Genomic DNA, 113,469 nt, shown 5'->3' with positions numbered 1-113,469 from the left:
ATTGGAAAATGGCTATCATGACACCCAAGCTTTCTCTTTAATAAAGTTAACATACCTAGTTCCATTAGCCCTGTACCATATGATTTAGCTTCCAGACTCCTTATCCTCTTTCTTGCTCTTTGCACTCTTTCTAGGATCTCAGCATCTTTTTCATTTGGAGACCAGAACTGGATGTAATATTACTAGTACAGTATAGAGCAGTTGTGATTTTTTTAAAATATGTTTTATTGGTACATTTTCTCTTTAAAAACATAAAAAATTCCATGTCTATCTGAACAGTGTGTTGTCTGGCATAATTAATTTTGAGTAAAGGTACAACAATAACCATAAACAATAACACAATACCATAACCAGAGTAATCTTAATAAACATATCAATATTAATCACAAAATAATATAGTTAGTTTGTCCATCTTGCAATATTTTCAATACAAATGTTTATTATTTCTTTAAATTCTTACCTCTTTTTCTGTTTGTTAACCATTGGTAAAATATATCCCATGTTAAAAAGTATTCTGTTTGTTCCTCTTCTTTTATCTTAAGTGTCAATCTATCCATCTCAGCACATTCTAATATTTTTTTAATTACACTTTCATCTGTTGGAACGTCATCATTTTTCCATTGTTGTGCAAACATTATTCTTGCTGCTGTTACTACATGCAGAATTAAATACGTATTCCCTATATTATACTGTTCTGGTAATATCCCCAGCAGAAATATTTCTGGTTTCAAATCTATATGTTGTTTTATCATTTTTTCTAAACAAGTATGTATTTTAGTCCAGTATTTTTTTGCTTTGGGTGTGTCCACCACATGATAATATGAACCTGGTGTCTGATTACACATCCAACATTTAGCTGATAAATGTTTTCAAACATCTTTGCTAACCTAATATTAATTTAATATTAAAATAAAACTATAAAAATCACCATAAGATGGCTCCATAGAATCACAATAGATGTTATAATTCAATATCTAAGGAAAATATCCAGTTATGGTATTCAGCCGGTTCAGTATGTCATTAATCCTAATATATTACATATTTTGCAACTAAATATAGAAGGCTTAAATAGAAATAAGTTGGGGTATCTGTGGTGGGAGAATGGAAAAGAAAGTCTTCCCATGCAGGATGCTTGGAGCACACTATTTTTAGACTTGAGGTACTACCACTGTGAAACACAGCAGCTAGAAATAATTAAGAGTAGAACATGATTTATGAAGAATTTATCAATCCAGGTAGTCCTCTCTTAATGATTATTCACTTAGTGGCAGTTCAAAATTATGATACTGAACAAAGGGGTTACAACCTATGCCCAAAGTTACAGCTGCTTCAGCCTCCATTGCAGTAACTTACAATTGGCTGCAGACATTTGCAACTCCTCTCACTTAACTTTCCCTCTACCCATCTATGCCCTTAAATGCTGGAGAAGTTGCAATGAGACACCATGAAGTTGCCACTTCTCTTTGAGGGCCAAATTCCCAGGAAGCCTTTCACAACAGTTGCCCACAGGAAGTTCTAAACTCCTGGGAGACTCCAAGGCTGTGAAGGAGCCATCACGTCTCCTTTGAAGGCCTGGGAAACTGAAGCCGAGGGCAGGACTGGCGCATTGAGGAAGATTCTGTGGTGAAAAAAAATAAGAGTTGTCCTCTCCCTTTTCCAAGGCTCTGAAGTTCTGTCAAGGCTGCACAGAACAACCACAATTCTAAAAGGAAAAGTTTCAGTTGCCTTTCATTCTCCTTCCCCTTTCTCTTCCCCCTTCCACCTCCCCACTTCTCTTCCTCGTACTTCCTCCTCTTCACTTTTGTGGGTTAAAACCATCAAGCACATATTCTTAAGGAGATTGGTTTCACAGGACCATTTCTACTTCCATAGGAGCCATACCTTAGCAGCTTCTAGTTAACATAAATAATCTCAATTATTATATGGGTTGATGTGTAAGAACTCAGATTTAAATTCTGCAAAGTAATGATAAATTCTATTTTAAAAAATTGACATACCCAATAATGCCATTCATTTTCCACATTTGTACCTTACGTTGAAGTGCCCATATTTTATCTTTGGGCTTAAATTAATATTAGAAATGTGGGTGCCTAAGTCCAATAAAATACTCACACTTTCTCCTGCCCCTACAGGTAGTCCTCAAGTTAGGACTATTTATTCAGTGCCTGTTCGAAGTTATGATGGCATTGAACAAAATAACATCATTGGTCCCTGAAATTCCAGCCATTGCAGTGCTCCCCATGAACAAAATTCAGATTCTTGGCATCAGTTTTCACTTAGGACCAGTTGCAGCAACCTAAGTCATGTAATTGCTGTTGGTGACCTCTGCTGGCTTCCCCCAAGCAATGTCAGTGGGGAAGCCACAAAAAGTGACAAGTCATTTCGATAAACCTCCTCTTGGCCTTTGTTTGTATGTACTCCCTGAAAATAAGACCGCCTTGGATAATAAGCCCTCCCCGAAAATATTGCAACACAGTGGCAACCGTGAAGTGACCATGCTCGTTCCCTCCTGCGCCTCAAAAATAGTAAGACCTCCCCGAATATAAGGCCAAGCACTTATTTCCGGAGTCAAAAGAAAATAAGACCCTGTCTTGATTTTGGGGAAACACAGTACCACTCTCTCCTTCTCCCTTCACTTGCTTATATCCATCAGCATTCTTCTTTGTCTCCCTGTGCTTCTACCTAGCATGGACCCTCTAGTGCAGGGGTGGGGAACTGTGGCTCTTTTGCGACTTGTGGACTTCAACTCCCAGAATTCCAGAACCAACATAGCTGCCTCAGGAATTCTGGGAGTTGAAGTCCACAAGTCGCAAAAGAGCCACAGTTCCCCACCCCTGCTCTAGTGTTTTCATTCCCTGGCCTCCCTTGTGCTCTATTGTAACATTTCCTTCCCTAAGACATTATAGCTTGTGTGGGGCTTCCCAGGCCTTTCTTACCCGGGTCTTTTGTATTCCCTCAGCTCCTTAACAACCTGGGTGGCATGGAGTTACAATGACAATTGGGATTGCCTAGACTGCCATTGCTCAATGATGTTGTCACATGACTTCACATTTTATGACCCCATCATTGAGTGATAGCAATCCTGATCCCAACTTGAGGACTACTTTTATAGGTTTTTACAACGCATCTAAGTCATTTCTATCAAATTAGTCATTGTTAGGGTTAGGGCTAGTTATATCCCCTAGGGCATTAGTATTAGTTTCCTATGTCCTGTTATGGAACTTGTGTTCTGGCTTTAAATCAGCAAATTTTAAGTAAGTGAAGTATTTAAGCTTCAGTTGATTTCTTACATGAATCAAACAGAGGTCTACACAAGGTGGCAGGCTTGTTTCTTGTTTCTTTTCTTTTTTCTTCCAGGAACAGTGAACTTGGTCTGCATGCTGTCCAATACATTATTTTGAAAACTTTTATCCTTTAATGAAATCATAACTCAGAAAAAATTTCAAACAACAAAACGCTCACCTCCCCCCTTACTGGAATACAGTAATTAAAGAAACATACTATTGAAAGATAAAAATTAAGATAATTTCATATCGGATCAATCTATTTAGAGTTCATTTTACAAAATTAAATGCATTAAATATATTTAATTTCTTAAATATATAAGAAAAGAAGTGTTTGAATTACACAATAAATATTTACCACCTAAAGAATAACATCAAAGAAACGTTGCAATCTGTTAACAAAAAGCCAGGCCATAGCTAGAGAGTGACGACAAATCATCAATCCACAAAGGTCAGATTTTAGTTCTGGTACAGCAGATTTTTTTCTATTGAAGTAAAATTCTTTGGTGTTTGTTTTTATAAAAATGATAAAAACATTCAAAGTTTGAGGCATAGAGCTCAATGTTATATGAACATATTTCAATCTTATTTTTCTTTACAATATCATATAAGGATTAAAGTAAAAACAGAATCATGATGAAACAGTACAAAGTATGTATATTATGATCCACCTAAAATATTATACTTCTGACCTATAAAAATTTAAAACCAATTCCATTACTCATCTGTTTTCAATGGATTGTACAGGAAGTTTATCAAACTGATTCAAAATGATTTAATAATTAGATATCAGTTTTGATAAAGAAAACTGTTAATTATGAGTGGCATTAAATGTCTTCCATATACAATACTATTTGGTGCTTAGCTCCAGCTACCTTAATGTCCCAAATATTCTTTGGTTGTTCAGCAAAGCAAGCCAAAGATCAATGTTTGAAATTGATCCACAAAAATTGGAAATATCAACTTTTTTTCTGTTAAAATCCACATCTCCTAATAGTAATCCGTTGTGGGTGTTTCGTAGCTTGCTAAAGGCAATGAAATCAGAATTCAACAGATATTGTAGCTAGATATTTTCTCTGATATTTGATACTTTCTCCTGACTTATTTTTTTCTTTATGTATTCCTTCTAGAAAAGAATGCTGTAGATTTGTTCTTGCCAAAGATCTGAATTGAGGCTTACAGGAAATTTTTGAAATCAAAGCAACATATTCCCATTTCTTCTACAAACAGGACTATCTATTAAACAATTTGTAAGAAAAGTTGAAATTTGAGTGTGTCCCATAGCCGAAAATTTTTTTGGTTAACTGCTTCTAATGGCAATAAATATATTTGACTGAGGATTACCTTTTACAAAACAATTGCAATTGGTTATCTCAGAACTGATGAATATAAAACAAAAAACTTAACAAAAGATCTGTGCATATATTGCCCTGGTGTTTACAGTCAATTCTCCCAAATATTGAAAAATCTGCCATATCCAATAAATACATACTGAGAGAGGAAGCAATAAGTTCCCTGTCTTATTTCAATAAATCAATTATTAAAACATGTCCTATATAAAAAAATCAAAAACACAATTAAATGTATGTATTAAATATTCTTTCCCAAAAAGAAATATTTTTTGAAGATCCAACACTTATTAATAAAGAAATGATTTAGGCCTCTTCCCTTCTTTTCTAGGTAGTTCCAAAATCTATGCCACACAATCAACCTGCTTTGGGCTTAGCTCAGTTAGATATTTCTCAGGGATAGTTGAATAAAGCAGAAAATTGGCAAGAAGTATCTTGATAAGCATACAAACTGATATCAAATGAAAAAGTTTGCCCAGATCCTCAATATGCAGAGTGATAACAAAAATTCTTTATAGTAAAATTTGTAGTATATTTCTCTTTCTTAACCTAGAATTGCTGGACTACATTTGTTACTAAAGTTCTTATTCTATACAAGCACCTTAGTGACACAGTGGAGCAAATATGCTTCAAGTTCTGAAAAAAATGTCCAAATCGGGCTCCATGGATTCCAGATGGGTTAGTGTAATTTTTCAGCTCTTGCAGCCTTCCAAGTTTGAAGCGCTGATATGTGGTGCCAAAATGACACATTTCATAACGTATTCTGTTTTAATAAAACAAATTGTACTATTGAATAAATAATAAAAATAAATGTATTGTGGAAAAACCTCTAAGCTTTCCCACAGGAAATGAGCTGTATGAATGAACTTCTCCTCCTTCAACAATATTACCAATTATCATGATATACCATCTCAGGAAACAGACATTTCAAGGAATACTAGAACTTTATTGATACAGGCTATAATGGGTGTCCAACTCAATTTCATTGAGGGGTGCATCAGGGTTGTGTTTGACCTTGGGGAGGGGAGGGGATGGGCATGGCCAGCTCAGTCACTCGTGTTGGGGGCACCTGTGGTGGCCTGACTACTCTGCCAGCGAAAATGGGCTCTCGAGCTCAATTTTTGGCTGCGACAGCATCCTGTAACCCTCTGGCAATGAAACTGGAGTTTGGGAGGACATGTGGCCCTTGCGAGCTTTGTTTTCACTGGCAGAGGGACCAAGGGCTAGTTCTTTGCTGTTTCTAGGACAGCACCATGGGGGCCAGATCTAAGCATCCTGTGGCCTGGATCTGGCCCCCGGGCCTTGAGTTTGACATCCCTGGGCTATAATAACTGAATTGTAGCAGCCTAACAGTATTTTCTCTTCCCTTACATTATACCAGAGAGGGACAGGACAAATCTTTCCCATGTTTTCCTGTTTTCCTGGGCTAAGATCTTATTTAGCAATGGTTGCCATGTATTTTCTTCAAGACATCTGTATGCAACTCTAAATCATATGAGAAAGATCTCTGGTTATCTTTCCAATTTGCAACTAACCATGCTACAAACATTGCCTAGCAGTATCTTTTTTATAGAGAAGTTTGGAACCAGTTTGTACCAGCATCCAAGGCCAGGCACCCTGAGAAAGAATGTGGATTATCCAAACATCTTGGCATTTTCAAAACATTTCAACGAGTTCAAATTGGACTGGTCATGGGGGCAAGACTGGGATAAGGAGAAACTTTTCTATAACTTTTGCACATGGGAACCCTAGATCTAGCCTCACTTTACTGCAGCCAACAACTTTTAGTAAAAGAACCTTTCACTTCAAGTAAATGGAGACAAGGGTCTTTCTTTCCTAAAATACCAGATTGTGGCAGGTTTAACAGCCTTCTCCTTGGTCATCCTTATCTGTAACAATTCGTTGTTCTTAAATGACAGAATTTGAAACATTAAAAAACCCTACTTGTTATAGCTTGAAATAGGACTGGATAACCTAATATCTATTTGTCTCATGAGCAGATCATATAGAAACATGGAACCTGTGATTTGTTATCTTTGTAAGGAAAGGAAAAGTGAAATAAATCCTAAGTAAAATTCTAATTGTGGTTCAGCTCACCTTGTGATTCAAAACTGTTTTTAAAAACTATATATTATGACAGAGTCGAACTCAGAAGAGAGCCTACTATCTCGTTCCATTTATGCTGTGTCTGCTGCAGTGCTGTGATTGACAGATGCTTTCCTGCTTGCTGGTAATATGCTGGAGAAGGAGAATAGCAAAATTGAAGGAATAACCAGTCTCTGCTTATCACATGCTGCACATGTCAGAGATTTGAATTCAGTAGGAGGCCTTGCCAGAGAATGCTCCTGAATATAAGCAGTGTACTGAAAAAAATTGAGTAAAGTAGTAGGACACTCTATTAGAAAACACTAACAATCAAAAAAATTATTGTAGTCCTGGATGCAGAGTATATATTTACCTCAGCATCAGCAAATACTAATATTAATTGTATTTGAAATAAAAGCATTTTTAAAAAAGAAAAACATAAAGACACATAAAGAAAGAGAAAACTGATATAGTCATAGAGGAAGAATGAAAAAAAAAACAGAAAATTTCCTCATAATTTACAGAATACAGAATAGCAGAATCGGAAGGGACTTTGAGGTCTTCTAATTCAACCCTCTGCTCAAGTAGGAGAACCTATACTATTTTGGACAAAAAGCTGTCCAAGCTCTTCTTTAAATACAGGGACCCATTTAGCTAACAATAAACCAGTGAAAAATTGATGTGTTTCCAAATTTTGACCACATGTCCATTGGAGCACTGTAATAGTTGTAACTTCAATGATTGGTTGTAAGCCATAAATCTTCAATGATCATGTCCCTTTGTTTAGCATCACCATAGCTTTGAATGGGTGCTCATGCTGGTCATAACCTTATACACTTTCCTACCAGTACTTTTAACTTTGGACCCAACTAAATTAAAGGGAATTTGTATTGAACAAAATAAAAGTACTAGAAATATTTTTTTAAAGATTGCATTGTGCTCTGAGTTTGAGGAGCAAATTTCAGTGTTAAAGAGAAGATTGAATCAATGGAACCCACTTACAATTACAAATTAGACAAAAGAAGATGAACGTTATTTATAATAACTAGAGATCTTCTCACTTTTTCTTTAATGAAGAGAATTTTATGAAGAATGCTGAATAAAAAAAGTTTGAAGATCCTAATATCTATAGGTAATGCTTGCTTAACAATCTTTCACTCAGTGACCATTCGAAATTACGACAGCACTGAACAAAGGCCAAAAGCCTCTCTGTCAAGCGGCACATTTGTGTCAAGGAGGCTGTGTGAAAAATATTCCCTCACAAAAAAATGTTTTTACTTAGCCTCTTTCAGAGCAAAAGTGCCACCAAATGGATTAATATCATCCCCCTCTCCCCAGAAGGTAGAGTTTGTTGGTCAAGAGGTATTTTCACTCTCAAGGAAGCTAACTGAAAATGTCCATCCCAAAATCTAAGCAAGAATTTGGTACAGCTGGCCATAAAAAATGAGAGAACTTCCTCTAATTTCTGGAGGCTGGCTCTAAATGCCCAATGTTGCAAATGCTCTATGGAATTCCTTTCTGTCCATAGAGGGAAGGGGAACACCAGCTCAGCACTGCAGTTTCCTTTCGCGCATGAAAGGGAAGCTGACTGACCTTTTTGGAATGCAACTCTTTATTTCCATCCATTTAATGCTCTGCTTAGTTGCTTGATGACTGAGCTGGGAATGTGATTGTTGAATGTAGCTCACATGGCCAACTAACTTAATGACCATAATGATTTACAACCTAAATTCCCTGGTCCCTTATGGTCATAAATTGAAGACTACCTCTAATGGAAAATCAAACCTGTGGTTCCTTGAAAAAAAGAAACTTCTATTTATGCAAGTGGAAAAAATCAAGCTTAGGTATTGTAGAACAAAACAGAAAGGATTAGAAAACTGGCTACTTATTATTCAAAAACTGAATATGGAATGGATAAGATAGATAGATAGATAGATGATAGATAGATAGATAGATAGATAGATAGACAGACAGACAGATAGATGATAGATAGATAGATAGATAGATAGATGATAGATGATAGATAGTTAGTAGCTATAATATGATATATAGATTAGATAGATTATAATATAGATCAGTGATGGCGAACCTATGGCACGCGTGCCACAGGTTGCACGTGGAGCCATTTGTCAGGGCACGTGAGGCTGCTCTGTCAGCTGGCCAGCGCGCATGCGCGCGCTGGCCAGCTGAGCTCATCCTTTTTTAAAGCCATTTTCCCCCTCCCCAGGCTCCAGAGGCTTTATGGGAGGCTGGGGAGGGCGAAAAGAGCCTCCCCCGCCCCTCCGGAGGCTTCATGAGCTTCCCTGAAGCCTCCGGAGCGCAAAAAACCAGCCCTACGGGCAAACTGGAAGTTCAGGGATGGACTTCCTGTTTGCTCGGAGGGTTGTTTTGACTGCTCCGGAGGCTTCAGGGAAGCCTCCTGAAGGTCCCTGAAGCCTTTGGAGCGCTCGGAGGGTCATTTTGACTGCTTCGGAGGGCTTCCTGGGGGGGGGGTGAGGCTGTTTTCGCCCTCCCCATGCTCCTATAAAGGCTCTGGAATCTGGGGAGGGCGAAAAAAGCATGCAAAAATCGGGGGGGGGGGTCGCACCTGTAGTGCACGCATGCGCACTGGGGGGGTCGCGCATTGCATTATGGGTGCGGCACGCCTGCACATGACCCCCCTGCACTCCCCCCACTTATGGCACGCGAGCCAAAAAAGGTTCGCCATTGCTGATATAGATCATGTAACATAGTCAAGTCTGTATCCAAATTATTTATAAATAAGTTTAGCATCCAAATATTAAAAGAGAGAGAGAAAAATGAACATTGAATGCTTAGAAATGTATAGAAGGAGAAACTAAAGGGCTTAACACTGCCAGCTTGACCATGCCAGTTGTTATAGGATTAAGATCCCATAATGTAGATTTCCTGAAATGTAAACGGCAATTTTCCATTCATTCCATTTAACATTTCAGGAAATCTACAATATATATCTTGTCATGAAAAGACAATGGTTTTAATGCTTTGATTAGTGCCCATCTAGATTATACAGCTCAGTAAATAAATAAATAAAAAGTCATGGGATACTCAAAAGGAAATAAAATATCAAAGAAAATATGAGGAAAGCTATTTCACTACAGGAAGCTTTGGTATCTGCTTGTTTAAAACCTTAAAATACAATGGGAGATTGTTTTTTTTTACTTATCTCAAAATGGATTTCACAAAGAAATTTTACCTTCACATTTGTATATAGCCCTATCATATAACTGATTAAATGAACCATATGTAGATTACTTGAGCACCATTAAATGCCTGCTCTTTTCATTTGAGTAAGTGTTGCCTTTTAAGCTTTTTTTTTTAAAAAATCTGCCTCTCTTCACTTCATGTGTTATTCATACATTTTTTCCTTCTGTTCAATCATCTCTAATTCTCAGAGAATGCCTGATGAAGTTTTTCAGAATTGGTTTGTCATTGCCTCCTTCCTAGAGATGAGAGAGCACAACTGTTCCAGATTACCCATGTGGTTTTGTCCTCAAGTTGAGACTTGGAACTCATGCTTTCCCAGTTTCTCTCTAGCCTGATGTCTTAACAAATTGGGTCTCTTTAAAGTAGTATGCTTAAATGTATCAATATTTTAAGAGTATATATTATTGTCATTTATTTGTTTGCATCCCTAGTATTTGAGAATCTAAATAAATAAGATATATCATTCATTCATTCATTTTTCATATTTCTTAGCTGCCCATTTCCCTTGGAGAGGAGCTATAGATGGTGTACAATATCAATAGAACGAAATATTAAAATCAGGATAATTTAGGATTAAAAGTTTTAAAATTATAAAAGCAACATTATAAAAATTTCAAAGTGTGAAGAATTCCAAGATGCGGGATTATCAGTTGATAATACAGGTGGTGGTACATAGGTGGGAGTCTCATGAGGCCAGCCAGCCTCATGGTTGTATGAGCTTCTATGTCCTCCATTCAAAGGCTACACAGCCAAGATTTGACCCATTTGCAGAAGGCCAAAAGAGTGGTGGATTTTCTCAACTTTGAGGGCAAGATATTTCACAAAGCTGGGGTAGCGGCAGAAAAAGCCCACTTTCTAGACCCCATACCTTCCCTACTTGATTGAATGAGATGGAATGATGTGATGGGATAAAGCCAGTTACAAAGGTAGCTTGGCTTTATGTCATGTAGGGCTTTATAGCTACTAACCAACACCTTGATTTGGACCTAGAAGCAATTTCGTTGTGTGCATGATGTATAATGACAATAAAGGCTATAAAAAAAGCAAACTTGTACCAAGTAAAGATAATAAACCAACCCTATCCTTGGGAGAAGCTTATTCAGATAAACAATTTCAGATAGAGAGAAGACAGATTGCAGCTGAACCGGTGGAGATAGAATTAACAGGCATCTTTGGAAACTTGTCAAACTATGAAAAGGAAAATTTACTGAAAAGGTTAAGAGGATCTTATGCAACTTTAATCACCATACACAAGACAGCTGCCCCATAAATTGGCCTGGTTTTTGTGCCCTGTACAGATGGCTACAAAAGTAGTATTAATATGGATTCCTCTTCAAAGCCACTCAAAAATAGGCAACTAGAAAGACAGCTAGTTTGTGTCACTGGAGATTTGAATACACCACCAGGGAATGCAAATTAAATCACACAAATTTCAGAGATTGCAGATAAAAATTTACTGGATTCCATCTTCACTTAAAGGGCATTTGGATGGGCTGTTCTACTGCAGCAATGGGCAATGCAGGAGCTGTCAGATATAAACCCCAATATTTCTCAAAAGTGCCTACATCAATTATTTTGTCTGCCCAAACTGAACGACATTCAACTAATACTACTTCACTGTCCTTCATTTCTCAGAACATAGTATGGTGCAAATCAAGAAATGGATAGCCTTCATTTTTGGTGCATATCTCCAGCCTAGGTTTTTTTTCTCCAGAAAACATAATTGTTTTTATCTTTTTGTTACATTGCCACAATGTTTGATTTAGTTTTGCTCCATTCATGCTAAGTGGAAATCTCAGCAACTAGCAATAATCACTGTTACAGAGGGACCGGCCAAGTCTCTTTATTCAGTAATAACGAATGCAAGAGAAGAATAAGGGCATTTGTATAATACATTCCTAGGCTAAAAGCAGTTATCTGAAAGCTCAAACTGAAATTGTACTGTTTTTTTTGTATTACGGTATATCAGTGAGATTACCCTGATATTTTTGTTTGTGGTTTAAAAGAATGAATTTCCCTCCTTTCTTCTAAAATATACTACATTCTTTTGTTATTATCCATTTTGAGTCACCCTGAAAGACATTATTTTAAAAATTGTGTCTACACTTTGTTTTAATTCTCTGTTTTAGACAAGGGCATCAGTTGCCTCTTTTTAATTTTGGGACCTTAGTTCATTTTTGGTTTTTAGTTGAAAGACTGATTTAGGAATTGCTTAGTCTCCTAGTCATACATTTTAATCTAGTATTAGGTCAGAATCTCTGGTTACTATGATACTTTTCCCAAGATTAAAGTTACCCATTTTCTTTTCTTAAATTGTCTTGTTACTTGATGATAAATGAATTATCATTCATTTAAAATGGAAAGTTAGCACTTTGAAAAGTATTCATTATATAATAATCTAGGACCTATACATGGTATGAAGTAACATTCTGATATTTCTCATCAAATTTAATCCTAAATATTATTCTTACCAAGCTGAATTTTATGACTAACAGCTGTGATGGTTTTATTCCTATGTAAAAAAAAAATTAACACCTAAATTGCATGTGGTTTTGCAGTAATTTAAACTGATACTCAATTTAATTTCTTCTATGAAAATCTGCTCTGGTAGAACCTCATATATATAAAAGCCTCAAGCTGGTCAAGAATATACGAACACAGTTGTTTAAAATAGCTATGGATATAGCTATTTTCTATAACTGTGTTTTTATGTTCTTGACCAGCATGAGGCTTTCTCAAGCTGAAAAAGTTGAAATTAGCAATTCTCCAATTTTCATCTTTCAATTTGTCTCAGCTATAATTATTAGAAATAATATGTTTCTAATTCTAGACAAATGGCTATCCATTTCTTCTTAAAAGGCTCCACTGATGGAACACACACAAATTCTGAAACAAGCCATTCCATTGGTTAATAATTATCACTATTAAGAAATTTCTGCTTAGTTGTAGGTTGCTTCTCTCTTTGATTAGTTTCCATCCATTGTTTCTTGTCTTGCCTTCTGGTGCTTTGGAAAATAGGTTGACACCTCTTCTTTGTGACAGCCCCCTAATATCAGAACACTGCTACCATGCTACCCCTAGTTCTTCTTTTCACTATAATAGAGAAACCCAATTCCTACAACTGTTTTTCATATATTTTAGCCTCCAGACCCCTAATCAGCTTTGTTGGTCTTTTCTGCAGTCTTTCCAGAGTCTTTTTTTAAAAATAATATGGTGACCAAGTGTGGTCTTACTAAGGTTTTATAAAGTGGTACTAATACTTCAGGTGATCTTGATTCTATCCCTTGGTAAATGCAACCTAGGAATGTGTTGGCTTTTTTTTGGGTGCTGCCACACACTGCTGACTTACATTTAGGTGATTGCCCACTAGGACTTCAAGATCCCTCTCACAGTTACTGCTTTTTAGTCAGGTTTCAACTAATCTGTATCTGTACATTTGGTTTTCCTTGCCTAAATAAAATCTTACTTTTCTCAACATTGAATTTCATTTTGTTACATAGGGCCCAGTGTTCAAGAAGAGAATCACAGCCTGGACAATGATCTAAGAAAGAGAAGAGGTAAGGGTAGAGAAAGCATCTCAGAAAGGACATAGTACATCAGAAAAAAAGGTAGAGGGTTGGGGGAAGTGCTTTCAGACTTGCAAGGTTCCTATAGTAAACTTATAGTAAAAATGGTATGAATATTCTTGATTTGGTTTTCTGTCTTGGACTCCTAGAAAGACAGACATAATTCAAACTCTTCTTACAGTAATTCAGATGGTTTAAAAACATAATTGGCAATAAGTTGATCCAAAAGTATAAATACACAAATAACTCATGACTTCCAAGAAAGAGATTTATCTGTACTTTTCAAACTGGGATTGTCCCAGTTTGTAAATATGTAATTTTAGCTAAGTGTCAACATTATGTTTTTATTCCAATATGTTGGTTATATTATACAACCATTAATAACAGAATAGAATTATTGTTAAACCTGGAAACAAGCCATTGCTATGATATAAGAGAGCTCACAACAAATCAATCATGCCCCCCATTTTAACGTTATTTGGATTCTATCTATCATCTATCTATCTATCTATCTATCTATCTATCTATCTATCTATCTATCTATCTATCTATCTATCTATCTATCTATCTATCATCTGTCTGTCTATCTATCTATCTATCATCTAACTATCTATCTATCTATCTATCTATCTATCTATCTATCTATCTATCTATCTATCATCTACCTACCTACCTACCTACCCACCCACCCACCCATCCATCCCCCTCCCCCCCATCCACACACACACGGAATAAAAGTTAAAATCAGAAAATTAAAACTCTCATAATTGCAATTTAGTTGAAAAACATTTATGGGTTGATTCTCTCCATAAAAAAATGTTACTATCTTATCAATCTGCTTAAAATATCATAAAGTGATTACAGTTGTAAGTTGTAATTATGTACAGGTTGTCCTTTGTTAACAACCATTTGTTCAGTGACTATTCAGTTACGACTGCTGAACAAGGACATTTACAACTAATCCATGGCTTTATTGCATTGTCCCTAAAATCATGTGAACTGAATGTGGATGCTGGGTAAACAATTCACATGATAGTTGCAGTGTCCCATGGTCACATGATCAATATCTGTGACCTTCACTGCCAGGTTCCAAGAAGTAAAATCAATGACAAAACTGGCATGAGGGTTCTCATATGACATTGCTCTAACAACTGTGCAGGCTTCATAAAAGAATTAGAGTTAGAACTGCTGGAACTACTGTTGTCACATGGCATCACACTTTACGACTATGTTGCTTAACAACAGAGTTCCTGGTCCTATTACTATTATTAACTTAGAACTAACTGTATAGCAATTTTTATTTACAGACAACATAAAGTACGATGAGGCAGGCAGCAAAGATTGCAGACCTGGCATGTAAACACTGAATAGATGCTCCAATTTTTAAGGCAAAGGAATGAGGTCCTTTGTGTATGGTAGGAAATAGGCTGAGGGCTATTATCCAAATATTTATTATTTAAGCCATTATTAAATTTTCTCCTTTAAATCTAGTTATTGAAATGTTAAATAGCAAGGGACTTTGTATTTGCTTTACTAATCCTAAGTATGTAGAACTTAGTAAAGTGTTAGGCACAAAAAAACAGGAATCAGGGTTATTCAAACAAGTACATGTTTATTCCATGCTGATGACGTGGTTGACCTCTCCCTCAGGCTCAGCCTGGTTATCTCCTACATAACATATAATTAAATAGCTTCAATATTCATGAATAGCTTAACACCCATGCAATTGTAACTAAAGTAGTTCTGTGTCCTATTTTACAAAGCATAAGACCTTCATTTGAAGAGTTCCTCAGTCTAAGTGTAATTTAAAAATAAAGGAACAATTAAAGAAAAGGGGGGCACGGCTGTCATTGGCTATCAAAGCTCTGTGACAGTAAATTTGTGTAGATACAAAGTACTTGATTACTCATTTCTGCTCTGCTGAGGTATTTTGTCTTGAAATAATTATAGTGATTAATTTAAAAATTATATCAACATATTAGCACATATTGATATAATTAACATATACACATTGAAATGAAATTATATTTGTTTTTTTTGAGATAGGGTGCCGTGATGCATTTCTCCTTTTCTCAGAAAAAAGTAAATAGAAAAAAACCACTTTAAGACTTGGCACAACAAAAATGATGTATTAATTTATGAATCCCACAAGGAATGTTACAAGATATTTTTGGGAAAGTGTCTCAAGGGGAGGATTGAAAGAAATAGCAAAATGAAGATTACAAATCAATTTATTCCTCAGCTAACATTTGGGTTTGAATTTTAGAGCACGTGCAGAATTCCTTTTTAAAAAGACACAAAACAATATGACATACTATCTGTGTTAGAGGTATGAGGAGGCAGACTCAGGTTTAACGCAACAACAGCTCTTTATTCAACAGTCAAGTATGTACAATCCAGCAACCATTAGGTCTGACAGCTCTCCTTTTATAGGGAGCTGTCCAGTGGTGGGTTTCAAAATTTTTTGGAACCTACTCTGTGGGTGTGGCCTCCTTTGTGGGAGTGGCTTGCCAGCCATGTGACCTGGTGGGAGTGGCTTGCCGGCCATGTGACCGGGTGGGAGTGGCTTGCCGGCCATGTGACCTGGTGGGAGTGGCTTGGCAGTCATGTGACCGGATGGGAGTGGCCAAGACAATGTCACTGAATTTTTTGCCCCAATGAATGATCTACAAAAAGAAGATATAAAAAAGGAAATTTATTATTTTGTGCACTTACTACTTAAATAAGATTAAAATAAGTACACAAAACAATAAAAGAGCTACTTACAGAAGGTAAGTAGCTTACTACTTACTACTTGTATTTCAAAGGGAATAAATACATATTTAATTTTACACATGTTAACAGCTGTTGGAATTGTGTTTGCACAACAGTGGAAAAAACAAAGATATGAAAATGAATAAATATTAGAATGTGCAAGAATGAATAAATTGACAATTAAAACCAAGAAGGCTTTGAATACTTTTTCACGTGGAATTTGTTTTATCAATTGCTAACTAACAAAAACAGCAATTAGAAATCTAAAAGTATGAAAGAAAACACCAATTATGAAAGGAAAGGTCACTAAAATGTATAAGGAAATATTATTAGCACTTGATCATTATTAATGTGTAGATAACTGCGGGACATTACATACCCACAAACACAAACTATGACAGTGCCAGGAAAACAAACACACACACACACACAAACAATTTCCCCCCAAAAGACTGCAGATGAAACCAGTTTTTTTCCCTAACCCTAAGAACAGGAAAGACAAAGCCACTGGAATCAAAACCATCAAGGCATTGTGGGAAATTATAAAGGACAGTGCCAGGAAGCTCACAGAACCAGCAACCACATCACAATTACATAAACAACCAGGTATCACACAGAAACACACAAAATCTGGCAAAGCTGCCTTGCACCAACCTGGCCTGCCCACAGAAAAGAAGCCACCTTGAGACACATACCATACACCAACCTGTACACTTAAAAGCAACATATTGCATCACAAATAAAACATTTGCAAGAAGGAATAACATTTCTTGTAATAAACTTTCTATAAACAATAAATAAATAAAAATTCCCTAAAAATAATTAAAAACCACCAAGTTCAGAGAACACCAAAGGACCCCACAGTCCTCTCCCTCCTTATCTTTTTCCTTTTTGTCCTTCGACTTCTCCTCCTCCTCCTTTCCCCACAACCCCATCTAGCACTGATGATGTTACCTAGTTTGGTAGTGAAATGTCTGTAAAAAAACCACCAAGCTCAGAAAGCAGCAAGGATCCCACTTTCCCCCACCTCCTCCCTCTTTCTCCTTTTTGTCCCCCCCCCCCCCCTCAAAGACTGCAAATGAAACCATTGTGGGAAATTATAAAGGACAGTGCCAGGAAGCTCACAGAACCAGCAACCACATCACAATTACATAAACAACCAGGTATCACACAGAAACACACAAAATCTGGCAAAGCTGCCTTGCACCAACCTGGCCTGCCCACAGAAAAGAAGCCACCTTGAGACACATACCATACACCAACCTGTACACTTAAAAGCAACATATTGCATCACAAATAAAACATTTGCAAAAAGGAATAACATTTCTTGTAGTAAATATATTTTATAAACAATTAAAACATAAAAATTCCCAAACAATAATTTAAAAAAGATATTCTATAAATAAATAAAAAATCCTTAAAAACCATTGTTAAGTATTCCACCAGCAATAATTTATACTATAACTATTTTAAGGTATTGTACCAACTGTAACCATTATTCCACCAGCAATAATTTATACTGTAACCATTTCAAACTATTCCACACACAATAATTTAAAATGAAACCATTAAAAATATTCCATACTACAATTAAACAATTTAAAACAATTATATGCACAATACATTTTAAAGTATTGAGTATAGAATATTTTAAAATGGTTTATTTTAATTTATTTTGGATAGAATCTTTTTTTAAGTAGTCTAAGACAATTTTAAAAAAAGAATCCACACACAATAAATTGAAGTAAACCATTTTAAAATATTCTACACTCAATACTTTTAAGTAAAATTATTTAAAAAAATTCTATGCACAATAAATAAAATATTATTTTAAAATACATTTAAAAAATAAAAGAAAAAAAGCCAGGTTACTTACCAGCAGGCAGAATCAGCAGCTCTCCGATGCAACAGGCAGCAGACAGGCAGAGAGGCAGGAGGACAGGTAAGAATGTTTAAGACTGCTTAGGGCTGGAGAGGGGTGGGGGGGGGGGCTTTTGGCCTAGCCTCGCGGAGGCTTGCCACCCACGCCAGCCCGGTGCTTCGTATCGGAAAGGCCCAAAGGCCTTTCCGAGACGATGCAAAGCTCCAGGCGGCTGCGCCGCCTACGAGAGCACGGCGCTTCGTATCGGAAAGGCCCGAAGGCCTTTCCGAGATGATGCAAAGCTCCGGGCGGCTGCGCCGCCTACGAGAGCACGGCGCTTCGTATCGGAAAGGCCCGAAGGCCTTTCCGAGGCGATGCAAAGCTCCGGGCGGCTGTGCCGCCCACGCGAGCACGGCGCTTCGTCTCGGAAAGGCCCAGAGGCATTTCCTTGGCGAAGCAAGCCTCCCGCCGGCCGCGTCGCCCACGCGAGCACGGCGCTTCGTCTCGGAAAGGCCCAGAGGCGTTTCCTCGGCGAAGCAAGCCTCCCGCCGGCCGCGTCGCCCACGCGAGCATGGCGCTTCGTCTCGGAAAGGCCCAGAGGCGTTTCCTCGGCGAAGCAAGCCTCCCGCCGCCCCCCCTCGTGCTTAGTTGCTTACCTGAGGGAAGCAGCAAGCTCTCAGCGAAGAGAAGGGAGTTTTGAAATGGAGGACGACCCGTTTTTAAACGGGTCGCCTCCAGCCCGCTCACTGATTGGCTGAACTCCAGCCAATCAATGAGCGGCTAGCTGGGCTAGCTAGCTTAGTGCGGACGGGCGGGGGAGCGAGCGAGCTCCGTTGGGATGGCAAGGGGGATAAAGTGACAGGACCGGTGCCGGTTCCCGGTTACTTCCGGGTCCGGTTACTTCCGGGTTCGTTCTTCAACCGGTTCGCGCGATCCGGTGCGAACCGGTAGGAACCCACCACTGGAGCTGTCAGACCTCTCAACCAATCAGATTGAACCTCTGTTCCCACCTAAACAGAGGACTGGTGTGGAAACCACAGCAGCTTGTGTGGATATCTAACACCCCTCCTCCCTTAGTTGGAGTGTTCCAATTAGTGACATAGTCTTTTAGGTAGGCGGGTTTTTGCTTTACCCTGGCAGACCTGCGCAGTTCATTTGGAACTGGCTCTTCGGGCAGGTTGGATGGATCCGTGTGCTCTTCAGCCCCGCTTTGTGGAAGCTGCTGGAACTTCCCCCAGGCCGCGGCTGGAGTCCTTTTGAGTTTGTTCACTCGGGGCTCGCTGTGGGCTTGCAACAAACTCAGGTAAGTTTGCTGGATAACTCGGGGTTGAGAATTCTGTGGAAGGAGTGAATGTTTGCTCCTTTTGGGTAGGGCCTTGGCTGTCTGGTGTTAGAGTTTCGTCTGGTACTCTAAGATTGGAGTGGGAGAGGCGACCACGGAGTTGGTCAATATGCCTCCTCCAATTTCTACCATCCTCCAGCTCTAGTAAGTAAGAGCGAGGCCCGGTGATGCTGATCACCGTAGCAGGAATCCACAGAGTCCCCCCTGCATAGTTGTGGGCGTATACTGAACCCCTTATGCTAAAGTTCCGAATCTTGCTAGTGGAGTCTGGGGGCGATGTGGCAGAGTAGTTTGGGTGCAGCTGGTCTAGGTGGGACCTTAGACGGCGACCCATGAGAAGCTCGGAGGGGCTTCTCCCAGTGGTGGCGCTTGAAGTAATATGTTGGATTAGTAAATAGTGATCAACCCGTGTTGGCCAATCACCTGGGCCCATCCTGGCGAGGGCCTCTTTTGCAGATCGCACCATTCTCTCCGCCTGACCATTGGAAACCGGGTGGAATGGCGTGACCAGGGCATGCTGAATTCCCTGGCTAGCTAGATAGGTCTCGAATTGCATGGCCGTAAATTGGGGCCCATTGTCAGAGACCAAGACGTCAGGCAGGTCGTGCGTGGAGAAAAGTCTCCATAGCACCTTGATGACCGCCTCTGCCGTGGTAGAGGTCACCAGGGCTACCTCTAGCCATTTCGAGTATGCGTCCACAACTATTAAAAACGTTTGGCCATGAACGGGGCCTGCAAAATCTATGTGCACCCTAGACTAGGGTGCCTGAGGGCCCTCCCACTCCTTAGCGGGCACTTCTGGGGGAGCTGGTCTGGATTCCTGACACGGAGCGCAAGTGGCCATCCACTCTTCTATCTCCCTGTCCATGTTAGGCCACCAGACGTAGCTCCTAGCCAATGCCTTCATCCTGACGATGCCAGGATGCCCCACATGTAATGCATCTAATACTGCTTGTCGCAGTTTGTTTGGAACCCGGTCCCCCCACAGTAAACAGTCCTTAAGAACCGACAGCTCGTCACGTTTTGCATAAAACATTTTGAATTCGGCCCCAACAGGCCCCTTGGGCCACCCCTCCACACCCAGTTAAGCACCTGCTTAATCACATTGTCCTTCACGGAAAAGCAGGCAACATCAGTAGAAGAGACAGGTCCAGAGTCCAAACAGTTAATTAATAGGACCGGTGTCTCAGGAGTGGGGTCGGCCAACAGTTCAGGTAGGGGACAGCGGCTCAAGGCGTTGGCGTGTCCCAACGTGGAGCCTGGGTGGTGGACGGGTTTGTATGTGTAGGCAGCCAGGAAAACAGTCCACCTGGTCATACGCGGAGACAGGGACACAGGGGTGGGTCGGTCCCCAGCCAGCAGCTCCAGCAACGGTTTGTGGTCCATCACAAGTTCGAAATCGCGGCCGTAGAGGTACTCGTGGAAGCGCTTGACTCTTGCTACAGCAGCCAAAGCTTCTCTGTCCAGTTGGCTATAGTTCCGTTCAGCGGGAGACAAGGTTCTCGAGTAGAAGGCGATGGGGACTTCAGCGCCGTTGGGCATGCGGTGGCTGAGGACAGCACCGACGCCAAAAGGGGAAGCGTCGCACGTCAAAACCAGCGGCAGAGTTTGGCTGTACTGGACCAGCAGGGAGCTGCTGTGAGCAGGTGCTTCACTCCGGCGAATGCGGCGGCCTCGGCTTGGCCCCACGTCCATTTGGCGTTTTTGACCAGTAAGCGATGCAATGGCTCAGCGACGGTTGCTTTCTGTCTGAGAAAGACGCTGTAGAAGTTAAGGAGCCCGAGGAAAGCTTGCAAGTCGGTCTGATTGCGAGGTGTAGGGGCGTCCTGGATTGCATTAACTTTTTGGGATGTTGGGTGGATCCCAGAACCATCAATCATGTACCCTAGGAATTCTACCCTGGGCACATTAATTTGGCATTTTTCTTTTTTGAGGCGGAGGCCTTTTCCGCGAATTCTGGTCAAAACAGCCCTTACACGTTTTAAAAGTTGCGCCTCATTTGCAGCCGATACCAAGATGTCGTCGAAATAGGGGACGACTCCTGGTATCTCCTGCAAAAGCCATTCCATGACGCTTTGGAACAGTCCAGGGGCGATACTAACTCCAAATTGCAGGCGGTGGCATTTGAATGCACCCTTGTGCGTCACAATGGTTTGGGCCTCCGCTGTGGCACCATCTACAGGCAACTGCTGGTATGCCTGCACCATATCTAATTTCGCATAATTTTTCCTGGCCCTAGCAAATGTAGTAGGTGCTGTACAATGGGCACAGGGTAGGCGCTTTGTTGCAGCGCGTTATTAATTGTACATTTATAGTCTGCACAGATGTGATACCTTAAATATCATCTCGGCGCCTCTGTTCGCAATGGCGTTGATGCCGGTGACTTCCAAGCCCAGGGCTTCGAACCAGTCTAGCCCCAGGAGGCTTTGCAGCGGTGCACTGGCCACGGTCACGGGGAGGTTGGTGGTGATGCCCTTGAACCGGACTCGGAAGGTGCCCTGGCCCACGATGGGGACTCAGTTCCCCTGGTAGTCGCGCAGCATGATGTCTGGCGTGTGAAGCTGCCGCTTTTTGAGGCCTGGGATAGCCTGTTTTAGGGTTGACCAGGATATGATCATGAGTGACGATCCAGTGTCGACTTCAAGCTCACAGGGAGCGTCCTCAATGAGGACCGTGACTTTCAGCTTTTTTGGCCGCCTTGTGCGGACTTGCCCTATCGTGGTTTGATAGGTTAGCAACGGTTCTCTCTGTGTGTACTCTCTCTTGGTGTACTCTCTCTGGGCTCTCTCCCTGGGTTCTCTCTCTGGGCGCCCTTGGTTTTTTCGCCAGGCCCCTGGGACGGGCCTCTGTTGGCGGTATGCGTTTGGCTGCCAAGTGATGGCAGGGACTTCGCTCCGGCACACTTTTGCGATGTGCCCTTTTTTATCACAATGCTGGCAGGTTGCGTCCCGGAATCTGCAGGTAGACCAGGCATGGTTCCCTCCGCAGCTTGCGCAGGGCGGCAAATGGGAGTCAAATCTTCGCACCGGCTTCGTGCGGCTAATGTGCATGCGGTAGCTGTCATCACATTCGCTGTCATTGGTTTCCTGGTCTGCGGCCTCGTGGTGTATGCGCGCCTGCTTAAGGATGGATTGAGGCGTGATGTGCTGGCGCTGCAGGGCTTCTGTGGACCTGTCGGCTGACTCTGATGCTCTGGCCTCGTCGAGTGCGATCTGCAGAGACATGTTGGATTTTGCCAGTAGGCGTTTCTGCAACTGAATGTCCCGCACTCCGCAGATCAGATGGTCCAAGATTTGGTCGTCCAGGTCATGGAAGTTGCAGTACGATGCTGCCTTTCGCAAGGCTGCAACATATTGACTAATGGATTCACCTTCCTTTTGATTTTGCACGTTAAACTCGTGGTGGCGGACATGTCTTAAAGGCTTGGGCGCGTAGTGCGTTCGTAGGGTCTGCTGTAGGGCCATCCATGTTACTGCTTGGATCGGAGTTGGCTCCGATAGGTCTTTGGCCATCTCGAAGACCTCTCAGCCGCAGTAGCCCAGGAAAAGGTTTTTCTTTCAGGAGTCTGGAACCCCCATGAGGTCATTTGCCTCGAGGAAGCATTCGAACCTCAGCATGTAGGATTCCCAGTGTTCGGCCACTGGGTCGTACGGAGTTGTTGGGGCGTGCATTGCCATTTTGCCTTAGCGCGATTTGAATTTTCAGCTTTAAAATGGCTGCTCGATGCCGCACCGATGCTCCGGGCTGGATTACTTGCTGGATTGACTCATTGCTCGTTCTTCGCCTTATCTGCCTCTCAATCCCATCCTCGTCGCCAGTGTTAGATAGGGCAATGAGGAGGCAGACTCAGGTTTAATGCAACAACAGCTCTTTATTCAACAGTCAAGTATGTACAATCCAGCAACCATTAGGTCTGACAGCTCTCCTTTTATAGGGAGCTGTCAGACCTCTCAATCAATCAGATTGAACCTCTATTCCCACCTAAACAGAGGACTGGAGTGGAAACCACAGCAGCTTGTGTGGATATCTAACAATCTGGGCTCTTGATTTGAGTAATTCTCAAGAGATTGAACATAAAGAAAATACTTCATCTTTTAATGAGATTCTGAAGTAAAATCTTATCTCTTTATACAAATATTTTCACCTGATGGTAAGAAAAGCTGATGTAAATAAGCTGTATAGCTAAATCAGAATTATTTAAAGGTTACTTCAATCTCTGTAATAATTCTGAGCCATTGACAACAAAATGTTCCAATCCCAAAGAGATATGCTTTGTGTTTTTTAAAAAAAACTGTCTCAAAATGAAGTTCTCTAAAATTTGTGAAAATGCAAACTCTAGTAAGTTACTCATAACATAAAACAGTAACAATGACAAAAGTCATATAAGTTCACATGATAACCAATTCATTTAAAAAGCAAGCAAAGTGTAGTTATAAAGACACTGAACTCAATGTAGAAAGATGTTCAGGTCTGTTCTCAGTTATGGAGACTCACTGTCAACCCAATCAATGGGTCTCATAGTCACTAGCTCCTATACTTCTGCCTCTGTTAGCTACCAATCAGCTGATTGTTGTGCTAGGTATTTCTTTATAGCCTATTATTTTAAATAAATTCTTAATTTATTATCAATCTTTACTCTCTACAAGTTGTGCAGGCTTGCTCTATCCTTAAACTTATTTACTATACGTACATGGACATCATGCATGGATGGTTGTCAATTCAGTAGCCTGTTATATGTGAAAAGCTAGTAAGACTTGCCCTTTTCTCTTTTTCCAGACATAATCATTAACTACATAATTTATTTGACTGAGAAGTCCCAAGAGGATATATTTTCTGTCTTCTAGCAAATAGCCTACTTCCTCTATTGAATACATCCTAGGAGGCCCAAATCAAACTCATCCAGAATAAAGGGTACATCCATCATGCAATAAATGATTATGAAAAAGGACCATCCTGTTGCTAAATGCTTCTTTTCAGAGAAGCAAGATCTGCAGCAGTCTTGCCTCATCCCAGGATTCAAAAGAAATTTCTGAAGTAGGTAATCATTTTAGACAAACCTTCCTTTGTGCATTAAATAATAAAAAACCCTTCAATTTTATTAGAATTAAATTTCTTAAGATTCACCCTGTTCCATACCTTTCCTTTTCCTTTGGTTTTGAGGTTAACACAGAGAAGGAACGATGAATACCAGTGACCAGCACATAGTGGGGAGGCTTGCCTAATTTTTAAATGTATTTTAGAAGTGTAAAACTGCAAAATAATATTGATTTGTGTAACTGGCTCTGACATATTCTGGGCTGTTCTTGCTTACTCTGAGTTACTGCTGCTTCGGAATAAGGATATAGCCCTGCAAGCATATATTTCTTGGTTCTTTATTTAAGACATAATTTCTCCTCAAAATCAGAAATCAATATATTATCCCCACTATGTCACAGTGGCTTTTCTTAGGAAAAAAGTAAAGTTTGGAAATCAAGTATTGAATATGCTTTCACATGTGAAAAATCAAGATTGGTCTCTCTCTCTCTCTCTCTCTTTCTTTCTCTCTCACAAACACACACAGAGACATACAAGCAGACATTAAGGTTGAATCAAGAATAGTTGGGCTTGTTTTCAGGCCTGATTATTCATGATGTAAAATGATAAAAAGTTAACAAGAATAATAAAATCCACCTCCTACTTCCTTTTATAGGCTACAGCATTTTGTTATGATTAATTGGTGCTGTCAACTTGTACTCACCCAGCTGTTATAAAATTGCCTGTGGGTGCTCTGTGCCAGCTCATTTACCCTGTGCACTGAAAGGCACCCATTATGATAAATTGTGATGCTATCAGGAGTGTCTTGCCACCTGCTTCATCTAAGCTACCCTGGCAAAAGTTTATCTTACCTGAGCTCCTGGAATTACCTAATAGCTAGGTACACAGCAGTTTGTTCAAGATAATGTTAAAGTGAATAAAATAAAACAGAGTTCCATTGATCAAGATATGTTCTAAAAACATAGTGAAATGAAAGAACAGACAGAATGGTAAAAGGAAGAGAAGAGTGGCGGATTTGGCCAGAGGGCGGGAAAAGAAAGTCAAGAAAGGGACATTCCTTCAGTTTTGCATTCTCCGATCGGCATGGGGCGAGACGCAGGCGCGTCCTCCAAAACTGCTCCCCGGTGCCTGGAGCAAAGCGGAAAAGCCCCCACCAGCCGCCGCCGGTGCCAGAGCCTTCCGCGAGCCGCTCCTTCGGCAGGGCGCCTCTTTGGGGCGTCCTGTGCCCCCCCGAAGATGGGGGAAGCCCACCGAGGAGCGGGAGCGGGCAAAGTCCTTGCCCGTTGCCGTAGCCGCCGGAACCGGAAGTGAAGGAAGCAGCGGCGGTGCGGTGAGATGCTTCCTCTCTTCATCCCCTTACTTTTGAATTGATAGACTTTTCAGTAATTTTAAAAGTTAACCTTTCGGATTTACTTTTTGAGGAGCGGCTAGAGGGGAGGGGGATTCCCCCCCCCTTGGACAAGCGGCTTGTTAAAATTCTGCTCTCGCCCCCTGGGGAAGGAGGAGGGGGGAGAGCCAACTAATGATGCCTCACCCCAGTAAAAGTGCTTTTCATGGGACTTAGATCCAGAACTTATTGATGACCTGAGAACTTTTTGAACTTTTAAAATTTTTTCTATGCCTCTGAGCCCAAAGCTGGCAGGGCAAGATGGCACACTTCCGTTGTCTTCATGAACTGTGAAACCTGACTCCACCTTTAAAATTCAGGCTTCCGGTCTTTGTCTCCGAGTCACCCAGAGGAATCTCTTGTGGATTGTTATTTCCTGAACTCTTTGGAGAAAAAACTTTCATCTATTGCTAGAGTGACTAAAGAAACTCCCACCTGTTTGGATCCTCTGCCTTCTGGTCTCGCCTGCCTGCTCTACTTCTCCAGCTGCCCAGTTCCTACACTGACTGATCTCTTTGTTTTATAAACCATGTCTCCAAAAAGACCACCTCCTGGAAAACCTGGCTTTGCCACTTCTGCTCCAACATCTGCAACATCCAGTCCAGCCACACAGTCAAAGATAACAGAACTGATGCAATCTAAGACTATAGAGATAGACCTTCAACAAATGCTTCAACAAATTTTACAGGGCCAGGAGGAAATCAAGAAACAGCTAAGGGAAATGAAAGATGAAATTAAAGAGAATCAAGTTCAAATTTATAAGAACTCACAGAGACTGGACCTTGTGGAGGGTGGGGTGGCGGAGGCGAGAGGGGGGGTAGAGGCTTTACAGAAGGGGAACAAAGAACTTGATATCCAACAAATGAAAACAGAGTTTGAGAGAATGTCCTTTTATCTTAGATTTCAAAATGTAATAGAAGCAGATGGGGAAAATATAAGGGACATTATGACTAATATTCTAGCTGAATACATACACAAAGATAAACAGCAGATGGAATGGGAGATAGATCTGGTCTATAGAGTGAATTCAGCATATGCCAGAACACACAATGTACCCAGGGAGGTTCATATTAAATTCCTTAGGAAAAGCACAAGAGATGAAATTCTGGGTGTACAAAGGGGGCAAACACTGACATATCATGACAGGGAGATAACCATTCTGAAGCAGATTCCCAAAAAAATTAGGGAGAAAAGGAAAAACTATTCGCAATTGGCGAATAAACTATACCAGAAGGGGGTGTGGTTTAGATGGTTGATGCCTGAAGGTATGCCGATATTCTGGGAGGAGACAAGAATCAGAATCAACACACCCATAGAGGCACAGGCCTTTATGGAAAAAAATAAAGCGAAGATACCACAATGGTCACACAGGACACGGGAGGGGCCGGAGCTCTGCCAGCGGGGGGTGAAGGGGCAACACCAAGAAAGCTCAGATCACAAAAATGAATAAGAAAACCACAATGTTATAAACAGACCGAAAGCAATAATGAAATTATATCTAGACTATATATCATAACTATATAAACTGATTGAAAATTATTTTTTCTAGAATTAATACGCTGATTTTTTATGATTATGTATTAATGTTTGATATTTAGATGTAACCTATGAGTTTGGAGGGAGGGGGCGTCTGCCACACTTGCAACTGCCAAAATTTGTAACCATTCCACTTACCCTTTTCCTTATAAATGTTTTAAAAAACCAATAAAACTTTTTGAAAAAAAGAAAAAGAAAGGGACATTCCACTGACTGCCCCCCTCGAAGGCCCGAGCTGTGGGAGGCCACCCTCGCCCCATCCTGGCAGTGCTTGCAGGTAGCATCAGGCTGCACTATCTTTTCCCTGGAGCGCCCGTGGATATCTCCTCCTCTTCGAACCAGGCTGGGGAGGAGGGACGCAGGAAGCAATGGCACTCCGAGCTGAGTTGGTGGCCGCTGCTGCTGCTATCGCCGCCGCCGCCGCCGCCACTGCTTATATGCCGAGGGAGGAAGGGGGAGGAGCAGGAGGGTTGGATTTTGTGCGAGCGAGATGCTTGGCAGCCCAAGTTCCCGCTCAGGACTTCATACGGTAGAGTGAAGGTCGGTTCTCCACTAGCGAGAGTGCCGAATAAAAGATCTGACCGAGGCTGCTCGAAAAGGGCCTCATGCGCGCTGCCTTTGGCTCAGTCTGCCCTCTGTGTTGCCTCGTGCTGCCGAAATATTCGGGATGGAGCATCGTGCCTTGCGGTTGGCCCAACTTTTTCTCTTTGTGCTATGGGGTAAGTACCTAACGCTACGGTTCCCGGGTTATATCTATCGCATTGTCAAGGAGACGCTTGAAAGGGACATTTGCCTACGCTCGTGAATGTTATGCTCAAGGCATGCTTGAACGGCATCGCTTGCTTTGCAGCAAGTCCTTTAGGAGGAAAAAAGAAAACAGAAAATCAAGCCAGAGTTTGTCAAAGAACTCATTTTGCTTCTCCACAGACTGATTATATCTGAAATAGCAAATCAATAATATAGCTAAAAGTTTGATATTATTCAGGAGCAGGGGGGAATTTTTTTTTGAGGGAGAGACAACCACTCTCCAAACATCTTGCTTGAAAGCCCCTATTGGCAATGTTTATACAGGGCCACAAGCCCAATTCTCAAAATGCTAGATTTGTAGGTTGATAAACTCAGTGCAGTTTTGCTCAGCCTGAAGAGGACCATCTACTTTTTGAATGCCTTTCATACTGTGATTGATCTTGGGTTCCGGTGAAGAACAATCAGTAGATCTCATGAGTTTTCCCGAACCAAGAGGTGTAAATTACATTTGATGAGGAAGGACCCCAATTGCATTCTTTCAGGATCTGAGAGCTGCAAAATGAATTTGGCCTCATTATACATGTTTTTGTTCTCAGATTATTTTGGTTTTCTTGGCTCCTTTTAAACATAATTTGTTTATTTTATGGTTTCAGTCTACTGAGTGTGTTTCTTGCTTAAAATGGCACTAAATGCTGCATTCAGTGTTTAACGTGTGGTTGCAGCTGCTCCAAACTGTAGAAGAGAAATTTGGGGACATATGTACCTCTAGGACCACGGATTTCCCACCCTTGCCCAAAGGGATCTAGCAGGATCACTTCAAGTGTTGTGGAAAGAAGGGATAAACTTCGTTTTGCCTCACTGTGTGCACACTCTGCAGCAATTTTCTTAGCACATAAGATTTCAATCCACTTTATCACATGAAGGTTATAAGTAGCATATTACTTTTAAGTGCAACTGATTTACATACATGTTACAGTGAAGCTGTATCCGTTATACACTGTTACATACTGTAATGACTGGCTGAATGAGATGGATGTAAATACAGTTGTTACCTGACCCCCAGTAGTATATCTGCATTGGAACACTGTGTGCTTGTGTGTGTGTGTAAGAGAGAGAGAGAGATGATTTAACATTTCATTTCATAATAGCTGATGGAAACTAACAAAATATTTTGTTCAACAAGAAATATTTTAAGTTTGAAAGAAGGAATTTTTAAAAACCATTCACTCCCACTTTCTTTGTGAGAGCAAACATCTGTTGCAAAAGCAATAATAATTTCCTGGCAAAGGAGACTTTGCTTAGTCTAGGTTTTCCCCTCTCCTTATTTTCTCCCTTCCTCATTATTAGTTAGTTCCAGTGGGAGATTTTTGTTTTCACCTAAAAACGTGGTAATGATGTAACTATTATGGAATGGGCTTCTTTGCCATATAGCAGATATTGAAGAAGCAAACCTGAAACATAACAAAATGAAAGATGAATTTAAATATATTTGCAGATACTAGAATACATCTATAATAGGTTTAGGAATGCACTGAAGAACATAACTATCCATGTTTTTTTTTAAAAAATAGTGATATGGAAATGACAGTTAAAATATCTAAAACCACAGGAAACTGCCTACAATATGGTAATTAAGACTAAAAGGTCACAAAGCAGTAGACTTTGGGTAATTGTTGACTAGAATGTGAGCCATTTGAGTGAATGAAATGAATGAATGAATGAAATTTTGAGTGGGATAAGCATCGTGATGCTTATAGCCACAGGTATATGAACTTTTCTGGAATCGGTTGCTAATAATCTTTATTTTTAAATTTCATTTTATTTATTTAGAACAGGTAGCTTTAGTGGAAACATTCAAAATGAAGAGCTGGTCTTCAGCCACTTGACATCTTTGCATTGTAGAAAAATTCTTAGAAGATAAAAATAGTAGGTGGGTAAAAGACAATGTTTTGCTCTGAAACACACTCAGCTACCAAAAAAGAACACTCAAACAAGGAATAGATGCCGTTGCCAGTCAGTGTGACATAGGAAGGTTTTCATATAGTAGTCAGGCAAGCAGGGAGGATCCTGGATGACATGAAGCAGTAAATATGAAATGGTACCAAGGAAACATGAATTTTGATGGGGAAGGCTGGGAGGTGATCTAGGATAAAAGAGGAGGATGAAGGTTTTAGAAAAACAATAATAATTATAATAATAATTCAGTGGAAGTATTAGAGAACATGGAGAAATGTGCATGGATGAGACAGAGTTTTACTACTGGTTCCTAAATGTAATAATAGATAAAATGAACTGAGTGAGAGAGACTGAATTTGGGGAATGGGAAAAAGAGAGTGAAGGTCATAACTATAGATTAATATTTTTTAAAATGTTCATATCCTACCTTTCCTATATATTGAGTCATTTGGAGATTAGGTGACCTTACAAAGCCAATAAACAAATACGTATTCAGGAATTTAGGCAAATTTGTTTCCCCCTCTCCAACCTTTCATTTAGGTTCCATTAAAGGTTTTGAAGGAGCTGAAGAAGAGTTGATGATTCTTCAGAAAATTATTTGACTTCAACCGCATCGTTCTGTCTTTCTTGTGCTTTCTGACTGGATTTTACAGCCCTCTAACAAATGTTTTTTGGAGATGTTATGTTACTTTCAAAAAGATAGATATTCCCAAACATTCTAGAAAATGTATCAATTAAGAAAATGAATTTAGAAGCATGTAGAATGTTCTGATCAGCTAATGGAGATCTAGAATTAACAATACTCCATTTGTATATTTTGCCCTGGTTTTCAGTTCTTAATTCTGACCTGTTAATAGTCTATGCACAAGGTACAATAACTTCCAGAGATATTTTGAACAAATAGGACTATAGGGTGGCTTCTGCCCTTTTGTGTTGACATGCAGACAACAAGAAATATATATACCTTCTTTTGTGTCCTGATCAGTGCACAATTGAGGACATCATAGTAACATGACATAATGGAATTAATGTTGCTAGTTGGATGAGATCTCTCTTAACTACACACATTTTAAATTTTATGTCATATGACATAATGTCATATTCATATGCCTTATTTTTATTGTGATGCTTCTGACACGAATAAACAAAAAAAAAACCCTTTTTAAGTACAGACAGATCATGTATCATTATAAAATAGTGAGACTTAACTAAAAAAAAGTTATCTTCTCAGAAAAATTATCGGCTAAGTTGGAAGGGGTTTAGGACATTTAGGTGCTGACAAGTAACTGTCCCTACTTTGCTTCCAGCCACCCATCTCAGCCGATGCACAGGAGCTTTCCTCCTCCACTGGCCCTCCAGCCCCAGCCCTTCATCCCAAAGGGGAGTCAGGACTATGGGCAAAAGGGGGACCAGGAGGTTAATGGGGACATCGCTGAGATGGAGCCAAGATTGCTCCATAAGATCACAGCAGATCCTGACTGCAATCTAAAGAATGCTTCCATGCTGTCCCTTCGCTTCCTTTTGCTGCTGTGGCTGCTATACCAGAGATGGGCCGGTGCCTTTCACCTATGGCGTAGTGACAGGAAATGGCAAAGGAAGGAGGTAACTGGTTGTTACCACCAACTTTTGATCCAGGAAGACCCAGAAGACCATTCCTCTCTAGAATGGTATGCAAGTGGCTAACTGCACCATTGACTATCCCCAGCAGGGGCGAGCCTGGCATGGAGCTTGAGAAGGGGAAGGGGAGCCCCAAGTCGATTGCAGACAAAGACACTTTGACAGATCCTACGAAGCAGTAACGAGATAATTTTTTAAGTGCAAGTACTTCCTTTTTCTTCCCCATATTGGTTTTATAACTTGATCTAGTTCTCAATGGCCTCCAAAGTCCTTCCTGACAGTTTGCTGTGAAGAATAACTAAACAAAACAGGGAGCAATCTAGTATTCTGGATGTATCCGAGATTGGAAGGACTAGATCAGGGATTCAAAACCCTGGAGCACTTCTAGAGCACACACAGCAGAGACTTCCTTCCATAATGCTTCACTGAGATTTAGCTGACAGTCAAACAAAATATGAGAATATTTTCAATGCCTGGGGTATTACATATCCAAGTTCTCTCAAAATATGGCAGATGATGGAAGCTCCCATCTTTGGCCATAGAGTCCAATAATTCAAAACTTGCTCTAGAAGAGATCTTTCTTAAAGATTATGTCAGATTCAATGATAGTTATTTTCAAGGTTAAAAAATAGTTTTATTTCAGCCAACCAATTTAGGGATATATTTTTCGCCAATGTCTGTTTGAGCACTAATGTCTAGAATTTTCTGTTTAAAAATTTCCTTTGAGATTGAGAGTAGATGTGAAGAAAAAACCCTATGTTGTGAAATAACTTTGAGCAGGAATTGATCCTGGAAATGGGCTGTACCATATGTATGTGTTCTATGAAGCTTATTTTGTAAGGCTAAGCTTATTTTGTAAAGTTAGCGAAGCATATATACTACAAAGGGGAAATGAATATGAACGTTTAAACACAAGGCTTCATCATTCTGGTATATGCTTTCCTGCAGTTTTACCCAATTTAATGGCTCTCAAATGTATTGAGCTGAAATTTTTATAAACAGCTCTCAACCTGGCATCAGGTTGGGTAACACTATTTTATAAGATCTTTCTTTATTGAAAAATGTTCTAAAGCAGGGATGTCAAACTCAATTTCATTGAGGGTCACATCAGGGCTGTGGTTGACCTGGGGAGGGTGGGGCAATTGGGTGAGGTGGCCAACTGGGTGGATGAGCATGGCCAGCTTGACGCCACCTCCAAACTGCTGGCATGTTTGCTCTTTGCACTGGGTAGACCAGGCCAAAGTGACGTGGGCTTGATGTTTCCTCTTCACATTGGGTAAACTGGACCAAAGTGATGCAGGCCCAATGTTTTCTCTTTGCATTGGGTAGACTGGGCCAAAGCCACATGGCTCCTGGGCCTGGTGAACGCCTCATTGGGTGAGGGATACTTACCTACCGCCTTGAAAGAGGCGGTGGTGAGACCCTTGCTCAAGAGACCTTCGCTTGACCCAATGGAGCTAGCTAATTATCGTCCAGTCTCCAACCTCCCCTTTTTGGCAAAGGTTGTTGAGAATGTGGTGGCGCAACAATTTCCATGACACCTAGATGAATCCGACTATCTAGACCCACGCCAGTCCGGCTTCCGACCCGGGCACAGCACTGAGACAGCCTTGGTCGCGTTGGTTGATGATCTCTGGAGGGCCAGAGATAGGGGTTGTTCCTCTATCCTGGTCCTATTAGACCTCTCGGCGGCTTTTGATACCATCGACCATGGTATCCTATTGCGCCGGTTGGAGGGGATGGGAGTCGGAGGCACCGTTTTGCGGTGGTTCGGCTCCTACCTCTCCGACCGGAAGCATGTGTGTTGACAGGGGGGCAGAGGTCGTCCCTGAGGCCACTCACTTGTGGGGTGCCACAGGGGTCGGTCCTCTCGCCTCTCCTGTTCAACGCATATGTGAAGCCGCTGGGCGAGATCATCCGTGGTTTTGGGGTTGAGTACCATCTTTACGCTGATGATACTCAGCTGTATATTTCAACCCCAAACCACCCCAACGAGGCTGTCGAAGTGATGTCCCGGTGTTTGGAAGCCGTCGGGGTCTGGATGGGGGACAACAGACTCAAACTCAACCCCTCCAAGACTGAGTGGTTGTGGGTACCGGCGCCTCGGTTCAGCCAGCTGACCCCATCGCTGGCCATAGGGGGCGAACAGCTGTCCCCTGTGGAGCGGGCGCGCAATTTGGGCGTCCTCCTCGATGCCCGGCTGTCCATGGAGGACCATGTGGCAGCCGTGGCAAGGGGGGCGTTCTACCAGGTTCGCCTGGTGCGCCAATTGCGCCCCCTACTGGACCGGAGTGCCCTGCGCACGGTCACTCATGCGCTGGTGACGTCTCGCCTGGACTACTGCAATGCTCTCTACATGGGGCTTCCCTTGGGACGCATCCGGAGACTGCAGCTAGTTCAGAACGCAGCCGCGCGGGTTATTATGGGAAGTACTCGTTACTCCCACGTAACACCTCTCCTGCGCGAGCTGCACTGGCTACCTGTGGCCTTCCGGGTGCGTTTCAAGGTACTGATTACCATCTTTAAAGCGCTCCATGGCATAGGACCTAGGTATCTGCAGGATCGCATCCTACCACACACGTCCCTGCGACCTATCCGCTCACACAGAGAGGGGCTCCTCCTGGTGCCGTCTGCTAGGCAATGCCAGCGGGCGACACCTAGGAGTAGATCCTTCTCTGTGATGGGCCCAACCCTCTGGAATGACCTCCCCCCAGACATTCGAACTACCACCGACCTCCGTTCCTTCCGGCAAAAGTTAAAGACTCACCTATTTCAATCAGCTGGCCTGGCACTTTCTTAGTTTTACCTCCCGGGGATTTATTCATTTTAATTGGGTTTGGGGTTTTAATAAGCTTTTAATGTACTATATTTATTATTCTATATACAGTCTTACAACCTCCTTCACCTACGTATTTAATTATTTAACTGTTTTATGTATGTATTTTATAACGCATTTTAATGACTGTACACCGCCCCGAGTCCCTTTCGGGAGAGGGGGCGGTCTATAAATATGAATAATAAATAATAATAAATAAATAAATCCGATGTTTTCTCTTCCCATTGGGTAGACCGGGCCAAAGCCGCATTGGGTAGACTGGGGTGAAGCCACATTGGGTAGACCGGGCTGAAGTGACGTGCGCCAGCCCCTTACATTTTCTAGGACAGTCCTGCGGGTTGGATCCGACCACATTGCGGGCCAGGTCCGACCACATTATGGGCCAGATTCAGCCCGTGGGCCTTGAGTTTGACACCCCTGTTCTAATGTATCTAGAAAAATGAAGTTTGGACCATGTAATGGATTTGTGGGTGTGGGGGAAGATCTTGAATTTCAACTAAGTGGGGAAAACTGAAAGCTTTCAGATTCGGATTTTCCCAGATGTGCTAACATGGCTCTCTTAATAAATTGGAACTTTGAGCAACACTTACTTTGGACTCTGATTTACTTTTGGGTGCTATTTGAACCCTGACACTATCCATAATTCCTGATGTACTAAGTTCATTAGTGAAAAAATAGTTTTCTAATATAATTGCCAAAAGAATGGAATTTCTTCCAATCCTGTTGTTAAATCTGTAGATTGTCTTCCATGGAAAGAAATGATAGATATCTTCATTGGTTGTTTTTTTACTTCCTTTTTCTGAAGCCCACTTGCAAGCTGAACACAAAATTAATACTTCCCTTGATTTTTAATCATATGAATTGTTAAGAATAATGTTAGTGATTATTTTTGAAAACATTGGTTTTTTAGAAAGAAATTTGCATATTCTAGGATTTTTTAAATTTGATTCTTTGAGTAAGACTGCTATTTTTAATGCATTTCTTGTTATTTCTACTATTAAGAATATTTTATTTTTCCACACAGAAAATACCAAAGAAATATCATGATAATAGTACATAAATCTATATAAATAAAAATGTAATGTTTTTAATGTAATTCAAAAAAGGTATTTTCTTATTCTTAAAGAGTTTCTAAACCTTTTTGTAAGTTTCTAAGAAAAAGTTATAAAAGTTGGAGGTGCCCATTTTGTATGCTTGCCAAATGTACTTCAGAAAACAGCTCTCTTTAGGATTCAAAAGGAGTTTGTTGACATGGAGTTGACATGGAGTTTGGAGAAGAGTCTTTAAGTTGATCTCTAGTGGTTCAGATTTTATATCTCATATGGTATCTTAATCAGCAGTTTGAATTGTGTCCTAAAATAGGTTGGATACCAGTGAGGTTGTTACATTAAAGTTGGATGGTGTTTGAAAGGCAGCCATTTTCAAATGCTCTTTTAGAAGTACTATGTGGAATACATAATCTAAAAATTAGTATCTAGGTTCATATACTGCACCAAACTACAATATGATTTGTTTGGTCTTAGTTTAGAAAATTTCATGATTCCAGCCACTTGGGTTTGTAATTCATGGTTTAACAAATGTGAACTGACACTATTATAATTTATTAAGATGGTGTTACAGACACCAAAGTTTAATGCACTATGTAAATCCGTCCAGATGACCTATTCAAGTTAATTTGTTTAGGATGAGGTTATAAGTAGCACAGCTTCCCTAGATAATTTATGTTTGATTTGTTATTTCCATAATTTGAATGCTACATTAGCCGTGGTTTTGATTCAAATCAGACTATTTTCAAAGTTAATTGTTTAATTAAAAATTGAGGATCAAGCAATATGTAAAACTGAATTTCATGTAGCTTTTCCTAAAGCTTTTATATTTGGAACATGATCAAGAAGCCACCACCTATGAATCAGATTTTTCAAGTTTTTTTTAACCTCTCCTTCATCTGTTTTTCACCTAATAGAAAGCATGGGTAGTTTTTAATATATACACACATAAGCAGAAGAACAAAAGAATGATGAAGTTTCACTCTCTAAGCGTAATGGTTAATAAGGTGACCAACTTTTTTACAATGAAAAGGAGGACAAAACATGTTCTATTGTCCAAAATGCTAAGGTGATCAACTTTTTTACAATGAAAAGGAGGACAAATAAATTGGAAAAAATATATCGTAAATAAAAGAAATATTTTATTTATTGCAACAATAATACACTAAAATATGATATATGCATAATAAAAACATTTGCAACATTTTATATTGTAATTATGCTTACATGCCTGTTAATTATTATTTAAATGAGTACTTTTCCATTGAATTAATATTTTTTGTCAATGTATCATCTTCTAACAATATATTGGAAATATCTGAACAAGAAATATCCTTCATATTGAATTTTACGGCAAGTACTGCAGCTAGAGTATCAACATTCAATCTCGATTTCTCACTTGTCTAAAAATCATTGGCAATTGAAAAAAACTCTTTCAACTGCTGCATTAGTTCCAGGGCAGCACAACGTAAATTGAACAAGTATAAATAAATGTTCACATGGAATATGTTCATTTTTGAAATGGCTGAAAATATCCACCCATCTTTTATCAATTTCAACATGTTGATTTTCCCATTGTATTAATTTTTCAGAATTTAAATATACATTCAGTCTTCCAATTTCTTCAAAGAGACAATTGTCATCTATTTTAATGTCTAGCATTTCTTTAGATAAAAATTCAACACAAGATTCAATATCTGTTCAATATACTTGCGATGAAGTAAAAAAAAAACACCATTAAAAACTGTTTAATAAAACGTGAATTGTACTTACCTCTGTATAATTGAATATTCACTGAGAAAGAAATAATTACCGTGAGTCATTCAATTGCCGACGTGCCGTGAGTCTACTGCGTGCGTATGTGCCGTGTTGTATTTCAGTAAGAAGTAAACAAAGCCACTTGCACGCGGTGCTCTCTCTCAAGGTCTCCCGGGCGGGGCGCATGCGTCTCATAATTGCGTTTTATACCGCATTATACCGAGTCTTGACGAATTGTCATGTCAAATACAAATACGTCACATAACGCGCAACAGATTAGTCTTCAAATATCGAAAAAGAGGACATGTAGGAGGACACTTTTCAAGGGAGGACAGAACTTACAAAAGAAGGACTGTCCTCCCTAAAAGAGGACGGTTGGTCACCTTATGGTTAACCTTCTCAGATGGCATTTTCTACAAATGGAGAGATTCTATTAAGATAACAGTGGCTAATTACTATCAATACTACTGATTTTTCATAAATGTCTATCTATAACACAGCTCTTGGTTTTTACAGAACTTGATTGCATTTCTGTTTCTGGCATTTCCAGCTGGGTTTTGTCTGAAACTTTTAGAATCACTAGCAAATAGTGAGAAGAATCCTGGGTTAACCAATGAAATAAGCCATCTTTATATATACTGAGTGCTCCTATGTCTTGTCCTAATAGCACAAACTTGGAGTTTTTATGATTGTTATCCTTACTGCTAGCTATTATTGGGAGACATCTTTGCTCAATCTAAACATTTCAGTGGGATTGTTTGGAAAAGAAGAATTATATTCTTCTTTTTTCATATCCTATAATTTTTATCAAATAGTTTAATGTTTGCCTTTCTCTTCTACAGTTCTTCATGTGATCAGGACTCTCTGCAATGATTTTTTTTGTTAGTGCTAGCAGTTCAGAGATTCTTTATATACCCCCTCTGCTGCCTTAATAAAAATTAAAGGACATAAAAAGTTGAGATGAAAATAAAACTGATTATGGCAGAGAAAGCCACAATCAAAAGATGAAAGGCAGAGTGCCTCTATCAAAATAGCTGTTCAGTATTAAAATATTTTCTATGAAGTACCTAAGTAAATTATGCTGTTTTTATTTTCCTTTTCCAATACCTGTAAAAGAGGTCTGAAGTGAATTTTTAGATCCTGGAGATAAAAGATAATGCAAAGTAGAAAACTAACACTACCTTCCATAATTTTATTCTTATCTGTCCCACACCTATTTCACTGTGTCATTGAATCAGATAATAGTCAGAGAATATTTGGCCCTACAAAGATGGAAAAATAGAAAAGCAGTGGAGATAATAACATAAGAACAATTTTTCAACAACTCCCAGCAGAGTTTCTTAAGATTAAAAGAAAATAGTATATGGAAAACTGAATCATGTTGACATACAGTATATGTGCTGCATGTATTCACCCCATCATGAGTACCCTATATAAATAATCCTCCCTTATTGCCCTGTTTAGTGACCATGACAGTGGTAAAAGGATAGTTTTATGGCGATCCTCACATTTATAACTATTGCAGTCCCCTTCAGTCAAGAATTGAACATCTTGTAACCGATGGGCATTCATTACAATTTCAGCATTCCACGGTTGCATGATTGCTATTTGCATGCTTCCTATGTGGTTTCTGACAAGCAGAGTCAACAGAGAAGCAGGCAGTAAAATCACAAGTTTTAATCATATGATGTCTTGCTTAATGCCATATCACTTAGTGATGGAATTGATGGTTTTAACCGAAGACTACCTGTATATGCATCCCCAGATTCAAGGGCTAGATATATCCCATGATTTATATTTATGCATTTAATATCAAGCCAAGTAAGTATGAGGCTTTGAATCAACTAGTGATTTTTTTTTGTGTTAGCTAATAAGTTATAATTTCATTACTGGAGATACTAAAAGTCTTTCTTAGATCTATCACTTACAGTAAATGAAAAGAGCTGGCACATTTAACTACAAATCTTCACTAACTTGAATTCATGTCTCACTCTCATCTAAGGTATTTTAGCAATTTTTTAAATCTCACTCATCTATTCATTTTACTTATCAATATGTTTTCATAGCAGTTCAGTCCTATTCCTATCAGTCACTCTTAAGTGTAAAAAGAACGTTGGTCTTACCTGAACGTCTTTTTCGGGAGAGTGGAGGGAGGGGTCACTGAAGGGTTATTACAGCCTGATTGGTCCATTTGACTGAGAGAAAACTTCTTAGCCTTCGGCTTCTCCCGTTGGCTCCCAGTTTCCGCGATGTCAGGTCAGCGTCTGCATGATGTAAGAAGACAAGGGAAAGCCGCCCCGGGCCACCCGATCCTACCCCTCCCAGACCCTGTCTATCTAACTAGGGTGGGAGAGTGACCCCTCCCTCCACTCTCCCGAAAAAGACGTTCAGGTAAGACCAACGTTCTTTTTCCAGTAGAGTGGAGGGAGGGGTCACTGAAGGGACATACCCACGCTACGTCCCAGGGAGGGGAGACTGGGTCTCAGGGGGAGGATCGGCCACCACCCGCTGGAGAACCCTCCGCCCAAAGGATGCCTCAGCCGAGGCATAAGAGTCTAGGCGATAGTGTTTTATGAAAGGAGTAGGGGAGGCCCAGGTGGCCGCGCGACAGATGTCCTCGAAGGGCGCCCTTGTGGCCCAGGCCGCTGAGGAGGCCGCACTGCGAGTAGAGTGGGCCGTAATCCCCGACGGGGGAGATTTACCTGAGGCTCCATAGGCCTCAACGATGGCCAACCTGATCCACCTCCCAATAGTGGAAGACGAGACCTTCTTGCCTAGGGAACCTGGGTGAAACGAGACAAACAACGCCTCGGATTTACGAATGCCCTCCGTCCGTTTCAGATAAATACGGAGGGCCCTGCGTACATCCAATCGATGCCACGCCTGTTCTCTCTCCCTTGTTGGATTGGGGCAAAAATTAGGTAGGACAATTTCCTGGGCCCTATGAAACAGGGTATTGACCTTCGGAATGAACGAAGGGTCTAAACGCAATACCACCCTGTCCTGGTGGATCATGCAAAGGTCGCTTCTAACAGAAAGGGCCCCCAACTCAGAGATACGCCTGGCCGATGTAATGGCCACTAAAAACACTACCTTCAGTGATAGGAGGCGCATGTGGACCGACCTGAGCGGTTCAAAGGGAGACCCCGTCAGTGCCTTCAGGACGATGGTAAGGTCCCATGTAGGGAATCTATGGACCGGAGGCGGACGGATGTTGGCCGCCCCTTTAAGGAACCTCTTCACCAACGGAGAGCGAGAGAGGGTAGAGGGACCCTCCCCTCCTAATATAGTGGATAAGGCCGCTACCTGTCGCTTGAGAGTATTATGGGACAACCCATCCTCTAATCCTTTTTGAAGAAATTCTAGAACGTCTGGAACCGTGGCCCTGGCTGGATCCACCCCCCTGGGGCTACACCACTTCGCGAAGGCCGACCAGGTGGCGTTATAGATTCTCACTGTGGACGGTTTCCTAGCTGCCTCTAAGGTGGCTATGACCCCCGATGACAGCTTCCTCCGTTTCAGCAATCCCCTCTCAAGAGCCACGCGGTCAGATGCAGCCACTGCGGCTCTGGGTGAACTAAGACCCCTTGATACAAGACTACCTCTTCCGGTGGGATTCTCCAGGGATCTACGACCGAGAGCTGGACCAGGTCCGCAAACCATGGTCTCCTCGGCCAATATGGGGCTAACAGAATGACGGATGCCCTCTCTGTGACTACCTTCTGAATGGTTCTGGGAATGAGGGGAAGGGGAGGGAAGGCGTAGAGGAGACCCGGAGGCCACCGGGTCCTGAGAGCATCCGCTCCTTCTGCAGCTGGGGTCCTGAATCTGGTGAAAAATCTCGGCAGCTGCGTGTTGCTGGGGGAGGCAAACAGGTCCACAAGGGGGTTGCCGAACCTGAGGCAGATCTTTCGAAACAACTCTGGATCTAGCTGCCACTCGCCGTTGTCCAGAGTCGCCCGGCTCAACCAGTCTGCCTGGTGATTGGACGTCCCCGCAATATGTTCTGCCGCAATGGAGGCCAAGTGTCTCTCCGCCCATAGGCCTAATGTCTGTGCCTCCCGCCAGAGGGCTCGGGAATGAGTCCCGCCTTGCCGGTTTACATGAGCTTTCGTCGCTACATTGTCCGTAAGTAGTAGGACATGTCGCCCCTGTAGCTGTCGGTTGAAAGTCCGGAGGGCCAGTCTCGCGGCCTTGAGTTCGAGCCAATTTATATTGTGTCTGAGGTCCGAGGCAGTCCAACGTCCCTGGGCCATGTCGGACCCCATCACGGCCCCCCAGCCGTAAAGGCTCGCATCCGTCGTGACTTGTACTCTCTCCGGCTCCCAAATAGAGGCCCCCTGTCGCAATGCTGGGGACATCCACCACTTGAGCGAGCGTCTCACTTCCGACGTTAAGCGAAGCGGTCGTAGAGAGTTGCTCAACATTCTCCTTTGGGCCGGTATTAAGGCCCACTGAAGGGGGCGCAGATGCAGGCGGGCCCAGGGAACTATCCCTATGCAGGATACCATCTTCCCCAGGAGTTGTGATAGAGTCAGGGTGGAAACGGACCTTTTTGCCCTGATTGACCTGATCAACTGCGTCAGACTGTTTAAGCGGTCTGGGGACAGGCGGACCCGACCCGACTGGGAATCTATCACTGTCCCTAAATGCAGAATCTGTCTGGATGGGGATAGATGGCTCTTGGGAAAGTTCACTGAGAAACCTAGCGTCTGGAGCCACTGGATGGTCAGCTGGAGGTCTGCCCTGGCTCTGGGAAGAGACCCTGCTTGCACTAAGACGTCGTCCAGGTAACACTGGAGCCTGACTGGAATGGATCTCAGGTAAGCGGCCAGAGCCGCCAGGACCTTGGTGAACGTCCGAGGGGCCGAGGCCAGGCCGAATGGCAGGGCCCGGTACTGATAGTGTCTGCCCTTGTGGGAAAATCTCAGAAATTGACGGTGAGACCGAAGGATGGGGATGTGAAGGTAGGCCTCCGTCAGGTCTACCGAGGCCATATAATCCCCCTTTCGAATGCCCTGCAAGATTGATTTGAGGGAGGCCATCTTGAAGCGCCTGTAAACTAGAAACTGATTCAGACGCTTCAGGTCGAGAATCGCCCTCCAACCCCCCGAGGTCTTCGGGACTACAAAAAGATTTGAATAGTAGCCCCGCCCCCTCTCCGGTTCCGGAACGACCTCCACCGCTCTGATTTCCAGAAGGTGTGAAACGGCGAGGTCCATGAGATGACGGCGTTCCGGATCCCGGGATGGGGAGAAAACTTTGAAGCGCCTCGGGGGATAGGAGAGGAATTCCAACCTTAGGCCGTGGCGAATGGTCGCCCGGACCCAACCGTCTGTTGTGATCTGGTCCCACTTGTCCGCGTATAACGCGAGGCGGCCGCCTATGGGATGACTCGGATTTGAGTCATTTCCCTCTGCGGAAGGGACGGCCGCCCCCCCCGCGAAAGGGCCGCTTGGACTGGGACTGGTATCTGGAGCGGTCCTGAAAACTTTGTCTGTTGTATGGCCTATCCTGCCTGTACTGCTGAAAACGGGGCTCCTGCTCCCTGTCATAAGCCCTGAAGGAAGGCCTGCGATACGGGTGACTACGAGTTTCGGCCTTCTTGGTGGAGGTGGGCATCACCTTCTTCTTATCCTTATTCTCCACCAAGATTGGGTCTAGGGCAGACCCAAACAGATTGGGGCCCGCGAAAGGGGCAGCTATTAAATCCCATTTGGCTTTATTATCGATCTGCCAATTTCTAAGCCAAAGGAGTCGGCGAGCGGCCACGGAGGTGGCCAAGGCGCTGGAGCCGAATCGCATCGCATCCAGGGTTGCGTCGGCCGAGTACTGGCAGGCCGCCATGATTTTAGTTAAATCCTGATGGATGCGGTCATCCTGGATCGGGATACGATCCTGGAGTTGGCGGAGCCACATAACGGTCGTGCGATTGAAATACGAGGCGGCAGCCGCCGCCCGCATTGCCCATGCGGAGGCCTTGTAATTTTTCCGCAGGGTGAGCTCCGCCCTTTTATCCTCCGGCTTAAGCTTATCAGCGGCATCCCCCGAGACCACTGGGGAAGACGAGACCAGGGCAGCTATTGGTTGATCTATGGCCGGAAGCTGGATGGCCTGAAGGAAGGCCTTTTCCATGTTATAAGCCCGCCTGTCATTGCTGCCAGGGGGGGAAAAATTTGAAGGCCTAGCCCACTGACTGGTGGCAACTTCCAGGAACAACGGAGGGGCAGGGATCTCCTCTTTATTGGTGGCCGTGTTAGAGAACATCACCATATCCGGATCCCTGGGCGGGGGCACTGTGGGGTCCCCTGTGCCTACCTTAGTGGTCCTCCTGGCCTTCTTCAGTAGGGGCTTAAACATGGCCTGGATGAATAAATTGGAGGAGGTGGGCTGGTCAGTGGCTGCATCCTCCTCCTCAGAGAAACCCCAGTCGTCCTGACGCTGGGCCTCTTCTCTGGAGGAGACCTCGCTCATGAGGGAAGGAGAAGAAGTTCTGGACCTGTTCCTACTGAAAGGAGTAATCTTGCCATGCCGGGAAGGCCTGTCCCTTTGAGCTATTCCCTTGGCAATGGCTGCAGAGACTAATCTTTTAAGATTCTCAGGGAGGTGTTCTAAATCCTCCTCGTCCCAGTCAGAATCATAATCCTGGGAACCATGGCCCCTGTGGGGCCTCCTACCCCGCGAGGAACCTGCAGAGGGGCCCTCCAAAGGGTCATCTCCATCCAAGCCCCCTGTCCCAGGGGGAGTTGGGGAATGGGGGGAAGCCCCTCGGGCTTCACTCCTAACTGATCTGGCTGAGGAGGAAGATGGAGAAGAAGGGCTGAATCCCCTGTTGACAGAGGGGGAATGGCAAGGGGCTTCCGACCTGGGGGATCTAGATCTAGGTCTGGGATCCCTAGCCTGCCTCTTTTCTGCCCTCTCAATGGCCCTTTCAAGGGCTCTGGAACGCCTAAGCTCGTCCCTTTGTCTAGCCCTGGAAGGTCTATCCTCAGTGGTAGGCCGAGAAGCTCGAGGCCTAGCTGAGACTGTGAGGCCTGACTCCCCTTCTGGGGCCTGGGCGGTTGCGGATTGAGTGACTTCAGAACGCGCTGCCATCGCCCCACTCACGTGCACGGATGAAATGACTGATAAGCAGGCAAGGTCCTTGTAGTCTCTGAGCCCGGTGCTGGGTTGAAACAGCTCAGCTTGGGCCTGCGATGCCCCTTCGTTAAAGCTATTGTGTCAGGGCCTGCCACGTGTTCAAAATGGCCGCCGGCTTGAGTTGCGGCCGTTTTTTCTCTTCAGGCGGCCGCTAAAATGGCGCGCGCGCCGCCGCTTGCCTCCCCGGCCGTTCAGATGGCCAAGCGACCCCACAATCGTTGTGTAGCTCTAAATCTCTTGTCGCCGGTCTTCACGCCCGGCAAAGGCCGCTGGCGCTCCGGTCTGTGCTCGCGCCGCCGCCGAGAGCACCGCCGACTCGGGAGAGGCGACGCGGCCGAATTTGGGGCTTGCCGGTCTTCACGCGCGGCAAAAAGGGCCGCCGGCGCTGCGGCTGATTAACGGGTCGTCGGGGGAGGAGTTGGGAGCTGTAAATCCCCCGGCACGCCCGAGACTCCAGGAATCAGCCGGGGGGAAGAAAAAGCCCAGACTGCAAATTAAGAATGCGAGGAGAAAGTCTTACTCGGCTCTCCCTGCTTAATTGGGACAGAGGAAGATGTCCCACTGGGCACAGCTCCTTCTACTCTACGTTTTCTTTAAATTTGAAATATCCAATGTCTGAAAAACTGTCTAAGATAGTACTCACAATCACTGGGAACCAAACTATAGTCTGATGGACCTTCTGACTGAGAGGAAACTGGGAGCCAACGGGAGAAGCCGAAGGCTAAGAAGTTTTCTCTCAGTCAAATGGACCAATCAGGCTGTAATAACCCTTCAGTGACCCCTCCCTCCACTCTACTGGAAAATAAACGGTTTAGTGATCTAATGCAAAGAAATTTATTTTTGATGGAAAATTAGTACAGGTAGTCCTCAACTTACAATAGTTCATTTAGTGACCATTTGAGGTTATAACACTGAAAAAAGTGACTTTTGACCATTTTTCACACTTACGACTGTTGCAGCATCCCATGATCACATGATTTCCATTTGGATGCTTGGCAACTGATTTATAATGTGTACAGTGTCTCGGAGTCATGTGATTCCCTTTTGCAACTTTCTGACAAGCACAATCAATGCAGAAGCAAAAAAAATTCTTTTTAAAGGGGAAAGAAAATGCTTGCACAATTGCATCCATGGAGACATGTATATATATATGAGAGAGAGGGGGGGGGAGAGAGAGAGAGCTTTGTCTCTCCTGTCTCTTCGCTTCTCCATTCGGTTGTTGGGCGGCAGATCGAAAGCGGGAGCCAAGCCGGGTCATTCCTTCCAAGACACAAGTTTCTCATCGAATGACTTGCTGCCCTAGATTCGGGGAGACCCTCTGCAGTCCCTCTCATCTGGCCGAGATGCCAGCGAGAGTGTTGGGCTGAAGGAAGGAGGGATTATCTCTCTCTCTCTCTCTCTCCCTGTGAAAGGGGGAGCCAAGATGGCCCACTTCCGTCATCTTCTTTGCTCTTATAAATGAAACTTGCCTTTTGAAACTACCTTTGAAGAAATTTCTGGCTTTATACTATTACTACCCCCCGAAGGTCTCCTGGAGCCCCTCCTGTTATGTGGTCTTTCTGGATTTGGATTATTTGATTTTCTTCTTTTGACTTGGAACTGTGATTGAGGATTAACTTTCACTTCTGGCCTTGTCTGCCTCCACGGTCTCACCCAGCTGTACATTCCACAGACGCCATTTCTTTTGTATAAGACTTACACTTATCTCTGAACTTAACAAATGGGGCTCAGAAAACCACCTCCTGGCAAGGCAGCCTCGGCGCCCACTTCCTCTACATCCAGCCCAATGATTCAACAGACAGAAATTTCACCATTATTACAACAAGAAGGGACTGGAGAGAGTTCAAAGGACTTATCTGTTACCCAAATGTTCCAGGCTCTTATGAAGGGACAAAATGAATTGAAAAAAGAGTTGGCAGATTTTAAAGAACAGCTCAGAGATGTACAGCAGCAAACAACAGAAAATAAACAGAGAATTGGTGTGCTGGAGGAGGGTGCGGTTGGGCTGAGGGAGGAGGTGAAGGTAATGCAGAAGGGGAATAGAGAATTGGAAAATTTCATGGTAAAGATGGAACTTGAAAGAATGTCCCTTTTTCTCAGATTCCAGAACCTACTGGAGACAGAAGTTGAAGATCTTAAGGATACTATGTGTACAATCTTAGCAGAATATATTAAAAGAGATAAAGAAAAGTTGCGGTGGGATATGGACCTGGTTTACAGGATCAATTCAGAATATGCCAGAACACATAATGTTCCAAGGGAAGTACACATTAAATTTCTTAGGAAGACCACGAGGGATGAGGTTTTAGGGGCCCCAAGGGGGAGGTCCACTAAAATATAAAGATAAAGAAATTGCCATTCTTAAACAAATTCCAAAAAAAAATAAGAGATAAGAGGAGGAAGTATTCCTCCTTATCAAAGAAATTATATAACAAAGGAGTTTGGTTTAGATGGTTATTGCCAGAAGGAATGTTGATCTTCTGGGAGGGAAACAGAATTAGCATCAATACAGTTGTGGAGGCAGAGGCCTTCATGAAAAAATATAGTACCCTCCTAGAGGACGAAATCATAAGAGGTAGTGAAAAAGGTGACAATATACAAGATATGAGGGAGGGAGGGGCTGTGGCTCCGCCAGGGGACGGGGAGGGAGCAATATTGAAAAGACACAGGTTACAAAAATAAATGTATTTGAAATATTGTAATTGTTGATATATTAGAAAGTGGCAAAAGAGATGATTGAACATATGGTTGATACAATGTATAACAAGATGCTGTTTCTGCTTATCTTTTATCTTTTGTTTTTTTTTTCTTTGTAAAAGTTGTGAGATTTGGGGAGATTTCTACCTTTAGCACGATGTAGCTGCCAAAAATTTTTGTATATCCACCTACCCTTTCCTATAAATGTTTAAAAACCAATAAATTTTTTTAAAAAGAATTTGATTTCTCCCCACCAAACCTTTAAGACTGAAAGAGTTAGAGTTGAAATATAAAGAGATTGTCAATCGCCATACTGTTAGATTGATAGGCAATTATGGACTATCTTGATTATATCCTCCTTAGAAAGAATATGCTACTGTATGGTTGAGAAAAAGATCAAACTTCATTCCATGAAAACCCAACAAAGTTCATAGGGAGGGTTTCTTTCTATAATGGGCTTCTTGGGTCAACAGTGAATATCAGTTATCAAAAATGTAGGTAGAAAATTAAGCAGACAATAGGCAATTACAAAAAGGGAAGCCAACTTTCTGAATTCTGTTTCTTTGCACTTAGTGACTTATAGACTAATGTTCTGAAAACCTGACCTAAATTACTATATATTTTAAGCAGCTGTAAAGCTATGCTGAAAAACTTGTTCTCAAGGTATTGTGATAAATTCAATAAAAAGAAGGGAATTCTTGATGAACTTAAGGAGAAATGAGAATATTGGATAGTAAATGGACAAATAAAATTACCATCCAAAAAGAATATTTGCACCTCAGGGTTGAAATGAGATGTTCTCTCTTCCTCTTTCCTCTTCCTCTCTTCTCTCTCTGTCTCTCTCATCCTCTTTCTCTTTGTCTCTCTTCTCTTTCTCTCTCCTTCTTTTCCATTCTTCTGTCATTTTCTCTCTCCTTCTCCCTTCTCTCTCCTCTTTGTCTCTTTCTGTCGCTCTCACCCTCTTTCTCTTTGTCTCTCTTTCTCTCTCCTTCTTTCCCACTCTTCTGTCACTTTCTCTCTCCTTCTCTGTCTCTTTCTGTCTCTCTACCCTCTTTTCTCTCTCTTCCTCTCTCCCACTCTTTTATCACTTTCTCTCTACCGCCCAACCTGTCCCCATACTTATCTTTGACTGATCATGTTTGCAATAATTTACCTTTTCTAAATAGGTGCAGTTCCCTTACTGGACCCCTCGCTCACTCAAACACACACACACACACACACACACACACACACACGCATGCACAAAACAATTTTTCTCTATTCCAATTTGGATCCTATTAACATTAACTAAAAAGATTTTTAATTGGATTTTGAATAAATGTGCAATTGTTACAGTTTTGAATTTTACTGTTACTATCTTCCTTCCGTCGTGCAAGCCGCCCAGTCACATGACACCCCCCTGCCACGCCCACCAAGCCACACTCACAGAATCAGTAGTAAAAAATTTGAATTGCACCACTGGGTGGGGGGCACTGAGGATCAGTTTGTAGCACCAAGGGGGCGGTGGACTGAAAAAGTTGGGAACCACTGTTATAGAGGGTGGTTTTGGAAAAGGCTTTTAATTGCATACTGATTATGCAATTCCTTCCTAAAGGAGATCTGGTTAGTGTTTGTTATCTTTTAGAACAGAGTTAGTTTAAAGGATTACACCTGAAGGGTCAGATTACCCTGTTCTTCTTTGACTCATAGCCTGAGGAACAATATGAGCAGTATAAAAATCAGCACTTCTTCCCAATCTCTTTGCCAAAGTCTTATCTAGTACAGGTAGTCTGCAACTTATGACGACAGTTGAGCCTAAAATTTATGTTGCTAAGTGAGAAATGTGTCAACTGAGTTTTTGTCCAATTTTATGACTTTTTTGCCATATTTGTTAAGTGAATTGATGTGGTTGCTAAATTAGTAACACTGTTGTTAAGTGAATCTGATTTCCCCATTGACTTTGCTTGTCAGAAAGCTGCAAAAGGGGATCATATGACACTGCCATCTTCATAAATATGAATCAGTAGCCAAGCATCTGAATTTTGATCACATATCCATGGGGATGCTGCAGTGATCATAAAGTGTGAAAAACGGTTATGTCATTTTTTTCAGTATTGTTGTAACTTTAAATGGTCACTAAGTGAACTGTTGTAAGTCAAGGACTACCTGTAATGTAATGTGGCTTCTCAGCAACCATCACTTTCCCAACTATTTCTCTTGGGTTGGCATTGCCAATTGTTGACCTCATCTTACTCTTAAAAAAAAAAATATTGCTCTTGCCTTTTGCACTGTGTTTTTTCTCTTCAACAATCTATCCCTTAAGTCTTCCTCGCAAGGTGGATTTGATTTAAATCAACTGTAAAAAGGCTTGATTTAAATCAACTCAATTTAAATCATAATATTTAAAGAGCAACTATCATCTCTGTCCCGCAACAGCAGCTTCTTGGACCCACTGTTGACTCAGCGGCAGTCCCACTCACTTTAATGGGACAGCTGATGATGCGACAGTGACACAAAGTGAGGGATGTGGCAGGCACCAGGTGAGTGGATGTCGGCTAACAGGCACTGCCATGATGGATCTGAAATGACAGGTGCTCTTTAAATTTAAGGACTCATTCTTGCTGGTAGTTAGAATCTTTAATATTATTATTTGCAAACAAAATGAATGTTTCCTATTTAGCTTGCAGAGCTTGGATTCATTGAATGAGTTGGAAATTTTGCAGAATATACAGCCTCATAACTAAGCTTCAGTTCATGCTGAATAAACTGAATTATTAATGTATCTTAAATAGAAAACTATCTTTAGATAGATTTTTACTCTAAAAGCATTTGATAAAAATAAAAAAATCTGATTTAAATCAAAAATCCATTTTTTATTTTTTTTAAAGAATTGTTGATTTTTATCTATCCTGCTGCCTTGCATACCACTCATCAAAGTGGTATAACCAGCACACTTGATGCCTCTGAAATAGCAATTTTAATTTAATTTCTAAATTTTGTAGCGCATTTCTTATGCTACATTCTGTTTAAAAATTAAACATAGTTACAGTGTACAATTATCAGTAATTTACTTTTTCTGTATTCTGTTCCAACAATTGCAGCCTTGTCATACAAGTTCTTCAATAGACAGATGATGTGCTATGCTTATTCCTTCGAGGTTATGTTCATCAATTTGTAATGATCTGCTCAGTCAAAACCCTTTGTATAATTCACAAATAATTTTTGGACTTCCCTTGTCCTTTCTGCTGAAAGGCATGAAAAATGATCTTGGCTGTCCCTGCCTCTTCTGAATCCAACTTGTATATCTGGCATTTTATTATTAACAATCTTATATATTATTTTATTTCCATGTAAATGTTATTCAATAGTTTGAGTATTTTTTAGTACCACTTCTTTTGATATCAGGGTATAAATTGATCTTTCATTTGGCTGTTGTTGCATTCCCCTTGTTTCCTTATAGCCTGAAACTGCATTGGTGGGTCAAGCAAAAACTTCAGAAGGGCTCTTTAAATTCTCAGGTCATAAAGTTTAACAGTGGGAGAATGGTGCTTTCAGATTTTCAGATTCTGTTAATGTAGCTTTAAAATAAAGTTAAATTAAGTTAACTGGTTGTTTTTCCTGTCTGGTTGACATCAATCTTGCCACAGTATTCTTCTTCTCCCAGATATATTGATATACACACCAGACTATAAAATGCATCTAGCTTTTGGGAGGAAAAGAAGAAGAAAAAATCTGCTACTGCCTCCCAGCAATTTGCCTCTTTGCAGCAAACAACAAAACAGCCCAATCAGCTTCAGCACAGCTTGATTTAGTACGAGCAACTGATTGGTGGTTAGATCTGCCTCCCGGAATACTGCCTATCAGCTGTTCCAGGCTGTGGGGATCGCCACCGCCCATTGCCACTGTTGCCACTCATCACTGCTGCCGCCTATCACCGTAGACCAAAAATGGGGAGTGTGGAAGTGGCGATAGGTGGCAGCGGCAATGGGCAGCAACAGTGGCAATGAGAGGTGGTGATCCCCGCAGCCTGGAAAAGCTGATAGGCAGTATTCTGGGAAGAAGATCCAAGTGCCAATCAGCTGCTCATGTTAAATCAGGCTGTACTGAAGCTGATCAGGCTATTTGCTGTTTGCTGCAAGAGGCAAAGTGCTGGGAGGCAGAGGCCGAAGGGTAGTTGCTGGTGGGTGGATGGGGCTTCAGTAACAATTGCTGTATAAGACACACAGACATTTCCATCCACTTTTGGAGGGGGGGGGAAGTGCGTTTTATATAGGCAGTTTTATTCCTTGACTTCTAATATAAGTTTGATGTTATATAATTTTTAATTCCTTTTAAGTAAACAGTAATAAGGGTATACCTGATACTCTTTAATCCAGATTGATTTAATCCACTTTGAATTATACTTTATTTATTCATTTATTAGATTTTAATCTGCCTTTATGGCTTCATTAACATGTTCATGCAGGTTTTTTTGCGTCTTCGTCTTACCACAGCTCACATTCAAAGCGCAATCCTCCTTAGCTTCCAAGACTAAATATCGTCAGTTAAGTGCTGTTATTTGCTAGGAGCCGATAGACTCATAAAATGAGACAAGCTAACCCAGGATGAAAAAAAATGTTGTGAGAAGTAGTGATATTTGTGTCCCTCCCATTTCTAGCAAAACAATTATTTGGATTGCTTGATGATCCAGCAGTTTCTGGCATCAAAACCTATTTGAATAGTTAATTTAAGCTTTCAAAATAGTATAGCCCATGTGACAAATTTCTAATTATTTTCACATTTGTGAAAATTAGAATAGAGCAGTCTGTACATTTATTCCTTGTGCTAATTAAATGAAAAATAAGCAGTTTTCTTGAATATAACAAACCTGATTTAATTTATTTTAGACAATGTAAAATAATTTGTACATATATTTTCCTACCAACATCCGCCACACATGTGAATTTATTGAAGCCTAGTATTCTACTAATGGAGCAATTAACAAGCATATTGATTTAGATCCAACATATGAATACATAAGAATCCAGCCAATTTCAACAACAAATCAACCGAAGAACCAATCAGCTGCTCAGAATTTAAATATAGCTCCAAACAAGCAACCAGTCACACAACCAACTGACCTCACTGGCACAAGACATGTATAAGCTAAAGAGGAATAGAACAAGAAAACCATACTGATGATGTTAGTCTGGTAATGAAATATTCAGAAACTAATTGAGACAAGCTCAGAGAGCAAACTACTGCCAAAATCTAAAGCCCAAGTTACAAGATGGGGTGTTGTGCAAAGTGGTAAAAAATTGCATTGACCAATTAACAGGGATCCTGACAAGGATTTTTAACATCTCCCTGCAACTGGCTAGAGTCCCATCCTGCTTGAAAGCAGCCACAATTACCCCAGTTCCGAAGAAAGCAGTCATGAACAGCCTGAATGACTATAGAGCCATTGCACTAACGTCCATAGTGATGAAGTGCTTTGAAAGACTGGTCCTACAACACCTCAGGTCCTGTCTTCCACCAAATTTTGATCAACATCTGTTTGCTTATAGAAGTAACAGGTTGACAGGGGACTCCATTGCCACTGATCTACATATTGCACTGAGCCACCTTGAGAAATCTGGGAATTATGTCAGAATGCTTTTTATAGACTGCAGCTAGGCCTTCAATACCATCTTACCAGGCATTCTCACTAAAAAGTTGATTGATCTGAATTTCCTTCCCCTCATTTGTGACTGGATCAAAGACTTTCTGATGGATCGTCCATAAACAGTAAGATTGGGTCCTTTACATCTTCCACCCTGAAGCTCAGCACAGGTTCCTCCCAGGGCTGTATGCTCAGCCCCAACCTGTACTTGCTGTATACATGTGACTGCATATTATCTGATCCATCCAACATCATAATAAAGTTTGCGGATGACACAACAATGCTGGGGCTTATAACTGGAGGGGATGAATCAGCATACAGGGAAGAAGTCCAGAAGGCATCCACATGGTGTTCAAAAAACAACTTACATCTAAATACTAGTAAGACAAAGGAGATGGTGCTAGATTTCTGGAAGCAAAGAGGAACGTGCCCCACTGTATATCAAGAGGGGCCATGTGGAGAGGGTTTTCTCTTTTAAATTCTTGGGAGTGCTCATTAGTCAAGACCTCACCTGGAAAAGCAACACGTCCCTGGTGGTTTGTAAGGCCCAACAGAGACTTCATTTTCTTAGAGTTCTGCGGAAAAATCAGGTGGAACAACTGCTGATGACTTCTTTCTATCTGTCTACAATAGAAAGTGTCTTCACGTACTGTATAACAGTATGGTAAGCTGGTTTAACAGTCGCGGACAGGAAGGCATGACAGAGAACGAGAAACTGTTGGTTGCCCCCTAACACCACTGGATGTCATTGCCAGATCTCCCTGTTTTGGCAGAGTAAGGAAGATTCACACCCTGACCTGTGTCTCTTTTCACTTTTATCATTGGGCAAAAGATGCAGAAGTATAGCCAGCTGGACAAAACAGCTTAAAAACAGCTTCTACCCATGGACTGTCAGACTCTTAAACACAATATAGCACCACAAATAGATTAATATGATGAATTTCACTAGTGCCAGTGTAGTGTGTAATATGTATATACCAGGATATAAGATCATACACCAAAGTAATGTACATTTTGCACAGAATATAACATACAAATGGAAACATATGACTAGTTCCCCCCCAACTACTTGTATAAGGATTATTCTTTATATTATTCATGTTGTCTTGTATTCTTGTATGGACTGCACTAGTAGAGGCTAAACCAATTTCATTGTATACATGATGTACAATAAAGACTTTGAACTTTGAAAAGTTATTCATTTTTAAATACTGTATAATATTCAGTGTACTGTTTTTATTATTACTCACTTATCACTTATATTTATTTTAGAAACTCTTTAGTACTAGGAAATAATTGTGAAAACTAGTGCTCTGAAATCATGATGGATGATCATGCTTGAGGTGAAAAGAATGAGTTTGAAGATCCTAGGGTATAATAAACAGAATTCAAATTTCTGGTTCATTTAGTTAATGGCAAAATCATATATAACATTTATTTTCCCCTACAAAAATAAAACATAAATCCCTCTTCAACATCTGCCTCTCCTCCTTCAAATTTGAAAATCTTGCTAAAGTGCCAAATCCTCTTGCCTCTGCAATCAATGTTCTGTGCTTGAAGCCAAAGAAAATGACAGTCTATTATAGCAAAACATTTAAATATCCATCTGCAGTATTTCTAGAAAAACATTTACTGTCTGTGGTGCTTCTGTCAAACAGATAATATGTTACATTCTATCTACAATAGAAATAGTAGCTGTTTTGTATTGTTCCAGATATAGTAACCTGTGAATATTTAATGCTTTGTTTATTCTCATTCTAAATGTTTAGTGGAAATTCCATATTAAACAACTTTAGCATAAACCAGATTACTAAATTTGAAACAACTACTATTCAATTAAATGCTACCAATTGTTTTCAGTAGAAATATTCCTTTATTGTTAGTTTCAGTCAAAAAAGTTAAAAATATGCATTGTATGTTTTTATTTGTATAATAATATGCCCTGTCCAAATAATTGGACTTAAAAATAATTCATAACCAAATTCTTCTATTGTACAATATTCACAAACACTAGGTGGAAATATTCTCTTCTTGTATCCTCTGGTAAATGGTTTTTGGAGATATGCTATAACCAACCAGAGCTGAATCTCTAATAATTCCTGCTATATCTTTTGTTAGAAAAAAATATCCAGTCCTTTAAAACTGTTCAAGTTAGTAGCTATTGCCCCTTGGTCCCAGAGTTTTGAGAAAATAGGGAAAACCCCAGTAAATGTAAGACTCCCAGCAATACATATTGCTTTTACCACCACACAAAGATTAAAAATAAAATGCTAAGATTCCTAGAAGCATGTGCTTTCCAGCTACTTCATTTTTTATCCTGTAATGAAACTGAGGTACATACAGTTGCCCTGTACGTGGATCCATTGGTTTATATAATCCAATCCATTGGTTTATATCATCCAATTTATTTTCTTTACTGTTCCATTTCATTTTTCCTCATTGTTTCTTGGATGACTTACTTGCTATTACTCATATATATGTGTAAATTACATTGTTCATTGCAATATATTAAAAATGGCTTTTGTTTACACCAGCATGTTTTATCACGTTATTATTCTGTGAATTCCATTTGTTTTGTTTCTGTTGCCTTATCATAACCACATTAGGATTGTTCTCACAACTGTTCTCACAACAAGCTGATTTGCTTTCAAAAGTCAAATAATATCAGACTATAATGAACAAAACAAGCCTTTTAAACAGAACACAATTATTTTTATTTTTAAATAAATGAATGCATTGTTTTGCTATATTGAAATAATTGCTTTTATATACATTTAAAAATCAATGGAAGTTGTTTGTTTTCTTTTTATTATTGGAACATGAGTGAACAAGTTACAATTAAGATGCACAGTTTATGAAGTATGAAGTAGCAGTTTCTTCCCAGGTAATTTTTCAAAAGAACAGGAATGTATGGATACATAAATCAGTATTGGCATTTTCTTCTGCCTTATGTCTAAAAATTATTTGGCAAATCCAGCTTTTCTTCATGTATCTCTGACAACTGTTTAATTTGGTTGCTGAATTATTTTTCTAGGATTGCAGAATGCAGCAGTTGCAAAAATATAAATAAATATCAATGCATAAAGTGGCCTTGGATGACACAATATATTAAGTTACAGAAAATGAATAAAATTTAACTTTAAAGAAGGTACGTTCTTACAATCCTTTGTAACTGCCTCCTCCGAATTACATAAGTCTTTAAGAAAGATGCTTCCAAACTTCAAGAGCGGGCTCCGTTCTTATAGTCCTTTAGATTCAAATTGCAAATTGAGTTCAAATTGAATTCAAATTGAGTTGGAAAAAGAGCCTTTCAAAGGATTGCAAGAATTGAGCCTTCTCTAGAGGTGCTTCGGAAGCCTCCTTCTCCAAGCTGTGCATGATATGGAAAAGGAGACTTCCAAAGCATTGCAAGAATTGAACTCTTTTGGAGAATGGTACAAGGCAGCTTCAGTAAGAAGGCCACTCCCCTCCTCTTTGTAGCAGCCTCTCAAATACTGGAATACTGCTAGCATGTTCCCCCAGTCCTTCTTTTTGCTTGACGAGCAAACCAAAATCCTGCAATCATTTCTTCATATGTTTTTGTCTCCAGGCCTTTAATAATCTTAGTTGCTATTTTTTGCACTTTTTCCAAAGTCTCAATATCTTTTATGTAATGTGGTGACCAAAACTAAATGCCGCATTCTAGGTATGGCTTTACTAAGGCATTATAAAGTGATATTAATACGTCATATGATTTTGATTTTATGCCTCTGTTTAAACAATCAAGGATTGTATTAGCTATTTCGACTGCTGCTGCATACTGCTGGCTCATACCTAAATGATCCTCCACTAGGACTCCAAGGTCCCTCTGACAGTTACTGTTTTTGAGCCAGATTTCACCTAATCCAGTGCTGGCTAACCTTTTTGTGGTTGTGTGCCGAAAGCGCCCGCACCCATAATGCAATGTGTGCATGAAACCCCCCTGTGCGCCCCGCCCCTGCATATGTGCACACAATGCCCTCCGCGCTCCCCTTTCCCCCCATTTATGTGCACTGTGCGTCCCCCCAGCGCGCCCTATTTTGGGCCTAGTAGACCTCCCTGCAGCCTCCTGGGTCTAAAAATGGGTCACAGGGGGCACCACGTACCCCATGCTCTCCCCCCCCCTGCGCATGCGTGGCAGAGATCCAAAAATCAGCTGGCTTGCAGGAGGCACAGGCACATGCTCAATGGAGCTGAGCTGGGGTGACAGTTCACGTGCCTGCAGAGAGGGATCTGCATAGGTTCTCCATCATAGACCTAATCCATATATTAGTGTTGCTGACTATCCCACATTTTTCTAGTTTACCAAGAAGTAGGTTATGGTTAATTTATTTGCATGCCTTGCTGGAGCCGTAGTATACTAAGTACATAGCATTTCAGTGGTCTATTAATTTAGACACGTTGTTCAAAGAATGAAATAAGATTGGTTTGGCATGATCTGTTTTTAATAAATCTGTGCTGGCTTCTAGTTAAAACTTTATTTCTAGATGTTCGCAGTTCTGTTTTTTGATTATCTTTTCCAGTGTCTTCTCAGGTATTGATGTCAGACTGATTGGTCTGTAGTTTTCTAGATCTGTTTTTTTTCCTTTTTTGAAGATGGGAACCACATCAGCTTTTTTCCAATCTTTGGGTAGTTCCCCAGTGCTCCAAGATTTTTTAAAGATGTGATACAGTCGTTCTGAGATAACATCTGCAAGCTCCTTCAGAACTCTGGGAGGTAATCCATCAGATCCCAGTGATTTATATCCATCAAGGTTAGACAGGTGTTATCATTTTCTTGTTTAATTTAATTTTTATTTCTAATCTGTCTTTTACAATTACATTTTATTTGATAGGTTGGGCTATATTTTCTTTTTGTGTGAAGACTAATGTAAAGAATGAGTTAAGCAACTCTGCTTTCTCTCTACTGTCTGTTACCCCCTTGTCATCTTCTCTTTTTAGTGGCCTGACTGTTTTCTTGATTTTTTTTTCTTGTTATTTATATGTTGCATGAAGAAAAACTAAAATGATTTCCGTATTATAAGAATGTTTCCTAGACAGAAAGTCTTTCCCAGAGGTCTGAATTCATACCAGTTCTAAGATTTTTCATTAGAAAACTATAACAGATATTGGCAGATGTAAGAACATGTATGCATAAATTCTATTTTCTCAAGGAAAAAATTCTGCCTTATTTTTTAGATATGATAGCATTATCTGCCTTTGGACAATAATTTTGTTTGTACCTTTCATAATCACAAAATCCAAACAAGTACTGCAGAAAAGATAAACAAAATGGATTTTCTTTTTAAAATCCTGTAAGATGTAACTAACACACATCAGTCAATGAAATTTCAGAACAATAAATCCAGTTGATTATCCTCTTTATTTTCTATACATATTATAAAATTTCCCCCCATAATGAAATACCATAAAATTATGTACAGTAGAGGAAAATAACATCTACGATTACATTGTAATGTGAAAATGGAAATATGCACATATATGCCATCTGCCTGCCTGCCTACCTATCTTTAGGACTAGGAGAGGACTAGGCTGGGAAAGTCTGCTGTGAATGAAGTCTCCAGGGATAATATCGGATCTAATTTTCAGAGACTGAAGGTGTTACCATTGTTCCAGAGCAGAAGAAATTAGGACTAGGCTTTGGGGTACTGTAATCTTAAAGTAGAATTCAGAGTGCTTTCAGTGGAAGAATAGGAATTCATATCCATAAAAATAGAGGGGAATTTCAACATTATCTTGACTGTTTATAATAATACATATTAGAGAAATAGTAATATATCAATTAAATGATATTAAAAAGCAGCATCTAAGTTTGTATAAATTAATATTATTGTATATTAATATATAAATTGATTTCTTTCCATGCTTTTTCTTATTTGTTAAATATATGTCTAGTTATAAAGTTGCTTAATACAGCATTATTGGCCTTCTGTGCCAATATTGCTCTTTTGACTAGCAAAGGCTTTTATTTCCCCCCCTGAAAACTTGCTTTCCTTTTCCTTTTCAAGCATATCTAACTAAATCCTTAGCTAAAAAAATGTTACTGTATAATTCCAAAATCCTAATGAACAGTTACACTTTGACTGATTTTGTGGTTTTGCTGTCTTAGCTATTCTATCATGTCCTCCATTATGTTTTGAAGAACGTCATTTAATGCAGGAAGAAATATTGTTTAACATGAAGTGATATGTGATTCCTTTGTATTTAATAAATGTTAAGATTTTTCCTCTGAATTATAAATGTAGCCATCTGATAGAGTATAGGTTTGAAAGAACCTTGATAATTTCTGTTGGTTTCCAAAGATGTTAAGGGACTTTTGTCAGCTCTGAATCAAAAGGCTGACATGCGTCTGAATTGCAGTTCCACCCTCTGATGTATAATCAGTAGCATTCTTATACTCTCCTCTACACATGATGCATACTGATTAAGATCATGTTAATAGGAATCCTGCTAGCTTAAAGTTCTTATCTCTGTAGATGGTACTCTTCTTTATTTTTGGTTGATACTAATTTCATTTTTGTTAGGTTATTTGGCATTGGGCTAGATATATTCTTCCAACCCATTTCACCAGTTTGATACCTTAGATATTTTATGGGTTGGAACCAGCTGGTTACACATAATTTTCCTTAAAATCTGCATGATTTAGATTTAAAATAATGTCATCAGGTTATTATTAGTTTAATGTATTTTATAATAATAGCACTCTAATAGATACTTCCTTTATTTTTTCCAGCTAATAGCCTAATAACAATTGGATTAGCAGGTAAGAAGCTTGGTATTTTCTATCTGTATTCGTTTTCATTGTTTCTCTTTAAAAAAGGCAGACCTTATATGATTGATTTCTGATAACCTTTCTTCAAAGTATATATCTTACACACAACTAGAATGAAATATAGAAAACACAATGCTTCTGTGAGCTAAATTTCAATATTTATGAGGACTGCCTCGTATATAAGTATTTAGAGAATGCAAGACTGAGAAAAATCAACACAATTTTATAAGTTGGAGTCACCGTTTTATTTTTCTTTGAATATTTAGCTTAAGAAATTGGTACTGTATTTCTTTAAGGAAAACATATTCAGCAGCAATATTTTAAATGAATAGTGGTCCATTTTCTTCAAGCAGATCTTATATGTCCTTGACTGAGGTGTAAATAAATAAATAAAAGTCTGAAGTGACAGAAGTAGCCCTGTCGAAGATCTATCTCAAACTGGCCAAGAAAATGCTTTTGTTATAGACACAAAGCGAGTATGCCATGGTTGGAAATCCAGACTGGCTGCTAATACGCAGATTGCTATCATATGATTGCAGGGGCAATAAAATGATTGCAAGTGTGGGGACTGGTTGTAAGTCACTTTTCTATGTTGTCGTACCTTGAACAGTTGTTAAACAAATGATAAAAAAGCAAGGATTACCCGTGAAAGTTTTAGAGCTTCACAATATCTAGCTAATGTCATTTCTAAGATGTAAGATATTTAATAGTTAAATAGTCTATTTTAATTGGAACACTTTCTCTTTATGTACATTTTAAAAAATCTTCATGGTTTTCCAACGTGGGCCATTGTCATGTTTTTTTGCTGACTTTTCTGTTTTATAGGTGCACAACATCAGATCATCTGCAATGAATCCTTCATGCTACAGAACTTGCCAGTGTGTGGAAAATCCTTCGAAGAGATGATGCACAAAGTGAATTCTACAAAATGGTGCAATCTGACAGAATTTATACTGTAAGCTTCTGACTAAATTTATATAGTAAGCTTTATAATTTGATGTGGGAAAATTACTTGTTATTAAAAATGATTATTATACAACATTAATTGCACAAAGCTTAAGCTATTAGAATATGTGGAACTTCTGGATGCAGTAGCAATAGCAATAGCTCTTTAGACTTATATAAGTGCAGATTTCAGAGTCAGCATATTTCCACCAGCAATCTGGGTCCTCATTTTACTGACCTTGGAAGGATGGAAGACAACCTTGAGACGGTCAGGATCAAGGTCAAACTCCAGGCTATGGGCAGAGTTAGCCTGCAATACTGCATTCTAACTACTGTACTACCACAGTTCTGTCTACCACATGTCTGTTCAGAGATAAGCCTCTTTGATTATAGCTGTAGGAATTATTGTAGGAAGTATCGCACTAGCTCTGGCATATCTGCTCAACAGTTTGCTATTTGGCTATTTCCCTTTTTCTGATTTACAAACTTACAGCAAAACATCTCCATTATGTATAACCATTCTAGATTATATTTTGGGTTTTGGTTAAACTTAACTAGAAATGGTATCTGCTAATACTTTAAGGAACAACAGCAAATACCAGAATTTTCAGAATAAAGAATAGCCTGAATAAATAGTTGGAAACTGACTTAGCATTGCATATGGATCTGATTTACCAAAGTTTGTCTTGACTTCATATACAATCAGAGAGACTTATCTCTGAGTAGACATGTGGTAGATCAGAGTTCCCCAATCTTTCTGGTTTTGCAGACTGGCGGGTGGGGGAGAGCATGGTGTCTTACAGTTTCATATAAGCTAAAACATAGAAAGTTAAGAATAAATACTAAAACCAAAGACACATGTGGAGGGTGGAGGCGGAGGGTGGGGTAGGTGGGATTTGTTATTACTGAATCAACCACCTCCATTGCGCTGTTCCCCCACTTGAGCCCCAAGCCGACTGGCAAAACCATGTCTTATATTAGCCCTATCTGATCCTGTGAGCCTAATTCAGGAATAAGGTCTCACTACCAGAGATTTATGGAGCAAGGCCCTGAAAGACACTCTGATACTTTGATGTTGCAGTACTGCAGGCTACTTCTGCTGACTGCTGGCTTCCAGCAGTTCGGCAGTTCAGGTCTTAAGGTTGACTCAGCCTTCCATCTTTCCAAGGTTGGTAAAATAAGGACCCAGATTGTTGGGAGCATTATGCTGACACTATAAGAGGGGGATATAAAGCACAATGTAGTAGTGTGCAAGTCTAAGTGCTATTGCTATTGCTACTCCCACCCCACCTCCCCTGCCTTGAGGTCCTGCCTGGTGCCAAACCTGAAACCCAGCTGGACATATCTTTGAGTGGAGACCCTCCCCCCCCTTCCAGGGTTAGCCAGGTCTAAGTAATGCATGCCAGGTCAGCTTGCTCCTTTTGAACAAGAGGAGCTTTATTATTGATTGACCTGACATTCAGCAGCAGCAGTTGGACCCCAGGGCCGCCAAGGGTATGCTGTCCAGGGACTGGAGACATGCTCAGAGAGATGGAACACGTAACTGATTTTAAGCATCCAGACATCTTCCCCTGTAACAGCCTTTCCTCTGGCTCCAGTAGCATCCCCTGCCTGTGATATCTGATCCTGTCCTATGTCCCCCAAGATAAAAACAGCTTCTTCCTAACCCACTTCCTCAAAGAGCCAAGGGCTCTGCTATCCTCTCCCAGTATTCACATTCACACTCTCAAACATCCCGGGAGGGGTGTCAATGAGGGGGGGCATGGCACTATAGCAAAAACTCTTAGCACCAAGGACTCCCACCTCTCCCGCCCCTCACAGCAAACATACTGTCCTCTCTCCCAACTGGTTCCTCTCATGGGAAGACTACTCATCCAAAACCAGCTTCACCCAGCTCTCAAGGTGAGAGTATCCAAATACTACTCAAACACAAACTAACACAAGTCTCGCCACAATCAGGCCAGTCCCCCTTTCCCAGCAGAGGGTATTAAAAACTGAGAATCGGAGAGGACAATGTCAGTATTAGAAAGATAGCATAGATTGCATGAGAATTGAAGCCAGGCTTTTGGCTCTGGGAGATTGCCAAGTAGTAGATCAAGGGTTCATCACCTTTGCCAGTCCGAACTTCAACATTCGCATCTAGCTCCATAGGGATTTGCAGACATTTTCAGGGGATGCTGATGCAATTGGGGGGCCATGATATAAACAAACATTCAAGCCCATGTAATTCAAAGAAGACAGAGAGTAAACTTTTCTTTTGGAATCTTTATACTTGGGAGTCTCTAATTGTGGCAGCAGTTTGTTGGGCTGCAAGTTAGCAGAAATGGATTAAACTTAGAGATGCATCAGTAGTGAACAATGCTTGTTGATTGGCGTTCATATTTCTCAAGGGCACTGAAGGGAATACATCGCCAGAGCTAACTGAGTTTGAACTGCTACATTCAGGTTTTAAAGTGATAGTGTCCTCTTGGGAAAAGCAATCCAGAAGTGGGATAGATTTCTCTAAGCATAATACCTGTATAGAAAGAATTGAGAAGGGTCTCAAAGAAAGCTTCATTTTAAGAAGCTTGCTAAGGACTTGTAGACTGCTTAAAGGTCAGCAAAATTCACCAGCAGTCCTTTCTGACTGGCAGCCATTAATTGTATGAATATATGCATGGAAATAAAGTGTAGGATTTTTAGAAATAAAAAGCTAAAACGTACGTGTCACTCTTATCTAAATCATTATGTGTCACTGTCATCTAAATCATTGTGTTTATGAAAATATGAATGACTGCAATGAATAGTAATAATTAACAAAGTAATAAAAATTGGGGTCAGTTGTTTTAAATCATGTACTATTGGTATAGAAGAAAAATGAATTAAAATGCAAATTGGTCTGCTTGGTAAAAGGTTTCTTTAGCTTAAGTCTGCTGTGTTCATGTGACCAAAGTATACACATAAAATGTAGTTATTGTATGAGACAGTTAGTGAATTATCTCCTTATTAATTATCAAGAAACCACTATGTTTGGATCTTGAAAACAAATACACATGGAAGAAAAAGAAGTAAAAGTCAGAAGCCGAAAAAAAATGACTTTTGTGTGAAAAGGTATTACTCCTAAGCATAATAAATTGAGCTCTGGTTAGCAATAGTTGATTCTAATTACTATGCAAATTTAATTATGTCCTCTTATCCTATGTTTCTTTTAAAACTATGTCATTCAACTGAAAATAAGATTATATTCACTTCTTGAGTGATGGTTTCAGAAACTATTTTAGGGTGAATCAATTATAACAAAACAACTTGAATGTGCCAAATATTAGTTTTAAAGCTTGTTAGCACCTGTTTTTTCCTCTTCTACTTCATATACAAAAGCTATGAAATACTATTTAACTCATGCAAACTGTTAGCTACTTATCTCTTTTATTCTGCCTCTTGTGGCATAGATAGCATATAGGTATATATATTATAAATAATTTATTATTTATAGGTAAATTGTATTTGATTGAAATATATACTTTTTTTGAAAACTAGTCTGCAGAAAATTGTTAGAATTTATATAATGATGTAGTTTTATTTTGAAGAAAGTGTTTTCTTTAGAGTACCATATTTTTTGGAGTATAAGACGCACTGGAGTATAAAATGCACCAAGGTTTTGAAGAGGCATTTTTTTTAAAAAAAAAGTAGGTAGGTAGATAGAGGGATAGAGAGGGAGAGAACGAGAGAGAAATACAGTAGGGAGGGAGGGAGAGAGAGAGAGAGTAGTTAATTAGGTAGGTAGGTAAATAAAGGGAGAGAAAGAGAGAAATAGAGATAGATAGAGAAATACAGTAAGTGGGTAGGGAGAGAGAGAGTGTGTGTAGGTAGGTAGGGAGACAGAGGGATAGAGAGAGAGAAAAATAGAGAGAGAGAGAAAAATACAGCAGATAGGTAGGGAGAGAGAGAGAGTAGGTGGGTAGGTAGATAGAGGGAGAGAGAGAGGGGGAAAAATACAGTAGGTAGGTAGGGAGAGAGAGAGAGTAGGTAGGTAATGTTTCCAGGTATATCCATGTGCTGGAGAAGGAAATCGCTGACAATCCGCAGCACCTGAGACTTTGTTTCTGCTGGCACAGCACTTGATCAATGTAATTCTCATCAATCAGTTAAAGAGCTTTCCAAACGGAAAAAAAAAGTTTTTGCACTTTGCAAACCTCCCCAAAATGGCCCGCTTTTCATGAAAATGGGCCCGTTTTTTTTCAAATAAAAGGCATGAATAGCCTTTGGGGGGCTTGCAGAGTGCTCCTGTGGGGGAGGGAACGAGCAAAAAAGGCCCGTTTTTCACAAAAATGGGCCTGATTTTTGTCAAACAAATGCATGCATAGCCTTATGGAGGCTTATAGAGTGCTGCTGGAGGCTGGGGGGGGGGGGGAATGGGCCGTTTTTTGGTTATTTCTGCCATCCCTAGCCCCCAGGAGTTCTCTGAAAGCCTCCATAAGGCTATGCACAGCCATTTTGGTTAAGGGGCGGGGCTTCAGGAGGCAAAAATGCTGTATTCTATGTATAAGACACACCCAGATTTTCAGCCTCTTTTTTGAGGAAAAAAGGTGTGTCTTATATTCCGAAAAATACGGTATATAAGGTCGGATGGGTTCTGGCAGTCACTATTGCCAGTTTGCTCATGGGCACACCGCATGCACAATAAAAATTGTCTGTGCATGCACAGAAGCAAAAAACAAGATGGCACCGCCTACAGCAGAAAACTGGTTCAGGGGCGTGGCAGGCCTCTGAGTTGCTGCTGGTTCCAATGACCCAGGCCACCAAACCACTACCAGTTCAGCTAAACCGGTCCAAACCGGTAGGAACTCACCACTGTGTAAACTCATGTAAAACCTAGTATCTCTGAATATTTAGACTTAAAAAAGTAATTTCATATAACATGCTTAAAAATAGTTGATTGATTATTATGTGCCAACAAATTATTGTTAATTCTTAGTAACCAGACTGATAGATTGAATATTGGATTCTTTTTATTACCATTTTCTTCGGGTACTTGCTCTGATGAGATTTGTTACATTGGAAAAAATGCTCTCTATCTCAAAATTAGATACTAATTTCTATTTTGTCCTTAAATGCAATCCTGTCACAGTTGTCTGTATTTATGATGTCAACATGACAAATACTATCACAGCATTGTGCAGATTCCCACTATACTCTAGATTTCTGTGAACCATCCTTATTGGTTCATAAGGCACCTTATTAAAAACCAGTTACGTTTGCTGAAAAGCCTCAAGATTTATTCAGCAGCTTTTCATCTAGACACCATTTCTTCTCCAGCTTTTTCAGTTCACTAATCTTTAATAATTTCAGAGGATAACTTTTTTTAGTCTGCTATAATAAAACTGAGTCTTATGAGGCTTATAGTGGTTAATAGTGCATAAAAGCTAATGCCATAATAAATATATTGATCCTTAAACTACCATGAATTCATGCTTTTAATCCATGTATCATCAGCCAGCAAATTTTTCTCTTGCTGAGAAAGGGGAAAAAAGTTGCAACCTTCACATGTGACTTTTGTTCTCACTGCCAGCATTTAGGAACTGCTGCACAATTACTAGAAAATATGTCTTCCAGTAATAGGTGTCAAAATAGTGTGGGTCATCTGAAGGTTTCAGAAAAGTAGAAATCTAATCTACAGGCTACTATGGGTGATTTTCTGGATATTATCTAATTTTTTATGTAGTAGTGGGGTACCACAAGGATCCGATTTAGGCCCAGTACTCTTCAATAACTTCATAAATGACTTGGATGAGGAAATCAAAGGGGAACTCATCAAATTTGCAGATGCACTAACCTGGCAGAAATAGCCAACAACCTAGAAGACAAGCTCAGAATCCAAAAAGTTCTTGACAGACTTGAACAATGGACCCTATCCAACAAAACAAAATTTAAAGTGGAGAAAAGCAAGGTTTTACACTTAGGCAGGGAAAACCAAAGGTACAAGTATAGATTAGGTGAAGCCTGGCTTAAAAACAATAAGAGAGAGACCTTGGAGTCCTAGTGAAGGATCACTTAAATATGAGTCAGCAGTGTGCAGCCACTGCCAAAAAAGCTAATACAATCCTTGATTGTATAAACAGCCATATATCCAGTGACGTGCGGTGAGGTTTATGGCTGGTGAGGCACTGATGCCATCACAATCAGATTTACAAACATTAAAATCCTACAAATTATTTTAGCCAATATTTGATTGGCAGCAGTTAAAGGGTTATGTTTAAGGTCTCATATCAGCATTCTTTACACATACTGTAGCACACAAAAAAGCCCATTTGCCATCAGAGCAGATGTTGGGGAGGGGGGCAAGGAGGAAAAGGGTCCACTCCCTCTCCCTCAGACCCCCAGGAAGGAAGGCAGGGAGGGAAAGGAAAGGAAATGGGAAAGAAGAAAAAGCAAAGGAAAAAGGAAAGGAAATAGAAAAGAAGGAAAGGAGAAAGGAGAGGAAATGGCAAAGAAGAAAGGAAAGGATGAAGAAGGGGGGAAAGGAAAGGGAAGGGAAAAGAAAAAAGAAGGGAAAGGAAATAAGGAAAGGAAAAGAAAGGAAAGGAGAAAGGAAATGGCAAAGAAGAAAGGAAAGGATGAAGAAAGGAGGGAAAGGGAAGGGAAAGGAAAAGAAAAAAGAAGGGAAAGGAAATAAGGAAAGGAAAAGAAAGGAAAGGAGAAAAAGGAGGAAGGAAAGGAGGAAGGAAAGGAAAAGAGAAAGAAAAGGAAAAGGGAAGGAAGATAGAGGAAGGACAGAAAGGGAAAGGAAAGAGTGGAATGGTTTGTTTTGTACTGCTCAAAAATCAAGTCTCAAGATCCCATTGACCACTTTGGCTCAGGCAGTCCAATTCCACGCTGCTTCCCTCTCTCCACAAAGCAAAGGGAGAAGTCGAAGCAATGCCTGAGAAACGCCAGATGTGCAGAGAAATGCAGACTACAATCAGCAAATCACATTTTCCCAGGAACCAATGAAGCCCCAGAGGACCATTTGGAATTCTCTCTTCTGCAGCGTCATCAGTTGCCCCAGCTCAACTCCACCATGCATGCGCACGTGCGTGGGTTCCACCAGCAACTGATTTTCAGATCTCTGCTGAGCAAGTGGGGAAGGCGGGGCGTATGTGGGAGCCATGAGCTCAGGCGTGGAGGGTGAGGGGAGCAAAGGGGTGCAGAGTAGCTCCCCTCGGCCTGTTATTGTTCCCAGGAGACCGCAAGGAGGCCTGCTAGGCCCAAAATGGGGCATGAGAGGGTCGTGCACACATGTGTGGGGCGGGGGGGCACATGCACATAGGGGTTGTTGCGGGGGGTGTCACACATTGCATTATGGGTGCAAGCACGGGTGTGTGCACTATTGCACATGCCCCCTTTCTGCATGCGATAACAAAACGGTTAGCCCTCATTGATATAGGGTGTCCTGATTGAGCAGGGGGTTGGACTAAAAGACCTTGAGGGTCCCTTCCAGCTCTGTTGTGATTGATTGATTGACTGAAAACTCAAATTTTATAATTTTACCTGATAAGTCATAGTATTTTTTATTTAGCCACAGATATCATTTGTTTCAGCTGAATTTAGTGTACTGTTTTCAACCAAACTAGAGGCCACAGCTAGATAATTACTTAAACTATTGTCCAACTGCTGAGCCCTACTTTGCCACATAAACAAAGTCTTCCTTTTATCCTTAGAATCATTTGTTTGTATCCCATTTTTATTATTTTTAAAAAATAACTCGATGCAGCAAACAAATCCAATACACCTGCCTCCTATTTTTCTGATAGGTGAGTTCAACTGGGAGTGACTGGCCTAAGGTCACCCCGCTGGCTTTCATGGCTAAGGCTGAACTAGAACTCACAATCTCCAACTTTTTATCATGGTGTTTTAATTGGCTCTTTAATTAAATTTGGAAAAGGTTAAGAAAAGTGATTGGTGGATTTCCCCCAGTTTTGTTATCCTCCCAGCAAGAGTTTCTTACTGGTGGAAAAACAATCACCAATTTTGCTCATGTGTGCTAGGTTTGGAGGAGAGTGTCTGGAAAACTGCATGTCTTAGAAGACTGCTGCAAGTTATCCAACTACCAGGATGCCCAGAGTCATTCCTTGCACTGCCCAGAGTCCCTCCTTTTTTTTAAAAAAAAACAAAGTTTTATTGGTTTTTCCCTTTTACAGGGAAAAAGGTAATGGAAAGGTACAAATTTTGGCGGTTGCAGTGTGCGGTAGGTGCCCCCTCCCTCCATACTCAAAGTTTACATTTACAAAGAAGTCATTATAAAATAGTAACATATAGTCAGCATATAGGTTCAATTAATAATTTCGGTCAATTTGTGTCAAGCAGATATCTTATTCATTTTTGTGATCTGAGCTTTCTCGGTGTCGCCCCATCTCCCCCCGCTGGCAGAGCTCCGGCCCCTCCCGTGTCCTGTGTATCTGGTGTAGGATCATCTGGTTTTTCTAAGAGAGCTTTATTTTTTTCCATAAAGGCCTGTGCCTCTATGGGTGTGTTGATTCTAACTCTTGTGTCCTCCCAGAATACTAGCATACCTTCAGGCATCAGCCATCTAAACCACACCCCCTTCTGGTATAGTCTCTTTGCTAGCTGCGAATAGCTTTTTCTTTTTTCCCTCACTTTCTTGGGAATCTGTTTCAGAATGGTTATTTGCCTGTCCTGATATTTCAATTCTTGCCCCCTTTGTGCACTCAGAATTTCATCTCTTGTGCTTTTTCTAAGAAATTTAATGTGTACCTCCCTGGGTACGTTATGTGTTCTGGCATAAGCTGAGTTCACTCTATAAACCAAATCTATTTCCCACCCCATCTGTTGTTTCTCTCTCTGGATGTATTCAGCCAAGATACTTGTCATAATGTCCCTTATGTTTTCATCATCTGCCTCCACCACATTTTGAAATCTAAGGTAAAACATTCTCTCAAATTCTATTTTCATCTGCTGGGTGTCAAGTTCTTTGTTCCCCTTCTGCACCCCTTCCATCCCCTCCCTCATCTCAGCCGTCCCACCCTCCAAGAGATCCAGTCTCTGTGAGTTTTTGTTGATTTGGGCCTGATTCTCTTTGATTTCTTCTTTCATCTCCTTTAGTTGTTTTTTTTATTTCCTCTTGTCCCTGTAGGAGTTGCTGAAACATTTGTTGAAACTCAGTCTCCGTAGTTTTAGGTTGCATCAATGCTGTTATCGTTGATTGTGTACTAGGACTGGACGTTGCAGATGTCGGGGCAGAAGCAGCAAATCCAGGCTTTCCAGGAGGTGGTTTTTTAGGAGACATTGTTTATAGAATAAAGAGTTCAGTCAGTGTAGAGAGTGGTCAGTCAGAGAGGTAGAACAGCCAGGAGAGTCCAGGAGACAGAAGGTTCAGGCAGAGGAGGATTTTTCTAATCACCCTGGCAATAGAGTTAAATTTTTCACTCCAGGGAGTCCAAGAGATAACAGTCAACAAGAGATTTGTCTGAGTAGCACGGAGACAAAGACCGGAAGCCTGAAGTTTTAAAGGTGGAGTCAGGTTTCACAGTTCATGGAGACAACGGAAGTGTGCCATCTTGCCCTGCCAGCTTCGGGCTTAGAGGCATAACAAAGTTTTCAAACTTTCCAAACTTTCCAGATCATCATTCCATTATGGGTTTAAGTTCAAAATTCGCCATTAATAGGAGGGTGACATCCTTAATTGGCTCTCCCCCCTCCTCCTTCCCTTGGGGTTGAGAGCAAAATTGTTTCCAGCCGCCTGTCCGAGGGGGGGGGAAATCCCCCTCCCTCCAGCCGCGCTTCTCCAGCCAAGCCGAAAAAAGCCGAAAAAGCCGAAAAAAGCCGAAAAAAGCTTAAACTGCTGGCAATTTTTCAAAGTCAATGAAGGGAATGAGAGGGAGTTGTCGCCTCACTGCACCGCAGCCTTCTGCTTGTCTTTTTCTTCCGTCAGCCTCGCAGCGAAGACGCCGGAGCGTCCCCCATCATGCTCCCCGGTGCCTAGAGCGAAGCGGGGCCCCCCCGGCCACCGCCGATCCAGGGGATCCCCCGCCGTGCCGCTCCTCCAGCAGGAGCCTCTATGGGGCGTCCTGTGACCCCCAAGGAGTGGGGAGCCCACCGGGGAAGCGCGGGGCGAGCAAAACCTGCCCGTCGCCGTCAGCCGCCGGAACCGGAAGTCCGCCCAGAGTCCCTCCTTGAGGTTGATGGGTAGACACCCAAAGGTTAAAAAAAACCAAGTAAATAATGCAGGCATATAGATGGGACATCAGGTAAAAAAACAACTAACTGAGTTTTATTTTGAAGGGCTGCAACTAGTGAATCCAGTTGTATCTCAGTGGACAGAAACACACAGAATGATAGCCATAAGGCAAGAATACAGTAGACAAAATAAAGTTGTCCTCTCCCCAGTATTAAAACTAATAAAAATACAAATACATGCAAAAAGCTGGTTAGCAGAAGCAGTAAAAAACTTATAATATACTCAGTGGTGACCGAAACTAACATGTACACAGCTGGCAATACCGGGCTCTCTTTTCCAATTTAAATCAAGCATTTTATGCTCCAGAATAATTGCTCTCAAGATAGCATTAGTCCTGCTATGTAAACACAAATTTAATGATTTTTCGAAATGGCACTAAACCTATTTTTATGAACAAACCATAGAGGTCAGTTCCCAGCAACGGGAAGAAAAAGGGCATCCTTCCAGTGGCACAAAGTGTCTAATTGCTGTTGGGTGAAGTTGTAACTATATCGTTAATAAAGCCTGCTAGATTTTATCTATTGCCAGATTGTATCAAATATACTTCAGGTTGATGTAGGCTAGGGATGAGCCAGTGACAATATCATGAGAACCCAGAGCGAACAAAATGTTACCTGGTTGTGTTTGTTGCATTGAGAAAATATGAGATGAGCCCTTTACTAGAAAGCACTGCTTTAAAAATTCATTAGCCAAACACTTCTTAAATGAATACCAATGCTTCCCTCCCTTTGGTGGTTAAACATTTCTGTAGAAAGATATAGCTTTTTGCCATATTCATTTAATTGCTCTGCAATAGTCTGGATCAGTGGTGGGTTGCTCCCGGTTTGGCCAAACTGGTAGTAGCGGCAGAGGGAGGCATCGTCTACCCGCATGGATGGCATTCTGCGCATGCAAAGAAATGTTGCACGCGTGCACGAACACCCGGGAGAGTGCGCCCAAACCGCTAGTAAAAATATTTGCCACTGGTCTGGATTACATTTGGAATCTATTAATGTTATTTTATATTTTCATTACTTATAATTATGAAAAATATGTTATATATGCCTGGGGAAAAGATAAATCCTATAGTTACCAAAGTATAATACAACTGAATGGCTGTACTGCTTTTTTTCTGATCACTTGATATTATCTAAGAAAAGAAGGAAATGATAAGTATTTTCCAGGTGGCTGCTCTCAATCTTTAGAAATACTGAAAGGCCATTTAATCCAGGAAAATGACAAATTTGCTGAGGTGAAACCGAGTGGTTTTATATTGGAACTTTGAGTGGGGTCATATTTTTGGACATTTCAGTTCAATTTCAGTTCACATTTGAGTATGCGCTCACCTTTGCGAACCAGTAGGGAAGGTAAAGTGAATGTCACCGCAGGTGAAATGATATATTAAGTTTTGTTTTATTATGTTTATAAGAATATATTTGTTCTGTACAATAAGAAAATTTAGCACCAGATAAGGGAAAATCAGAGTTTGGAGTGTTCCAATAGGGAAATACCTTTCCTTGGGCAGTTTTAATTGGTGTTTGCTTTAACTTTTAACTTCCATTGTAAATATATCTAAAGTTCTTTAATTTGAAAGAAATTTATTGAATTTAATGAAAATTAAACTATGTAATATCTTTTAGAAAATAAACAATGATATTTTACTGATCTAAGAATAAATTCTGCCCAGAAGAACCTATTGCCAAATAAATATAATTAAATGTAAAATGTTGGTGAAATTCATTCTGTAAGTAATCTGTTAAATACTGCCTTTTACGATGTTGTATAGTTAACATTAAAAATGGTTTGCAGCATATGTGGATTAAGAGATAAATTGAAATTGAAGTGAGAGATATGTTATTGAATTAATATTATTCTATGTGTCTAATGGTTATTAAATTTTTGTTAGTTTTGGTATTCAAATTTTAGGAATGCTTTGGCTTTTATTAATGGAGTATTCTCGATTAATTATTAATTGAGTATTATTAATGGAGAAGTTGCTCATGCCTTTTGTCTTATATGAATCTTAAGTATACTAGATCAATTCAATCCATATGACATAAGGTGGAAAGAAATATAATTTAAATTACTTAAGGACAAAATCGTTGGGAATGAATATTTTAAATAAAAATATAACTAATTTCATGGTCTTAAACTTCTGGGTAACTTAAAAATGATCGGGTTTCATTTTCAAAATGTAGGACTCATCTCTTGAACACTGAAAGTAAAAATATTTAGTTACATTATGTTGATTTGCGGTATGTTATATTTCATTCCAAGAGAAAAGAAATCAGACAAACATTGTATATTAAATTCCATTTTGTCCCAGCTGGTAAAATTCTTCAGTATTATGGAAAAGTATTTAGGATGTTGATTGACTGTTATGATAAATACTGCAAACTGGAAACTAGAATAAATATTTGAATGTAATTAGACAATTGTGAATTGTAAAGTACAATTATAAATGGATAAGAAACAAACAGGTCTAAAATTGCAGCTGTTTCTGGCTTTTCTTCAGAGTAATTTCTCTAAGCACAAGAAAACAGTGTATTTTCCACATTAATTGCCCCTTCATTAAGTGCATTTAAAATTCTTTACATTCTCTTGGTTAAAACTTGTTATATTTCTTTCTACCTGATTTGCATAGTTAATATATGGCAATATAGCATATATTATATATATGATAATTCTTAACAATATTCTTTAAAAACCCACCCTTTAAAAAAATATTATTTTCCCTTCTAGACTTAGAAACTGGAAGCCAAGTTCATTTATTCCCATTTTTAAAAGGAATTTATGCATTTTCTCAGTAGCAATGGTTTCTACTGCTCCTGGGAATTTAGTGCCCTTTATCATTATGGGCCTTTCTCTATTCTCTGGCTAATAGCCAGCTGCCATATCCTGTTAATTTTTTTCTGCTTTTTTTTAGAAAGTGCCTACTCTTGAGAAAACACATCACATAGGAAAGCACATTTCTCTTTTAGTGTCCTTTTTCACATCATGGTTAGGAATTGTGAGACTGTCTGGGTCCAATTCCAAAGGGGATAATCATAGTCGTGAATTGGAAGAATCTAAAATAGCTGATATACTTGATAATGTTCCCTTTGGATTTTGAGTTGTAATGGATTTTTTATCAATTCATCTTTAAAGTGAAGTGGGTACTGAGACATGTTCATACTTGAATAAAGCTAGCAAGATTGCCCTACTTTTTGAATTATTTTTAGGTGCTGCCATTTGTTGTTTAATTTAGAACTGTTATGGTGCTGAATATATAAATAAATAGCCCCACGTTACCTGGATAAGAAGTGGCTTGTTTGTGATGAAGAGTAAATATTTAGATACAAGGCAGAATTCTTTCAGTCCTTATTGGAGTGATTTGCCTAATTTTCTGTCTTCAGAAAACTTTTCTTATATCCTGCTGATTTTAACATATTAGAACATATGTTGAGCAGTCAAACATTAGCCTTCAATATTTATTTATTCAGCTTATTTTAACATAATTTAAAATATATTCCCCTTATGAGACTTGTAAGAAAAAAAAACTTATTTTATATATCTCCATTTTATTTAAACTTTTACCTGCCTCTATTTTTACTATCCCACACTAATTGCTTACTAATAGAGTTCTCAATTGCAGGATACATTAACAACTGAGAGTATAGTTTAAAAGTGAAAGGAATCTTACAGAAATAATCTGTAGGTATGGAATTAGGTGAAGTTCTGATTTAGAGCCATCCTTTGGGTTTTGAGATATAATTTTCAGAAATTCACTTAATGATGGCATCCATATCAAATTCATAGGAATTAACTGAGGCATGGTTTTAATCTATAGGCAGTGCTCATATAATAGGATGATTTATGAAAAGCTCTAGCCACAGGAAAATTTCTAATGATGTAGTCTAGTGCATTCAAAAAAAGTACTATTTTAGAAGAATTTCTAAAATAGAATTTCAGGATCATTATTTCCATATTGCTTATTGCCTGAAAGGCTCTATTATGAAACAGAAACCAAAACAATCATAGCATTTAATTTTAAGTGACCTTGAATGTCCACAAATTAACTCCAAATGAGCAAATATATAAAAAGTGGGGAGTCACACCAATTCCTCCTCCTCCTCTTCTTCCCCTTTTCCTTCTCCTCCTCCTTCCTCCTCTTCTTCCACCTCCTCCTTATTACTACTAGTTCCTTTTTTAAATTTTCCAGATATTTTACTTTGTCTATTTTTCCCCTCTCTGTCTGTCTGCCTCCCTGCCTGTGTCTATCTCTCTAATATCCATTATTTTGTCAAAAAAAACACACACACACAGAATTACAATAATTCAATAATAATTTTATATTTTTAAATATAAAATAATTAGTTTATAATTGAAACCAATATCATACAACCAATACTTTGGGTGAGTTATAACAGTTCTTTTTTAATGTTCAATTTAATGTATTAAGCTTATAATGTTTACATTCTAAATATAAATTAACATTATGATTTTTTTCAATTCTTTATTTTCAAAACTTTAAGCTATCTGAGTAATAGAATGTTGATAGTCTTTAATTATATGGAGCTCATATATATATCATTGTACTGAAACAAAGAAAGTTCATTCCTATTATAGTCTTTTTAGAATTATTTCTCTACTGATGGCAACTTTTCTGTTTCCCTTTCTGTTCCCAGAGGAGAATGATTATGTTTTTTTCTATTTGTGAGACCGTAGGCTTGACATGAAAATTCATTCTTTTTTTCAGTTTGGTTTCTGAGATTAAACCTCCATATGTGCTCTTGAAGAAAGACTCAGATTTTTAACTGGGAAAAAATTAATTCTTCATATTTCTCCTGCTGACTATGGAACAGAACATTAAGACAAGTGTCCTAGGTACTTTTACATTTTGTTGTCCAGGTCTCTTCTTGGGTCTATGAAGAGGCTTGTGCATGCTGATAAATCATGTACATCTTTAAGTTTTTTATTATAGAATTGTATATTTTGTAACCTTTTCCATATTTCCTGTAATTTCTGTTATTTTTCATATGCATAAACATGCTGTCACTTAGAGTTTATATCTACATCTGTACTTTATGATTGATTATATGCCATCAAATAACTGTCAGTTCTTATCAACCACATATATTTTCTTTATGATGAAAAATATAATGATAAAAACAATATTTTAAAAAAATTTATATACTGTCTTATCTGTCTCTTATCTGTCCCTTCAGGTCTTCCCACAATATAGCCCAGCGATGGTGAAACTTTTTTGGCTCGCGTGCCACAAGTGGGAGGAGCGCAGGGGGGGTCGTGTGCGGGCGTGCCGCACCCATAATGCAATGCGCAACCCCCCCAGTGTGCATGTGCGCACAACGCGCAACCCCCCATTTTTACATGCTTTTTTCGCCCTCCCCAGGCTCCAGAGGCTTTATAGGAGCCTGTGGAGGGCGAAAAGAGCCTCCCCTGCTCTCCCGGAGGCTTCAGGGACGGTCCGGAGGCTTCCCTGAAGCCTTCGGAATGCTTAAAACCACCCTCCAAGCAAACCGGAAGTTGCTCGGAGGGTCGTTTTAAGTGTTCCGAAGGCTTCAGGGATCGTCCGGAGGCTTCCCTGAGGCCTTCGGAGCGCTTAAAACCACCCTGGCCAGCTGACAGGGCAGCGCCTCGCATGCCCTGACAAATGGCTCCGCGTGCCACTTGTGGCACGCGTGCAATAGGTTCTCCATCATTGATATAGCCAATGTTACTGTAACTGAGTCTATCCATCTCGCTCTAGTCATTTTCTTCTCTTTCTTCCTTCAGTAAAGGCTTATCCAGATGCCTCTCCTCTCCTGTCCTGTCCTATCCCTTTTCTGGTTTTCTTATATGCAGCATTTCATTTTGCATGTTTCTTTCAGAATTTACCTGTTTTTGGTCCTTAGGCCATCCCCAGCAATTTTCATTTAAAAGGTATATTTTTTATAGTTGGTATCATCGGTTTAATGCAATCACTTCCTTGCCTAGTTCATAGCCAAATGTACTATTACATCTGCAAGGCATATTACTTAAGATAGGCTTAAATAATATGCCTTGAAGATCTAATAGTACTAATAACAAAAGTCTCCCTTGATCTTTTTATAAATCTTCGTATAAGTTGGGCCCATAAATCAATATATGCAGAGCAAAATAAAAACAATACAGCAATTATCTCTGGATGATTTCTGAAAACTGCTGTTTCTTTTCTTTGAAAAAGAAAATATTATGAAATTATTAGAAGAACCTAAATATACAATTTAGCTGTAAGAGTAAAAAGATAAAACCCCACATAATCTTCTTGACTTTGTAACCTTGACATAATGTTTATAAACTTATAAACAATCATGGCTTATAAATGACACAGTAAATGATATTAAAAATTATTATCTTATTTGTGTAATGGTCTTTTAAGCATATGTATTCTAGGCCTCTTTAAGCTGTGGGTTAATTTCTGTATTTTATCTCAATATTTCTGAAGGAAGTTCATTCCAGAACTCCAAGCTGAATACCAAGAAAATCTGGCCATGTCTTGTTACCTATCAAATCAAGGAACTAAGCTGTTTGGCTGACATTAGTATGTAGTCAGGATCATGCAAAATTTTTGTAGATAACCAGAAATAAACCAGCATTTTGTATTTAATTCAGAAATAAGTGGAAGTATAATTATTTTAATATTTAGATATGATAATTTTGGATCATCTCACAGCAGGTTTGCTGCTATTTTCAGTATATTGAAGTTTATTTAACTATCTGTTTACCTTAATCATATTTGTATAGCTGCTCATATCATCAAAGGCGTTTCTGGGTAGTGAACAACAATAAGATAAAAGCAAAATTAAATCAAAATTGTGAAATATACGTCTAAAAAACCCTTATTAATAAATATCCTAAAAGTGAAAAATAAAACCCACAGTAAGGGAGGGTAAAAATGGCCACCTCAACAATGGAGCCATCCGAGCAAATCTCTGTTTGCCTTGGAGACCCAGGTCTGACAAAAAGTCAATGGTTTTTCGGTATGAAGGGAATCTTATTCAGGGGAAAGAATGTTCCATGAGGTAGATGCCATGAAAGAGAAGGCATGTCTCCTGAGATCCACTAAATGAAGATTCCTAATACAGTAACTACAACTTACCGACTCTGTCAGATCTAGTGGGTGGGCTGATGTAAATGCAGAGAAGCAGCCTCACAGATAACCTGCTCCCATGCCATGCAGGGCTGTAAATATAAAAAACAGCCCATGCCACTTTCTGCACCAATTGAAACTTTCAGATATCCCTATGTAGAGCAGGTTGCAGTAATTCAGTATTGAGGTGACCAGGGAATGAATGATTGTAAGTAAGTAATATGGAGTGCTGATCAGGAATAGGTGCAACTGGATGAATTGTGTATAAAATAGTCCATATGTAGTACAGGTATTCATCGAGTTATGAGAATTTAATTAGCAACCACTCCAAATAACGACCCCCTCTCCCCCAAATATTTATGACCCGCACCCAAAGTTACATATGTTGCAGCACCACAGTGGTTGCTTACCCTTGCAACCAACTGCAGAGACGCTGCAACATGCCCCTTGCCTATTCCCGCCCCCCCAATCCTGCCCTGCCGGGTTTCCACAGGCACTGGGCCTGCTTTTTTAGCCTCCAAGATTCCATTTGCTCTCCCCATTCCATTTCCCATTGTTTACTCTTTTCAAAGATCTCCAGAGCTCCAGAAGAGGCTAAGCCGCATGGCAGAAAAAACTGAAGTATTTTATTCAGATGTTGTAAGAATGTGAGATATAAGGAAAACAGCTTTGCCAGCATCTGAATAAAAAACTTTGTCTTGTCTGCCATGAGGCCAGTGGTCCTGCAGGCTTCATTTGGGCCCAGATTGGGTGGTGCCAGCAGCTTCCTGCTTGCTGCTGGCTGGCTGGTTTGAATGAGCAGCTTCAGGGATTAGGGTGTGAAGACAGGGTCGGCAGCCAAACAACTTGGAGCTTGAATTTAAGTTCAAGAAGACAAATTAAACAAGCTCCAAATTGATTGGCTGCCATGTCCCAATCCCTGAAGCAAACCAGCCAGCCAACAGCAAGCAGGAGGCTGCTGGCATCACCCAGTCTGAGCCCAAACAAAGCCTGCAGACCGCTAAAGTAATGTAATGAAGCCTACAAATTGTTACATCTGAACCAATCACATATAGGCTTTCTTTTAGGAACAGATACAAAATTAATATATTAGTCAATACTCTTGACCTTTACAGTATCTCAAAATGAAAGCCATATTTGAATTCCCAAACATTCCCAAACTATTTCTTTGTATAAAAGCAGAGTTGGGCATCACATACTGTAACAACTAGTTCACCCAGCACTGGAAATGTGTGCATGCAGCATCAAAAAACATTGCAATTTGCTCGTGTGAGCCGTCCACATCTGTGTGGTATCAATAAACATGACAATTCTCTCGCGCAACTAGGACAAGATTGCGCCAGGTGGGTGGGCAGAGCCACCCATAGGTCGCAATTACCAGTTCGCTCGAACCGGTCCGAACCGGCAGCAGCCCACCACTGGATAAAAGTGACTACTATATATCCAGATGTGAAGGATTTTCACATTCCCAAAATTATAATATTTCACAGCAAAGTATTTTTATCTCGTTTAGATTCAGCTCATTCTATTTCCTGAGGAGGTAGTAAAAGAAGTGTCTCACTAGTGTATTGACACAAGTCATCATTAAATCTCTTCATGATACTTCTGAGTAATAAATGTAAATTTTAAAAAGCATTTGAGATTTTAGGAACTATTGCAAAGATTTCTGGTACATGCATTTGAGTAAGCGTAATAAAAGCAAATTCTTACAAGTCTAGTTTTATCATTTAAATGCAAATTTTGATTTCTCATTGTGGTTGAAAGAAATTGTAGAAGAGAAGCATGTTGGTTGGCCAAAACCTAGAGAAGTCTAATATCTGAGAATGGACCTTTAGCCATATTTGCCATTTCTTTAATGGCAACCATTTAATAAATACCTTGATCATCTACTATCAGTCATCTTTCCTTTTTTGATAACTTTTTTTCTTTAAATTATATGAAAATTTGAGCAGAGACATTATGAAATATCAGTTAATTCTGAGGAAGCTCTAAACTGCATTTTCTCACTTCCTAGTTCAGTTGTGCTGACAGTAGAGGTACCATCTTCTTCTTCCATTGCAAAAATTGCCCATGCCTTCTATTTAATGTTACTCCCCACAAAAAACAAAGAAAAGGGAAGAGATTTCAAAAGCACCATGATGTAAAGGGTATCATCACTACCTCAGTCTTCACTGCATAAAAGCAACTGCAATAAGAGTACTGTGAGCAGGGATGGGAAACTTATATTTTCCATTTTTTAAAAGTAGGCTTTTTAAATACTACATACTTTAAAAAAAAAAAAAACCCACATTTTTACCCATATTGCCAGAACGGGAAATTTAGATGGCCTAACTTAAGAAAATATATAAATGAAAGTTTCTCATACATCAAACAAATAGCTGCTGACCCCTTGGGATCTTGGTGGTTTATGTTTCATACATCTCATCTGATTGCTACACTGAGCCAAAAGCTGGAAACAATGATATAGAAAATTGTTTCAGCTCTGTGTTCTCCAAAGATACTCAATTGATACCATACATTTTAAAAGTTTAATTTAATTAAATATTCCTCTCTCTATTACAGGCATCACCAACCCCAGACTGCAACCCACTACTGGGCTGTGGCCTATTTGGAATTGAGCCATGTGAATGGCTGGTCGGAGTGTGCCTGTGCATGCATGCAGTTCAACTTGCATGAAAGGTGGGCTGGCAGGCATTTATGTGCACATGTCGGCTGACTACTTGTGCCAGGCGAGCTGAACACATACGGTCTGGCCCACCACTCATGCAAGGACTGCATGTTCATCAGCTTGCTGCTTGCGCAGGCCAGTTCCCCTTTCCCACTCAGGTGGACCGCCAAACTGCAAAGTTGGGGAAGGCTGCTATGTTGTATTTCTTTTCATATCTTTATTACAGAAAACATGAAATAGCTAATTTTTAAAGAGGCAATTTAATCTGTGGAAAAAAGAGATACTCAGTTGAGGAGTGTTGTTTGTCTCCTATGCATTTTCAAACTAAAATAAAGCTGCTTAAGTAATAGCATTAGAGAGATATAATGACTGTCTCCATGGGACCAGCTCAGAGGACAGAATAAGATGTTAAGATGCTGAAATGAATTGAAGCATCTCAGCAAAAGAAGCAAAAAGAGGAATGATTTGTGCCTTTCATTCTCCTTTCTTTCTCTGCCATTATAATACAAATTATCACTAGACCACAGTCTTCCTGGGAATATTTTTTGTATTCCCCATCTTTTTTTTTTATCCTTAGAGCTAGTCTAGTATAGTAGTTAAGGCACCAGACTTGAAGTCAGGAGATTGAATTGTTGTCTCCCTCTTAGATACAAAGCTCACTGGGTAACTTTGAGCTAGTCATTCTCTGTTAGTCCTGGAAAGCAGGCAATGGCCTAATAGAATCTTGTTAAAAAGAACTGCAGGACAGATAGTTGCCAGGAATCAACACTGACTTGATATGTATGCACATGCAAATGTGCACACACATATTGCTTGTGCGTGTGCATGCACACACATCTTGTAATGATAATGATCAAGCCAAAGATACCCTGTGGCTAAGTAAAATCCTAAAACTAGGATTGCCTCATAAATTACCATATTTTGGGAATAAATTATAGCAGTACACATGATTTGGGAACAAAACTAATAATGACACAGAAGTGATTAGGACTAGGGAAGGGCTAAAAGCAACGAATTAATTAAAAATTAAAAACATTTAATCTGTATAAAATCAGAGAGATGACAGCCAACCAAACACATTTTCAAGTTGCAATTAACAATCTTGTTTCCTAAGGAGGACTTGGTTATCTCATTTTGTTTTTCCTTATTTCACAGCACTTAACAAGATTCTGGCATGAAGACAATACAGTAAAAACACCATGCAGTTATTAATACAGATGAATGTTGTAGCTCATCATAACTTTCTAAAACAATTTTTGTATTACATGATTATGTACGTATAACTCCCACATAAAACTAATTCTTCAGCCAGAAGTAATCTGAGTAATAAACAATGTAATCTGATTTTTAAGAGGAAATCCCAGAGGAAAAATAAAAGTACAGTTAAATCACTTCTTCTTCTAAGGATGTCCAGATTCTAAATTGCTCTTTTATACAGAACAACTTAATTCTGCTCTAATATTTAATGTAATCCAGTTTCAAGGAAGTGAACCCTTTTAAATTGGTTTCTAAAGTGTTAACATAGGATTAAACAACAGAGTAATTTTTGCAAAAATGGAAGGACAAGGTATTCTGTAAGAGAGAGGTTTGTGGGATCAGAAAAGTGCTAACACCTAAAGAAAATTAGCTAATGCTAATTTTCACACTACAGGGTTTTTTTCCCTTCTTCTTTGTGAAATCCATTGGAAGCCTAACTCTCTCCAAGAAAAAAAAAAACAATAATCTTGCTGTGCATGCTTTGAAATTTATTTGGAAAGTCTGCTTCAACAATTTTCAAAAGTGCAGCCCTTTTCTAAAACAGATGTATTTTCAGATTTCGATGCCTGTAGAAAAATGCAGCTGCTTTGTGTCAAATACTTAATGTGTTAATGTGACGCTTAAAGTAACCACTACTGTTTTTAAGACTCTTGCCTTGATATTAAAATCAGATAGAAAAATGTCTCTATAGCCAGCCACACCTGAGCAGCAAACCTGGCTGACCACTAGTGTGTAGCAAATAAAAAAAATTGTACCCCAGGTAATGTGGCAAACTAATTTCTCACATTTTTTAAAGTTTGAAAATTATTACAGTATATCTATATTTAACTTGTCTCCCAAAAACTGGAAGAGACAATAACTGATTTCCTCCATTTGTTTTCCTGTGGCAGATATTATACTAGTAAAAGCTAACGAAGATCACAACTGAGCATCCTACTAGTATTCTTAATTAGTCTACAGGTAGTCCTCAACTTAGAATCACAATTGGGACCAGAATTTCTTTTGTGAAGCAAGATGGTTAAGTGAATTGTGCCAATTTTTTTGACTTTTGCCATGGTTGTTAATCAAATCATTGCAGTTGTTAAGTGAATCAGACAGGTGTGTCTGGTTTCCTCCAATGACTTTGCTTGCTGGAAGATAACTGGGAAGATTGCAAATGGCAATCGTGTGACCCTGGGATGCTGCAATAATTGTAAGTACATGTTGGTTATCAAGTGCTTGAATTCTTATATAATCATGGGGAAGCTATGACAGTTGTAAGTATGAGGAGCATTTGTAAGTCACTTTTTTCAGTGCCATTGTAGTTTTGAACTAAGGCTAAACAAATGCTTGTAAGTCAAGGACTATGAATACTATTTCTCAAAGGTGTTTTCATTCTAGTGATATAAATTTTGAATATAAACTTTATATCTTGTATTTCGTTTTACAAATAAATAGTGCAAAAAATAAAAGTATTAATACATTATCATAAGTAACATAAATTCTGATATGTGTAGAACAATGATAAATAAAATGCAAAGAAACAAGCTGTGATTAGACTTGGCTTGCAAAATATTTTTTCTTTGGCCCTTCTCACCATTTGGTAGCTGTATTTTGAAGCAGTTTCTGTATTTTAATCTCAGCAAAAACGACTTGTTTATTTTTTGTTTTTATTATTGTTCTTTTCAGCTGTGTCTGATTCTCAGAGATTTCCTGAACAAGCTGTTTTCTTAGCAAGTTCTTGTGAAAAAGTCCCCCCACCTCCCGAAGCGGTTTACATTTATCCTTTCTAGGGCTGAGAGAAAGAGACTAGTCCAAAGTCACCCAGCTGCTTTATGCCCAAAACAGGATTAGAATTCCCACTGTCCCAGTTTCTAGCCTGATATCTTAATCACTACACCATGACTTTTCATTATTCTCATGCCCAATTTCCCATTAAGCATACATTAAGACTGGTTAGGAAATAGATTTCATGTTATGTTTTTTGCCCACAAGCAGAAAACAATTTTGTAGGAAAGGGAGAAAATCATACATTTTCATTCTTAATTTAAAGTTGGAAATATAAATATTCTTACATCATCCCAAATACATGTAGAGCAGTATCACTGAAAAAATGTTTTTGAAAAACTGTTCTGCAAAACAATTAGACCTTTGTTAGAAATACATCTGCTTTGTTCACTTCTCTGTACAAACACAGATGCTAACAGTACAGATATTTATAACCAAAGAAAAGTGTTTGACAATCTGCTGGTGATAATTCTGTCAACAGTATTACAATAAGTAATGTTTTAAGATTTTTGAACAATCCAATGTTAACATTTTAATTGTCTCAGTATATCCTTCCTGATTTACACCTGCAAGGATACAAGGAATGTAAACATTGTGTCAAAAAGAAAAACAAAGTATTACATACATCTTTTGTTGAGTTTTATGTCAAGTTTGTGGTGAATAGGTAGAGATTAAAGAATATCTGTGACAACATCACAGTGTCCTGTTCTAATATACCAATGGGCTTAATTAAGCCACAAGCAATACAGGGGAATAATATAAAATTAATTAGATAGCAAAAATATGGAAGCCCAAGGGCAAGTTTGTAAATGACTCTAAATAAGAAAGAAATAAGGGAATAAACAACTACTAATTACCAACGTTTGGACAAATCTACCATACTTTATGAAGGAGCTGATTTTCTTCCTGCTAAAATAATGTAAGACTTTTTCCAAGAATATATGTGTATGCTTAATCTTACAAAATAAATTAAGAGAATGAATGGATTTTCAAATCAAGCTATAATGTAACAAACAGAAAAAGAAGTCTTGCTTCTCTTATTGGAGTAGAAAGGTATTTTTATTTAGATAGTTTAGGGTACCTTTTATACATAGCATATATCTCTATCTTTAGATATATTTAGATAGGTAGATAGGAATAGGTAGGCAAAGCAAATTTAATAAAAGTGAAATATCCAGAAAAGTAAAAAAAGTAAAGAGGAGGATGACGAAGATTTTCAAGTCATGTCTATGGGCTCACAAATAGAAAAAGAAATAATCGTTCTTGTGTGTGAGCAGAAAAGGAAACCTAGGAGCTGCTATCAGTAGAGAAAGAACTTTAAACAGTCTGTAATAGGAATGAGCTTTATTTCAGTACAGTGATATGTATATGAACCACATATAATTAAAGATGATCAACATTCTATTATTCAGACAGCTTGAAGTACTGAAAATGAAGAATTGAAAGAAAAAAACTATAAATGTTAATTTCAATTTAAAATGTAAATATTATAAGCATAAAATTATTTGGCTTTTTAACAGTTAAATTGAATAACAGAATAACGGAATTGGAAGAGACCTTGGTAATCTTCTAGTCCAACTCCCTGCTCAAGTATGAAACCATATACCGTTTCAGTCAAATGGCTGTCCAATCTCTTTTAAAAACCTCCAGTGCTGGAGCACCCACAACTTCTGGAGACAAGTCATCCCACAGAGTAATTGTTCTAATTATCAATAAATTTCTCCTTAGTTCTAGGTTGGTTCTCCTGGATTAGTTTCCATCCATTATTTCTTATCCTGGCTTCAAGTGATTTGGAGAATAAGTTAACCCGTCTTCTTTGTGGCATCCCCTTAGATGTTGAAACACTACTATCATGTCATCCCTAGTTCTTTTTTTCATTAAACAAGGCACACCCAATTCCTGCAACAATTCTTCATATATTTTAGCCCCAAACACCCTAATTATCTTACTTGCTATTCTCTGCACTTTTTCAATATCATTTTTACATTGTAGTGACCAAAACTAGATGCAATATTTCAAGTATGGTCTTGCAAAGGGATTATAAAATGGTACTAACACTTCAGGCGATCTTGGTTCTATTCCTCTGTTAATGAAAGGAAGGAATATTTCTGATGTTCCCTGCCAAGTTCCCACAAGGAAATTCAATGGTGAAGCTGGCAAATAGTCAGACATTGCTCTTATTCCAGTTTTTTTTTTTTTTGCCCATCTGTGGTCATTCTGTTTCTCTGCTTAGATAAGAAATATATCTGAAATGATGACTCAATAGGAGTCAAGTAGTAAATAATCTAATTTCTAAAGGCACAAAAAAGGATCTTCTCATTCAAATATGTGTGGCTACAGCAATATAATGAATATTTTTCTGTTATGCATTTCTAGTTCATAGTTCTTATATTTGCTACAATATTTAATAAATTGCTTTCCAATTGCAAAATTTAAATTAGAAGATACTTAGCATGATAGGTGCTATACATTAAGATATTTACTGTCTCCTTTTTGTTATGAGCAATAAGTCTTTAAATTGGGTATGGAAATGAAAGAGTGGAAGAAATGAGATACGTGACAAAACCTTTTTGGGAATTGTGACACTGGTATACATACTAGCACTAGTATTTGGTCCTTGAAAGAGTTACAGTAAATGTAACATGGTGAGCAAAGATGGTTCCACAATCACAGTCAGTAACAATGATATTCTATTATTAGAAAGCAAATGGGGATTTTTCTGAAAAATGTTGATTTTAGCAACTCCTCCTAAGTGAATTCCTAAAGTGCTTTATTTCACATTTAGGTTTTAGAAACAGATCCACACATATAATTTAAAGTTAAACCTTTTGAACAGTTCTACAATTATGCATGCCATAGACTAAATCCAAGCATCTAGTGAATTGTTCAGAGCGTGTTAATATAAGGCAACTGGCAGTTGGAACACAGTTCTTTCATCCAGAGTCAACAGGAATTGAGGTGGGTGGCTCTATAAAATGAATAAATAAATAAAAAAATATATGGCAAACCTCTATTAAAAATAGTGAATGACATGAAAAGTGATGAAATATCTATTTCACAAATAGAAAAAATGTACTATATTTTTCGGATTATAAAACACACTCCCCCCCCCCATTAAAAGAGGCTGAAAATTTGGGTGCATCTTCCAAATGTAGCTTTTTCAAAGCTTTTTTTTCAGCCCTAATGAAGCGCTAACGAGTGGTGATATCTGTGCTTTGCCTGCTTTTCTCATTGCTGCTCCCTCCAATGTTAGCACCTCATTGGGGCTGAAAAAAAGCTTCTAAAGCACAGCTGATCATCGGAGGGAGCAGCAATGAAAAAAAGCAGGCAAAGCATGGAAGATCACTTCACTCGTTAGCACCTCATTAGGGCTGAAAAAAAAGCTTCAAATATTTTTACTTTTGCATACTCACCCCTTTGGATACTGGTACATCTAAGTGAGGCTTGGAAGAGTAGAGACGAAACAAAATGGAGTCCGTGCTTCAAAAACAATTTCTCAAGGAATAGAAAATCTACTTTTTCCAATGCAACACATTATTTTGCAAATTGTGGCTATCTTCTCATTTATGTATGCCCTTCAACTTTTCTGTGGAGCAGATAATGTGCTAGTATTACTGCTCCAAGTTTGTAGAATAGAAATAGCATTGATCATGCTGGTTGATGATCTCAGATAGAGTTTAGATAGGAAACTGTACTCTTTTTGGTCCAAATAGACTTCTCATTTGGCCTCAATAATGATTGTTGGAATGATTGTAAGTGATTGTTAATCAGTGTGGCCTCACTTGGAATACATAGTCAAGGGGATAAAAGCATGCATGCTCAAAACCAGAAAATTTAATGTGCTGAAGTTGACCAGAATAAGGACGCTAGACAGATGAATACCTGTTAGGCAGAATCACCCCCCCCCAATTTCCTCTCCAAAAACTGTGTGAAGGTCTTATATTCTCGTGCACTTTATACTCCAAAAATATGGTGTGAAGCTAAAAGAAGGGGTTATGAAATAGGTGGCATGATTTTTTAGAGTGTCCTCTCTGTTCTGGTGAAGATTTTAATCAATGTTATATTCAGATGTGGGGGGCAGGGGCCTTCCCGAAAAGAAATTGAGATAATTCATTTAGTTTTTTTATGTTTTATAAAATCTCTATGCCTCAGTGAATTGCTACCAGAATATTAAGTCCTCTGAGCTTCAAATACATAAGAAAAGTTTATATTTGTCTACATCCTTATTTTTCATTAGACATAATATTAAACGCTACTCATACTGAAAGAGGTAATATTGAATTCATGCTTCTTCCTTTAACTGTGTTTTATTGCATAATCAGTTGTCTAGATTAAAATAATTGGGTTCATACAACAAATTAAACCAGAATCAAATAAACCCTGTTGTAGCTTAGCATAGTATATGAACTTACTCTGATTGTGGCCAAGCAAGGATCAAAGGGGAAGTTTTCATCATTTTTGAAACACTGAGCAAATTCTAATGTAATATGTTCATTAACACTTCTATTGAAATGGATTCCATTTTTTCATGTTTAGTTGCTCTGGTTTCCATTCTGTATTGGTCATATTTAAAATATATTTATTAAAATATATTTCGATTGGTCTACTCTAATTAAATTTAGCTCTACATATCTCTCCTCCATTTTTATATTGCAATGTAAGCTCATGATGTTTTTTTTTTTTAAAAAAAACAAGCTGGAAAGCCAAGGCAAATCATCAAAACCATTAAAAAGCAAAAGTTAGAATATTTTTGACATGTGATGAGACACCTGGAAAAATACAGCATACTTTCACCTAATCCTCCAGGGAAAGATTGAAGGCAAATGAGATCCAGGCAGAAGAAGAACATGGCTTCAAAATGTAAGGGACTGATTTGGACAAAACTCAGCAGCACTTTTTCATACGGTTGTTAATAAAAATAGGATCGCCAACATGATCGTCAATGTCCAATGATGGATATGGCACAAGAAGAAGAATAACACCCTTGCAATTCCCAATCCAACTACATCATATTGATTGTAATGGTGATCATGGTACTGAGGGATGCTGAAAAGGTGTGAAATTGACTACTCTGATCTCTTTCCAGACAGAGAGCACAGTTGCAGTGTAACTTCCTGCTTAATGATTGCTTTGCTTAGCAGTTCCTATTAGGGTCATTATTCAAGGACTACTAATAAAAAGTACTGCATCTTTTTAGGGTCATTTATCAAGGACAACCTGTAAATAGCTACTGCGACTTATATTTTGGAAGCAGAATCTTTGATGTTAAAACTTGTTGAACTAGGTGTACATTAAATTAGAAGGAAAGAAAAATAATAATTCTCAGCAATGTTTTGAGAATGTATTTCTTATTTTCATATTTTTTTTTCAGGTATTACAACAACTTTATTCTATGTACAGAACACAAGGTTACAACAGCAAAGTGCATTTGGCCAAACCCACTAGCTGAAGGCTTCATCACTGGAATCCATAGACAATTCTTTACAAACTGTACCTCAGATAAAGTGCATTGGGAAGATCCTCCGGATAAAATTCTGGTTCCTTTGATTTTCATTCCAATTCTTCTAACAGTTGCCATGGTTGGTTTAGTGGTATGGTGTAGCAAAAGAAATGATATTTTGGTATAACTCAGCATTCATCACAATATTGTTCTTTCTTTTATTGAGAATGGAGTCGAAACATTATATGTACTGTATATCTACATGCACATGTATGTGTGTTTGTATGTGTATACACATACAGAGACACATACATATAAAGACATACATATAAAGACAATTTTGGCAAGTAGAATCTACATTCTTCTGTAGCTACATATATCTACTATAAACATTATTTCTCCAGCAGTATAAACATTGTTCTGATAAAAATTATAGCTCATGACCATAACTCTGTAATGAATAGAAACTGAAAACAATATCTGAATGTACTATATACAATGGAAGTTTGTGGCTTTTAAACTTAAGAATGAATCTCAACTGTTCAACTTCTTTTTAAAGACGATACTATATGTGGACTATAGATTTGAAATGTATGCACATGTGTACTGAACAATTATATTTATGGTAAGAGCTCTTTGGAATTAATTGTGAAAATCAAGGATATTTAAGTATGAATTTTGGGATTTAAATAGACTGTCCTTGACAAAGACATATAACATGTGCATACATGTGCAGCAAAAGAAAGTGAAACACTGTGAATAATGAATGATCAGAGAATTGTCACAATTATGCTGGCTCCTCTATGAATTAGTAAATAAGAAACATGTCCTTGCATGTTTGCATCCTGGACTGGAAATCTACAGAATGGTTTCTTGAAAGGATATGTAGTTTTCTTTTACAAAGCTGCAAAGAGAATGAGAGGAAATTGGTCAGCTAGAAATGTATTCAAGTGTCAAAGAAACTCTTATATTTGTCTCTTTCTGTGTTTTTAAACTGGTAATTTTAAGACAATTTTCCTTCCTTCTTCCTTAGTGTTTTTTTATTTATGTCTGATGTGCTTTAAATGGTCAGATTGCATAAGAAAAAAATATGGCAATCACATTAATACTGATGCATTTCAGATTTTGCATATTTAAATACAATTTATATGTTAGATGTTTTGAATTTCCACACAGACTTGCATATATAGAAGAAATGAGTTTGGGTTAGCAAATATCTTAGACTTTTTCAGAAGCTATACCTCCAGTCAAATGTACAGAACAAATAACTTATATTCTTATAGAAAATCTCAGATTTGCTAATCAGAAGTCTTCTGTAACATCAAAATTACATTATATAACAGTGTTAACATCCACAATTAGAAATATTTTGTTTGTTACCTGCATAATTAAATAATACTAAAACAGCTTACCAATGATCTGATATTCATAGAAATATCCATTATTTTGGGGACCAAGAACTTCAATTCAATGTTATTAATATACCACCTGATTCTTATCAATTACCATAGATGTTTTATTTAAAAAAATGAGATGGCGTATAGGTCACCAAATGTTACCTTGCAATCTGTCTTCAGTGGGATTTATATATGCACATGATTTTTAACTTGCCAAATTAGAATAGTGGAACTGTTATCAATCAGCTGGTACATCCTGTTAAGTGCAGGCTTACTATTATCTCCTTTTTCAGCTCAAATGGTTCTTCTGATATGTTTAACCTTAGACTGCACTGCATTAATTTAAAGCAATGTTGGAAGACAAATTTTATTATATAACTAGAGATTCCACAACCTACATATCCAGACACCATCTGATTTGTTGAGTATATCTGGCTCAGTTTAAGGGACAAATCAGATTCTGTTGTTCTTAACGAATGATAAACTATGGATGGAGCTCTCTGTAGCCTGTTAGTCATGTTTTCATTCATTTGTTGAAGTAGCCAGATGATATTTTGGCTGTTGTCAGCTTTCAGTAATATTAAAACTATATTAAAATTATGATACAACAGGATAGTAAAACCTGCTTCCCCCAAAATATTTTTATTTGTTTGATGATTCTTGCTGTCCTCAATGAACATCGTGATATAGGCTGCATAATAAATATTTTCACGTAGTTGTAGAAATAACTTTTGTTCTTGAGTTAACAAGCTGTTTAAGAAATGTTCTACTAAATCATCCAAAAGTTATAATAAAACAGAGATTAGCCCAAGTGAATTTTAAAGATCTATAATCACTTTGTATTTTTGTTATATTAAAACATATTTTGACAAAACATATCAAACATGAAATTTACCACTTCCACAAATATCAGATTAAGGATTCTGATTTGCTCCTCTGAATAAAGCAGATCTCCAAGTTCACATGATTTACTCAATGAGCAAGGAGGTACTTTTGATAATCTTGACTCTGGAATACTTGGCATATATTGTAATAAAGTAAAGTGATATGATATGATAATATACAGTAGATCCTTTCAGAAAGAATTACTCAATCCATGGCTTCCGGTTCCGGCTGCGGTATGCGACGGGCAGGTTTTGCTCGCCCCGCGCACTCCTGGTGGGCTCCCCTTTGATCGGGGGGGCACAGGACGCCCTGGAGGGGCTCCTGCTGAGGGGGCGGCGTAGCGGGGGATCCCCTTTGTTGGCGGCAGCCGGGGGGGCTCCTAGGCACCGGGAGGCAAGAGGGGAGGCGCCGCGGCGTCTTCGCGTTGAGGCAGCTGGATGAAATTCAAGATTCGAAGGACGCAGTTGCAATGCGGTGAGATGGAGATTCCCCCCATTCCCTTTAATGAGTGAAGGAAAAAAAAACTGTCAGCCTTTTAGAAAAACTTTCAACTTGTGTCTGGGAAGTGTGATTGGAGGGAGGGGGATTCCCCCCCCCCTTGGACAAGCGGCTTAAACTGTTTTGCTCCCTGCCCCCAGAAGAGGAGGGGGGGAAGCCCTGGAATGGAATCACCCTCATAGCAAACAGCAGATTTCCTCTACTGCAATTGTGAAAATGAGGTGATGATCTGTTTCTTTTGAAAACTTTGAAAACTTTTGCCTTCGGATCCCGGAGCTGGCAGGGCAAGATGGCACACTTCCGTTGTCTTCATGTACTTTGAAATTTGACTCCACCCACAGAAATTGCAGGCTTTTTGTCTTTGTCTCCATGACACTCAGAGAAATCTCGTGTTACACTTTACCCTGGACTTGGAACAAAGGATTTTATTGCTTTATTGCCTAGGTCCCTATCCGCCTGGGCTCCCTGCCTCGCGATCTCTCTCGGCTAACCCCTTCCCAGTTGTTTCTTCTCTGTACTGACATCTCCATCTCTGAGCTTTGATTACTACAATGCCACCTAAAAGACCACCACCGGGGAAGCCGGGATTTGCGGGCTCCGCCCCAACATCTTCAACGTCCAGCCCCAGCGGACAACAGACACTAACTTCTTTGTTCCAGCCTAAGCCTTCTGAGGTGGACTTTCAACAGATGTTTGAACAACTCTTAAAGGGGCAGGAGGACTTAAAAAACCAATTGAAAGAAATGAACGAGCAGCTCAGAGAGAATAAAGATCGTGTGATCCAAAACTCACAGAGACTGGAACTTTTGGAGGAAGGGACGGCTGAGATGAGGAGAGAGGTGAAGGGAGTGCAGAAAGGAAATCAAGAACTTGAGAACCACCAGATAAAAACGGAATTTGAACGGATGTCTTTTTTCCTTAGATTTCAAAATGTAATTGAGGCTGATGATGAAGATTTGAGGGATATTATGACTAATTTATTGGCTGAATATACTAAAAAAGACAGACAACAGATGGGGTGGGACATGGACCTGGTTTATAGAGTAAACTCAGCATATGCCAGAACACACAACGTTCCAAGGGAGGTACACATTAAATTTCTCAGAAAGACCACAAGAGACGAGATTCTGAGTGCACAAAGGGGACAAGCATTAAAATACAAGGATAGAGAAATAGCCATTCTGAAACAGATCCCAAAGAAAGTTAGAGATAAAAGAAAAAACTATTCGCATTTAGCGAAGAAATTATACCAGAAAGGGGTGTGGTTTAGATGGCTTTTTCCAGAAGGTATGCTAATATTCTGGGAGGACACAAGAGTTAGAATTAATACAACTACTGAGGCTGAGACCTTCATGGAAAAAAATTAAGTCCTCCTAGATTAGCCTGATGACACTACACCGGACATACAGGACACGGGAGGTGCCGGAGCTCTGCTGGGGGGAGGAGAAGAGGCAACATTGAGAAAACTCAGATCACAAAAATGTACTTGAAAATCTGTTTGATATAAAATGATTGAAATTATTCTAAGATAAAAGTTTATATGCTGACAAAATACTAATAAGTAACAACAATCTAATGTATTAATAAATGAAAGTTATGATGGGGGGAGGGCCATCTCCTGCATAATGTAACTGTCAAAATTTGTACTTCATCCACTACCCCTTTCCTTGTATATTTTTTTAAAAAAACCAATAAAATTTTGTTTTAAAAAAAAAAGAATTACTCAATCCATGTGGTGGATAACGCCTTTTTCTGGTTCTTCTGTAACAGCATATTTTAAGAGTTAATATTCTTTAGAGATCTTATGTAGAACTTCAATTCTATATAATACTATACATGTAGCTTGCAGATGTATCAACTCCCAATGCAATCCTTATGAAACCAATTGTGTTACAAAAATATATGATGAAGAAAATGTTTTTACACTATTAGATGTATCCAGAATAAAATCTAGCTTTTATGAATTCTATAGTTTAAATAAATTACATCTAACAACTCTTCCTGATTTGAGTGTGTTAAATCTCAATATTAATGCCAAAATTACATATAAAATCCAATTTAGAAATGACCCTCAATCTTTTTTCACTTAATTTATTTTATTTCTCTTTGTCATTGTGAGTGGTAAGCATCTGTATAGGCTCTGAACATCCTTCCTTGATCACTGATATTTAATTCATTAACTTGCTTTCAAATATGCTTAGCCTGGCTTAGCCATCAATGATTCCCACTGTCTGGATTTTGGCTTTAACACTGAAAATATAATACTGTCCTAAAAGTTGTGATAACTTCCTTGTTCAGAAGAATGGGACTAGAAGCAAAACATTGCAATGGGGAATATACTTGTTCTTTGTTCAAACCAATAATAGAACTGAATGATCAGTTCTATTATTCTCGTACCATCATTGAGCAACTTATAGCTACTGAGTATGCTCAATCCTTATAGCAGTCATTTAAAGGTTTCCCTATATGCCCTCTTATAAGCCTCTTGTTCCTTTGTGGTCTCTTGTCAATATTTCTGTCAATATCATTAGTTAATTCTCTTTGGAGGTGTTGATTTCCATAATAAAAGAGAACTTTGGGTGATTTGATGGAAAAGAAAAAGAAAATTTCAGGAATAAAACATAGCAGTAGCATTTTAAATGAAGGTTTTTTGAGATGTCCAAAGAAGTGACATTCTGAAGACAAGAAACATATATGTAATGTGGGAGTCACTATAAAGATTGTATAAAACAGCTGCTTTGCAAATGTCTATAGAAGTTTGCATTACTTATATATAATAATAAGATATATAATAAGATATATAAGTACCAATAACTATGCATTATTATTTTGGAAAGAAATGCTTCATATAATATATTTTTATACATGGTCTGGAAAACCATGTTTTCTAGAATTAAAGTGATTTCCACAATATTTGCTTGTCTGGATTATTTTCTCAAACATTCTGATGATGTCACACATTTATAAACTAATCATTAATATATAATAATTCTGATTATCAATACAGGAGTTTCTTATGCAAAAATTTTAAAATGATTAAGACTGTTGGTGCATACCAATTGGAATAATTTCTATCAGTTGAACGAAAAAATAACCTGTTTCAATATGCATATGCACATATTCCTAATATGGTAAAATGCTTTCAGCATATAGTCTAAACAGAAATTATTGTTCAAGGACCATTATGAAGCCTCCTGTCTGGCAACTTTACGCAGCCTTGTAGAAGCAGGACAGTGGAAGCTAAGAGTGCTCTCCTACACTAGGTTGATGGATAGGCACCCATTTGCGTACAGCTGATGACGTCAATGACAGAAACAGAAAGTGCATCAGCAGAGAAATCCTGTTTCAGCTACAGGATGAAATTATATTTAGATCATAAAATCTTTAAACAAGATTATTGTTTTGCATATCTTCTACAGACATTAGGAATCTATGCAATCATACAGGATTTTAAACAACTGTAATGTCTTTATGCCTAGCCAACAGACATTATGTTTTTTAGCAGGAATTCAGATTTGATAATCTTACAAGGTAAATTATAACCTATATTCTTGCATATACAAACCAAGTTACAACTAAAGGACATTTAGGTTGTGACAATTATCTTTTACTTTTAATGATAATGATAAGAATAGAAAGTGCAGAAAAGAAAAAGAAAGAAAAATGTTTTACTTTTAACAATCTTGATCTTTATAATCATTTATCCTAGAATTTGATTTCTTTTCAATTTTTTCTTCGTGTCTTTTCACAAAATCTTTCAGAGCTTAAACAAATGTGTTTTGCAAAGGAATAGGAATATTATTCAGATTTCTTTCTTGGTTTGTGATGTGTATATCCCTTATTAAGATAAAGAATTTTTTTTGTATGCCCAGTGTGGCATCTTTTTCCATATCATAGTGTGTCATTTTTAAATGCACTTTCAGATAAATCTCAATCTTATCAGGAAAAAATTACCATTTCATAACATTTTTCAACTGTACTATCTATCTAATTTATGGATTTGCTGTTCAAAAATATGCTTCAATATGTCCACTATTAAGATATTTTGCTTCATTCTGTATTAGTAAATCAGATTTAAGTGTTCTTCTTTAATAAAACAATTAATTAATTAATAAGTTCCATTTGGTTTCTTGCAGTGTTTTATCCTCAAAGTCTTCTCCTACCATGCCATTGGAAAGGATTTTTACATAATTTTAAAATATTATTTCAAATCCATGTGGATCCTTAGCCCATTTGTAACTTTCCAAAGACAAAATTGTAACCACTCTTTTGCTATTTATTCTAAAATAATTTTTTTGAAATCCTTAAAATGTACTTAGCTAAGGATTGAAGGAAACTCACCTTGTGCTTTATAACATTGATAAAGGTTCCCAATAGCTGAAAAGCAATTAATAACCAATTTCCAAAAGACATTGACTTTCAAAAGGATGAGCAAGATAGCTTTTCCTCATCTAGATTTCTAGAAATCTTTAGTTCCTTTTGGTGGGGATCCCTCCTCACATTTTGTATGTGAAGCAGGGTGATTGCTAAATAGTATTCACCTTTTTTTCTTTGGACACCAAAGATTCCAGTGGGGAAAGTAGGGAGGGGGGGAAGTGCTGTGTCATGTGTAAGCAAGATCTAGATTGTGGCTTTTTGGATCGAAGAGTTCCTTGTTTCTTAAACTATGCTCTATTTGAGAGCTTCCGCTATGATTCTTATACAATTGATGGAAGGATACAATGACAGGAAGTTATGTCCCAAATTTTCAACAACTGTGCCTGAAATATAACAGAATGGTCAGTGTGTACTCCAGAGATAACAATAAAAAAATTAAGATTCACCAAGCACTATGCGCTTAATCTAGAATAATTTATTTTGGCATGGATGATTATGATATCACATCCATTGTAAAATAAAAAGATTGCTGAGTATTCTCTTGCGAATACTTTTTTGTCCTCCATTTTTCATTCCTAAAATCTGAAGATGAAAAGTACCTCATGATTATTTCCCTGTAATTCCTGCAAATGCAGGTAAAGTAGCTTTGATTTCTAATAAAGAAAAAAATGCTTTGCAGCCACCATAATGAATTCAGAGAGTGAATTATTGCCTACGATCAAAGAAATACTTCTTAATATTTCAATCCACTAAATTAACACTTCAGTTACTATAGGGAAAGAGATATGCACTTTCTGCTGTTCTCATACAATGATTTATATATATTTGAGAAATAACCTGCATGTGGATAGTAAGGTCACTGTGCACCCTGCTTGCTGAGCCCCTTATTTATATGATTTAAAGAATGTATTAATCAAAATGCCGATTCCCTAAATAAACTCTGGATTACGAAAGCACAATAAATCACCAGGGCTGTCTCCTGAAAAGGAAATACAACTTTGAAATGGGTACCTTGGAAGTCAATATTGCTCAAGGGAAATAGAGGTTATGAACCTGAATTGGAGACAATGATATTTTAAATAATACAGGAACCTTCCACAAATAGTATTTTCAGAAAATACAGTTAAAACTCAGTGTAATCTATATTTCTGTATTTATCTCCAAGCATTTTTCCATAAGGCTTGCTTTTAACTCCTATCAAGCATGATGGATACAGACAAGATCTGATATTTATATAGAGCCTGGAAACTCTAGGTTGGAAGGTTATCACTTCCCATTAATCCACAGTAAGCATTACAATGTGCCTCTGCTCTTCAGTTGGTGTGTAGTCAATATTTTATTGAGTTCAGAGGGATTTTACATCTGTGACTGAACTTTACATCTGCACTTTTTATAACTTTCTGATGAAAGCATTCTGGTCATACTATACAGGTTGAGAATAAAGGGGAGGGGTGCTAGAAACCACTCATGAATTGAATGAGAAATTTGAGTGTATCTCTGTTCCTAATCACAGAGTCTGTCATGTAATAGAGTGGTCTTCCAACCTTTTGAGCATCAGGGACCAGTCCCATGGAAAAACTGTAGGGGAAGGGGGAAATCTTAATAAACTTCATTTTATCTTTCAAATCCTAGCATAAGCAATTAGTAAATCACTACATTTGATTCCCAGGATCAGTGACTGCAAATTAGGAAGAAAGTGTAACTTAAAAAAATAAATATCTTTAGCAGTTTGTAGATGTTTATACAATGACTCAGATGCTCAGTGATAGTTTCAACTGTCTTAATGTCACTTGGATGCAATTAACTTTTTAAATAGGCTGTTTATCACTAATTCTGCTTCCAGTCGTTGCCTTTCATGATTTTAAGAAATTTCTTTCTGATGAGATTTTACATGCATATATTTATTCATGTAAAATGTTATGGTGAAAACTATACCGGAACTTAGAATAATATGGCACTGCAAAAAAATGAAAAGAATGAAAAGATTTGGTTTATCTTCTTGTCACTATTTCAACAAGCTTTTCTTTGTTGACACTGTTGCCTTGGAATCTAAGGGCAGAAATGATAGGAATATCTTTCGAGTTAATTTACATTTTTATGCTAATCATTTTCCTTTTTGAAAGTTGAATGTTGGTAAGTGCAGCTCCTCATACAGCTGAAAGAAAAATTAAATAAACTATTTTAATACAAATATTAAGAATATTGATCTGCTTTCTTTTTGTTTCCATTTTTATCTAGAGAAAAGGAAGAAATGAGGGTATGAATAAGAATCCTTCAATCACAGCAAAATATAGTTGCATTGTGACAACATCACGAGGAACATTAACTAGAAACTTAATATAATAAATAATTTAAATAAGGAAAAGTTACTCTAGCCAGGAGAGTAAATGTCAAAATTATATTCCAGAGTTTTTTCAAAAGGCATCTGGATGGTTTTTTCCTTGAAGAAGAACAAAACATTTCATTTCTCATCCAAGAAACTTCATCAGTTGTAATGGAGGGACAATTGATGAAGTTACTTGGATGAGAAATGTAACGTTTTGTTCTTCCTCAAGGAAAAAGCAATCCAGTTGTCTTTTGAAAAAGCACCTTTGAGACAACTATGACCTGCATGACTGAGAATCTCTACGGACATTCATGGAGCTAACTTTTCTATTAAATTCAGTTCTAACAGACTGGCTTGTTCAGTTTGTGTTACTGTCATTTATATGTCTATGGAGATTCCCATAGTTGTCCCAAAGGTTTTTTTCAAAAGGCAACTGGACTTTCCTTGAAGATAAAATGTTATTCTTGAAAATATAAATATAAATTAAAATATATTTTAATTATGTTAAAATATTTTTTATTCTGTTGTATTATTCACTTCATCTCTACCTACAGCAAAAAAATTAAAAAACAGAGCCTTTGGCCATTTATATTTATAAAAAATATAAATATAAATGAAAACATAAATGTTAACAATGAAAAATAATAAATATATCTGCCTAATATCACAATTGTCATCCCAGATTCCATGGCACTTTTATGTGAAATTCAGCACTATTATGGTCCTCTTGTTATTGCTTTGAATAATAGCTTTACATTCTGTGTAACATATTGTTTAAAAGAATTTTATTGGTTTTTAAAAATTTATGGGAAAGGGTAAGTGGATATACAAAATTTTTTGGCAACTCCATCGTGCTAGAGGTAGAAATCTCTCCAATTCTCACAACTTTTACAGAAAAGGAAAAAAAAAAGATAAAAGATATGCAGAAACAGCATCTTAATATACATTGTATCAACCATGTGTTCAATCATCTCTTTTGCCACTTTCTAATGTATCAACAATTACAATGATATTTTAAATAAATTTATTTTTGTGACCTGAGTCTTTCCAATATTGTTCCCTCCCCCCTGTCCCCAAACAGAACAGCGGCCCCTCCCTCCTTCATGTCTTGTATATTGTCACCTTTTTCACTACCTCTTATATTTTCTTTTTTTTAAAAAAACAAAATTTTATTGGTTTTTTAAAAAAATATACAAGGAAAGGGGTAGTGGATGAAGTACAAATTTTGACAGTTACATTATGCAGGAGATGGCCCTCCCCCCCATTCTCATAACTTTCATTTATTAATACATTAGATTGTTGTTACTTATTAGTATTTTGTCAGCATATAAACTTTTATCTTAAAATAATTTCAATCATTTTATATCAAACAGATTTTCAAGTTCATTTTTGTGATCTGAGTTTTCTCAATGTTGCCTCTTCTCCTCCCCCCGGCAGAGCTCCGGCACCTCCCGTGTCCTGTATGTCCGGTGTAGTGTCATCAGGTTTATCTAGGAGGACTTTATTTTTTTCCATGAAGGCCTCAACCTCAGTAGTTGTATTAATTCTAACTCTCGTGTCCTCCCAGAATATTAACATACCTTCTGGAAAAAGCCATCTAAACCACACCCCTTTCTGGTATAATTTCTTCGCTAAGTGCGAATAGTTTTTTCTTTTATCTCTAACTTTCTTTGGGATCTGTTTCAGAATGGCTATTTCTCTATCCTTGTATTTTAATGCTTGTTCCCTTTGTGCACTCAGAATCTCATCTCTACCTCTTATATTTTCGTCCTCTAGGAGGGTGCTATGTTTTTTAATGAAGGCCTCTGCCTCCACAACTGTATTAATTCTAATTCTGTTTCCCTCCCAGAAGATCAACATTCCTTCTGGCAATAACCATCTAAACCAAACTCCTTTATTATATAATTTCTTTGATAAGGAGGAATACTTCCTCCTCTTATCTCTTATTTTTTTTTCAGAATTTGCTTAAGAATGGTAATTTCTTCTGGGAGACGACTTCCGGCAGCCGAAGGTGACGGACGCGCGCGTCCGCCTTTTCGCTGCTTCGATGCGCTCCCCTGAAGTCTAGGGGGAGCACAGGGTGCCTTGGAGGGGCGCCCTGCCGTAGGGACGGCGTGCTGGGACCCCCTGGAATGGCGGCGGCCGCAGGGGGTCTCCAGCTTTGCCCCAGGAGCCGGAGAGTGTAGGGAGTGCACGGAATGCCACCGCGCACTTTGCCAAATGCAGCCTGGAAGGAAACAATTAATTTGAACGAAACAGCTGAAGCGCGGTGAGGTGAGGGGTCTCCCCAGGTCTTTTACTGTCCTTACTCTTTTGACTATTCTGCAGGTTTTTTGGGGACTTTGTTTCAACCTCTGGAGGAGTTCAGATTGGAGGGGGGGAAATTCTACCCCCCTTGGAAAAGCAGCACTTGGAAAATCTCTCCCTTTTATGGGGGAGAGAGAAAGTTTAAAATCTACTTTCACTTCCCTTAAATAATGGGGGAATTTTTTTTTTCTTGACTACAACTGCGAGAGAAAGGATGGCTGAACTGATTCTTCTCTAAACTATCTATGGGAACTTTGATTTTGTTGTTTCCTGACCACCTGTACTGGCTGAGCCAATATGGCCAACTTCCTCCTTCTTCTTTGTCTTTATGAATGAGACTTCTCTCTTGGAAAACTTTATGGCTTTCAACTAATTTCCACCCCAGAGATCTCCAGGAGCCCCTTTAAATACGTTTTTCCCATGGATTTGGAATATTTTGACCCACCTATTTGCTTTAGTTTTGTATCAGACGATTTATTCTCCTTTGGACTTGCTTGCCTGGTGATCCCTACCAGCTGTGCTCTCCCACAGACACCATTTCTTTGTATAGAACAATAACTATCTCTGAGCTTCATGATGGGCCCAAAGAAGTTACCGCCTGGTAAGACCTCATCGGCTCCAACATCTTCCACGTCCAGCCCCATTGCTCACCAGTCACAACTGGGATCTTTTCTACAACCTAAAGCCTCTGATGCTTCAAGTCATCTTAAAGGGACAGGACGAAATCAAAAAAACAACTGCAGGACTTAAATGAACAACTCAGAGAGACTAAACAGCAAACCACACGGAATGAACAGAGGATAGGTGTACTGGAGGAGGGTGCGGTTGGGATGAGAGACGAGATGAAGGCAATCCAAAGGGGGAATGTAGAACTTGGAAATCAGATGTTAAAAATGGAATTTGAAAGGATGCCTTTTTTCCTTAGGTTCCAAAACTTGCCAGAAGTTGAGAATGAAGATCTTAAGAAGTTTATGACCACAATACTAGCAGAATATATTAACAGAGATAAACAACAGCTTTGGTGGGATATTGACCTGATCTATAGGGTTAATTCAGCCTATGCAAGAACACACAATGTTCCAAGGGAAGGTCATGTTAAATTTTTTAGAAAAACTACAAGAGATGAGGTTCTAGGAGCTCAAAGGGGAGGACCATTAAAATATAAGGATAAAGAAATAACCATTCTTAAACAGATCCCAAAGAAAGTAAGAGATAATAGAAGGAAATATTCCTTCTTAGCAAAAAATATATACAATAATGGGGTCTGGTTCAGGTGGCTGTTTCCAGAAGGCATGTTGATTTTCTGGGAGGGCAGTAGAATTAGAATCAACACAGTAGTGGAAGCAGTTTCACTAAAAAACACAGTGCTCTCTTAGGTGAAATGGGGGATGTTACACAAGAAACAAAGGAGGGAGGGGCTGAGGCTCTGCCAGTGGACGGGGGGGAGGATGCGACAACTAGAAGACTCAGATCACAAAAGTGATTTGAAACATTATTGCAATTGTTTTTACAATGTACCTTTATGGAAGTGATACAAAACAAATGATTGAAACATACTGATGATTTTGTGTTAAACTTAAAACTGCTAATACTTATGTAAATGTTGATATCTTTCTATTTTTGGTTGTAAAAGTTGTGAGACCTGGGGGGAGGGCTTCTCCCCCCCGCACGATGTAGCTGTCAAAATGTTCTATAACCCTATAATCCCTTTTCCCTGTAAAACTTTTAAAATCAATAAAATTTGAACAATAAAAAAAGAATGGTAATTTCTTTGTCTTTATATTTTAGTGGTCCCCCCCTTTGGGCCCCTAGCATCTCATCCCTTGTGGCATATGCCGAGTTAATCCTGTAAACCAGATCCATATCCCACCACAACTGTTCTTTATCTCTCTTAATATATTCTGCTAAGATTGTACTCATGATATCCTTAAGATCTTCATTTTCTGTCTCCGGTAGGTTCTGGAATCTGAGAAAGAAGGACATTATTTCAAGTTCTATCTTTACCATAAAATTTTCCAATTCTATATTCCCCTTCTGGACTGCCTTAACCTCCTCCCCCAGCCCTGCCGCACCCTCCTCCAGCACACCAATTCTTTGTTTATTTTCTGTTGTTTGCTGCTTTACAGCTTTGAGCTGTTCTCTAAAATCTGACACCTCTTTTTTCAACTCATTTTCTCCCTGCATAAGAGCCTGGAACATTTGTATAACAGATAAGTCTTTGAACTCCCTCCCGTCCCTTCTTGTTGTGAGAATGATAAAATTTTTATCTATTGAGTCGCTGGATGTAGAAGATGTAGGTGCCGAAGCTGCCTTGCCTGAAGGTGGTTTTCTGGGCCCCATTTGTCTGAGTTCAGAGATGACTGTAAATCTTTTGCAAAAGAAATGGCGTCTGAAGCGTGCAGCCGAGCGATTCCGAGAAGACAGGCAAATCCAAAAGTTAAAGTTAATCTTCAGTCACAGTTCCAAGCCAAGAAGTCACAAGAAAAAAAATCAAATAATCCAAATCCAGAAAGACTACATAACAGGAGAAGCTCCAGGAGTCCTTCAGGAGGGAATAGTAATATAAAGCCAGACTTTCTTCAAAGGTAGTTTCAAAAGGCAGACTTCATTTATAAGTGTGAAGAAGAAGACGGAAGCAGGCCATTTTAGCTCCCCCTTTCACAGGGAACCATGGAGCAGAATATCAAAAATTTCCATAAAGTTTTTAAAACTCAGCAACCGCCTCTTGCAATTGTAATATAAATCTTTTCACATAATTAGTACAAGTGACTAATTCAACTTTTTTCTCTCTCTCTCCATTCCGAGATTGAGAGATAGTCCAAATGCCGCTTTGTATGAGAGGAGTGAAAAAAAAAAAACCTCCAATCTTCCAACTTCAAATAGATTGAATCCACAACTTACAAAAGGCTGCTGCTCATCAATTAAGAGTTAGGGAGATTGGAGCGAACTTCTCACCTCCAGTACTTCAGCTGCTACTTCTAATTAGGTACTTCCTTCCGGAATCCATTCAGCGAAGGTGCTGCTATGCACCCCCCATGCTCCCCGGCTCATGAGGCGAAGCTGGGGGTTCCAGCAAGCCGCCCTACAGCAGGTAGTCCCTCCAAGATCACCTGTGCTCCTAAAAGGAGCCCACCAGAGAAGCGAGCAGCGGACCAATGTCTTTATATTTTTCCCGGTGCTCCAGAATCTCTGAAAGATATAGTTCAGTGGTTCTGAGATCTCATCTGCCAGTTCCTTCAAAACCCTGGGATGTAATCCATCCGATCCTGGTGATTTGAACTCGTCTAGGATAGACAGGTGCTCACATCATTTTCTTCCCTATTTTAACTTGTGTTCCTAATCTGATTTCTGTGGTGCTGTTTTTGATAGGTTGGACTGCTTTTTTCCTTTGTGTAAAGACAGATGCAAAAAAGAAAAAAAGAAAAATGCAAAATAGTTCTGCTTTCTCCCTGTTGCTTGATTTTGCAAAATATTTTATTTCCCTGATCTCAGGTGGAATTGGACAGGGCTCTATGTTTTGAAGATTTATTATGGCTATTAAAAGTAATTTTATGTCTTGATTTTGTTTGTTTCTTGAATTATGTGTTTTTAATTGTTATATGTTTGTAGGCCACCCAGAGTCATATTTTGTGAGATGCAGCAACTATATAAATTTGCTAAACAAATAAATAAATATTTGTCAACTATTTGTCAACTATTTTACCAGAAAAATATATAGTGAAGTAAATGAAATGTTATTGTAACTGTGATTATTTATGTGGTTTTTACTAAATATCACATTTTTATAATATTGCATAAGTAGAAAATTCAAAGTTAGTAAACAGTTAATTTTTCTGTCATTAAAATAAAATTAGCTGTCAATAATTAAAATCAGTTCTAGGCAATAATACATAAAACAATAAATATTGAAAAGACTCTTTCTAGACAGCTTCAGTATTATATCATTGTTAATCTAACTGTGAATGTTGCATCAAGGGCAGCTGGAAATTACACCTATTCTGGTACAATGAGTGGGAACAAAAGAGAAACATTACTTCTCTTCCTAAAAATGAGGAACATCAGAGTATCTCCCCCTGGGATAATTCTAGGCCAGCCAGAATTATCTTGGAGGAAGCAGCTTCACAAGTACTCTTTAGTACTGATAAAGTACTGTGTTCTTTATTAGTAGGGCTTTTTAAATTAAAGCCAGCGTCTTAACTTTATTCAGTTAAGTTGGTTGGGTTATCTGCGGTATACTCCTATAACAAGGTCATTCATTTTTCCTTTTATATTGACCCATATGGATTCTAGGAGGAGGTTATTCTTAGTTTTGTGGATTTTTGTTTCTTTTGAATTTTGAAGTTTCAATTTTGAATTTTGAACTTCAAAATGAAGTTATGCATGTTATATATTTGCACACATATGTTCATTTAAATGAGTTCTAAAGAACCTGTGGGCATAAAACAGGATGTTAATGAGGAAAAAACTTCATAAAGTTACTTGAGTTCACAAAGAGACAAACCAGAAATCAATCAACACTAAAGAGTTGTCTATATTATCAGAAGACACACCATAGACATCCTATTAAGACAAACCCACCTCTGATCACGATATATATTCTGAAGCTCAACCCAGATCTCTTTACTAGATCATGACAAGATAAGCAACCTGGTGATAGTTGTTTTTCCATTCTGTCTCCTTGTTTTGCAATGCTTTCTTTGTGACACTTCAGTATTTAGTACACTTGTGATATTAAAATCCATTGCATAATGTGGAATGCATTAGTACTGATCATGCTATATAATGCATCTGAGAGTTTTCTTGAAACTCTTGCGTTCTCAATCCAGTTATCTAATAATTTTTTAAAAGATTAGATAATAAGTTATTTACAGGATGTAAAAGCTGCCATCAAAATGCTAGCAACTGACAATTACAAGCCCATAAATAAATACATTATAAGTGAACTTTCAGTCCTAAATACCCTGTTTCCCTGAAAATAAGACCTCCCTGGATAATAAGCCCAATCAGGCTTTTGAGCGAATGCGCTAAAATAAGCCCTCCCCCAAAAGTAAGCCCTCCCCGAAAATATTGCAATACAGCAGCAGCCATGAGGTGACCACGCTCGCTGCCTAATGCACTTCAAAAATAATAAGGCCTCCCCGAAAATAAGGCCAAGCACTTATTTAGGGGGTCAAAAGAAAATAAGACCCTTTTTTATTTTCGGGAAACACAGTATAGTGTTGTGTAGGAAATTCTCTCTCAAATTAGTGGAGTTTTCTTCTTAGTTATGCAAGTAAGATGGAATGCTTTAAAAATTACTTGACTAATTTTTTGTGTTTTTCACGTGCCCCTGTGTTCAACAACAACAACAAAAACCCTTCTCACATATGAGAAGTATATCTAACAGATCAGGATATTAAAGAAAAAAAGATGGACCAATAAACCTCACATATAATGCCAGTTTAATCTTCAGGTGCAATTTGCTCATTGCTTTTTGTGAAAATGTAGTCTAAATGGTGGCCACAAAATGAAATTCAGTAACATTACTATAATTGAGGCCAAAAGCAGAACCACCTGTATTTTAAAATAAAAATTGCATATCACTCTAGCTGTAGAAATGTTCTTATTTAACTTTGAATTTATTATAAATGAAATTCACAGTATTCTAAGTATTCAATGTCATGGTAATTTAACCACTTGGCTTTCTTGCACTTTCTTTGAAGAACTCATTTTGTTCCTTATTGCATCATTTCAGCTCAGGAAAGAGCAATCTAACGGGGTCTTATTTTTGAGATTGCTTTCCTAATAGCACTTTTCATATTGGTTCGAATAATACATTGGACATACAGGACTGAAATTCCTTTGGCTAAATGTAAGCTTGTGATGTGTCTCAGTTTTCTGGGTTCAGAAGACTAATCTGTTACAAAATAAATGGTAATAGAACAGAAACAATTACTACAGTCACAAAATAGTCAGTGAAAAGTTGTCGTCCTGGATTTGAGGGTTTGAGGAATTTGAAGAAATTCACAAGTAAAGCTTACTATACTAATTGAAAAATCTTACTCCTCCACTATTGGAAAAAGGAAGAAAAGAAAACAAGTAGTAGTTCATGAGAACTAGGAGATAATTTTAGTGGTTTCAGTTATATACTATATCTCTTCCTAGGAAACTGTCTTTGATTTTCTTTCTCTCTCTCCTTTTTCTCTACAATATAGTTCTACTAGTATACTCAGATTAGGTCTATTGATTGAACACAGCTACCTCTACATGAATTGGATCTAATTTTATTTGATTATTTTGGGATTTTTACATATGCATCTAGGCCATGGGTGTCAAACTCACGGCATCATGTTGCCATCACGTGACATTTTGTTACGTTTTTCCCCTCGCAGAGCTGGAGTGGGTGTGGCCCGCAGGTGGCACATCCAACCCATGGGCTGCCATTTTTGACACACCTGATCTAAGCCCAGATTCCAAAAAAGGGGAAAGGCAGAAGGAAAGGGGAAAAGGAATGAAGAAATATTACAAATAAACCAGTTTCATATAAAAATCTGGCTGTAGTTTTGGGGTGGGCAATGTGTGGTATAAAAGTACAATACATTCTCCAAGCCAAGAGAATTTATTTTGACATCTGCAAGTTTTAGATCAATTATTTCAAAGAAAAAGGCTGATAGTATAGCTGCCAAAGTTACAAAATCTTTCCCCCCCTAAAACAACAGATATACTCCAAATCTAAATTATTTAATTTTATTTATGGTCCAAGAAAATTACAAATATCAATATTATTAATAAAAATAAAAGAAAAAATCTGCACAGTTAATAATGTAAGGAAGAAATGAATTATAATAATGAATTATATAAAACATAGTCATAGGTAGAAATTTTGCAACCTTCTTGACCTAGAAATGGGTCAGATAAAAGGAAAGTGTTAAACTCTTGATCATGATAACAACTGAATTTTCTGACAATTTGGTGTATGTTTATGTGCTTGTATATGCTTTGATAAGAAAATAGAATCAGAATCACGTGTTGTTAAAGTGCTCATTGTACACTTAAAATTGAACAGATCTCATAACATCAATCATTCAGTCTATCAATCATTCAGGTCATTTTCAGAGCCTCTTAGCATGGTGAAAGATTTTAAGGTTCCCTTTCAGAAGACATTCTAAAAAATAAAAGAAGATACGCTTCTTTTAACAGGCATATATCAAACTAACATGATATTATATTATGGAAGATATTTTTTTTGAAGAGCCAAAATTATATGCACATAATTCATCACTGGCTGTCAAAATAATGTACTAAATAAACAAAAGGAAGGTAAGTCCTACTCCTGTGGGGCATGTAGTCAGCCCCACAATGGATTCCAAGGAAGGAGAGGCAAAAAGGGTGTCTTGGGGACTACATCTTCCTTCCCAATCCATTTTCTTTGGTATCAGGCACTCGCCAGAGTAGGGCATGTCTTTATCTGCTTTTCTTTTTAAGAGGCCAAACTGATGCTTCAAACTGCAGATGTTAAGGGATTCATTTCATCTTCTAAAATTCCCTAAAGCTCTCCCCAGATTGGGCATGGATGATGAACTTTATTTTGGGAGTGCAGTCCTCCAATGTGTCATTCAAAAACCTGATAGGGATTTCAAGCTAGTCCTTAATCTCTATCATATATCATATCATATCATATCATATCATATCATATCATACTAGTAAGGGGTATGCAATTTTCTTATCACTGTACAGGAACGTGCGGTCAGGGGAGGCAGGGGAGGTAGAGCCTCACCTCTCTTCATGAAATAATAGTATATAATATTATATACATCCGTCCGGCCGCGCCCGGGAGCTGAGGAGGCAGAAATGTTGTCGGCGCTGCCGGATGACATCATCCGGCAGCGCCAACATTTCTGCCTTCGCCCTCCGCAGCTCCCAGGCGCGCCCGGACGGAGGTAGCCAGAATGGCACAGAGGCAGTCCGGCGGGTGAGCGAGGGAGGCAGCCTGATCCTCGGTCGCTCGCCCACCGGACTGCCTCGGTGCCATTCTGGCTACCTCCGTCCGGGCATGCCCGGGAGCTGCGGAGGGCGGAGGCAGAAATGTCGGCGCTGCTGGATGACAAAGGCATGAAAGCGCAGCCGCCTGAATGGGAAAGCAACGAAAGGGGCTGCGCTTTCACCCCGCTCAAGCCTTGCCACCTGCATGGGAAGCCGCCTGAATGGGAAATGGGAATGGGAAGCGCAGCCGCCTGAATGGGAAAGCAACGAAAGGGGCAGCGAGGGCGGGCGGTGGCTGCAGGCGGCAAGGCTTGAGCGGGGTGAAAGCGCAGGCCCTTTCGTTGCTTTCCCATTCACCCCACTCAAGCCTTGCCCGAGGGAGCTGGGGATCGGGCTTTGGGTTGGTGGGAGACCTTGAAGGAGTGGGGGGGGAAGGGACTGGCGCCGGTGGAGGAATCAATGCTATGCGGATCAATACACTCCGCTGTCCCCTTAATGTTCACTCAGGAAGGCGGAGAATGGGACCACGTGTGCTGGAGGCTGAGGCTGCCTCAGCCTCCTGCACACGTGGTCCCATTCCCCGCCTTCCTGATGACGTCACCAGCCTCACCAGCCATAACCCTCACTGCACGTGACTGACTGTCAATAGTTGTGCCCCCCTCATTTCATCCAGTTGTGTTATTGCCCTAAACAGAACACAAACAAGTAAAATTGCTCTTTCAACAATTCTATATTTTCACAGGTTGAATAGTTGAAAAAAAACCTGGGTGAACAAATAGTGACTGTAAGGAAGAAAAGTAGCAGATCCTGTAGAATGAACCTACACCGAATTTCCTAAACGGTTGTGATCCTTAGACATTGCCAGGAGGTCATACCTATTCTCATAGCATGGCTTTCTCATAATTTTCCTGGGAAATTAGAATGGTAAGTTAGATTGCCTATGTCACTTTGCAGCAATCCAGCTATTTGCAGTATTATTTGTAAAAGGAGAGAATTTCCATTTAATTATTTTTTTCCTCAGGGGTTCTAGGCTGAATGGTGATATGGTTATCTTCTTTATTTTATAAACTTCAAAGCCTTGAATGTAGGTTAATATATTCATCTGTAGAAAACTGCACAAAAATATATATGATAAAAGTAATAGAGATACTGCCCTGAAATATGTATCACTCATAAATGATGTTTCAGTAGAAAAGAAAAGAAAATCTTCATGAGCTGGTTAAATTGTGCAGTATTTGTATAAGAGTGTGTGTGTGTGTATATATATATGTGTGTGTGTGTGTGTATGTATGTATGTATGTATGTATGTATGTATGTATGTGTATATATATATATATATTTCGGCAAGATCTCACTTGCCATCTTCAGGCTTGGGCTTAAAGTGCGATCGGAGCTGCCGCCTTTCTGTAAATCTTGGTGGGAGGGGATGGGGTGCTAGCTTTGTTTCAGTAAGTGGAATGATTGGTTGTGTGGTTGTATCATGATTGGTGCTGATTGGTGCTGGCTGTGTGTGCATTGTTGTTTTGTATTGTAACGGCCTGGGTGGTGGGTGGGGTTCGTTTGTTGACTAGGGCTGGTTTCCAGATGTTTGGTAGGCGGGAGGTATCATCACGTTTATTCATGTTGTGGGGGTGTTTTTCTATTTCGATGGCTTCCATAATTATTCTCTTGTTGAGGTGTTCTGTTTTGGAGATTAACCTGGCTCCTTCAAAGTTGATTTCATGTCCTGTAGCTTTAACGTGCAGGAAAAGGGAGGGAGTTTTTTCTTTTTTTCTTACTGCGTTCTTGTGTTCTGTGATGCGTGCATTTATTCTCCTGTTTGTTTGTCCTATATATGTTGCCGGGCAGATTTTGCATGGTATTTCATAGACTCCTTGGTTTTCTAGCTGGATTTTGTCTTTGGGGTTTTTTAAGATGTTGGCTATTTTTTGGTCAGTGGTGAAGGCTGTCTTGATATTGTGCTTGTGGAGAATTTGCTGATATAACCACACAACCAATCATTCCACTTACTGAAACAAAGCCAGCACCCCATCCCCTCCCACCAAGATTTACAGAAAGACGGCAGCTCCGATCGCACTTTAAGCCCAAGCCTGAAGATGGCAAGTGAGATCTTGCCGAAACGTTGCCAAGACAATCTCAATCCTACACGGGAAAAGGAGCTCACTACTCCCCCTTTCTGTCCTTCGGCTCATTACAGACCATCCAGCAGAAAACCATATTTTTATTTTTAATGTTGCCTTTGCTATGTTTGTGTTGTATTTGTGCTGATAAATAAATAAAGGGAGACTAGTATACATCCATTTCTATAAATATGAACTACCTATTTTTATGACTCCTGAACAAATGTAAAATCATTTGTGTGATTATTTTTTCTACTTAACAAATTACATCTATCCAATAGCAGTGGACTGCTAAGTGATGGTGAATTCACTCTTGTTGGAAGGGTGTTTCTGGCTCCTTTTAAAGGGCATAGGTTGTCACATCTTCAAGAAGCTATCACTGGACCATTCTTGTCCAGTCTTCATCTTTCCTTTTTATCTGGACCCTTTTCAATCATGTTTCAGGCCTAGATATTGGACAGAAATAACATTGATTATGCTCATGGATGATCTTTGGCAGGAGATGGAAGAAGACTTCTGTTTAGCCTTGGGTTCTGTGCCAATTATGCCCATTCCTTAGTAGGCCATGTCAGTTTTTTCAACTTTCAATTTCCAAATATTAGGGGTGCTTAAACATCATGACACACCTTTGGGATTGTAAAGATATTTTAGTTTCTATCTCTTATCCTTGGACTAAAATGGGAATTAATGTGCTGGACCTGTACAACAAACATATGCACTTACACTCAAAACTTTTCATCTTACCTGAAAATAACTGGTTAGCCACATATCAGGGCTGATGCCAGTGTCATCACATTTATTTTTGTTATCTTATGAAGTGGTTACAGATAATACCCAACATTTTTGTAGGCTATTTTGCTTCAACATTTTTCTAGTCTTGTGCCATTAAACACATGCTCATCTGTGCCTCTTCCTGCTATTTCTGAGGTTAATGAGAAGATAGAATATCATTTGGATCAATTTACATGTGCTATTAGGACTCCTAGGTAGTCAAGGTGATGGGCTTTCTATCCAGGGAGTCTTCTCTGTATCAATGTAGCTGTCTGAGGTCCCATGGCTCACAGGTACGTTTTTCACCCTATGAGTTACTGCTACATTCCACCTAATGACCCATGCAATTGCTTAATGACAGCAAGTGGAAGAGTGAGGATTGCAGTTGTTGAGCAAAGTGGTTCAAATGAGATGTGACATCTCACTTAATGATTACTTCGATCACCCATCAAAGATCTCAGGCTAGATTGTGGTCATAAATCAACAACTATCTGTAAATGATCATTTCTTCTGAATCCTGCATTAAAAAACCCTCCAGGAAAGAATACAATGTACATAAAATATGCAGAAAAATAATAGACCCCACATAGTTTTTTCCTGTACGGGGCTGAATAGTGACATCAAAATCTGGAATAATGGTGTGATACCAACTGTTTTTTCAGATGGAATGCGAAAACAAACTGAACATTTGGAATATTTTAAAATTTTGTGTATATGCAGAAATTTTGGGCATGCTTGGTGCATTGTAACATTTGATATTGTAGGTCTTCTTTAGAGAGAAACCTCTTGATATAATTGGCTCCTCCTTTATCTACAAAAAATTATTTCCATAATTCTGAGAAAAACCTGGAGAATACTACAGCAGCAGCTGAAAATGAGAGGAGAGGAAGAACTCATTCTTGGATTATTATGTTACATCTCAGGAAACCTAAATGACTTAATATATTTTTTTAAATGGGAATATTATAAAAAATGTCAAATAAAAAATTCCTTAATGGTATTGTATGGCAGTAGTGTACTTCTTGCTGTGCTGGAGGAAGGAGGATTTTCTCCTAAATGGTAATTTATCCAGTCTTTCAGGTACGAGAGCGAAGAATATATGATTATTCCATTTTGAATAAGGTTGGACTGAATTACATATGGTGAAAGAAAAGCAAGATGTTAGTCAGACTAAAAAGAAATATAATAGTATTCCATACAGTTTGAAGCCCTGAGTCTATGGCCTCTTGAAATTAATAAGAATGTATTGTCCCTACTTATTTAGGTTAGTATGGATTTCAGTATAACAGAAAGATCTGTGACAAAGTCCAATGTTCACAGTTGCTTTTTCCCTCCCATCCTACATTCATTCAGAAGTATGAAACCTACTCCTTATTACTGGAGAAAGGCAATTTGTGGCCTCTCTCTGCATGGTGTATCCCCCGGCTAGGATATCTTGATCATGAGAACAGAGTGACAGGATATCCAATATCACACCTTTCCTAGTCACATGAATTATGGATGGAGAGATATCTCTAACAATTATTATTTCAAAACTCATATGAAATTGGAGTTATCAACTATTAACTTTATCGATATGCTGGTGATATTTCAGATATAAATATGTCCAGCCTGGACTGGGCTATGGATGTGAATTAACTTGGTATCTGGTGTTGTGAAGAATTGGATAGAAAAGAAGCAAGTTGCAACTGAATTCCTCAATTATCAAGTTGCTTTTTGACCAAAGCTATTTGACCTTTTATCTAATATCTGTAATTCTGAAGAGATTACCTTGCATAAAGGATTGACTTGATGGTCCTCCTATATTCACAGCTAT

The 113,469-nt window shown here is 39.1% G+C and overlaps 1 protein-coding gene across 2 annotated transcripts; it reads left to right on the top strand.

Moving 5' to 3' along the window:
* The first annotated feature begins 27,947 nt into the window (after window positions 1-27,947).
* RAMP3 (receptor activity modifying protein 3) lies at window positions 27,948-91,500 on the top strand. 2 transcript variants are annotated; one of them, XR_014173646.1, is made up of 5 exons: window positions 27,948-28,142; window positions 59,592-59,621; window positions 60,456-60,585; window positions 88,942-90,869; window positions 90,904-91,500. XR_014173646.1 is itself a non-coding variant. In XM_081933834.1 (4 exons), the coding sequence occupies exons 1-4, from the start codon at window positions 28,091-28,093 to the stop codon at window positions 89,195-89,197; spliced, it is 468 nt and encodes a 155-aa protein (XP_081789960.1). In that variant the 5' UTR covers window positions 27,948-28,090; the 3' UTR covers window positions 89,198-91,500. The 2 variants fall into 2 exon arrangements, 1 of the variants encoding a protein (XP_081789960.1); XM_081933834.1 differs by having other exon boundaries at window positions 88,942-91,500.
* Window positions 91,501-113,469: the final 21,969 nt, after the last annotated feature.

Source organism: Natrix helvetica (genome assembly GCF_964273705.1).
Source record: "Natrix helvetica genome assembly, chromosome: Z".
In the NCBI taxonomy this organism is placed as follows: domain Eukaryota; kingdom Metazoa; phylum Chordata; class Lepidosauria; order Squamata; family Natricidae; genus Natrix; species Natrix helvetica.
The sequence above is the reverse complement of the archived record's forward strand: the minus strand, read 5'-3'. Positions and strand labels throughout refer to the sequence as shown.

Excerpts from the sequence above, each read along its gene's own strand:
- RAMP3 (XM_081933834.1), top strand. The coding sequence starts at position 28,091 with ATGGAGCATCGTGCCTTGCGGTTGGCCCAACTTTTTCTCTTTGTGCTA. Across the intron at positions 59,622-60,455 it reads AATAACAATTGGATTAGCAG|GTGCACAACATCAGATCATC; the intron begins GTAAGAAGCTTG and ends TCTGTTTTATAG. Across the intron at positions 60,586-88,941 it reads AATCTGACAGAATTTATACT|GTATTACAACAACTTTATTC; the intron begins GTAAGCTTCTGA and ends TTTTTTTTTCAG.